At 40.8% G+C, this 144179-nt stretch overlaps 1 protein-coding gene and 1 non-coding gene across 10 annotated transcripts; both read left to right on the top strand.

The window, feature by feature from the left end:
• The first annotated feature begins 29962 nt into the window (after nt 1-29962).
• On the top strand, nt 29963-102138 carry LOC131250847 (ABC transporter B family member 29, chloroplastic). Of its 9 annotated transcripts, none has more exons than XM_058251239.1 (10): nt 29964-30688; nt 37045-37131; nt 37239-37346; nt 37493-37546; nt 56247-56330; nt 56664-56880; nt 57042-57127; nt 58644-58831; nt 59272-59401; nt 101712-102138. In XM_058251239.1, exons 1-10 carry the CDS (start codon nt 30068-30070, stop codon nt 101862-101864), a joined length of 1728 nt encoding a protein of 575 aa, XP_058107222.1. In that variant the 5' UTR covers nt 29964-30067; the 3' UTR covers nt 101865-102138. The 9 variants fall into 9 exon arrangements, with proteins under 9 accessions (XP_058107245.1, XP_058107238.1, XP_058107222.1 ...); XM_058251212.1 differs by having other exon boundaries at nt 37493-37759; nt 56664-56877; XM_058251205.1 differs by having other exon boundaries at nt 37493-37759.
• Nucleotides 102139-108962: 6824 nt separating this feature from the next.
• LOC131223397 (small nucleolar RNA R71) lies at nt 108963-109069 on the top strand. Its single transcript, XR_009160432.1, has one exon. It is a non-coding gene; the product is annotated as a small nucleolar RNA R71 (small nucleolar RNA).
• Nucleotides 109070-144179: the final 35110 nt, after the last annotated feature.

Genomic DNA, 144179 nt, shown 5'->3' with positions numbered 1-144179 from the left:
TTATTATCTGATATGGCTGATAACATGCTAGTGTACTTAGCCTGATAGGACACACTAAGAACAACTTAGTATAATGACATCATGCCCAGACATATACCCATATGCATGCATCATTTGTATGCATGTTGTGGGTGGTGATTGATCATAACATATGTCATTGGGCTGAGATACTTAGAGGACCCCATATGAGATAGGGTTACCCCACATGATTGCACGGTACGCGCAGGTTTGATGCATGTCTTTGATGGTATGACTCATGCATTTCTCATCTTGTATGTCACGATCACTTTACGCCTTAGTGATATCAGGATTATGGTCTCCACTGGCATATCATGGATGGCCAGATTAGATACTGAAAATATCTGTCCTAGCATTAGGTTGCTATGGATGTCCTTGGTGAAAGTCCCTAAACCCTTGTGGTACTAATAGGATGCTTTAACGTCAAGATCGAGTGGATAATATGAGCGCCTGAATGCTGAATACCAATAGGCCACGTCTGTAAGCCCCGTATCCTAGATCGTACCATTTTGTAGACTTCCGCGGTCTTCCCGGTTGAATTCCAGCAACCTTCGACCCTTAACCGGTATTTACGCACGACCCTGAGTCACACGCCGCTAACCTGAGTCAACTTAAATCGAGACTTGTACCCTTGCGACCGCGCCATCACCATGGTTTCGATGCCGCGTCTCGCGCGTTGATCCGATACTCTAGCCAGGAGATGTGGGCCAACGTTCAATGCGAGGAAAATGTTACGCGTGCGAATTCCGAGAGAATCTCTTTGACTTGTCAGCTCAATCAATCAATCACTCAATCCCATCATGTCAAGTACATGTCAAGTACACATCAGCTCTCACCCTTCCCCAAGCAACCCCTAAAGTCAAAAGTTTCTTACACACCCCATACCCCTCTTACACAAAATACCTCAAAAGTCAATAAAGGCTCTTACACACCCATCCCTCTCTCTCCCATCCATCACTCTATCACATCTCTCTCTTTACAACTCTCTCTCTCTCTCTTTTCAAACTCACTCCCAAGCAACAATCCCAAGCAAAGAGAGGTGCTCACGTCCAAGCCCTTCCCAAGAGAGAAAGTGATTTTTGTGGCCCACTTCCCACCCTAAGAACCATCATCCTAGCCATTCAAACTTCATCACCCTCCATCAAAGTGAAGCACAAAGAGACCGGCTTTCCAATGGACCAAGAAGATCAAACGGTGGGTGCTTCTATAGGCTAGTTTTTTCATATTTTCATGATGGGCCAAGTGAGGCATACTGATCGATGGTATGGATCTCACTTTGGACCCTAAGATGTGGCCAATGGCCCACTTTGATTATCAATATCATTCCATGATAGGGCCATTCTCCATGGACCCCATCATGACGTTTACTTTCTAGTTTGAAAAGGGGGCCATCTAGACCTTCTATTTCGATGGAGAAAGGAATCCCCATCGTTGATCTTTGATTTGATGGGCCCACATGTATTATTGCAAGGGAGGGCCCATCGTTTAATGTATGATTGATTGCAAGGGAGGGCCCATAATGTCAGGGTCCCTCCATCACGCGTGTCCCCCTCTCTCTTTCCCTCTCTCTCTCTCCCTCTCTTTTCCATTTTTCTTTTCTTGTGTTAATATGGTCACGTGGCCCATCAGGATGGATCCCACCATGAGGCAGGTATTTTATCCAAGCCACTTATAAGTGGGGCCCACTTTAAATGTGTTGTACCCATACCATCCATCAATTGGTGGCCCACCTAAGCAGGGCTCACCTGTGCAATGCCCAACCGTCCAGCGTCCAGGGACGCTGGACAAAAGGGAAAACACAAATATTAGCTTGTTTCCAAGTTTATGGGGTGGCCCACTCATATAGGCCCCACCTTTATGTATGTATTCAATCCATGCCGTCCATTCCTTTCCCAAGCTCATTTTAGGCGTTGAGCTGAAAGATGGGACCAATTCAACTTTCGAGCAGGCCATAGCATAGCAAACAGCGGGTTTACCGTTGAAATATCCCCCTGTCGTTTCTATACCCCAAAATATATTGAATATTGGGCTTGTTTGGCTTATCTTGAGATATGGGAAGCAATGGCAGGGTTGGATTCTTCTAATGCGGGCCCCATGCGTGAAAAACCTCAGAAAAAAACAAATATGGACAGCAGCATTGTTGTTGCTGCTGTCAGAGGCGCAGGCAGTGCCTGCTGCTGGCAGGCGAACGAGCAGGGACCCACGTCCCAGCCGTGGCCCCAAAGTGGGCCCCCTCCAAAAATCAACCACATCCAATGCTCAGGTGGCCCACATCAGAGGAAATAGTGGGATTGAACGTCTACCCTTGAAACCCTTTTCTGGGTCACAGAAGTTTTGGATCCTATATGAAATTTGTTTTTCCTATTCATTTGGGTCCATGGGACCTTATCAATGGATTGGATGGTATATAAACGTTATGGTGGGCCCCACATGGGACCCACAAAGATGTATGTGTTTTATTCACACCGTCCAGGCGGACGGTGGAACCCACCACGCTGTATGTGTTTTATATACGCCGTCCACCCATTCTGTAGGGGCGGTGGGTCCTACTACTATTGACATCAGCAAGGTCTGTGGGACCCACGAATGATGTATGTATACCACACCGTCCATCCTTATGGGACCCACCATTGATGTATATGTTTTACTCACACCATCCACGGCTGTGGACAGTGGAAACCACCATGATGCATGGGTTGCACCCAATCCGTCCAACCATCTTAGAAGCTCATTTTTATGGCATGAGCTAAAGAATGAATCAGATCTATAGTTCAAGTGGACCCCACTTTGGTATATGTATGGGGCCCATCTTGAGTTATTTGTGGACGTCCATTGAGACCCCACCTTGATATATGTATGAGTCCCATCTTGGTTTATTTGTGGCCCATCCGTTGAGGCCCACCTGATATACATAAGGCCCATGTTATGCGGCCCATTTGTTGTATCTAAGGCCCATGGGTCGAGGCCCAATTGGATGTACGCAAGTCCATTACAATGTGTGACTCTACCATGGTTTGTGTAATGATGTTTTTGACGGCTGTGCCTTGGGAACAATGTTGGTTTGACGTCCACATTGTAAGAATAATGTTGGTTAAATGTCCGCATTATAATTCTCCCTAGGGCCTATTGTTAGGCCCACACTTGTAGGCCTTCTAGGCCCATCTTCGTTATGAATAGCATCTATCACCATATAACATGTTTAGTATAGTTCCATGATTCATGACCATATGCATCATATGTATGCTTGATATGAGAAGTGACTGATCATAGCATATGCCTTTGGGCAAATTGTTTAGGGGCTCCTGGTTAGGCGGTATTACCCTACATGAGCGCACGATACGCGCAGGATTGCTGCATAACTGATAGTGTGATTCATGTATTTCGAATTGTGTGACATGGTTACTGTACGCCCTAGCAACATCAGGGTCGTAGCCTCCACAGGCATACCGTGGTTGGCAAGATTGGATACTGGAAATTTTGTTCTACATGAGATGTTATAGATATCCCTGGGTGAAAGTTCCTAAACCCTTATGGTACTAGGAGGTTGCTCCAACGTCTAGACCAAGTGGGTGCAGGAGCGCCGAGTGTCGATTACTAAAAGGTTGTCCTTTCCACTATGTCGTGGTCGGTTGGAAGGGGGTGCGGCCTTACCCACCCAAGAGGAGGGGGCAAAGCTAGGCTGAGTTACACCAGCTCGAGGATTGGGTCCGCTATCGATGAGTCAAGTCTGATGTTGGCAGGCAGATAGTGAGGTCTTTTCCACTCACCTTATTACGCACAATGGGGCGGCAATCTGGCTTGCAGTGTACTAGACCCCGGTGATATTCCAGAGTTGAGCTGTATTGATATGTGGACTTAGATGAGAATTCGTATGCTTGAGCTTGCATCTCGCATCGCATAGCCTTGGTATGGCCGACATCATTCATACCTTGCATCGCATAGCCTTGGTACGGCTAACGGTATTCATGGATTTACCAGCATGTTCCGCATTACTCTGATACTGCATAACTATATTACTACCTTGTGCACACACTTTCACCGCACTCTAAGCTTTCTATAAGCTTATGCACGACCGTTGTGTGTAGGTGACGTTGGACCGCAGCAGCACTGAGGCAGGAACGCATAGCAGATCATCTTGGAGCTTTTTATCCATTATCATTGTATTTCCCTTTATGCTTATTATACTTGTGAAGTTTTGATCATAGTGAAAATGTGATGGAGTTTTTGGTTGTTGTTTGTGGGTTATGCCTTTAGTTATGCTTATTACGAATTAAACTGATGTTGAAAATCCTTCTCGTAGCATCCCAGGATCGGAACCTGGTGAATGGGTGCTGGGAGCCGAGAATGGGGTTCTACGAAGGCTGTCGGCGTCAGATTCGGCGATCGGGAATTTTGTGAGCCCAGTTTTCGAGTTTGGGGCGTGACAACCTCTCTCATTGTGTTATGGTCGATTAAAAAGGGGTGTGACCTTATCCGCCCAATGCTAGGGAATTTTAAGCTAGGTTGAGTTTGACCAGCTCGAAAATTGGTCCACTATTGAATAGCTGAGTGGGCATTGGCATACCATTGGCAAGAAAAATAGTGAGGTCTCTTTCACTTACTTGGTCATGCGTGTGATGGGGCGGCAGCAAGTGTTGGAGTGTACAAGACCCCGGGGATATTTTCAGTAATGAACCATACTGATATGTGGACTAGTTGAGGATTGGCATGCTTGTGTTGCATCTCTAGCATATGACATTCGGCTATGTAGGCCTCGCATTGCATAGCCTTGGTATGGCTAACATCATTTATAGACTTGTTAGTTTAGCATTCCATCATTTTCGCTTGCTCTAACATCTATATAATTGGCGTATGCATTACGCACACACGCACGCACTCTCTCTAAGCTTCGTAGTAAGCTTATGCACATTTATTACGTGTAAGTTATGCTAAACTACAGCAGCATTAAGGTAGGAGCATGTGCCCGATCTTTTGGAGTTTTGTTATATTATGCATTTTTCTTTCAGCGTTGTTGTAACACCCCGAATTTTCGCTACTTTGAATTACCAAAAAAAATCATTAAAATTTTCTTTTTTTATAACTAGCCGTGTCATCACTTACTGACCCTTGACACTCGAGATGGGCTTATACATGGCTAGTACCGATAAGAACTGTACAAATAGGATTGATCGACCGTAGAAGACCAATGAATCCAACCGATCACTTAAACATCGAGTTCAGCCCCATGATCTGTTCACATAGGGCCCAAATCTAACCGACCTGTCACCGACTAATCAAACTACCGTAACTTAATTAGAGACCTACCCAAGCCCGAGCCAGCTATGGGTCGAACCTTAATTAATAAACTAAATCAACTCAGTTACTCTTTTAGCCTAAAACCGACGGTTTAGAGTGATCATGACCAAATCACCATTTTCACTAATTTTGAATGGGTCATACTGTGAACTTAGTTAATCCATAAATCAACCACTGCACCCAAGAAATCTCTCTACCCAACTTATTCCAGAAGTGCCCTAATTATCCAAACAAGCTCTAGATCGCTCGTTAGTGGGCCGCTAGTTCCGAAATTATAGAGTAATGTCCATCTCACTGGGCTTGTGGTTCATTGTAGGAAATGGACTCAAATGACACCTGGAAATAGACAATCTGCACCATCCAGTCGACACTTGTAAAATGTAACTCTCCCAAGTATTGGCCAAAAATCTTAATTTTAAAATAAATAACCCCACCACTTAGGATAATAAATTAGGATATCTCAATTGTCGGATTCCACCCAAATTTGCACTATGGGTTGAAAATATTTCCCTACACTCATCCGTCAAATCTAACCCCTGATCGAGAAACGGTGAGCGTTGATCACAAATTGTACCATTGCGACAAAATCCTACATCCGTTTACTGTCTAACTTTGCATATCCCTTCATCAAACCATGGGGCACTTATCCCATGAATTAGATGGGCCAGGGGGGCATTAGGGCAGCCCCAACAGCCAGATATGGGGCCCACAAGGCTGTTTGAAGCACTTAACAAAACCTCAGGGCCATCTAATTTAATTTCAGGGTATATAACCCATTTCATCCCTCTCTCCCTCATTTCTACAACCATTTCCAGCAGCTAAGAGAGGAGAGAAAGAGAGAAAGGAGAGAGAGAGAGGAGAGAGAGAGGGAGAGAGAGAGTGGTGTGTGGGTGCGTGTTGTGCTTGGGGACTGGAATTCCCCACACAATCATCTCCACATTGTCGGGAGTTTCTACTTGATCGTCGTAGGAACAAGCCACGTTCAGTCCAAGGTAAAAATGTGAACTCCCATCCATCTCTCCCTAGCTATAAATTACATGCATGCACCTTATAGCGGAATTCGTATGACGCAGGGTTCCGGCACGTCGAGTTTGCGGACCCATCGACGCTAGAGCAACTCCGAGGACCCCCAAATGATAATAGGTGCGGACCATTACCTTTAAGCGGCCGAGTATCGTGCCTAGTGTAGAATTTAGTGAATGTGTGTGGTGTTTTGCTCCTGCATGTTGCTGAATTTTTGAATTTTATGTTTGGGACCATAGATTTAGTATTTCCCAAAAATGTGGGAAGGGATTTAAGCCCTAACACCCCCAATTATGTGGATTGTTGATTGCATGTTCATTTAGGGTGTAGACATTCAATTTCCCTCAAATATTGCTGATTGTTCTGTAGTCAATGTTGCATATCAAATATGCTAGGAGTTAAAGGCTTGAAATGTTGTAAATTTACTGATTTGCTGACTAAATTGCATTTAATTCTCATTATGTGACTTATTTATATGATTCATGCTGGCCCATGTAAGACTGAAGGGTGTGAATGGGTGCATGGCAATCCATATGGTTAAATAAGTTGGAACACGTTGAACATGATAGCTGAATTTGGTATATTATTGTCCATGTATTTAAATTATTGAATTGTGCTTGCCATGTGTGACTTATTCCTAAATTTGATGATGCATGTTGTTTACTAGTGCATAGGCCCCTTATGGATTGGCCAATTAACTGAAATCACTTGGGCAACCTTCCGTTGGACCTGCCCACGAGTAAATCTAGCCTGATTGGTTAAACTATAAGTTGCCGGCCGTAGTTGGACAACACGAGACACCGTTCTCAGGCTAGTCAGTTTACAGTTCAGTCTGTCAGGGTATATTAGCTCACAAGTCAGTCATCCTTGTATGTTAACCCTGTTTGAACATGCCTGTATGAACCCGAAGTACCCTAAGACCTTTGCACCCACTGTCAACCGTGGTTCACGGCCCACAAGACTCATGAGCCAGGGATGGTGGTATGGGACATTATGCCCGTGCTGTCAGCCTGCGCTAGGATGATGAGCCTCCCCGTAGTGACCGGTGAGCACCTAGACTCGTGAGCCAGGGACGATGGTATGAGACACTGTGCTCATGCTGTCAACCTATGCTGGGGTGACAACCTCCCCATGTGACCGTGAGTAGGACATTAAAGTCCCAACTATTTTTCATTTGAGCTTAAGAATCATAGGATTGACAAACCCATGAGGGCTAAGGATCACGAGAGTCACATGACCACGACCTTTGTGTCACGCGATCGGGTTATGGCAATGTTTCCGCTAAGAGTATTCTGATTTTCCCAATCTATTGAGTGAATGAATCTAATTAAATCAACTGGGCTAACATGTTACATGACATTACATTATCTATTATGGCAATTCAACAGTCGAGGTCACTACTGAGGGAGTGTTAGTCATTATGATCGTTAGATGTCGTCGCTTGAGGGAGTGTTGGTGGTGAGGGGCATGCATCATATCATTAAATCATGCATTACATTAATCAACATTACTTAGGATTCTATGATGTATCCTGTTCATTAACTTTATTCTATGTATAATAATTTGTGTGGCCTATTGCTAATGGTACCACTGAGTTAGCTGCTCACTCCCACTCTGGGATGGTGTTTTAAAACACCAACCAGAACCTGTCATAGATGCAGGGTTGATATAGCTGGATGTACTAGAGGATGCGGGCATGGACGACGAGGAGGAGCGAGCGTACTATCAAACTTTTGGTGGTTTCTTTTAGTTTATGTTTGGATGGTCGCGGGACATGGACTAAGGCCCTGGTTATTTTGGGATATTTATCTGGGTAGGACTAATTCCCAGTTTGGATTTTCTTGGCACTGTATTTTGGATACCTTACATGTTTAGCGGCTCGTATTTACATTTTATGATATTCTCATGCTTATGGTTTGCTTAACTCCTCATTGCTTATAAATAAACCCAAATGTATTGGAATCTAGAGCCCATTGGGGCACACGTGGCACCCCCCTGAAATTCGAGGCGTTACAATTATAGTCAAAGATTATACTAGTGGATATGTGGTAATGATGCTTTGTGACTTGGGTGACTTGGGTACACTTGTGGTTATGCTCCTTTACAAAAAAAAAATCACTCTGAAAATCCTCCTTGTAGGATCCCAGGATGGGAACCTAGCACATGGGAGCTGAGAGCCGAGAATGGGATACTACGGAGGCAGTCAACACTAGATTCGGCGACCGAGAATTTTGTGAGCCCGGTTCCCGAGTTTGGGGCATGACAGAATACCATAAGCCTAAGTTCGCAGAACATACGACATATCTGATTATCCGTTTGACAGCAGATAAGTGAGATTCTTTAGGATCCGATTGATATCCGGCACAATGCCAACACTAAATGCAATATCAGGTCTACTAGCAGTTAAATAAAGAAGAGTACCAATTATATTGTGATATAGTTGAGAATTTATACTTTTACTTATTCATCTTTTAAGAGTTTAAGAATTGTACTTATCGGAGTATTGAAATTTTTACCATTTTCAAAACTAAACCTTTTTACAATGTTCAAAACATATTTGGTCTGTGAGATGAAATATTAACTTCAAGTTGTTTGACTTGTAATTTAAGAAAATAGTTTAGTTTGCCGACCATACTCATTTTAAACTTGGATTTATAAGTCTGCAAACTCAATAGATAGATTAGCACATGTAGATCCATATATAATATTGTTAAAATAGATTTAAACAATCAGGATATCATCATTATATTTCTTGACAAATAAGGTTTTGTAACACAACCCATAGAAGAATTATGACTAAGTAAGAATTTAGTTAATTTTTCATACCAGGCTCTGGGAGCTTTTTTTAAACCATAAAGAGCCTTTTTAAGATGGAAAACATGATCGGGAAGTTTGGGATCTTCAAAAACTTTTGGTTGTTCAACGCAAACTTCCTCATTTAAATCACCGTTTAGAAAAGAACATTTTACATTCATTTGATATATTTTGAATTTTTTATAACATCCAATGAAAATAAATAATCTAACTGATTCAGGGTGCAAAACTAGTGCAAAGGTTTCATCATAATCAATACCATCAATTTGACTATAACCTTGTACAACCAGTCATGCCTTATTTCTGATAATATTCCCCATTTCATCAATTTTATTTTTAAAAATTTACTTGGTTCCAATCACAAGTTTGTCAATAAGTCTGGAAACCAAATATCATACATCATTTTTAATAAATTAATTTAATTCATCTTGCATGGCATTTATCCAACTTTCATCAACGAGCGCTTCATTTACATTACCCAGTTCAATTTAAGAAGTAAAGCATACATAATTACATATATTTTCAAGTTGTCTTCTTGTCTGAACGCTAGTGTGAAGTGAAAGTGCCCCGGTTTGTCAATTAGCGTGAATGTTGAGTCTGCAAGACAAGTGAGCCCTATAGAAAAATTGTTCAAGCGTCTGCCTCAACAGGATGTGTGCCCGAACCCGTCAAAGGTAAAACTTAGCCTCACATCCCATGTCCCAAAACACTAGGTATATAAAACCCTTTAAAAAATGCATAGAACATCTTAGGGTTTAAGGTGAGAAAACTACTTTACAAAATTAGGAAAAACTCTAAGTTTTCTACCTTTGTCAATTTATCGATAAGTTGTTCGATGAAATCGAACTCTTCCATCAATGTCCTCGAAACTCACTCAATATTATCGAATTGAGGACTTTAGATGTCCAACAACTTCAATGAATTCTTGACTAAATTATCGATGAATCGATGGCATGTTCAATATCATCGAATGTTGAATCTCGAGTTCATCAAGAAGGCTCGATAATATCGACATCTGGTCAGTTGTGTCCAAGAAGCTGTTAACACCAAAATCTGGTCAGTTGTGATCACTCGATAAAATCGATATTCAAATATCGATCATATCAAGACTAGGTCGATGTCATCGAAATAAGACACAAACTGTCCAGCAAGCTTATAGGAAAATTTCTTGAAAATATCGATGAATTGACACTATTATCGATATCATTGATATTCAAATTCCGATGATATCGAGGGATGCTCGGTCATATCAAATACCTGTTATGCTTCAAAGGCAAGTTTGCTCTCGAATTTTCAAATGTCAAGGAATCGAACCTTACATCGATGAAATCAGAGTTCAAAATTCGATGACATCGAAGAGTGTTCGATTTCCTCGACCAGTTGGCAAAAAGGGTCAAAAGTGTTTAACAACTTGAGTTCGTGTCATCAAGCGCTCATTCGATGGTATCGAGAGTATACACTCGATGATATCGAACTCTGTAAAAAATATGACTATTTTATTTCCGTTTGAACTTTTTACCTATTTAATGAGAGCTTACCCATGGTTATTGGTAGAGAAAAAAGATAGAGCATTTGAGTGTTTAATCCAGATCACATACCCTAAGCCTTTTTCTCTCATGGGAATTCATCCTCCAATCCACCCTCACCATTGATATTTAATAGAGTGGATTGGGGAATGAACTTCTGCATTCAAGGATCCATCAGCTACCACTTTAATGGCAAATTATTGTGCTGGGATACCTTGAATGCATAAATGATTGGAATCACTCTGTTTCTCAAATAGGAAAACATTTAATAGAGTTAGATTCCAACATAACCTTGATTTAACCTGTCGCCTTACATTGCAGCATCATCTGTGTTGCGGTTCAAGGGAGCTGAAGATTCTTCATCATCAAAGGAGGAGATCTTCATCAACGTTCTAAATGGGACTTATCTACTTATCTGTAAGTCATTAGAGTTCAAAGATCCTTTTGATCATTCATGTTGTAGGATTGGGTCAAAGGTGCTTCTCACCCCTTTCAAGTCCTCTTAGGAGGCCTCCAACGGGAGAGTACGTAGGGGTACTGTGTGTTGACCCTTGCTCTATCGAGAGCATAAACTTAGGTCCTTGTGTAGGTCCTTGACCTGTGTGGTCTAAAACCTAAGTGTTGTATGTTGACCTTTGCTCTTGTGTAGGACATAAACTGTTAGGTTCCTTGTGTGGATCATTGACATGTGTGGTCTAAAATCTGAGTGTTGTGTGTTGACCCTTACTCTTGTGTGGGGTATAAACTTGTGTCTCGTGGAGACACGTTAGAGTTAGCCTGGTGTAGGTTATATTGGTTTGAGGTGAACCTGATTTAAAACCTCCGTTAGTGAGATCCGATACACTCAAGGGTTGAGTGCGTCCGCCAAAAGTGGAGTAGACACATAGTCGAACCACTATAAAAATGACTATGTTTGAGATTGCTCTTTACTTTTACTTCTTATATGATTTCCTGGAATATTCTCATAATGCATGTTTACATGATTACCTAGAACAAATTAGAATCACATCTCACACACAGTCACATCCATCATAAACTATGTTATACATTTTGCCTATGTTTTGCATGGCCTTATGATTGGATCCTCTAACTGGCTTGGAAGCCATTAGAGTTACATTGAAGAAATCCTGTTATTTGCATATTAGTTCAGGATTGGGTTGATAGGTTTTAAATCATCATAAAATTTTAAAAAGTCTTATTCACCCCCCTCTAGGACATCTTGGCATATTCCCACTTCGACTAAAGCAGTCATTACCGTAATTTCATGAGGCGTACCAAGTATTTGATTAGTCAGATGGTCTTTGACTAACCTTAACTCAATATAGTCAGATTTAGATGAAGATTCAAGTAGATTAACCAAATTGATATTATCATCATCTTGATCAAGACTGGGTGTGATCTGTTGATCAACTATCACAATATTTATCGATTCTTGTATAACCACGATTCTTTTGTTAAGTACTCGGTATGCTCGACTATTTAGAGCATAACCAAGAAATATTCCTTCATCGCATTTGGCTTCAATTTTTTTCAAATTTTCACGGTCACGTAAAATAAAGCATTTGCTTCCAAAAGTTCGAAAAAAATTTGACAGTGGGCTTTTTGTTAAACCATAAATCATAAGTTGTTTGTTTTTAGCTTTTCTAATATAAACACGATTAATTATATAACATGAGGAACTAACAGCTTCAGCCCATAAATATTTAGGTAAGTTTAAGCTATTTAGCATTATACTAGCCATTTCTTGCAAAATCATGCTTTTTCTTTTAGCAGCCTCATTTGGTTGAGGTGTTTTTAGAGCATAAAATTCATGTGGTATTGCATGATCATTGCAGTATTTCTCAAAATTACTATTTTCAAATTTAGTTCCGTGATCACTTCTAATTCGGACAATAGATAACACATCTTCACTCAGGATGTGTCACGCCCCAAACTTGGAAACCGGGCTCACAAAATTCCCGATCACCGAATCCGGTGCCGACAGTCTCCTTAGTACCCCATTCTCGGCTCCCAACGCCTATACGCCATATTACGATCCTGGGATCCTACAATGAGGATTTTCCAACGTACATTTATCTCATGAGAAGCATAACTACAATTTTACCCAAATCACAAAGGCAACATCATCATCATCACATATCCACTAATATAAACAATTGAATACAGTGCTGAAAGGGAAATACATATATCAAAAATCAAAGCTCTAGAAGACAACTGCACGCTCCAAGCTCAATGCTGCTTCAACCCAACACCACCTGCACGCATCTACAATGTATAAGCTTATAGAAAGCTTAGAGTGTGGTGAAAATGTGTGCATAAGGTAAGTGCCAAGTATGCAATATCAGAAGAATGAGGAAACATGCCGGTAAGTCCATAAATACCATCAACCTGATCCAGGCTATGCGATACAAAAACATAATAAGCCAATATCATATACTGAGGAAGCAATGTAAATCAGCTATACAGTGCGGAGACATAGTGAGTCAAATATCATATACTGAGAATACAATGTAATATGCAAATCCTGACGAGTCCACTAATACCGTTAGTCATGTTTAGGTCATGCATCAAACCTGTGCGTATCGCGCGATCATGTGGGGGCAACTCTATCTCACAAGGAGTCCCATAAACATCTCAACCTAATAGCATATGCTTTAATCAATCATCCCTCACAACATGCATACGAATGGTGGGGTCCACAGAAGGACGACGGATCTAGTCCAAATATCAAAATAAGCTCTAAACAGTGGATACACCAAACCTGATACTGCATATCCTTCCATATACGACAAGGGGTGATATAGATTGCTTAACCGAAGCTCACTGATTTAAAACGCGTCATGACAATTAAGGAAGGAATCCAACTTATAGCCACCACAACATCGGACGATGCTTCCAATGTGGGACAAAGTTCTGCCTTCACTGTGTGGACAGTACCCTACCAACATAGTAGCCTGCCAATCACCGGTAGCTCGCCCAGGCCCTTAGGCCCTACTCACATCAGTGTCCACCCATGTGTGCCCGCCCACGTGCGTAACAGTGATGGAGCATCACAATATCTCCCACCGAGGGCAGAGCCGAGTCTAAGTACAATAAATGGGCTTCCTTACCCTCTCTATCACGCAATAAACTGGACTTTCCTGTGGGGCCCAATATATACACAAGGTAGGCTCCAAGGTGTGGGTAATTATACAAGGCATGGTATAAGGCACCATCAACAATGGGGGCCCAACGTTTTGGGTAGCCCAATCGCTATCACTAACATTAAGGTGGGCCCAACGGTTTGGGATAGCTCAATAAGAGAAGATGGAAATGGGCTTGATAATGGGCTCTAGGGAGGTTTATAACGTGGACATTTAACCACCATTGCACATAGAGTACGGCCCACCATAGAATTTAACTTACAATGGGGAAAGGGCCTCATATAATCACGATGGGCCTCATACCATCACGATGAGCCTTACACAAGGGTCTCATACATCACAATGGGCCTCATCACATGGGCCTCATAGACATCACAATGGGCCTCACCATATAGGCCTCATATACATCAAGTGGGCCGCATCCCGTGGGCCTCATATACATCAAGTGGGCCGCATCACATGGGCCTCATATACATCAAGTGGGCCGCATCACATGGGCCTCATATAGATCACAATGGACCACATTACATGGGCCTAATATACATCACAATGGACCGCTTACACGAGCCTAATATACATCACAATGGGCTTCTCACATGGGCCTAATATACATCTCAATGGGCTGCTTATATGGGCCTAATATACATCACAATGGGCCGCTCACACGGGCCTAATATACATCACAATGGACCGCTCACACGGGCCTAATATACATCACAATGGGCCGCTCACATGGGCCTAATATACATCTCAATGGGCTGCTCACATGGGCATAATATACATCACAATGGGCCTCATACAATCATAATGGGCCTCATACAACCACAATGGGCTAGATACAATCTCATCTGGGCCTTAAACATGGGCCTCAAATACATCACATTTGGGCCTCAAACATGGGCCTCAGATACATCACAATGGGCCACAACCCATAGGCGTCAAATAGCTGATGGACGGCAAGGATAAAACATATATATCATGGTGGGTCTCGGCCCAGCTGCTGCTGGACGTTGGTCCAGCAGTAGGTGAACCTGCTGACCGCCAGCTGGGCCTGGCCGTTGAGGCCCTAGCCTAAAATGATTTGGAAATAGGTGGATGGTGCGGATCCAATACAGCAAGGTGGGTCTACGCATGGGTGGCCCACCTGCTTGAATAAGCTAATATTTGTGTTGATCCTGCGTCCAGACAGCTGGTGGTCTGGATGCTGCTGATCGACACCATAACAGCATATGAATGGCTGGATGAAACAGATGGATGGTGTGAATAAAACACATACGTCGCAGGTGGGATTCCCACCGTCCCAAACAGTAGACGGTGTGGATAATTACATGCACCATGGTGGGTCACACTGTCAGATGGACGGTGTAAATAAAACACATAAATCATCGAGGGCCCACGTGGATGGCCACACATGGATGGACGGTTTGGATTATAACAATACCTCATGATGGAGGCCCACAGACCTTGCTGACATCATACGACAGCTACATAGCTAGTGTGAGGTACTCCAACCAATCATCTTCCCACCGTCCAGGGATTGGACAGTGTGGATGCAACACATCCCTCATGTTAGGGTCCCACTGTCTAAGGTCTGGACGGTGGATAAAACATGTAATTCATGGTGTGGTCCACACGTCCAGAGATTGGACGGTGTGGATCTCTCACATGCATCAAGGTAAGCCCCCACCACCTACACGTGTGGACGGTGTGGATAATCACACTCATTAAGGCAAGCCCCACCATCCAGCTGCTGGACAGTGAAGGATATATGTGTGTGTGTGTGTACACACATAAATACATCAAGGTGGGTCCACATGGGGCCCACCAGCTTGGCATTCAAGCTAATATTTGCTTTTCCTCCATTCAGGCCCATGCTAGCAGGTGGGCCTGCCCACTGGACGAGCAGTCCAGCAACAAGGCGGGTCTTGCCCGCTGGATAGACGGTGTGGATTAAATACATCACAGTGGGGTCCACATGGTGGACGACATGAATAAAAAATACATCATGGTGGGTCACAAGATGGGAAAGAGAGATATAGAGAGAGAGACGTAAGGTGGGGGAGCTCGTCACTATGAGCTCCCCTAGATGGGCCATATACAACACATACAACAAGATAAGTCCCAAATCATATGGGCTTTAAATCAAAAATTGAGATCTAATGCTATGAACACCCACCGATTGCAAATCTTCTAGGCTCCTTGATCTTCCGAGCTCTTAAGCTTCCTATTTGATGGAGGATGATGAGATTTGAAGGGTAAAGATGAGAGATCTTGGGGTAGGGAGTGGGTCACACTTGGCTCTTCTCATGGAAAGCTTGGACATTTCTTCTCCTTGAGAATTGCTTGGAATGGAGTGAGAAAATGAGAGAGAGAGGAGTGGTGTGTATGATATGGAAAGCATGGCTCTCATTAACTTTTGGGATGAGATGAATGGGCTAAGCATGGGTTGCTTTGACTAGTTAGTGGGAGAGGTAAGGGTGAGTGATGGGTTGTACTTTGATTGATTAACGTGATGTTTGGTAGAGATTCTCTTAGGTTTTGCGAATGCGTTGCATTTTTTTGAAATATGCGCGGGCCCACAACTCCTGGCATAGGTATCGCATTGGCGCGCGAGATGCGGGGTTGGAACCGCGGCTATGGTGTGGTCGCTAGGGTACAAGTCTCTGGTCCAGTCGATTCAGATCTGTAGGATGCGACTTAGGGTCACGCGCAAATGTCGATTATAGGTCACGGGTCACCGGAATTCGATAGGGAGGACTGTGTGAGTCTTAGGAATGGTACGGTCTATGATACGGACCTTGCAGCTCTCCCCTCCTAATAAAAATTTAGTCCTCGAAATTTAAACCACAACACAACCAATATAGAGCTCACCAAGAGAGGAAAATCCTATCACTATAGATATAATTAGAACACAACATACCAACATAATCAAACACCTAAGAGATGGGGATAACACCCACGAATCTTAGCCTCTTGCTCCTAAGATGCCTCATCTACACTATGATGACCTCACTGATCCTCGGATCACAGTCAGGAACGATCGAGACTAGAATACTATACAACCTCACAATCTCAATGGTAGGAAGCGATATCAGAAAATCTCGAAGTTATACGAACTCGGGGATCTAATCATTCTAAGTTCTCAACAATCATACAATGTAGGGTAGTTATCAATAGATATGTAATGTTATCCTTAGGTATGTGATGTTATCCTCAGGTATTACCAGCTGTCTGAACGCATAATCAACATAAATATTAGCTTATTTAAGCAAGTGGGCCACCCATACGTAGACCCACCTTGTTGTATTGGATCCGCACGGTCCACCCTATTTCCAAATCATTTTAGGCCAGGGGCTTAACGGCCAGGCCCAGCTGGCGGTCACCAGGTTCACCTGCTGCTGGACCAACGTCCAGCAGCAGCTAGGTCGTCCATTAGCTATTTGAGGCCCATTGGTTGTGGCCCATTGTAATGCATCTGAGGCCCATGTTTGAGGCCCAAATGAGATTATATGTGGCTCATTGTGGTTGTATGAGGCCCATTATGATTGTATAAGGCCCATTGTGATGTATATTAGGCCCATGTGAGCGACCCATTGAGACGTATATTAGGCCCATGTGAGCGGCCCATTGTGATGTATATTAGGCCCGTGTGAGCAGTCCATTGTGATGTATATTAGGCCCATGTGAGTGGCCCATTGTGATGTATATTAGGCCCATGTGAGCGGCCCATTGTGATGTATATTAGGCCCGTGTGAGCGGTCCATTAAGATGTATATTAAGCTCATGTGAGCAGCCCATTGCGATGTATATTAGGCCCGTGTGAGCGGTCCATTGTGATATATATTAGGCCTATGTAATGTGGCCCATTGTGATGTATATGAGGCCCATGCGATGCGGCCCACTTGATGTATGTGAAGCCTATGTGATGCGGCCCACTTGATGTATATGAGGCGTATATGGTGAGGCCCATTGTGATGTATATAAGGCCCATTATGATGTATGAGACCCTTATGTAAGGCCCATTGTGATTGTATAAGGCCCATCGTGATTGTATGAGGCCCTTTCCCCATTGTAAGTTAGATTCTATGGTGGGCCGTACTCTAAGTGCAATGGTGGTTAAATGTCCACGTTGCAAACCTCCCTAGAGCCCATTATCAAGCCCATTTCCATCTTCTCTTATTGGGCTATCCCAAACTGTTGGGCCCACCTTGATGTTATTGATACCCATTAGGCTACCTAAACTGTTGGCCCCCCATTGATGATGCTACCTTACACCATGCCTTGTATAATTACCTATACCTTAGAACCCCCCTTGTATATATATTGGGCCCCATAGGGAAGTCCAGTTTATTACGTGATAGAGAGGGTAAGGAAGCCCACTTATTGTACTTAGTCTCAGCTCTGCTCTTGGTGGGAGATATTGTGATGCTCCGTCACTATTACACACGTGGGCGGGCACACGTGGGCGGGCACTGATGTGGGTGGAGCCTAAGGGCCTGGGCGAGCTACCAGTGATTGGCAGGTTACTATGCACACAGTGAAGGCAGAACTTTGTCCCATATCGGAAGCATCGTCCGATGTTGTGGTGGCTATAAGTTAGATTCCTTCCTTAATTATCATGACGTATTTTAAATTAGTGAGCTTCGGCAAAGCAGTGTATATCACCCCTTGCCGTAGATAGAAGGATATGTAGTATCAGGTTTGGTATATCCACTATTTAGAGCCTATCTTGATATTTGAACTAGATCTGTCGTCCTTCTGTAGACCTCATCATTCATATACATGTTGTGAGGGATGATTGATTAAAGCATATGCCATTGGGCTGAGATGTTTATGGGACTTCTTGTGAGATGGAGTTGGAGTTGCCCCCACATGATCGCGCGATACACGCATGTTTGATGCATGGCTTAGATACGGCTAACGGTATTCATGGACTCGTCAGGATTTGCATATTGTATTGTATCCTCAGTATATGATATTTGGCTCACTATGTCTCTGCATTGTATAGCTGATCTACATTGCTTTCACAGTATATGATATTGGCTTATTATATTTTTGCATCGCATAGCCTAGATAAGGCGGATGGTATTTATGGACTTACCAGCATGTTTTCGCACTGTTCTGATACTGCATACTTGGCACTTACCTTGCACACACACTTTCACCACCCTCTAAGCTTTCTATAAGCTTATACATGATAGATGCGTACAGGTGACGTTAGGTTGCAATAGGGTTGAGCTTGGAGCATACAGCTATCTTCTGGAGCTTTGATTTTCGATATTTGTATTTTCCTTTTAGCACTGTATTCAACTGTTTATATTAGTGGATATGTGATGATGATGATGTTGCCTTTGTGATTTGGGTAAACTTGTGGTTATGCTTCTCACAAGATAAATGTATGTTGAAAAATCCTCCTTATAGGATCTCAGGATCAAAATTTGGCATATGGGTACTGGGAGTCGAGAATGGAGTATTACGGAGGCTGTCGGTACCAGATTCGGTGATCGGGAATTCTGTGAGCCTAGTCTCCGAGTTTAGGGCATGACAGGATGCGTTTTATAAGTTTTCTAACTTCGTCAACAGCATCCGACTTTTCTCATAGAAAGGCTACCTAAGAATATCTAGTGTAGTCATCAAATACAACCAGAAAATACTTCTTTCCGCCTCTACTCTCCATTCTACTTGGTCCGACTAAATCCATATGGAGAAGTTTAAGAGGTCTTGTCGTGGCTAAGGAGTTCACTTTCTTCTGACTACTCTTAATTTGTTTGCCTATTTGACAGTCGCTACATACTTTTTTATCTTTTTTTAGTTTGGGTAGGCCACGTAAGTGATCTCTTTTGCTCAATTTATATAGATCTCTATAATTTACATGTTCAAGATGTTGATGACATAGTTCAGTCTCGTCTATTTGGACCATGTAACACAAATGGTTTGTTGAGCAAGAGTCATCAATTATATAGTAATTTTTAGAAGTTCTGCGACCATTTAATATTATATTTCCTTTCTCATTAATTTCTCACATCCATGATCTGAAAATTTTACACTATGTTTATTATCACAAATCTAACATATGCTTAGAAGATTTTAGACTTTCAACATACAAAATATTTTCAAAGAGAAGTTGGGAAGTTGTATATTACCTTGGCCAATAATTTTGCAGTTGCTTCCATCTTCGAATGTAACTGAGCCATCATTTATTTAGTTGATCTTTGAGAGTATAGCCTTATCACCTGTCATTTGTCTCAAACATCCACTATCCAAGTACCATCTCGATTGACTACTTGCTTTGAAAGTTATGTGGATTACAAGACACTTAACCTTTAGAACCCATTTCATTACGATTCTAGGTTTTAGGAGGATCTCTTGCTTTTTGCTAAGTTTGGGAGTTAGGATTTCTCTTTTTTCTATATACTCCAGTCTTACCATAGTTGGATTTCAATAGCTCTTTAAGCAAGTCCACAATTTTATCAACTAAATGAGGATTTCTGTTATTATTCCTTTGATGTTTATAGTAGTTGGCACTATTTTTTGTTTTATATTAGAGGCTTGAAAATATTTTGAATTTTTGAAGTCATTCATTGTATAGTTTAATTTTGTTAAAGTCTCTACTTTAGAGTTCAAGGATTCTCCTTTTACAAAAGTAGGAGCAGAATCCTTAAATGTCAAAAAGCTATTTTTAATATAACCCAGTCCGGACTTGTCACCACATCGCCTAGATGAAGTCAATAGTTTTTCAAGTTTTAGGTTACCAAGGATATATTTCCAAGTGTCCATTGAACTTTGAAAGGAGGAAACTTAAAGTTTTAATTTCTTATTTTCAAATTTAAGTTTTTGCAACTTATAAATCTTTAAACTCAAATCTAACTTAGTCTTTTCAAAACAATAAAAAAAATGAGATTTTTCTAAAACAATTTTTTCAAGTTCTAATTATAGTTTAGCATAGTTTTCTTTTTGAATTTTCAATTTACCCGTAATTTTAAATTTTACAACTTTCTCTGTATAGGGCATCATATGCATCTTGAAGATTATTTTTATTTTCAGAGTCACTTCTTCAAGGTTCATAATTAGACATCACAATTATCTAAAGAAGTGATTCTAGCTATAGTCATAAAGGCTTTCAAATCATTTGTATTTTCTTAGTCTAATTCATCAGTTTCAGAATTAGTTTCAGACTCTGATGATTCATCCCAAGTAGTTACCATGCCTTTTCTTCTAGATTTATCCTTTTTAGGACATTTAGAAGTTAAATGCTCATATTCAGAATAGTTAAAACATTGGGTATCTTTTGTTTTAGATTTTCAAAATTTTAAATTTTCTTTTATTTTATTAAATGGTTTTTAAAAATATGTTCTTTTCTTATTTTTGAAAATTCTATAAAATTTCTTTGCCAACATAGCCATATCATATTTGTTTTCTTCAAAATCAGAATTTATATTAGATTCTTTTAAATTAGATTTAGAAAATTTAAGAGCAATGGACTTGATTTTAGGAGCTTTGAAATTCAGCTCTTAAGTTTAAAAAGAACCAACTAACTTCTTGATTTTCATAGTATTCGTATCCCTCAATTCCTATGTAGCAATAACTTTTGAATTAAACCTATCAAGAAGTGATCACTGTATTTTTACGCAAACCTTGCTTTCAAGGATTTTATCTCCAAGACCTCACATAGAATTTATTATGTCATTTAGTTTCGTATAAAAATCCATAAAAGACTCATTTTCTTCCATGCGAATTTCCTCAAATTTGGCAATGACGATTTATATCTTAAATTTTTTTTACAATGGTAGTTCATTCATGTGTTATTTCAAGAATATCCCATGCTTGTTTAGTTGTATCACATAAAATGATTCTTTTGAATTCATCTGGCGATAGAGCACAAGTTATTGCATTTAAGGATTTTGCATTTGCACTACTTTCACTTTGCTAAGCAGTAGTCCAAAAAGTATATTTGGTTTCTTTCATTGATATGTTTCCATCATCGGCTACTACTTCCATCATAGGAGGGATCCATTGAGTTACAGTAGCTTGTCACACGCTTTCGTCAGTGGATTTGAGGAAAATCCTCATCCTGACTTTTCAATATGAATAATTAGAGCCATTAAAAGGAGGAGGCCTAGTAATGGATAAGCTTTCGAAATTTGATATCTTATAGCTATGGATCTAGCTTAAGGAGGTAAATCAAAAATTAAAAAGAGCAACCTGCTCTGATACCAGTTGAAAAAGAGAGCTAGCGATGTCTTAGAGGGGTGGTGAATAAGACATCACTCGGAAGTTGTTAGAGTTATATTACCTTACTTGCTTTAAATTGAATGATTATTTAAGTTAGGCAATCAGGACTTGAAATATGCAAAAAAAATTGTAAAATCCTATTCACACCCCTCTAGGACCTTAACTCAAATTCTTTCTTCAGTATCAGTAGTATAAACCGTAATTTCAAATTGAATAAGGTATAAATTAAAATTATAAATAAAACACAGATAGCTTGTCGAGGACTTGAGCTTCTCTCTCTTGTAGAAGGATTATAGTAAATTTTTGTTGTACTTTAAAATGAGAGAAAGCCTCAATTTATAGGTAAAGAGGTTGGAAATTCGGCTAGCTTAAGATTGGCTTCGACTGACTGAATTCCATCGAATTCATTCCAGCAACTATCGGATCATGCGGGATAAGATCTATCCAAAATTCGGCTGGCCCGAGGTCAAATTCGGTTGTTCGAATTTTCCAAAAATTCGAAAGATTGCATTTCTAGAATTTGACCTGAACTTTCTCGGGCTAGCCGAATGTCAAGCTTAGGCTAGCCGAACCGAAACTTAGGGTGACCGAATTTTTAACAAAATTTGTTATTTTGCTCGGGCTTGAAGTTAGGTTGGCTGAGCCAGAAGTTAGACTGGCCGAATTCCAAAGAACAAAAATGTTTATTAAAACTCAAGTTAATGATTTTTTTAAAGTACTTAAACCTAAGGTCTTTTTAGAGTTATATCACCTATGCTTTAGCAAATATATGAGACACCTTATCTTGAACATCGACTTGATCTTATCTTGAATTCGGGCATCAATTTCTTGAGAAGATGTGTCGATCTTAAGTTGATCATAAGTCGATCTTGAGCTAATCTTCAGGCATGTAGAGTAGTTGTGATTTCATACTTATGATCTGACCTCGAAGCACTTTTGTCTTACGAAATTTAATAATTTATATGCACTAAACATAACAGCACTTAAAAATATATCTCAACTTGACCTAAGTAAGCATATTTAAAATTAGCCAGTAATGGTTTTAGGTAAAGTTTCGGTGCCTTGATGCTTGCCGGCAGAGACTTTGTTTCATTAAGGGGCAACTGTTCAAATTGTGGCCTCCACCAATCAATTTCAAGTACCTGCATTACATCAAGCAAGGCATCCATCTCCCTAATCATCTCATCATCCAAATCAGGGGAGTGGGCCAAGTACGTCTCTAGTGCATCAAAGCAAAGAGTTTAGAGGGCTCTTTCTTCCACAAATGAATCGATCAACTTAATTCCGTGGGTGTTGTCAACTTCCTCGGGTTGTTTGCACATGTTAAAGATGTTCAACTTTAATATCATGTTCCTAAAAGTCAATTTCAAAATTACATTCCTACAATTGATGATGGTGTTTAACGTGGCTAGGAATGAACAACCTAAGATGACTGGAATCTGAATGCTCATGTTCATGATGGGTTGTGTATCCAAGACGATAAAATCTACTGGATAGTAGAATTTTTGAACTTGGACAAGCACGTCCTCGATCATTCCTCTCGGTATACAAACCGAACGATCAGCAAGTTGAAGTGTGGATCTGGTGGGTTTTCATTCACCTAGACCAAGCTACTTGTAAACCGAATAAGGAATCGAATTTACGCTCACTCCTAAGTCAAGAAGTACGTGCTCAATCCAGTAGTCCCCAATTACACAAGTAATAGTGGGGCTACCTGGATCTTTATATTTTTATGGCATATCTTGCTTTAGGATGTCACTCACTTTTTCGATTAGAAATGTTTTCTTTTGGATATTTTGCCGTCTTTTAGCCGTACATAAGTCTTTCAAGAACTTGAGATATGAGGGTATTTGTTTAATGGCATCCAAAAGAGGAATGTTGACTTTCACTTCTTTTGGAACCTCCAATATATCCTCAATGTTAAACAGAGGTTTTTGTGCAATCAACCATTGGGGAAATAGTGCAACTGGCTTGTATGCTTTTCCGGTTCTTTCTCTTGTGGAGCAATGCTAGGCCAATCATCTCTCTCAATTTCCTTTGAGTCCTTAGGCTATTCAACCCTCGTCAGCATAATCTTCTCAATAGTCTTTCCACTTCTAAGAGTGGTGATAAACTTGGCTTGCTCCATGTGATTCAAATGTTAGTGCAATTATTTTTGCACCTGGTTTATCAATCACATGAGTCGTTATGTCATGTAGTCAGCTAAGCCTTTAGAAAGTGAATATCGAAGACATAAGTGAAGCTAAAGCATCAAGGGAGCAAAAACATGTAAACGAGATGCCTTGGTGACCCCAACGCTTGACCTAAAACAACTCATACGCCTCTAGATAATTGATAATCCATTAACCTTAGACTAAGAAAAATATGATAAGCAAGGCTAGAAGAGGTGTAAATTTGCTATGTAAAAGTTAGGCCAAAACAATAGATTTCGGGTGATGTTCGATGGCATTGATTTACCATCGAACAATTTTCGATGACATCGAAGACCTGTCTGATGATATCGATCGAGAGTCAGGGATGTCTAGCAACCAAACTGGATTTTTGTCTGGAATTCTCGATGGCATCGAGGTCCCTTTGATGACATCGATTGAGAGCCAAAATTATCCAGCAAGGTTTTAGATTTTTCCTCTAATTTTTTCGATGGCATCAAAGTCTTTTCGATGACATCGATGACATTGAAGGTAGTCAATGAAATCAAAACTGGTTCAGAACTTTCTAGTAAGAAAACATCATATTTAGTCTGGATTGTTCAATGACATCGAGGAGTCTTTCGATGACATCAAAGGACCTTCGATGACATCAATAGAGCCATTTTCTGCCCTTTTTTTTTATTGTTGGAGCTCAAACTTTTTATAAAGGGCATTCGATTCTTGGGCTTTTTTATTAGTTTTTTGAGCAACAGAAGGTAGGGTGATTCCATATCCATATCCCTCATCCCTAGCCCCCATTCCATGGTGTTCTAAGCAATCTCCCTTAAGATTTCAACTCTAAAGAGGATTCTAACCTCAACATTGGAGATGTGCTTGAAATCTTCCATTTTCTAAAGATTAGACTTAAGCAATCTTGACAAACCGTTGTTTAAATCATATAGGAGACCCATATAGGTGAATCCCTTCGGAAAACAATGTTCATTAGTTATAGGAGATTCAATCACCTCCCATTATCTTAGTCACGTCGAAGGAGCATCAAATGCAAGGTAATTGATCATGGAACTGAAGCCTTCGCGAAGCAGTGACATCATAATCGAGGGAGCATCGAGGAGCTGATTGAAGTATGTGAGAGCAAAGATCAAGTAACCTAAGAAGATGCAACAAAAGTTGCTCAATCTGACAAGTAAGTGTCAATTGTAGGAGTCCATGTTTTAGTCTCTTTCTTTATGTATGATTGAGGCTGAGAGTTTGTATACCAAAACTCGAGTAGGTTCTTGTGTAGGACCCTGACCTTTACGTAGGGCCTAAATCCGTGGTTCTTGTATAGGACGAAGGTTATTGGTTAGCCTAAACTAATTAAAGTCTCTTGTGGGAGTCTCCAACTGGAGAATGCATATCGAGTTTAAGAGTGGGACTTTGGCTCTTATGTAGGGCTCAAAACCTTGGGTTCTTGAGTAGAACCTTGGCTCGGGAGTATAGCCTAAATCATCGGGTTTGGGAATAAGACCCTTGCTCTTGTATAGGGCATAAATAGTGTCCTTGTGTAGGGCTGTAAAGGTTAGAAGTGCGTCAGCTTAGAGTAGAGTAGGTAAGGAGCCGAACCACTATACATGCTTGTGTTTGGGAATGTTATTTCTGCGCTTGGTTAATTATGCTAATGTGTTTGAATGCTCAATTATGTTTACATGATTAGATGAATGCTTAAGTTGATACATAGCATATCTCATACACACATGTTCACTATCATGTTATCGACTAGTTGCCTTAATTGCAAATCAGTTATAGTCTATGTGAGTGGACCCTCTATTGGCTTGGAAGCCTTAGAGTTATATTGTCTTACTTGTTTTAATTGTTAATTAGTTTAAGTTAGGCACTTGTTGTTTTTAATAAGCATATTTTTTAAATAGTTCATAATCACCCCCTCTAGGACATAGCCTTCATTCTTTAGCTCCGCCAAGCATAGCGGTCAAAAACCGTCATTTCAATTGGTATTAAAGCGGGTTACTCTTAAATGGCGTAACCACCTTGAGTTGATCCAAGGAGCTTTAGAATGATGTCTAACCAAGAGGGTGGTGTCGTCACACAACCTCCATTCTTTGATGGGTCTAACTATGCAAATTGGAAGGCTAGGATGAGAGTCTTTCTTATGTACCTTGACCATTTAGTTTAGGATATTGTCAAACAAGGATGTACGATACCCATAGAACAAGTCATGGTTAATGGTTCAACAATCAGCGCTCCTAATGAAAAATCCAAATGGAGTGCCAATAAGAGAGTGCAGTATACTTATAATGCCAAAGCTCTCAATGCTATTTACTGTGCAGTTTGCCTCAACGAATTTAGACGTATATGCATGTGTATAATTGGGAAGGAAGCATGAGACATTTTGAAAATCACCCACAAAGGAACTAGCATAGTAAAAAGATCGAAGCTTTAACTCTTAATAACTAAATTTGAAAATATTAAGGTGAAAGAGACTGAAACTTTCATTGAATTTTACTCTAATTTAAATTATATTTGCAATTCCCTGTGGGGTTTAGGAGAGATAATTCCGAAAGAACATATATGTAGAAAAATACTTAGATCCCTACCAGATAGGTTCACTCCCAAGATAACCTCTATAAAAGAGTATATGAATATATATGAGATGAAAGTAGAATTTATAGGTTCCCTATAAACATTTGAACTACACTTTAAGGCCCTCTTTAAAGGAAAGAAATTAGCCGTCCTCAAATCATCATATATGCATTCATATAAATATAAAGAAATTAAATATGAAAGTTGTAATGGTGAGGAGGATGGAGAGGAATTGGCTAAATCATTTAAGAAATTCCTCAAATTTACTAGAGGGAAGAGTTGTGACAAGATGGACAAGAAGGTAGTCAAGTATAAAAGAAAATCCACCAAACCCTCCAAACAAGTTCAATGTTACAACTGTGGAAATTATGGACATTTTGTCCCTGATCACCCTAACAAAATAAAATCTAAAGGCAAGATAATAGCGGCAACATGGGATGATATGGAGGAGTCTAAATCCACTCTATATGACTCCTCTAGTGTGGAAGACTTGAACCACATGTGCATATTATCAACTCATATCACACCATCTCTCCCTAAAATTTTCAGAGACTATAATTCCACAAGGAGGTAACCTAGAAAGTCCCTTTGGGCTGAAATGATGAATCTGAGGATTAAGTATCTAGTATGAGCTCTTTCATTAAATTTGAGGATTTTAGCCTCTTATATGATTAAATAGTTAAATCAGAGGATTTTAGCCTCATATTGTGCTTAATTGTAATATTTGAGGATTTAACCTCATTTAAATTGATAATTTAAGCTTTAAAGTTGTTGAACTATATATCACATGTTTATAGTTTGGATTGTCTATGGTCATTCCTGTTTTTCATTGGTATATTGATTGAATGACCTTAATTGGTATGCTCTATGATTTTAACGATTATGTGCATCCCTAGCCCTTGTTAGTATAAGCATTATAATGGTAAATCTTTGACTACAGAGTTGTTTCATATGTAATTTTTATTCGTACATTTTTTTGGAACTAATTCTTTGTCAAATACTAACAAAAATGAGGAGAAAGATCATATCCCACCAAATCAATGCATTCTCTTGTATAAGGTTTGATTCTTGTTGTTGTAGGTATGATCCGGAAAACAATTTAGGGGAAGCAATGCAAATGTTATATGTCCTAGTGTTTCGAGTAGTAAATTTTTATATTGACATATAATTTGTTTGGTTGTTTTGGTATGTCATTGGTATATATGGACTGTGACTGGTCTTTGGTTAGGTTTTTGTCATGTAATTGACAAATGAGGAGATTGTTAATGCACTTATTTTTGCACCCAGTTTGTCAATCACGTGAGTCGTTGTATCATGTAGTTGGTTGAGCCTTTCGAAAGTGAAGACCGAAGTGTTACTGTACCATAGCTCAAGTCTACAAAGATGAAAAGTTTAAAGCTCAGTGCAATGATGCACACGGAAAGTGAGCTAGAGGCACCCAAGCAACATTTGAGCGCATTAAGCACTAAGCTATGCACATTTAATGTTAAAAACTCTGTTATGCCCATAGGAGCCATAAAAAAATTGCAGCTCCCAACACGCAGAGTCATCTACGATTGCGACTACAAGGTTTATAAATAGACCCCTTTACCACTTGTAAGAGAGAGACAGATACAGAAAGATAGAGAGGAACGAGGGAAGTGAGCCGGAGAGGGAGAAAACTAAAGAGAAAGAAATAGAGAAAATACAGAGGTTTGATGGTTGGAGTTCACTTGTAGGTGCTGCTCGAGGTGTCTTAAAGATTTCCAACATGCCGACATGTTGCCCGACATAGGAGACCAAAATGATCATTAAAGAAGTCATTGAAGGTAAGAATTTTTCTATCTCTATTTCATTTGCATTTCACTCCACACATTCCAAGTGCATCGAATATATCCATATTTCCTTATATCTCATTTTACATTATTTTCTCTATTCATTTTCTCTTACTTTATTTGCTTGCCCAATATCTTAAATCCTGCGAAGTAAGGCTAGTTGATATTTTATTTTATTAACTGCATTTTTACTTTATTTGTCTATCCGGGGTCACTTGCCTCTTTGATGTAAGGCTGTATAGTTTTATTTTATTTTCACCTGTTTGGCCCTTACGAATAATGCAAAACAAAACCAAATATAAAATACCGAAACTCCATTAAATCTCCAAAAATTACAAAATCTTGTGAGAGAGAGACCGCATATCGCACGGGCCAAAAAGTGTACTTAATCTCTTCCTTTTTTGTCACCGAGGCCTTTAATAAGAATCTATGGTTATAAACCAACCGTGAGAGTCATTTGAGTTAGGAAATTGAAAAATTTCCCAACCCTTAAGTGATTTTATAGTTTTTAGCCGGCCGTAAAGTTGAAGTTTCATCTAGCTAGTGATAATTTCAAATCGAATTTATTTTGATATCCGTGTCAATAATATACTTTGATAATACTAAAAAATCAATACCAAAGACAAAAAGTGAAGGTATCTTGGCAACGCTAGTGTGTGGGAGGAGGCGTTCACCGGCTAAAGCATTAACGATCTCACCAATGGAAGGTGGCTTGGATATAACACATACCTCATGATCGGACCCACAAAACTTGGTGATTTCGACACACCAGTAATGTCAGTGGTGTGTGGTACACCAGCTATATAACTGCTGTAGCCACGTGTCATGCGAAGATGAGCACTGGCGCTACTCGAGCTTTGAGTTGTACCAACGGTTCAAAGGAGATCAAAGTTACATGGGCCCCACAGTGATGCATTTGTTTTTTCTACACCATCTATCTATTTTTAGATATCATTTTAGAGCATTATCCGAAAAATGGATCATATCCAAAGATCATAAGGACCACACCACAAATAGTAGTGGAGATAATGATTTTCACCATTGAACAATTCATTGGCCCACCATAATGTTATTTTCCATCCAATCTGTTCATAAGGTCACAAAGACCTGAACGAAGAAGAAAAACAAATTTCATATTGATCCAAAACTTCTGTGACCCGAAAAAGGGTTTCAATGGTAGACGTTCAATCTCCCTCTGCTTTTTGCAGTGTGGTCCACTTGATAGTTAGATCTGTCTTATTTTTCGTCTCAAGCCTGAACATGAGCTCGCCAAATGGATGGACGGTTTTGATATAACACATACCTCATAATCAGACCCACCGAACTTGCTGACGTCAATACAGCAGCTATATAGCTGTTGTGAGGTACACCAGCCAATCCGCTTCCAAAATCTATGGCAGCAGCGGTCCAATTTCCAGCTTCCCCTTCCAACGTTGCCTGGCGCCTGCACTTCCTCTCCTCTCTGACGAAAACCTATGGCAGCAGCAGTCCAATTTCCAGCTACAGCTACCATTTCTTCTCTTGTTTTCCAGAAAACCCCTAACAAACCCAGAAATACCCATTTTCCCCTTGTATGTTCTCCCAAAACCCCCATTAAACTCTCCAACTCCATCAAAACATTCTCTTCATCTCCTTCCAACTCCATCCGTCGTGACGATAACGATCACCCACCCGACGCCCTCTCCATCTCTCTTCCTTCTTTCCATCCTCTAAAACCCTACCTCATATCCGAATGGCAGCCGATTCTCAAAGGCTGGATCTTCAGTGCCCTCTCCGTTTACTGCCTTTCAAAACTCGTTCCCACGGTTGGGAAATTTTCGGCGATTTTCTATACCTTCGATTCGAACCGTTGGATTGTGGAGGGTCTGAAGCTGTCGGCGTTGGTTTTGGTCCGTTCTGCTGCTAACTATTGGCAGCAGGCGTTTTTGTGGGAAGCAGCATTGAACTCGGCATGTCGGATTCGGGTTTATGTGTTCGAGAGGGTTTTGAAGAGGGATTTATGGTTCTTCGAGGGTGAGGTTTCAACAGGTGATGTTGCATACCGGATCACAGCGGAAGCAGCTGATGTTGCAGATACGGTGTATGCTCTTTTGACCGTGAGTTCCTACCTTTTGATCAACGGTTCTGTGTGTCAGCTTGCTGCGCATAAGATTGTGGGCAGGAATTGTATACAAATTTAAATTTGTGATCCTGCCCGCTTTTCATAAAGTTGGGGGAGATGAGCCTAGGGATTCCTTACCTACCTGCAAGCAGTATATGTGGGAGATGTTTGGTAGGTACACAATCTTGTGTTAAAAAACAGTGCATGACTGTGATGAGCAAGCACATTACATGCCAAGAATTCCATGCAAACATATCTACCACAATTTAATGATGTTTTGCAGGAATCTAGCAAACATTTCAGATGCAAATCTTCAAAAACCAATTTTGAAGCACGACTTAAGATTTCCGGCCAGAATTGTTGGATGGTCGAAGATGTGTATACAGTCTCTGTGTGTGCGTTTTGATTTTTGTCAATCGAGAAAATGACGACCAGTGGGGGAAAACAAGCTAAACAGCTAAAACACAAGATACAACAGGTCAGCTAAGAGGGAAAGCCTGTCAACCGACGCAAAAACAAACTAAATCCCATAGCCTGGTCTAAGTAAAGACAAAAAGAAACCTAACAAAATAACCAGTGCCCACAGCTGAGAATAAAAGCCCAAATAGGAGCAACCTCTCTGTCTCCTACAAAATGAAAACAGGCAATTGGCAATCCTGAAGTCTAAGAGGAGTAATTATCTTATGAATTTGGCCCTTGGATCTCTTAAGCCAACCAGGAGAAGCAGCATCATTCGCCACCAGGCATCTAAGCCTAGCAACCATAACAGCTGCATCCTACTTTGCCATTGACAATTTGAAGGGTTCTTGATGGCTCGAATGACATTATTGACATTTGTGATCTCAACAACAAACTGATTTCTACATGGAAGAATACTCTCAAATGCAGTTGCTCCCTAAAATTTGACTATCCAACTCCCATTGTCCAACCACATGTAGGACCTTATCATATATTGTATTGCCAGCATCGTCCCTAGCCAAGATGGAGGCCATGTGATAGTTACTCTGCTGAAGGATGGGAATACCTGCAGTTGTAGAGGGTCCTGGACTAAGTTCCTGGAGTTTCCAATCAGCGCGGAAAGCTGGACTTGCTTAGGAGTAACCTAAAGGTATCTAACAAAGAGTAACTTGTATCAAACATTAACAAAAATAACAGAAAGCATAGATGTTTTGGAGGAAGCTGGCTCTTGAAAGATGCGCTTATTACGCTCCCTCAAAACATGAAAGATTGATGTAATAAAACAGTGTAGCCTATTCAATGTCCATATAACTGGATGGCAACAGTGAAGTAATATCGTTCAAATACTTCTCATGGGAGTTAAGCATCTAAATGGCGACCCCATTGAAAGAGATTGGTTTAGAGAGTTTAACAATGCCCTAGTTTTAGGGTTTCTCATTGTATTAAATATCTAAGAAAAAGTACACAATTTTCCTTGTGATTATTACATGATTTTACGCATACTCACACTAGTTCAATTATCATTTTTATTTTTAATAAACAACAGGAGACAGTGTGAGACACCCAAATACTCCCCCTCAAAGCGATGGCAGATACAATGGCATTAGATTGTGCTTCATGAAAGAAAATTGAGAACTGGTGAGACCTTTGGTAAATGCATCAACAATAGCACAAGTTGTTAGAACAAAGAAATTATGCAGTTCACCACACACAACTTGTTACCAACAAAATTATAATCTATCTCAATGTGCTTGGTTTTAGTGTGAAACACAAGATTATCAACCAAATATGTAGCACTAAGTTAATCACAAGATACTTGTAGAGGTTGACAATACGGGTCATGAAGAATAAACTGAAGCTAAAGAACATTGCATTAGTGGAGGCCAGAGCAAACTATTCAGCCTATGCACTTGAATGAGAGACAGTGGGCTGTTTCTTTGAACCCCAAGAAACCAGGTTGGAGCCACAAATGGATTCAATAACCTGTGAAGGATCGACTATTATCTAGACAAACAACCCAATCTACATTGGAGAAGGCAACAAGATGGGTAGAATGGTGAGACAATTACCCAAGACCCTTTGATGTACCATAGGATACGTTTCATGGTGGCATGGTGAGAAGTGGTTGGCACATGCATGAATTGACACACTGATTGACAACATGGCCAATATCAGGATGAGTCATTGCAAGATGCTGGAGAGTGTCTGTTGTGGATCACGGTCTGCAGTAGTGGCAAGCACAAATGCCTTTTCAAGGAGTTTAGCCGTGAATTAGGTTTGTTGTGAAAAGAAAGGATGTGAGAGTCATCTTTTACTTCCATTCCGAGGAAGTAGTAAATAGGGTTCAAATCTTTTAGATCAAACTAAGAATCAAGATTGTGTATGAACGAGGACAAAATGGAGGAGTTATCACAATAAGTAATATCATCCACCTATAGAAGTGATAATGATCTCATGAGAAGAGAGACAAATAAACATAGAAGAGTTGGTTCGGTTGCAAAAGAAACTGAAATCGAGTAGAAAGATGATGAACCATCGGAACCGCGTGGGGTGGTTGCTTTAGTCCATGTAAAGTGGATAAAGTTTACAAACATGATCAAGATAGGATTTGTCAACAAAGCCAAGATGCCATTGTCTGTACACCTCCTTAGCTGTCTTGCAAGGATTTTAACGTCAAGCTAGTGAATTGGCCACCTGCATGAAACAACAATAGAGAGAACATAGCGCATGGTAGTAGGCTTGACAATGGTACTAAATGTTTCACCATAATTGAGGCCGGGCCATTGATTTATACCCCTTGGAAATGAGTTGTGCCTTTTATTGTTCTAGTAAGCCATCAACATGTTATTTCACCTTGAACACCTATCGACAACCAACTCAATTCACATGCTTGGAGCAAGAAACTAAGGACCACGTTTGATTCTTTAAGAGGGCATTGAACTCTTAAAGCAGGCATAGTATGTCGCCAATTCAGATAACGAGCTGCTTGAGTATAATAGGTTGGTTTAGAAAGTAGAGAAGCAATTGTGCTGAGCAATGCAGAGAGAGGACATTGGTTTAATAGTGCCATCATGGTTGCGGGTGACCATTGGTTGATGATATCTGAGTTAAACGCATACTTTCTAGGGGAATAAGAAGGTGGGATATGCTTGGGGAGCTTACTAGGGAGACCATTGTATATATGGTTGGATGAACCCTCTTGGTGAGCAGTATTAACTAGCTCTTCAAGAACCAGTGGTCGGTCTTAGGTGCATAACCTTATAGTCAGTGGATGGGAGGTCTTCCATTTCATAAGAGATTGTAATTTCATTCTTTCCCCCACTTCTCATCTCTCTATGGTTGTTAAGGGATGAGGATCCCACGAAAGATTGTCCTAGTGCCAAGTAAACCCCCCTCCCAAAAAAAAAATAAAAAATAAAAAATAAAAAATGTAGGGGCATTTTCACACCGGGCTCGAGTGGGGTGGCCCATGGGATGAGGGGGCACACTTGGGGTGGGCGGCTTGTGGGAGGCGAGACTCATGTGATGTGGGGCCTACGAGGGGGTTTCGGCCAAGGGCCTCTGTGAAGTGGGGCCTAGGCTATGAGATAAAGGGATTGATTTGCCATGCTCTATAAGTTTGAGTTTTCAGAGCAAGTGGTTAGTTGTCCTGCATCAAAGTGGTATCAGAGGGGGAGGTCTCATGTTCGAGACTTCTCATCGGAGGCGATTGATACGGGGCATTTTCACACTGGGTTTGAGTGGGTGGCTTGTGGGATGTGGGGGCACACTTGGGGCGGACGGCCCGTGTGTGTCAGGTAGCTCGTGGGAGGTGAGACCCATGTGATGTGGGGCCCACGAGGGGGGTTCGGGCAGAGGCCTGACACATGTGAAGTGGGGCTTGGGCTATGAGATAAAGGGATTGATGCATCACTCTCTATCCCTTTGAGATAAAGGTAGGAAGAACAATTGAGGCAGGGGGATTGAAAAGGGATAAATGCCTTTGACCTGCACATATCATGAAAAGGAAAGAAACTTCAAAAAAAAGTGACACTTCTAGAGATATAAACGCATCCCGAAAGGGGTTTAAGGTGGCAGCAGCCTTTATGGGAACCACTATGTCCAAGAAGAACACATTTGGCAGATGTGGGGCCTAGCTTGTCTTTCCTATAGGTACCCGGATAAGGATAGCACACACAGCAAAAAACTTGTAAAGCACTATAGTTGGGCTTCTCTCCAAACAAGATCTTTAATGGGGGCTGATTATGTAGAATTGGATTCGGCATTCGGTTGATCAAGAAAACAATGGTATAGAAAGCTTCTCGCCAAAGAGATTGTGGAATTCCACTTTGAAACATGAGAGCTCTACTGGCCTCAACAATATGACAATGCTTTTGCTCAGCAATGACCTTCTATTTCGATGTATATGGGCAAGACTGTAAATTGTCTTTCTTACCCTTTTAATTTAAGTTTGATAGACAATTTGATTCACAAGCAAAGCCATTCCCCAATAGAGATCTCTATGCTATGGGCTGCAATACATTGGCCAACGGATTCTGAATAAGGTCAGCTGCCCCACTTGAAGCCAGAGGATGCCTTATCGAGCGATTAAAATTTAGGGGGCTTACTATGGTAGAGTGTGATGGTTTATACGCAAGCACTTGGAAATTCTACACATAGTATAGATTTTTCTCGAATTGAACCGTCCAAATTATGGGGCCTTTTGTGGAGTCTTCGCCTCAAAATCAAATTAAAAAAGATCCTAAGCACTGGTTAATGGAGATTGGATTGTTAAGCTTGGACCTTTGACTATATTTTACATTATAAGTTTATTACTTCCATTAAATGCCACCATTCCTCTCCTTTGCTTGGCTGTTCTTGTAATGGCTTTACATATCCCGAGGTTGAGGACTGAAGGAGTTGGTGCTAGACATCTATTAATTGTCCGCCAATTATCTATTCAGAAAGCCTTGTAACTTTAGGTTTATGATCCATCTAGTTAGGGCCCATGATTTGGATGGATTGTTTTAGTAAATTGCATGCCACAATTAAAACTTGTTAGTGTCAGTGTATTAGCCATCAGACACTGCCAGAGTATCAAAGTTTCTTCTCTTAAGTTTACCGAAGGCTGGATTTGCGAGGACCATTTCACCTAGAGAAATTGAGGATGAAGACAAATATGATCGTTTTGAGTTCAATCATTAAGGTATTCTCTTTGTCTATATTTTTTGGGAGAGTGTATCGGAAAATTCAATGGTTTTTCTTTAGATTCTTTCAATTATTTTAAGGGTTGTTCTCCTCTAAATATCCGATTCTTTCTCTGACCATAAAAATGAAATAGTAATATTGCTTTTCAGATAATTTAGAGTTTCCTTCAACAATGCCTAAAGATCCATCTGAGGAAGGCCTTGGAGGGCTTTTGAGGATTATCAAAAGATTGTCCCTAAAATCCACCAATAAAAGAGTAGTCATGGATAACAAAACAGTCCTCTATTGGGCTCTCTGATGTAGGGTCAAGCAAAGAAATAGATGAATCTTTTGGCCACACAATTTTTACAACCATCGGGAATGGTTATCGGCTGGCATTAAGAATTTTTAACCTGATTTGATTTTGAAATGACCAGTTTCAGATGGGGATCGGGTCCTTCGGTCTTGCAGTTTTTGATCTGTATAGGTGTTTGAAGTATGGTGGATGTGTAGTAGTTTAGCCAAAGAGATTGAAAGATATGATGTTTCCCAGTTATGATGTTCCTCATTAATGAGTTGCAGGACTTCGATGTGAATGTGAAAAGAGTTTAGAGCTTGGTGACGTAGCGTGGAAGGATTTTGTACAACAGAAGAATAAGAAGAAGAAGAAGAAGGTATAGATCACCTTTATTTTTTGGATGATGGGATAGATCACCTTTGCTCACATTCATTTGGAGCTTGGAGTACACCCTCTGTAAGAGAAGAAATTATCTAGAAGAAATATTATAATTGTTTTGTTCTGATCTATCATGGCCACAAGGCATCTACAAAGACCTGGTATTGAAATTCGGCAAAACTGAAACTCCTCTGAAGTACATCATTGTGCAAAACACAATATTTGCCGTATTTCAAGTCTCCTTGTTGCAAGAGGAACTTCTATTATGAAAGCCTGTTGAGTGGTAAATATGGTTACTCCTGTTAATATATATTTCATTTGTGCATTATATTGTTAATTGAAGGGACATTATCAAAAGGTTTTGTAGTTCTTACATTTTTGGTCCTACAAGCAAATGATGTAATGCTTAGCAATAGTTGTTGAAAAGGCTTATAGAATGGAATTGCTCATTTACCTTACAATCTGCATGATATGCCCAAGTAAGATAAATAGATATCGAATGTGGTTTTTTATTAGTCCTGTTTGCTAATTTCAGTTTTCTTCGAATGTAGACTATTGTACCAAATTTTCTGCAGTTATTTGCTGTGGCAACTCAGATGTTGGTGACTAGTCCTGTTCTTTCGATGATTTCAGCCTTGGTGAGATGTAAAAGTATCTCCCTTCCTGTTTTTAATAACTATTTCTGTAATTCTACTTTCTACATGCAGTTGATCTGAGCAATTAAATCCATACTGTGGATTGGTAGGTCATTCCATGCATATCTCTTGTCATTGCCTTACTTGGGGAAAGGCTTCGTACAATATCTAGGAAGGCGCATCTTAGTGTTGCTAGGCTCTCAGCCTACCTGAACGAGGTATGTTTTACTTTACAGGTTTAAGGGAATACCCTGACCTATTTCTTTATGAGTTTATACCTAGCCTACCCACAATAAGTATGATATGTGTTCACTAAACTACCTTAGGACTGTTTATGAGCTAATATAAGGTCTCAGTGTTTCAGGTCCTTCCGTCAATGCTTGTCATAAAGGCTAACAATGCAACGCTTTGTGAAAGTGTACGGTTTCAAAGGCTTGCCCAAGATGACCTGACCGAACTTTTGAAAAAGAAAAAAATGAAGGCACTTATTCCTCAGATCACACAAGCTATATGCATAGGGTCATTGTTGATGTTTTCCACTGGTTCACTGGTGATTTCAGGAGGTTCTTTTGATGGTTCTAGCATGGTTTCTTTTATAACATCATTGGTTCTCTTGATCGAGCCTATACAGGTGATACAATATTCACTACTAATTAACAATAATTTCTAATTTGTTCTCTAATTAAAGTTATTAGAAATCACTAAAAGCTTTTACATCATGGTAAGTCACACTTCAATAAGAATATGCCTTTTTGACTTGTTTGACGTAAAAATAAGAACACTAGGAGGAGCCCAGACCCTGTGGTGGTTGGGGAGCACGTGTATTACAGGAGGATAGGGTAGTGGAAGTATCTATAGCCTTAACAAGGATGAGGAAAGGAAAGGCTGTGGGGATAGCTATATTTGTAGAAGTGGAAGATACTGGGTAAAATGAGATCAGTGCAAAGGCTCTGATTTTGAAGGCAAAGCTAAAGGAGTGGAGAAAGTATGTGTTTGGTGTCCTGACATAGAGATTAGGCTCAATTTATTTGATAGGGAAGATATATTGGGTGATTAGGGGCCTTTCATGCAATTGGGATGTTGGTTCTAGGATGGTTCCTCACCATCCCTTTGTATTGGTTCTCTTGATCTGTTTCCTCTTTGTTTGGTTTCAATTAAAATTTTGATTAAATAGTTGGATTCTCGTATTGTAGGTTGATAAGTTCTTGGTATGCCTTGGCTTCATGATCTAGCATTTAGAATTTCCATTTCATTTTGGTCCTATCTCATCCCAAATCATGATGGGAGGAAGGCCATAGCACCACATCTCTCTCACTACAGTATGCCACCGTTTTTTTGCTGACCTCTCAAGTTTTAAAGCTTGAAACTTGATCTTTGGATATTTGGTACCGCTTAAAATAATTCTCCAACGACCTTAACTAGTCATGGAAAGAGTTGGGTCCAAACTACTAGAGTAATCATTAATCTCTATGTTTAGTCCTTCACGCAGCGTCGGCTCTTCCACACAATAAGTTGTGTCATTTCACCATAGTTAGGGTACTGATTACAAGGGTCTACTGGTGTGCTAGGGATATTGGTGTTGTTGATACCTTGTATACGTCTCATGCTCATATCCCTAATTTCCTCCCCCTTTAACTGGTGTGTGGAGATCAGGTTACTACGTAGGAGAGGCACTACCTGATTCCATGTAACCATCTGGTCCTTGATAGGCCTGGGGTATGAAAATGCTTTTCTTTTTGTTCTCTCCTAAAGCAGCCGATTTACACTCCATCTTACCGAACTACTTCCGTTGGTCCTTGCTAAGGATATTGGTGTTGTTGATACCTTGTATACGTCTCATGCTCGTATCCCTAATTTCCTCCCCTTTTAACTGGTGTGTGGAGATCAGGTTACCACGTAGGAGAGGCACTACCTGATTCCATGTAACCATCTGGTCCTTGATAGGCCTGGGGTTTGAAAATGCTTTTCTTTTTGTTCTCTCCTGAAGCAGCCGATTTACACTCCATCTTACCGAACTACTTCCCTTGGTCCTTGCTAAGGATATTGGTGTTGTTGATACCTTGTATACGTCTCATGCTCGTATCCCTAATTTCCTCCCCCTTTAACTGGTGTGTGGAGATCAGGTTACTGCGTAGGAGAGGCACTACCTGATTCCATGTAACCATATGGTCCTTGATAGGCCTGGGGTTTGAAAATGCTTTTCTTTTTGTTCTCTCCTGAAGCACCCGATTTACACTCCGTCTTACTGAACTACTTGTCGAAATATTCAGTTTACTATATGGATCATCACCAGCCATGTTAGTGTTATATGAAGCTCCAATTCGAGTGGGCATCAACGATAAAAGACTGGGCAAGTTCTGGCTCAAGATGGCTATTTAGATTCACAAGAGATGGAGAACCAAGGGACCGGTTATAGCCTGGGTTGGAAGTGGCCTGCCAGCATTGTTGTTGATACCTTGTATACGTCTCATGCTCGTATCCCTAATTTCCTCCCCCTTTAACTGGTGTGTGGAGATCAGGTTACTGCGTAGGAGAGGCACTACCTGATTCCATGTAACCATATGGTCCTTGATAGGCCTGGGGTTTGAAAATGCTTTTCTTTTTGTTCTCTCCTGAAGCACCCGATTTACACTCCGTCTTACTGAACTACTTGTCGAAATATTCAGTTTACTATATGGATCATCACCAGCCATGTTAGTGTTATATGAAGCTCCAATTCGAGTGGGCATCAACGATAAAAGACTGGGCAAGTTCTGGCTCAAGATGGCTATTTAGATTCACAAGAGATGGAGAACCAAGGGACCGGTTATAGCCTGGGTTGGAAGTGGCCTGCCAGCATTGTTCGGAGTATCCTTGATATTATCCTCATCTCCAGCTCGGTGATACTGGTAACACTAGTAGCAATACTGATAACACCGGTAGTCTCAGAAATTCCAGGTATTGGTGATTTATCCCTAAATATCACCAATGTATCACCAATATTTTCGACTGTGTAAATTCCAGGTGTTGCTTGTATCGCCAATGTATCGATATCGCCAATATTTTCAACCTCGTAAATTCCAGGTGTCACTTGCATTACCGGTGTATTGGCGATATTTCAATAATATTGTCAATGTATCGAATTGCCAAAATTGTGTTTATTAAAAAAAACTTTCCATTTCAAATTTTTTGATGGGCGCATGGTTATATGTAGTGTTCAAATTGTCGACGATAATATCAATCAAATCGCAATATTATCGTTATCTCAACATGAGCGATATTGTGACCACAGTTTTTCATTTCCTTTCCAGTTATTGACGATTTCTTGACAAACTAGCGTGTGTTGTCGATATTCTGAAATATCGATAGATATTTGAATGAAAGGTTGGATAGATAGATGAGATGGATGGGATGGTTGGACTAGTTTCTTTCGACATCACATTCTTTTAGGCCCCATTAAATGGAAACTTATTATGTATGCATTCTTTTTGAATTTTTAATTCCTAAATATGCAAATATGTATATTTTAGCATCTCTTGAAGTTTCACTGAAAAGATCCACCATTTCCCCCATGTTTCCCTGCATTTCCAGTTATCAACGATATTATTGGCAATATTGATATTGTTTCTATATCCCTGGCCAGCGAAACTTGTGGTGATACCGATATTTCAAACACTGCCTGCTAGAGGGATGGGCGTGAGCTGCGGAAGGCAATCTTTGATGGCTGAAACTTTTACAGGTTGTACTTAGAGCTGAGAAACATGGGTGTTTGAGGGTATAATTTAGGACAGATATAAGAATGTTTGGTGGACAATTTATGGGCCTGGTTGCTGGAATTTGATTTTTGGAAGTAGCGCTATGGCTGTTGTGCAACAAATAGGGGTGTACATCGAGTCGAACCGAGTCGAGCTGGCCTCGGCTTGACTCACCTTGGCCACTGGCTGACCTCAGCTCGAACTTGGCTCGGCTCGGTCCTCAAGCCTGACTGGTCAGCTTGGCTCGGTTTGGTCAGCAGCTCAGGCCAGCTCAGGACGAGTTCAAGCCAAGATCAAGCCGAATTCGCTATTGAGGCATTTCCACAAACACCTGGACTGCACCTTGAAAATCCCTCTGTATGTGAAACAGAAGCAATGGTTTTACAGGTATTTTATCAAACACCTTCTAAGCAGCATAGAAAGTAAAAACCAAGAAAAAAAGGGTATTTGTTTCATGTACATACCTTCCTTGCCACCAGCCACACTTCGTTGAGTCATTTTATCAAACGCTTGGTGAGCAACATCAATGGCAAAGTAACCGAGTTACCGAACTGGTTCGATCTGAGTTCGATTCGAGCTGGATTCGATCCGAGTCGAGTTGGATTTGATCGGAGTCGAGTCGAGCTGGGGCCTGCTCGAACTTGGCTCGAACTCATTTTCGAGCTCAAAAAATCAGCTCGACTCGGCTCGAACTCAGCTTCAACTGAGTCAAATCGAGCTTTTTCGAGTCGATCAAGCGAGCTAACCGAGCTAGCTCGGTTCGCGTACACCCCTAGCAACAATGAGTTGAGAGTGGAATCTAAAGGACCGGTTATGGGCTTAAGATAATCAGTTTGTACCCAGGTTTATTGAACAGATTCTCTGAACAATCCAGAAAAAGGTTTGAGGCCAGGAAGTGGGCAGGTGGGATGCTTTACTGGGCAATTAATTAAGGGATTATTTGATAGGTTATAAACTAATAATTGGTGGGCTGGACTTTTCAAGTGCCGTGTTAGTCTTAGGGCAGGGTGCAGATCTGCTTACAGATTTCTTTTTCCAGAGTGTTTACAGGCCTGCGGTAAGAAAGACTGAGGCTAGGAGGGAGATGCAGTCGGGGTTTGGTAGTTGTAGGTGTATATGCGTGTTGGCCTATGACTGGGCCCATAGGTATATACCTGGGCCTAATGTGTTATGGGTTATTCTTAGCCTTTTTTTTCCCATTTTCTCTTTGTTTTATGCTTTCTTTATTTGCCTTCTAGTATTTCTTTAATTTTTCCTTCATAATAAGGGCATATATTTAATTGTACCTTCCCTCCTACTATTTTAAATAAGATAGGGCTGGAAATCCCAGCCCTAGTGCTCTCTCTCTCTCTCTCTCTCTCTCTCTCTCTCTCACACACACACACACACACACACACACATTCTCTTTCTTAATTTTTTTCCTCCTCGACATGGTATTAGAGCCTTAGTGCTCCTTGGGCTCTCTCCTCTTCCTCCTTTCCTTCTTATTCTTCTTCATCTTAATCTTATGTTGTTTTATTCTTCTAATCTTTCTAAACAAGTGGTTTTTCCCTTCCTTACTTTCCCGATCTTCCTTTCTTTAATGTTTTCTCTTTTCTTCTTTTCCCTTCACCCTTTTTTCTTCTTCTTCATTCTTTTTGTTTTTTGGTTTTTGTTTTTGTTTTAGGAGTTGTGAGGCCTTTTTGTCATTGACTTGTTGTGATTTGTGAGGGGAGTGGCTTGTGGCTGAATTTTTTAAGGGTTTCGAATAATGTGTTGTGGATTTGAAGCCCCTCTGTTGATCGGCTGAAGTTTTTGGTGATTCAGTTGATGTGTTGGTGGATTTGAAGCTTCTGTTGTTGGGAATTCTTATTTAATTCATTTTTGAAGAATTTTTTCTTAAGGAGGTGTTTGATTTTTCAATTCCTTGGTAAATACCATTAAATAGCTCATTTTTGTTATTTATGTTTGTTTGATAGCAAAAGGGTATTTCCACCTTGAAACTCAGTCTATAAAAGGCTGATTTAGATATGTGGGGTCGACTGTGATGTATGTGACATATCCACGCTGTTCATCTTTTTTATCTGAACATTTTAGGGCATGAGCCCAAAAATGAAGCAAATCCAAACCTCAAGTGGCCCACACCATAGGAAATCGTGGTCGTAAAAGGTTTTTAACGGCAGGCGTTCAACCTACTGTTTTGTGTGGTGTGGTCCACTTGAGCTTTGGATCTACCTCAATTTTGGGATAGTGCCTTGAAATCAACCTGTGAAATGGATGGACAACGTGGATAAGCCACATATATCATAGTGGGGCCCACATGAAATTCGTACCCTTCTTGATTTTAGTGTCCAAAAAGCAAGCCGTCATTGTCAACATAGAATCGAGTGCAGGAATTACATGGGTAATTAATCATTACCCATTTACATACATTTACATGCATTTAAATGGGTGAATTGAACAACAAACACCCCCTAAGGATTTGATGTTTTTGCTTAATGGTTGGAGGCAGTGTTGGAAATATCGGTATCACGCATGATATCGCACCCTTGGGATACAGATACGTATCGGTTATTGCACGGGATATATCGTTTGTATCGCGTAATTTATTGCACTTTTTGGGAAACATAGGGAAAATGTTTGAATTTTTCAATGAAACTCCAGGTATTATTAAAAATGGCCTTCATACACACTTTTAAATTATAAAATCTCCAAAAAAAAGTGCATATAATATGTTTCCTTTGTATGGGGTCCTAAGTCATGCGCTGTCCGATTGAACTGAACTATATTCAAGTATGTTGCATAACATTTATAAATGCATCAAGACATGTATATTCACACCGTCCATCTGTTTTGCCACCTTAATTCACAACACCATACCAAAAATGAAGCATATCATTAAAACCATGCCATATGAAACAATATTGATTGAAGGCCCTACCATTAAAGCCTTCTTAGGGCTCACCTTAATGTTTTCGTAGTGTTTATTTACCATCCAATTAGTTGATAAGTTCACATAAGCTTGAATGAAAGGAAAACAACAAATATTAGATTGATCCAGAACTTTTGTGGCCCATTAATAGTCAATCACAACTTTTTCCTTTGGTATGGTCCACCTGATAATTGGATGTGCTTCGTTTTTTGGATAATACACTAAAATGATTTGGAAAAACGGATGAATGACATGGATACAAAATACATACATTAAGGTGGACCCCGCATTAAGGGCCGCATCGTCTTGGGCGGGTATTGGGTCTCACCTAATCCGTTCTCTAATTCATGACGTTGATATATTTACTTTTTGATAGGTCTTGGCTAAAAAAAATGAGGTAGATTGTGTGGGCCCCATGCATTCTATCCATGCCATCCATTCAATTTTTTTTTGGATAAATTTAAAGCCTGAGAAAAAAATGGGGTAGATCTAGATATCAAGTGGACCACATAAGATGACGTACGTAATATGGTGGGACCCTGGTTGTGGGGCCACCTCGATGTAATATGATGTATATACACCATCAATTCATTTTGGCATATTATTTTAGGGAATGGGCCAAAAAATGAGGCAAATCCAAATATGAGGTGGACCGCACCACATGAAAAAGTGGTCATTGAATGACCACCATTAAAAAAATTTTAGGGGCTACAAAAGTTTTGGATCAAGCTAATATTTATATTTTCCCTTCATCTAGGTCTGTCAGACCTTATGAACAGATTGGATGGCAAATAAACTCACGACGGGCCCTAGGAAAGCTTCAACGGTGCATATCATTTCCACGACTTCCTATCATGTGGTCCACTTGATCCTTATATTTATCTATTTTTTAGGCTTATACCCTAAAATGACCTATCAAAATGGATGGACGGTGTGGATAAAACACATATCATGGTGGGCCCTATAGAGCCTTTGTTAGGACCATCCGTCTCCAAGGATTTCAATCCGCGCCGGACGCGGATTTCCTGTAAAAGGCTTTCGCATGATGTTCCTGCCTCAGATGCTAGGTGGGGCCCACTGTAATGTTCATGAGAAATCCACCCCATCCATCCATTTGGCGAGATCATTTTAGGAGATGCAACTGAAAATGAGGTGGATCCAAAACTCAAGTGGGCCATATGAGAGGGAAAACTGGGCAAAGAGTTTTCTACTGTTGAAACTTTCTTGGGATCCACCTTGATGTTTATATGCCATCCAAACCATTTATGAGGTCATTCCCACTGGGATGAAGTGAAAATGTAAAAAACTTATCCTGATATGAAACTTCCGTGGCCATAAAAATGTTTCAACGATGGTCACTGCCTCCTTATTGTTTCCTCTCGTGCGGCCCACCTGAGTTTTGAATCCACCACATTTTTGGTCGTATGTCCTAAAATGAGCTTGCAAAAAAGATGGACGTGACGGATTTCTCACAAACATCACAGTGGGCCCCACCTAGCATCCCAACGCAAGAACGAAAGTCTTTCGCATGAAATCCGCGTATGACCGCATGATAAAAAAGGCTCGGAAGCCCTATTTGTAAGCAGAGAGGGTTTTGGCCCATAAACCCTAATCTCTCTCCCAAATCTCCGGATTTCTCCGGATTTTTTTCACATTATCTTCCGAAATCAATTCCCTACAAACTTCTGAAATCAATTCCCTACGAACAATGCACTTCGATTCAAATGGCCCACTAAATGTAGCTTCCGATCAACGCAAACTCTTCTACAGGTACGGAAATCCACATTGTTGAAGGTTTCTCTCTTCTTCTTCTTCTTCTTCTTCCTTTTTTTTTTTTTCCCGATTTTTTCGGATATTTACATACAATAAATTTTTTTTCTTGGTATCTTTTGACGGGTTTCGTATCGCTGGGTTGCGATATCGATAATATCGGCCGATAGTATTGATATTGTGAACACTGGTTGGAGGTATTGTTGGACATTCAGGTTTGAAAAATTGTTTAAGTTGTTTTTTCCCTAGATTTTCAACAATTATTTTGTAGCAATAAGAGTTTGTTGGCTATTGTCATTTGGGCAAATTTTTGGGCGTCTATTCTAATCTATTTGTCTAACCTTAAGACTCTTTCTCTTTTACTTGGTTCTCTCACTATTTTCTGAGATTATATATGGCCTCTTCGTCAACTTCTGAGGCAATTGATCCTGTTAACTCTAAGATGGAACAGTTGATTGTTCACTTTGAAAATCCGGATTTCAGATTACCACTTATAAACTTTAGTCCATCAATTGCCTTCAATCATTGAAAGTCGTTGAGATGTTTATTAGGGGAAAATAAAAATTGGGGTATACAGATGGTAATATCACAAAACCTCAATTGTCTAGTCCATATATAGATTGTAAATCAAATAACTTGCTTGTCCTGTCCTAGAATTTGATGGAACCAGATGTTAGTGAAGGCCTTTTTTGTTATCCACTGCTCGTGAGATTTGACAGACTACCCATGAACTGTATGCAAATTATAATAATATGGTTTGGATTTATAATATCCATCAGGAGATTGGAAATCTGAGATAGGGGAGCAATGTCTGACTATTATGCCAAGAGGCGTGGTATGTAGAAGGAATTATCATTCTTAATGATCTTCATTTTGTATATTCCATAGATGCAGAGGCATATAAGAAGAGCATTGAGAATAAAATAAATTTTGAGTTATTGATAGGCCTTAGTACAAAGTTTGAACCAGTTCACGCCTACATTATTGGTTCACCCTCTTTACCATCGCTTAATAGCAGTTATGCACTTTTACCATCGCTTAATAGCGGTTATGCACTATTGTTGCGTGATGAGAAGCGTCGTATTGCTATGTGATCAAATGTGGTCGAAAAATTTGCTCTAGTGATAGGTTTTTGAAACTTTGATAATGCTAATGCTGGTCGTGGTAGAGGTGGGGAATAGGAGGACGTGATGGTGGTTGTGATATTGGCCGTGTTTGTGACATCGGATCGATTGTGTACTCAATTGTGATAGACATGGATATACCGTGGATTATTGTTGGTTTCTTCATGGTAATGTTTGCAATGTCGACATTATCATTTGATAATCTCGATACCGCACCTAGCCGATATGATATGCACGTTTATTATCTTTTATTCCATGTATTGTCGGAAATATTGCAATGTATTGCGAGATATTGACAATTTCACAATATCGTGCAAAATATCGCACCCCCCTTTATATATATTTATCGACAAGATCGATCGATACTGTGGGAAAAAAACCAAAACAATCTATTTTTGAGAGAAAAGAATGAAAAAAAAGAGGGAGAGAAGGGAATGAAAAAAAAAACACACTTGTGTGTCACGATTCTCTCTCCTTCTTCTCTTTCCTCTATTGCGTCTCTCTCTCTCTCTCTCTCTCTCTTAGACTTCAAGAGTCTTTTTGGAATTGGAAATGAAGTAAATGGTCACGTTACATGAGGTCAGCGACTTAGGTGGGCCTCATTGTGATGTTTATGTGAAATCCAACCCATTCACAAAGTTTGTCACCCCATGTTAGGTCTAGGGCCCAAAAATCAGGCCTATCTGTGATTTAGGTGGACCATATGATTGGAAACAGTGTACATGCAATGCTCGCTCTTCAAACTATTTTCCTTGGTGTGGCCCATGTGAATCAGGATGTGCTTGATTTTTGGGCCCCATTGCTAAATTTTATTGTGGCATCTTATGGTTGGAGTGGATTTTATATAATCATCATGTTGGGCCCTGCAAAAATCAAGGGTGAACATCTCTTTACCAATTGTTTCCGTTGGTGTGGCCCACCTGTATCGTGAGTCAAGCATATTTTTTTCGCCTTCGGTCAAAAGTGAGTTATACATCTAATGGTTGGAGTGGATTTCACATACCGCATCATGGTGGCCCTAAAAAAAAGAAGGGTGGGCATCCTTGATTTGATCTAATGTATTTTAGAAAAAAATCTTATCGAGCCGTTGATTTTTTATGGGGCCCACCTTGATATGTATGTGAGATCGACTTTGACCTTTGTATCCATAAACCCATGTTAGGTCCAGGGATAAAAAATCAAGCCGACTCGTGATTTAGGTGGGCCACACCCAAAGAAATAGTTGGTAAAGAGACGTCCACCCTTAATTTTTATAGGGTCCACCGTGATGAGTATATAAAATCCACCCCAACCATTAGATGCCACAATAAAATTTGGAAATGGGCCCTAAAAATTAAGCCCATCTGTGATTCACATGGTCTACACTAAGGAAAAGAGTTTGAAGGGTGAGTATTGCCTGTACAATATTTCCAATCGTGTGGTCCACCTGAACCATGAATGGGGTTGATTTTTTAGCCTTGGGCCTAACATGGGGTGACACACCTAGTGGTCGGGGTTGATTTCACATAAACATCATGGCGGGGCCCACTTAAGTCGTTGGGATCCCTATTCTCTATTTGAAGCAGTGTTTTAAATCTCGACGATATCGGCCGATATATCCCACGATATATCTTGTATCCCACCTGTGCGATACGAAACTCACAAGTAATGCGATATATCTCACATGTTCGATCTGGTGAGCATTATTGATTTTTGATCCTTTTTTTTTTCTATAAATCATGTTAAATTCTTAAAAATTCATGGTTTTTCATGTTTTGCATGAAAAATCATGGATTGGGAGCTTCAATTTCGAGATTTGGATGAGATGGGCCGAGTTGCGGAAATTTTTTTAAAAATTCAAAATTTCCCACTTTCTTTGCAATACTTTGTGTCCAAACATAAAATCAAACATGTATATAACCCGATTTAGTGATTCTTCTTTTGCTTTTGAATGTATTGTTTGTGTTTCCACACGTCTTCTTACATTTATAAATTATATGAATAGACTTTGAATATACTTGCATCAATTCAGTTAGACAATGCATAGATTAGGACCCCGTGCAAAGAAAACCTATTATGTGCATTTATTTTTTGTAATGTTTTGATTTATAAATGTGTTTTGATGTCTTTTTTAACAATCATTGAAGTTTCATTGAAAAATTTGACCAAATTCCCCATGTTTCCAACAACAACGATACATTACGCGATACAACCAATATATCCCAGGCGATAACCGATATGTATCCGTATCCCAAGGGTACGATACGTAACGCGATACCGATATTTGGAACACTGATTTAAAGGCGTTCATAAATTGTACATGTGTATGATGCACATATAACACATACGCATGCACTAAAAAATTATATACATGTCATATATTAACTCAAACCAAACCAATTAAATTGTGGAGCCACTATTGCTAAGTCACAATCCAAAATCAGATTGTTTGATCGATCCTAACCTTTGATTTGTGGACACTTTGTTTATTGAAACAGGATCATTTGATATTTTTTCATTCTTAACTTTTCAAGAAATGTCCACCAATCTCATCATCAAATGAGGAAATAAACCTGGATTTTGGGTTATTAGACATAAATGGACAATTTAATTTCAATTGCTTATATGCCATGTGTGCATTTTTAAAAATAATTAATTGATATTGTTTTCATTCGTCTTCTATGATTTATAAATTATATTACTTGATTTTGAATATTGTTGTATCACTTTGTTATAAATTATATTAGTTTATGACCCTATAAAAAGGAAACTTATTATGAGCACTTTTTTTTGTTTTTGCAACCTTTTGATTTTAAGTGTGTAATTAATGTAGGGGCATTTTCACACTGGGCTCAAGTGGGGTGGCTTGTGGGATGCGGGGGCACACTCTGAGTGGACGGCTCGAGTAAGGTGGTCCCTACTTGTGTGAGGCAGGTGGCTCGTGTGATGCGGAACCCATGTGATGTGGGGCCCACGAGGGGGGTTCGGCTGAAGACCTAACCCATTGGATGTGGGGCCTGGGCTATGAATAAAGGGATTAATTGACCACGCTCTATCAGTTCGAGCTTTTAGAGTGCGTGGTTAGTTGTTCGGCGTTAAAGTGGTATCAGAGTAGGAGGTCTCGTGTTGGATACAACTCACTGGGGGTGATTAATGTAGGGGCATTTTCACACCAAGCTCGAGTGGGGTAACCTTTGAGATGCGGGGGCACACTCGAGGTGGGTGGCTCGTGTGATGCGGAACCTATGTGATGTTGGCCCACGAGGATGGTTCGGCCGAGGACCTAATCTATGAGGTGCGGGGCCTAGGCTATGAGATAAAGGGATTGATTCACCACACTTTATCAATTTAAGCTTTTAGAGCAAGTGGTTAGTTGTCTTGCGTTAGTAATGATGCCTTTTTTAACACCTCCTGATGTTACATTGAAAAATTTGACTAATTTTCCAATGCTTCCCAATGTTAAACAAAAACAACGAAACATTATGTGATGCATTTGATAGTTTCCGTGCGATAATCAATATGTTTCTATATCCCAAGGGTGTGATATGTCATTCGGTATCGATACCGAAAACATTGCTTCATGTTAGACCATTGGGCTGAGCTACTAACTTTGCAACTTTAGATGATAGAGATTCTCAAACTACTGCTAGGGAATGTTCCTTACCCAACTTCACCTACAGTTCCATTGGAGGGTGATGTTGTTCATATCTCAAAATCTGAGTATGGTGCTTTCTTAAGAGATGCCACCTAGAATAAGGCCTCCTCATCGACTTACTTAGCTCAGATATGTAATACATCCACTACTCTTCAAACTACCTCTGGATTAAGCCCTTGGGTCATTGATTAAGGAGCTACCAATTATATAACAGGTACATATGATTCTTTTTCTTCATTTACTCCCAAATCAAGTTTAAGATGTGTAAAATTGACAGATGGTACTCTAACTCCTATTGGGGGTAAAGGTACTATGTCTATTTCCCTATCTTTTTCCTTGTCATCTGTCTTGTTGGTGCCTAACATTATGTCTAATTTGTTATTAGTTAGTAAGGCAACCAAGGACTAGAATTGTAGTTTAACTTTTTATCCTGATGATCATGTTTTCCAGGATCTTAAGATGAAGAAGCTGCTTGGTGATGGACATGAGGAGGATGGTTTAGACCTTTTTCATTTGAATACTTCAAGTGAGTTTCTTAGTGTCCGGAAGGAAGACCTTTGTCTTTGGTATTGTAGGTTAGGTCATTCTTCGAGTTTAGTATAGTCTTTATTACCAGTGTCAGTTGAGTGTAGTGATGCTAAAATTTAAAGGGTGAGGCTTGTGCTTTAGCCAAACACCATAAGTCCAGCTATTCGTCTGTGGAGAAACATTCAAGTAGAATTTTTTCTTTGGTTCATTTGAATGTTTATGGTCCAATTCCTTCGTTTATAATGGATTTAAATAATTTATCTCATTTATTGATGATGCATCTCATATGACGTAGATTTATTTGATAAAATCTAGAGATGAGGTTTGATCTATTTTTGAAGTGTTTAATAGTTAGGTTATAAATTAATTTAATGTGAGTATTGGTACTTTTCAATAGATAATGCAAAAGAATACCTTTCCCATACTATGATTTCTTATCTTCAGGAGCATGGTATTGAACCTCAGACCATATGTGCATATACCCCACAACAAAATGTCACGGCTAAAAGGAATAATATACACCTTTTAGAAGTCACTTAGGCTCTTCTAGTTTGAATGCCCATTCTTAAATTTTTTTTTTTTTGTCAAATATTGTTCTTACAACTTGCTATTCGATCAATCGTCTTCCCATCGAAGTTCTTTCTAGAAAGTCTCTCATTCAGCATTTTGGACTTTGTCAAATATTTGACATTCCCCTACACAATGTTTTCTGTATCGTTATTGCCCAATGTATCACACCCTTGGGATATGGATACAAATCGGTTATCACATGGGATATATTAATTGTATTGCGTAATGTATCGCAGTTGTTGGGAAACATGGGGAAACATTGGGTAGTTGGTTGAAATTTTTTAATAAAACTTCAAGAATTGTTAAAAAAAGTCATCGATACACACTTAGAAATCAAAACATCACAAAAAAATAATTGCACATGATAGGTTTCCTTTGTATAGGGTCCTAATTTATGCATTGTCTGATTGAACTGATGCGAGCATTTCATATAATGTACAAATGTTAGAAGACATGTTTGGAAACATAAGCAATATATTCAAAAGAAAAAGAATGATGTGTCGCTATGCCTTAGACCCATATAGAGTTGTGCATACATTAGGAGTGGAATTTTTAAAAAAAAAAAAAAAAAAACCTCTGAAATGGGGGCCAATTGACTGCAATCGATTTAGGAAAAATTGGAGAAATTTCAAATTTCTCCAATTTTCACCGGATCGAAAACGACCCCAAATCATCTTAGATCTTGATTATGACTTGAAATTTTATATCTTTCATAGAAGGGATTCAAGAGGAAGGGTCTAAATCCACAATAGATATATTTAGAAGTATAAAGGCATAGAGAATGATTTTTTTTTTTTTTTTGAAGAAAGCGCTGGACTTCCCACGTTTTTGTGCGATATCAGCCAATATCGAGAATTTTATAAAAGGGACTAGTGGCGATATCTCGCGATATTTTGTGATATCTGCGATATTATGCGATTTCTTCTACGATACGAAAAAATTCAAATATTACCTTGGGGTTTCGTATTGTGCCGATGGGATACATGATATGTCATGAGATATATCGGCTGATATTGTCGATATTGAAAGCATTGCCCTTGTGTCTTTGGGTGTGTATGTTATGTCTATAACATTGATTCTTTTAGAAACAAATTGTCAAATAGAGCTGTTAAATGCATTTTTTTAGTATATTCGTCTTCACAAAAGGGGTATGAATGTCTTGATCATCTTACTAAAAGGCGGTCTATATGATATTAAATCTGTGGAAGATACTCCATACTTTTCTGATAGAAAGGAGGAAACACATTCTATGGTTCTTCTTGTTCTTATTCTTGAGTTTGATTGGATAGTGTCTGTCTTTCGAACCCGAAAGTTCCAAAAGTAAGGTTGCTACTGATTCCACCAAGTTAAATTGAAACTACGTGAATGAAGGAATGTTCATAAACCCTTCATTTCCCATTACACCATGGAGCATACTACTTCAGCTACAATTACTGATAGTGTTCATACTCGATTGACTTAAGATGATCCTTATTTAGAACCTGCCTTAGATTTACTTCTTGTTATCAGAAAACAAAAAAGATTGTACTTTTCATCCTATTCAGAGGTTTGTTTCCTATCAAACCTTGTCCACTCAACATTAGTTCTTTGTTTTAGCTATTGAGTTTTCCTCATCCACCATTCCTAAAAATCTCAAGGATTCTGTCTCCTCTCTAGTGTCGAGCTATGGAGGAGATGATAGCTCTTACAAAGAATCACACATGGGAGATCACTGAGTTACATATTGGAAATAATCCTGTAGGTTGTCGTTGGGTATATATTCTCAAGTACAATCCCGATGGAAGTATAACTTGCTGTAAACCCCGCCTTGTAGCTAAAGGTTTTGCACAAAGCTTTGGTGAGTATTTTTCTAAGACCTTTGCTTCTTTTGCTAAGATGAACTTTGTACGGGTTATTATTTCTCTTGCTTCCAATTTGAATTGGCCCTTGAATCAATTGGATTTTAAGAATGATTTTTTGAATGGTGACTTGACTGAAGAGATCTATATGCTTCCTCTTTGGATTTGCTCGAAATGAGGCAGAGAGGAAGGCATGTCATCTGAAGAAAGCAATATATGGATTGAAGCAAGCTTCTCACTCTTGGTTTGAAAAGTTTAGTGGGGCCTTGATTATTATTGGTTTCACTTATATCCATCTAATTATTATGTGTTTGTCAAGTGGCATGCAAATGAGACTATTATTGTGAGCCCGTATGTGGATGATATTATTCTTACAAGAGATGATGTCAATGGCATATTATAGCTAAAATTATATCTAAACAAGGTATTTAATATTAAAGATTTGGGACTGTTAAAATACTTAAATGGAATTGAAGTCTCTCAATTCAAGAAGGGCATCAAACCTATTGATTCTCCATTGGAAGTTAATAGGAAGTTTAGGATAAATGATGAAGAACTTCTTAATAATCCTTGCATATGTTAGTGTTTTGTCGGTAAATTGATGTATTTAGCGATTACTCGATGAAATTTGTCTCATGCAGTGAATTTGGTTAGTTCATGCATGCTCCCCGTTCTTGTCATCTTGAAGCCATTCTTCACATCTTGCATTATTTCAAGTTGTCATCGGGGCATGGTATCCTCTTTGATCGTCATTATAATCTTAAAATCGAGGGGTATTCTGATACAGATTGGGTAGGTTCCCCAGATGTTGTTGCTCTACGTGAGGCTACTGTACCTTTTTAGGCGGCAATTTAGTTACTTGGAAGACTAAGAAGTAGACAGTTGTAGCATAATCTAGTATTGAGGCAGAGTACCATGTTATGGCAAATACGATACATGAACTTGCATGGTTAAAAGGCTTTATTTTTGAATTGAGATTTCCTATGAAGACTCCTATGTTGATTTATTGTGACAATAAGTCACTATTCACATTGCCTTTGATCTTGTTTTCCATGAGACACAAAACATGATAAGTTGATTGCCACTTTACTAGTGAGAAGGTTGCTGGAGGTGTTGTTTCCACTCTATTTGGTCCATCTTCTGAGCAATTGCAGATATCTTCACAAAGGCCCTCACAATGGAAGCTGGATGATGTATTCTTGGCAAGTTAAGCATAATTGATATCTATATCTCAGCTTGAGAGGGGGGGGGGGGGGGTTTTCCTTATTTGTCCCTATTCTTCTTTAGTTTTTCCTTTATAATAAAGGCATATATGTAATTTTACCTTCTCTCTTATTATAATAAATAAGATAGGGCTGGATAACCCAGCCCATTGTGCTCCCTTTTTCTCATATTCTCTCTTCCTTTCTTTCTCAATTTCTTTCCTCCTTTAAGAATAGTAAAGGGGTTTCATTTCAGACTGACAAATTGTTTTTAAGTATTGAATGTTTAATACAGGGGCATTTTCCCACCGGGCTTGAGTGGGGTGGCCTGTGGGATGCAGGGGCACACTCGGGGTGGGCAGCCCGTGCGAGGCGGGTGGTTTGTGTGAGGCGGGTGGCTCATGTGAAGCGAAACCCATGTGAAGTAGGGCCCACGAGGGAGGTTCGACTGAGGTCCTAACCCATGGGATGTGGGGCCTGGGCTATGAGATAAATGGATTAATTCGCCATGCTCTATCAGTTTGAGATTTTAAAGCAAGTGGTTAGTTGTACTACATCAAATTGGTATTAGAGCGAGAGGTCTTGTGTTCGAGACTCCTCACCGGTAGTGATTAATGCATGATCATTTTCACACCGGGCTCGAGTGGGGAGGCCTGTGGGATGCGGGGGCACATTTGGGGTGGGCAGCTTGTGTGAGGCGGGTGACTCGTGTGATGCGGGCCCCACCTGTGTAAGGCAGGTGGCTCGTGTGAAGTGGAACTCATGTGAAGTGGGGCCCGTGACGGGAGTTCAACCAAGGTCCTAACCCTTGGGATGTGGGGCCTGGGCTATGAGATGAAGGGATTAATTTACCATGCTTTATTAGTTCGAACTTTTATAGCAAGTGGTTAATTGTCCTACATCAAACTAATGTAGGAGCATTTTCACACCGGACTCGAGTGGGGTGACTTGTGGGATGCAGAGGCACACTAGGGGTGGATGACCCATGTGAGAAGGAACCCATGTGATTTGGGGCCCACGAGGGGGCAGAACCCATGGATTTGAGGCCCACGAGGAGGGTTCGGCCGATGACCTAACCCATGGATGAGGGGCCTGGGCTATGAGATAAAGGGATTAATTCGCCATGTTCTATCAATTCGAGCTTTTAGAGCAAGTAGTTAATTGTCCTGCATCAATGTTGTTGTTGGGTTGTTGTCCAGGCATTTGTAGAAAACAGTAGAAAATCTGCCGAAATAGAAGGAACCACATTGATGAGTAGTATATATCAAGGCTAGAGATCGAGGAGAGGTTTGTTAAGGTTTCTATAAAGATTGTATAGATGATTTTTTTAGGGAATGATGCCAGTATTATTAATGTAGTTCTATTGAATTTGAGTCATCTCTTCTTTGCTTGTGGGTTCAATTTGATTTATTGCTCTCAAAGCTTTAGTCAAAGATCTATTCATTGTGTTTTTCTGATGCCTTGACTATGGACAAATTCTTGGATTCGAATCTGCATCAGTGGTGGTGATGCACTCTGCACAAATTTATGGATTCAAGTTTGCATCAGTGATGATGATGCAAGTGATACAGTTTTCTTCTTAACTAAGAAAATAAAATTATCTGCATAGTAATTGCTCTTAACAAAAATTAAAATAAAAAGATCTTTCTTAACCGAGGATGGCATCTTAACTTTAATTGATAAACCAATTGATAAAAATGATTTCAACAATTGGTTAAACCCCTAGTAATTATTTGTCGTTCTTCAAACTTATCTTATAGTTAAAGAGATCTTTAAATCTTAATTAAAGAAAAAAATAATCCTACAGGGTATTGGGAAAGCATACAACGAGTTGAAGCAAGGAGAACCAGCCCTAGAGCGATTGTTTGATTTGACCAGGTTCAACTCTAAGGTATTCATTTACATTTTTGATGATGTTGTCAGTTTATTATGTGGCTATTTAGAATCTGTTTCTGTGCAATACAGTAGTATTCTTCCTTCGGTGAGCCCAAATGTCTCCTTCAACTTTACAATCATATGCATGATGTGTTCCCAGTTTTTTATGTTTTAATGGAGTGGAGGATTTCAGTTCTAGAAAAACTTCAAGGCCTTTTCTTTTTGCTGCACAGTAATTCTCATGGTCTTCCTTCGACGGTTCTAGAGACACTCAGTTTAATCACTAATGTTTGTTCCTTGAAGTGTATATTTTCCAATTTTCGCTGCTGATCATGTTTCCTGAATATAGGTTATTGATAAACCAGACGCAGTTGATTTAGACTCTATTACAGGGGATGTAAAATTTTGTGACATTACATTCAGATATGGAGACGATATGCCCCTTGTTCTAAATGGCTTGAATCTCCATGTCAAAGCAGGAGAGGTAATTGCTATTGTTGGTCCTTCTGGGGGAGGGAAGTCAACCCTCACAAAACTACTCCTTCGGCTTTATGATCCTCAAGGTGGTAAATAATCTGCACCATTCTAACTCCACTGGCATTTTGTTTCTGCTTGGAATTGAGAACAAAAAGGCCCTTGTTAGTGTTGATTTGATGTATGCCATGACCTACTGACATTTCTTCCATATTAATGTATGTTTACATTTTTCCCTTTTCAAATTTGACAGGGTGTATACTTTTGGATAATCATGATATTCAAGATATAAGATTGGAAAGTCTAAGGCGACACATTGCTCTAGTTTCACAAGATATAGTGAGTGTCTAAAGTTTCCCATATTTCTGTTATTTTTTTAAGCATGTATCAGTGCATTTTGCTTGGATAAGAACTCCAATATGAATAATTAAAATAGATGGCAAATTAGTAAATGACCATCTTTCAGGCTTTGCACAAAACATAAACTTTCCAGCATGAAAGAAATGCCAGTTTGATAATTCAACTTTACAAGCATTATCCTGTTACTTTGAAATTTATCTACATCTCATACTATGTTAGACATGTACATTGTGACATCCCACCATTACACTTGGATTTTGTACTGTTTCGCCAAGAAATAAGTCTTTTGTCAGGTCTAATGTAAGCAGTGTTCGAAATATCGGTATCGCGTTACATATCGCATCCTTGGGACATGGATACGTATCGGTTATCGCATGGGATATATCGGTTGTATTGTGTAATGTATCACTGTTGTAGGAAACATGGAGAAATATTGGGAAATTGGTTGAATTTTTCAATGAAACTTCAATGATTGTTAAAAAAGGCATCAATACATACTTACAAATCAAAACATTACAAAAAAAAAGTGCACATAATAGGTTTTCTTTCTATGGAGTCCTAATTTATGTGCTGTCTAACTGAATTGATGCAAGTATATTCAAAGTCTATTCATATAATTTATAAATGTAAGAAGATGTATGGAAACACAAACAATACATTCAAAAACAAAAGAAGAATCACTAGATCAGGTTACATACATGTTTGATTTTATGTTTGAACACAAAGATTGCAACTGATTTGCGAGAAATTGGGAAATTTTGATTTTATTTTTTCAATTTTCTGCAACTAGTCGGCCCATCTCCTCCAAATCTCGAAATCGAAGCTCCCAATCCATGATTTTTCATGCAAAACATGAAAAATCATAGATTTGTAACAATTTGACACTGATTTAACATGATTTACAGAAAAAAGGATCGGAAATTGAAAATGCTCACCGGATCGAACATGTGGGATATATCCCAATACTTGTGGGTTTCATATCGCACAGGTGGGATACAAGATATATCGTAGGATGTATTGGCCAATATCATTGATACTTAAAACACTGAATGTAAGAGCCATCGGTGTCCCTCAGAAAATGTACTGTTTGTTGAGGCTCCAGTTGTGGGTATGTCGATGAACCAGGCTGTTCAGGATGGGTCTTCGACTGGGGATGATCCAAAAATCTCCTAGATGGAAGATCTTAACTTCAACCTTTAGCCCTTTTGTTCAGTTGAGTGTGGATCATTGCTATGTTTTCTCTTAATTGTCTATTTGTAGGTCATCAGTTGAAGGTTGGTCCCCCCTACCTTGGAGATTTTTGGGTCATGTCCCATCTATGATGGGCCCCATCAGATTAGCAGGCAGGGCCACAGAAAAATGGGCCCATATGTGAAATTGAGAACCTTGTAAAATTGCACATTTGCTTAGGAAAATTTGGAAGCTCTTTATTTCAAAGGGTTTTATCCAGTTAAAAGTAACCCTTTCCTGTGTCTGACCCTTTCCTGTGGCTCAGACACTTTTTTCAGGAACAGTTGCCGAAAACATTGGTTATAGAGATTTGATGAGCAAAATTGACATGGCTCAAGTTGAGCATGCTGCAAAGATTGCAAATGCAGATGAGTTTATTCGGACACTTTCAGAAGGGTATGAAACCAACATTGGACAGAGGGGCTCACTTCTAAGTGGAGGCCAAAAGCAGAGGTGAGAAAAAAAATTCAAATCCTGGTCCTGATAGTGTGCTTGATGCAATTACTGAACCTAACCGCATGCCTGAACTACTCTAATCTCTTTAACAGCAAGATATACAACTTCAACCCAGTAAACTATACGTGTGGGACGTACCTTTTGGCGATCTATTCATTCATACGGTGGATCCTATGGTGGATGGAGAGATACACCATCTCCTATTTATTGATATCAATCATCCGAACAGGCCCCTGTACAATGCAAAGCAATTGGTGTAGTTCTCTGTTGATGGCTAGATATTAGTGCATGATCCATCCATGATGTGCCCATCATATTAATGGCTTAGGTTATTGAAAGAGGCCCCTTGTGTACATTGCTGCTTCCTACAGTTTCTTTTGAATACTTAGGCATCACAGAATACTTCTTTATGATATCCCTCTCTTTTCCAAACACAGATTAGCTATTGCAAGGGCACTGTACCAAAATTCTTCAATACTGATATTAGATGAAGCAACTTCCGCTTTGGATAGCAGGTCTGAACTGTTGGTGAGACAAGCAGTGGAGCGATTAATGGATAACCATACGGTGAGGCAAAAACATAATATTTATTTCCTTTTTATGTGATTGCATATTTTTTGAGAAAGATAACTGAAAATGCATTAAGCTGGATGAGGAATATAATGTCCTGAGCTAAGAAAGTGACAAAGTGCTCCTTTAGCAAAGTCGTACGAAACCAAATGATTGACTGTGCAAGCAAAATATTTAGCCCAGCAGCCAAAGTCCTGATTTCCTGCAAGTAAAGGAAAAAGTGACACGGAAACTGGTCTCATCCGAGACCCAACACAAAAAGTTGAAGCCTAGGCTTTCTATCCTGATAATTCTAGCAGCTTCCTTTATTGCCAGCTTCTGTTCCACACTGGTCAGGATACCCCCTGTACGAGCCATGTCATTATGGCTGCTAAAAAGACCATAGAAGTGGAAGCACCAAGGAACTGAGGCTGAAAAACCACTAATATCCACATCCCTGTACTGCATATGTTGTGCCAATTTCTGAGAACTGCCATGGTTGAGTGCCTATACACACAGAATCCAGAACTATCAGCCACCTTTGAAGCTGATAGCTCCTATTGTGCCCAAGCCAAAGCTCCCAACAAAGCGCAAAAGGCAGAATCTTCCACATAACCTTTCCTCTAGAGTTCGTGGGGAAACTTTCTCAGCTTTGTATAATTTTCATCACCATCCCTCTAATATGCCAAACAATAGTAAAATCTCTAAGAACCTGTGCCACAACATGAGCAAATGAACGATGAACAAGCAGCTGATCCTCCGTTTCCTCTTTTTACACATGACAAACAGGGCCACCACACAATTTTTGGAAATCAGGCTTCACAGTGAACCTATTGGTTTTGGTCCATCTCCACACTTTAACATTGGGCATTCATTCAAAGGCTTAACTGGATCCAGGAGCTGCAACAGTTTGGCAAGGCTGGCAATCTCCTTGTGAGATGTTTCAAACCAATTTTCAGCTGATTATCATTATGCAGCTCTTCAGCAGAGCCTTCCCACGAATCGTCACAGCAAAGAGAATTGGAAACCTGTCTGCTTATCTGCTGTTGTCAACTCACTCATTGAGCCAGAAACAAACTTTCCCCCTCCATTCACCTTGTAAACTGGTCACCTTCTTAGGGGTAGCACCCCATATCTGATAGACGTACCCCTTTTTACATATATGATGCAGGGACATATGATGACCTAATCCTAGATGCATGTATAATCAAGTTAAAGAATGTTCAAATAAATACACGAATCAACTAACCTTTTCCAATCAAAGGGATTAGGTAAATTTCAACATAAAGAAGAGGTCATTTCGTCAGGATCATGCCCTTTAGCATAAAATTGCATAAACAGTAAAAATGGAGGACCTAGGGATATGAAGATAATCTAGATCTAGCATAAGTTAGTGCACGGTCAAGTTTGGATCTGATTCTATTGACTAACCATCCATCTTTTCCGTTCAAACTAGAAAGGGGATATCCATTGAGGAACAAAAGTGGTGAAGAATGAAGGGTTTGAGATGAAGAAAGTGCAGGTCCTTTTGTCGTCAAAAGAAAAGGAGGATGATTCTTACCTTTTCCTGCATCTTGAGGATCTAGAAAGAAGAAAACCTAAAATCGAGTTGAAATCCTCAACACCCAAGGGATCCTGAAGCCCTAATCTCTTGAATAAAGAGGAAGAAAAAAATACGAATTTCTATTCATTCAATTATAATCAAAATAGGGTTTCTCACAACGTATATGTAAGCTATGGAAAAAATAAAAGTGCACTAAAGCCCCTAAAAACAAGAAAAATAACAAAAAGACGAAAAAAATAAAGAAAGTGCAATAAAGCCTCTTAAACAAGAAAAAAAGAACAAAAATGCCTAAAACTAAAACACTTGTGTGGTAGGGTGTGAAATCCGACTCATGGATCTATGGTCAGGGTGCGGTCATGTCGCTGCTGCACTCGTAGCATGTCAGAAAATGGGTCTGATGAACCCAATGTCCATCCACATCAACTCCTTAGGTCCGGTACTCTGTCGGCAACGCCTCCTCCTCTAGTACACTCTAAAGGGTGCACCACTGATGTCCGCATCAATATAGCTAACCAAACTTTTGACTTCTTGCTTCTCCTGCTACAGCTTGGGTCCCATCTTTTGTTATCTAGGTTGTATTTTCAGCCAGTAGTCTAAGCCAAAGAGTGTCTCGTTCGGAATCAAACGCTACCACCATTTGCAAAGGCTCCAATTCTTCTCATTAATTAAACCCAGCCCCAAACTACCTTCACATACAGGTAACTGTATGTCCTATCTTAGCAGACGGAATTTCTACTCACTACAACCTTGGCAGAGAAAATCCCTCGAGAGCCTCTTGAGCCTATTCACTGGTGCCAGTGGGATCTTGAAAAGAGAGAATATATTGGAAAAATTAGCTATAGCAGTTAATCAGTGCAATGAGGCATCCCATGGACAAATAGTTTCTTTTTTCTTTTTCCTTGTAAGTTACAAGTCTTTTCTTGAACTTCTTGACAATAGGATCCCAAGTGGATGAGGCTGACACCATAGCTCGCAACATGAGACCAAGAGAATAGAGAGCTTTTTCTTTTTTGCTTGCAACCTGCAAGTCTCTTCTTGAACTTCTTGACAATAGGATCCCAAGTGGGCAAGGTTGACATCGTAGCTCGCAACAAGAGACCAAGATAAGAGATAGGGAAAGTATCTTTTTTGCAACCTAGGACTGAGGACAATAAAAGATCCACCTGGTCACCTTCAAACTTGACCACGATGATCATGCTCTTCTGCATATTCACCTTTAGCACTGAAAGAACTAAATAACTTTCGAAAATGCCTTTCAAATTCCCAATTTGCTCCACCTTAGCATTGCATGGAATAAGAGTATCATCGACAAACTGTAAGTGCAAAATGAAAGCGCCTGCTAGGAACCCCACTGATCATCCTAGTCTCTTCTGCTCTGCATATCATTTTTCTTAGATCCTCGGTGACAATTGAAAATAAAAAGGGGAAAGTGGGACCCCCTGTTGTAGACCCCTATAGCTACCAAAATATAGTATGAAAGAGGTTTGATCCTTTTTTTTTTAATTTTTTATTTTGAAGCAAATTCAGAGGAGGATCGAGGGGGGCATCTTTTGGACCACAAAAAATTAAAGACTTGTGCAAGATGGCTATGTTGCGTGGCCACGGAACAGGGATGGGTTGCGCAACTGCACAATTGAAGACAGACAACTGGGAAGATTGGTGGAGAGTAAACGTGACCAAGTCACGTAAAAAGCTGATTACGCGATCGCACAACAGGGATACGTTGAGCGACCGTGCAACAACATCTTGTTGCGCGAATTTGATAACTCACACGTGTGAAGGCCTATAAATACCCGATCTCCCTCTCATTTAGAGATCAGAGAGAGGAGTAGCAGAGAGATCACAGAGAGATATTCGAAAGCTTTCAAGATTAAGAGGTTTAGAGCTCAGGTATCCTGTGGATCGAAGAATGGGAGAAGGGGAGAAAGAAGATGCTAGGAGTAGGGAGCCAACCTGTTGTGTGACCACGCAACAGAGGTCCTTAACGACCTATATGCTATGCAACTTTTCACAGATTCGTCATGAATTATAACTTCTATATGCGTCTTGTGCGTGCCAACGTGAAGTGAGGTTTCCGAACTTGCACGACTATTTTGTCATTATGATGTATTCTCTACAGGCTGAGATGCTGCTGAAATCTTCTGATAAATTACTTTCAATTACATTAATCAAATGTATTTTGTTTTGGAATCAAAGGCAATGTGAGGGATGTAATAAGAATTTAGATTAATAAAATAAAGTGATGATGATTATTCTTTGATTGAATTTCTTTCGCTATTATTGTTATTGAATATAGATATTCCAATTTCCGATACATGTTTCATCCTGAAACATGTAGGCTAACCAATAGCCTCGGTTCTAATCCAATGACCCATGTTTACTCTTGTCAAAGGCTCCCACGAAGAGTAACATGTACGCACCCGTGTTTGGTGAATTCGGCCCTACACAAGAGTCTAGGTGCTACACAAGAACTTATTCGAGTTTGGGTCAAACTCTGACATTCAATCCAACATAAGGAAGGATTGTATATAGACTCTTACAATTGACAACTTGTCGGATTGAGTTCCTTTTGTAGTGCTTTCTTGGGTTACTTGGTCGATGCTCTCCTGTGCTTCAATGAGCTCTCCTTTTGCTCCCCTGATCATGATGTTGATGCTTTGCCAAGTCGTCAGCTCCAAGATCAAACACTTTGCATGCGGTGCTCCTTTGAGGTGACCAAGGTGATGGGAGTTGGGTGAATCTCCTACAACCAATGATAGGATTGAATTTCTTGTAGGGATTCACATAGATGGCCATTTTAGAGGTTGTTTAGACAAATGATATATCTATTGGGTTTAGTCTAACCTCTAGAAAATGTGAGATGTTAAGTCTTTCCACAAATGGAGCATTTGAATATTCATTGAGTGATGAACCACTTGGAAGAGGGCATGGATCTCAATGGGTGAGAGCCTAGAAGGATTTGAAAGTATTACGACACGTCAGGGTCTTTTTCTCACTCAAAATCATCATCTCCACAAAGATTCAGTTGCTAGATTTATAGGAAAAAGGCTCTAACGGATCTACAACAGCTAGTCTTCGGTCGAACCGAAAATAGGATCGGTTCGACCAAAACTGGCAGGACATGGTCAATTCGACTGAAACTGTCATAATGGTCATTTCTCAAAACTGTGGGTTCGAGCTTAGGTCAGATCGAAGTTGGCTTTGGTCACACCAAAGGACTCTCTGGCTGGAGCCAAATTACATGAATTTTAAGGCTTTTCTTGTTGTCCTATTTTGAGCACCTTTAGTGGAATCGAAAGGGGGCTTCGGTGGGACCGAAAGTTGCCTGAAGTTGCTCTAAAGCCTAACGGAATATGTTCAAATGAATTTCCAAGGCTTTGGATGATCAAACAAGGTTTTCCTATTAGGAATGGATCATCTAGAGGAATGTTGTTTTGGACCTGAAGGGGTATAAGGTTAGGATACACCAAGGCACCTCATGTTTACATGTTTCTTCACTCTTTGATGCTTCATCTCTTCGTGCCTTTGGTCTTCCTTGTCTTCTAATGGAGGCTCAACCGACTCATTGACACATAGACCCACGCGATTGACAAACAAGGTGCACAAATAAGTGCACTAACATTTTAATGACAACTCGGCGTCCCTAGAGCATGTTTTCCAAAACAGATGGGTGGATGGTAGTGGAATGAGCAAGAGCCACCGAAGTGTTAGCGGGAAAGAACGAAGTTCTAACCACCGACAATTTGAGGAAGAAGGGCATTCTTGCAAGTGGGTGTATTGTGAGTGACGAGGAAATGGTGGATGATTTGTTCATCCATGGCAATTTTGCCTAGTGGATTTGGGTGAAGTTCTTTGCCATGTTGGGTACCAACTGGATGATGCCTCATTGCATGGACCTATTCTCCATGTGGCATTTTGCTGCAATAGGAAGGAAGAAAAGAATGTTTTGGCACCTTTGTCATCACTGCACTTTGGGAAATCTACAAATCTTTTAATAACAAGTCGTTCATGAAGTTTTCCAAAACATAGAGGTGGACGGTGGTGGAATGAGCAAAAGCTACCAAAGTGTTAAAGGGTATTTCCATGAAGTTGTTACAAGGAAGTTGGAAGGTTTTCTACTTTGAACTAGTTGGAAGATTTCTCATCATCCTTTTTGTATCCTTGTTCCCCCCTCGTTTTCAATACAAGTTCTAATTTAATATTCAATTTATTTATTTATTTTATTTTATTTATTATTATTATTATAAATTTATAAATATATCCCATCCATTCATGGCGTGTCCCATAATACAAATGATTTTAATCACAGAGGCACGACCCCATATCTAAAAGTGCTTTTAAATTACATATTTATGTTAACTGGGACTCAAAGGTATCTTCAAGTCGTCCATTCATTTCTACGATATTGATCCACTTGATGATTGGATTGGGCCAATGGGGCAGATAGAGTTGGGCCATTCATCAATAGCCCTAACCCAGTCCACCCTATCACTAGGCCTAGATTACAAGCCCAAACTTGGCCCTCAGGCCAGTTTAAAGGCCCAAGCCCTGGCCCTACAAGGCTAGGCTGCCCAGCCCATTGTTTCTTCCAGTGGTAGGCCGCAATTGGGTGAGCTACTTCAAGGTAGCTAGAAGGATGTTGTGCTTTGCAACATTGTTGACAAGTTTAGAGGCAAAGCTTGGAGAAATGTAGTAGAGGACATGGTCCATGTTACTGCAAAATAGTGTGCCAACAAAAAGCAATTCTCAACAAGGCATTGGTAGAGGGACCAGTAAAGAAATGGATGAAGAAATGATCGCAAACATTTCAAAATGGATATGTTCCCCTAATGATGAGACAGAAGATATGCGTACGTGTGGTCAAGCTCTTCTCCAATCAAGCACTTATCTGGGTTCAATTGGAAGCAACAAGGAAGATGATATGCTCATATTAAAGGAAATCAACTGGGTGACCACAATCATTCCCTGGTTTGAGGATCTATTACCTGGGGCGATGGCAGTTTGGATCAAGATCATGGCATTCCTCTCCATGCATGGTTCTTGGAAACCTTCATGGAGCATGGAAGTTGCACTTGCAACGGTAAGGTTTTGGTAGTGGACCCAAAACTGGTAAAGGCGGACAAGATGGCTTAGGCAAGAGTCACAGTGTATTGTAGCAAGAAGACAAGTCTTGACTCTATAGAGTTGAAGATTGGGGAGAAAGTGTTCCCTATGTCGATGGTTACTGAGGAAGGATGCCCACTTGACAATAATACATAGAAGCTTTAGCACTGCTCTTGCTTGCAGAGATGAGAGGAAGATGCTTACATGAAAGGGGGCTCTCCATAATAGGTGAGGGGAGACCAGAAGTCCAGTTAGCAGCAAAGAACAACGGTACGCCACAAATCCATGTCAATGCATGAGAATCATGCATAGACATGATTTCCATTGCGATCCACGATAACATTTGGACAAAAGGAGTTTCTATGGATTTTTAATCACCTTTGAGTTTGAAAACAAGTGGCTTCTCTACCCCAATATCAAGTAGATGATCCATAACTGGTGGTGAAGCGTTAGTTTCCGAAGACGGGAATGGTAAAGAAGTTGTAGGTTTTAAAGGTCAAGCTAAGAGAGTGGACCAAGACAGTCGAGGCCAATGTGGGGACTGAGGACGTAACGACCTCTTGAAGAACCCCTTGATCTTTTGGGCACTAGAAGAGGGAATCTAGCCTTAATATGGAAGAGCTCTGGAAGAGAGTCTTCAAAGCGAGGAGCTTAATGATATGATGTTGAGGGAAGAAGTTGCATGGAGGCAAAGATCAACAACTCTTTAGCTGAAGCACTGTGTGCAAGCTCAAGGTTGGCAGCACATCGTAGATGATAGATATACAATAAAGTAGGAAGCAACGAGATTTTATGAAAAGCTTTACACTTCTGATCAAAGTTTCTAGTCCATTTCGAATTAGGAAGCAATGTCTCTAGAATTCATGTTCTCAGAAGCAGAGGTGTTAAAGGCCATTTTAGAATGGAGGCTAATAAATATCTTGGCCCAAATGGATTCTCCTTGGGCTTTTCAACTATGTTGGAATCAATTATTTAAATATTGACGATATTGGACACAAGGTATTCTGTATCGGTAATGGTGGCTGTAACGGTCACCACCATTACTGATACGGGTATCGGCCATAATGGCCGATACGGGGGCGTAATGACCGTTATGACCCCCATAACAGTTGAAAATTTTCTTTTGCTCGAAAAATTCTGAATATATATATATATAATCAAGAATAATGTAAATATTTCAAATATTTATTCATTTTTTGTTTTGAACATGTTCATGGTAGTGTTACGGTCCACTCTTTGGTGGGCATGTTGTATCAGGCTGTCTAGTGAATTGTTTAATATGATTATGTCTCTAATGTTTACACATCACAATCAAGCATTAGAACTATAAATTAGAAAAAGGCATAAATACTACTTTTTCAATTTTTTGGAAAAAAAGGCCCTCGGAGATTCTATTTGCTCAAATCACTTCAATCCACAATTTTAATCTTAAAAGCTATAGTAAGAGTGGTCGAAATCGGTCGTAAAATGAAATAAGAGAGTTTTTGGAATGAGAAAAGTGAAAAAGAGGAGAATGAATTTAAACAGAAAAAAAGTGATCATTTTTCGACCGTTACGGGAATAATGGTTGTTATGCCCTGTAATGGCCTTTACAGCCATCGTAACGGTTAATACGGTCTCAAAAAACTAACTGCCCCTTTTCACCCCCATGTCACGTAACGGTCATGGCCGTTACCTATACGTATCGGCCTTTACGGGCATATCGTAACAGATATGGAACACCTTGATTGGACAATAGTACCAGTGTTCTAGGTCGTTAATATAAAACAACCTGGAAGTTATAAAATTCCATGGCATCAATGATAACATTGCACTTTATCGATGATATCGCACGGTATTTTGAAATGTCATGAGATTTCATCAGGATTCCTTTATAAATTTGGTTATATATATATATATATATATATATATATATATATATATATATATATATATATATATATATATATATATATATATATCGAACGTCTAGCTCTGAAAAAAAAACTCATGTTTCCATGGATCTCTTTTGGGAGATCTCTTGGTGGAATGTGGTAGGCAAAGATGTATGTTTGTTGCTTTTGGTTTTTGATCAATTATTTGTGTTTTGAACTTGTACGATTTAAGCACCACCACGTGTTTTCACTTCGACTGATCGAGCGGCCACTCCTATGGAAGAAGAGACCCTTGATTACGGAGAGTTTAGCTACTCGCCGGTGGCTAATATATTTATTTCCTTCAGCGTTAACTACTCCCCTCTTCCATGGATCACCGAGGTCTCATCATTGAGGGAAGCAGAACTTTTTGCACTGGTGGCACAGGCAGCAACAAAGGTGTTAATCTCCCTACAGTGTGGAGGTGGATCAAAACATGACAGTCCTACCACCAACTATTGGTGAGGGGACCATGGGTGCGGAGCATATACAGACAGATGAAGCCACGATCGTATCTTCCACTGCCCCAATCACAGTTGCTCGTGAAATCCATTTCCTGTCAGAGCTTGCCGCCTTGGCGACTCCGACGACACTTGATTCGAGTATTGCCGTGAGGGAGCCATCTTTTAATGTTGCACTTGCTGCCGTAGAGGTGCTTGGTCCTTCATCTATCCTTGTTGATATACGGGCCTTTACTTCATTGACTCCTTCATTCTTAGTCCCAACAATAGGGGCCTTGACTTCATTGACTCCTTCATTCTTAGTCCCAGCAATAGGTATAACTTTTTAAGTTTTCGTAATTTGCGAGCCACCCTTCTAAATAGAACTTTTTCATTTCATTCTTTTGATGCTATTATTCTTCTCATTTTCCTATAGCCGTTCCGTCTTCTAGTTATTTTGCGAGCTCCAATTCATTGGCAACAGTGTCAGATCTTCTTTTCTTGGAGAAGATTCCTCTGTATAAGCTCATCCTAGTCAAGAATGCCCTCTCTGCCGTGGCATATATGTTCCGAGACCTTGAGTAATGACCCTTCATTGGCTATGCTTTGGCAATTCTTGCTAATTTCTCGAAGGTGGGCAAGATTAATGTCTCAGCACTCCACGATTCTTTAATCCAATTTTATGCTTCACTGTGGCAATTGGAGTCAGCTCGCGACGTAGTCATTGTCGTAGAGATACTTCATCGTCAGAGAGAGTTACTGATCGTCAAAGACAAGATGTCTAGGAATTTCGCCATCATTTCCGGATACAGAAGAGTGTGATTCACTCCAAGACTAGGTGAAGATCTCCGAGCAAACCTTGACGGCCATTAACGAACAAATTGCTAGTCTCGAAGCCCAAAAGCAAACTGAAGAATTGAGGTTGAGCAAAGCCAAGGACGATATTGCTAATAATACTAGCATAGCCGAGCTTGAAGAGTCAGGGCTAGTGAAGGATTGGGCGGCCGTTGCTTCTTTGGAACAGGAGCTTGCTAGTGCCCCTTATCAGGCCAAGCTTATCATTGAGGCCAAGCTCAACACGGCAGCAGCTCAAGTTTAGTTCAAGCAAGATTTGCAAAATTTCATGTTTGCTTTGGGCATTTTAGAACAATGGTAATATTTTGGCGATTGCTATGTATCGACATTTTCATATATATACAAGAAATTTGACAATATCTTAAAGCAGTTTTTTGAATATGGATGGCATGAGTGATCTATACTTTTCAGCACAGTCGTAAATGATTGTTTTTATCAACTCATGCTTCAATTATATATTTTTTAGAACTTGAGACATAACATGACGATCTTATAATCATTAATGACTTAAAAAATAAATAAATCAATTTAGCAATCCTTGCTTCAAATGCATACATTCATAAATGGAGACATGGCATGGCAATGACTTAATTCTTGCTTGTTACCATGCTTTGCGTAGTATTCTCCTTAGTGGGTGAAACTACCTAAGAGTTCAATTAGTAGTCCTAAGGCGCCATACACAGTTTACCCTCTTTAGTATTTGGAACAACCACAATTTAGGCTCGTAAGTAGTTGGAGCAACCACATTTTAGGCTCGTTAGTAGTTGGAACAAGTAGGGCTTATGCAAGCTAGTCTCTGTAAATCTCATGAGTTCACTAAACCACCACTGCTTGGGGAGTGCATGCACTGCCGTCCATTAGAGGGGCCCATTGAAGCTACTGGGGCAGTGAACTCCGTAGGATTGACACGTTGGCTTGGCCTCAGTAACTCTCTAGAGTTCGCGGGGCTTATAAGGCGACCTGTAAGGGTACCAAGTCCAAGGCTGCCAATCCATCAATGAGGGGGGAGATCATATAGAGGTCGACCCTTCCCCATGATTTACTATTGAAATCAAGCTAGGAACTTAGCAGGTCTTACACACGGTTGGCGTAAGTATGGATGAAACACAACTCACATTGCGGCCTGCTTTTTCTTCGCCGGTATGACCCGGGTTCATTCATAGGGGGGCATTTTCTTTCACCCATCTCCATGGTGATACCAAAGAGCAATACAAGCGGCATAGGTCTCACGTGTGGTTGGCCTTCATGGGTTTTGAAGCCGCTGGCGCTTTCCACTGTCCACATAGGTCTTATGCATGTGGTTGGCCTTCGTGGGCTTTGAGTCCCCGACGCTCACCGCTGCCTGCATAATATTTGGTGAATCGACATACAACATAGGTCTTGGCCTTCATGGGCTTTGAAGCCATTGTCGCACATTGCTGCCCTGCATGATATTTGACGAATTGGTGATACAACATAGGTCTTATGCGTGGTTGGCCTTCATGGGCTTTGAGCCACTAACGCACACTGTTGCCCTACATCATATATGGTGAATCAACGATACAACATAGGTCTTATGTGTGGTTGGTATTCATGGGCTTTGAGCCACTGGCGCACACCGTTGCCTTGCATAACATTTGGCGAATCGACGATATAACATATTCGTAATTGGAGATAATCGGCGTAAGCGGCGATACTTTCTGATAATAGGAAATAATCAACAATATTCCCTAATAATTGGAGATATTTTCTAATAATAGGAGATAATCGGCAATATTTTATGAAAATACGAGATAATCGGCAATATTTTTTGATAATCGGAAATAATTAATCGACGATAATCAGAGATAATCGGCGATATTCATTGATAATAAAAAATAATCAATCAATGATATTCCCTGATAATTGGAAATAATCAATCGGCGATAATCGGAGATAATCAACGATATTCCCTAATTATCAGAAATAGTCAATTGGCGATAATCAGAGATAATCGGCAATATTCCTTGATAATCGAAAATGGCGAAGCCTTTCAAGGCATGTATACAATTTTATTTGAAGACCGCAATAATAATTTTATTTTGAAGGTTGCAATAATAATTCGGCTGTAATTGTTGTTCCGCAGCATTACTATTGTCAATTATCGTCCCAGAATATCGGCGATCATCTCTTTTTAGAGTCACGCGATTGGTGATCATATCATTCTAATAATAGGAGACTTTAAAGGTCATATCTTTCTGATAATAGGAGACTTTAAAGGTCAGATCCTTCTGATAATAGGAGACCTTAAAGGGATACTTGGAGGCCATCATATTTTTCTATATGGAAGACTTTAAAGGAATGTTTGTATGCTTGTCTCTCTGACTTTTCTTTTTCTTTTATTAATCATTCCTCATCATTGCTTCGTTAGAGGATGGAGGTTGATGAAGATACATGACCGCCCATCGCGTGTTGTTATATTACAGGACTGTTCGTCTTATTGTGCTTATTGTGGTTGTTACATGGCCGTACCCGTTCTACCCCCTTTTGATTTAGCGGGATTTTCTTGATTAATCTTCACAGTCAAAATTTTGCTCAATTCAAGGATAATACCTTTTGATAAAACGGACATTGACAGGTATTCCTATGCCCATTCTAATTTACTACTTGATAAACCCCATTGGAATAAACTTTCGTTATGATATATGGGCCTGTGAGTAGCCGCGATGGGCCTTTTCAAGGATAGTACCTTTAGGATCAAACTTGCCCCCAGTCCTGTGAATAACCACGATGGGCCTTTTCGACATTAGTACCGCATCCCCTTTCTTGAAGGAGCGATGTTTAACTTTCTTATCGAAAGCAGTGGCTATTTGCGCTGGATACAACTATAGACGTTGCTGTGCTAGTTTCTGTTTTTCATTCAGAGTATCTAGCTCCATTAGCCTTATCTTGGTGTTTTCAACTTCTATTATCGACTCATGTATTGCCATTCTGAGTGACGCAACTTGTGTTTCAATTGGCACATCGGTTTCGACCCCATAGACTAATGAGTAAGGGGTGGCTTTTGTTGCTATTCGGTGAGTTGTTCGATAGACCTATAAAAGCCTGTTGCAGTTTCTCATTCGAATCGCGCTTATTTCCCGTGCTAATTTTCTTTAGAATTCTGACTATCATCTTATTAAAAGCTTCCGCCAATCCATCTACCGGTGGGTAATAAGGCGTCTAAAAGGAATACTGAATATTAAATTTTCGGCACAACTTTTCCATATTTTTGTTTTTGAAATGGGTGCCATTTTCGGTAATAATCCTTTTTGGAATCCCGTGCTGGTATATGATCGCGTGGCGGATAAAGTCGGCGACATCCTTTTCCTTGACATTGCGTAAGGCACTGCCTCTGTCCATTTAGAGAAATAATATGTTGCTGCCATAATATATTGGTGTCCTCGTAAGGATGGTGGGTTAATGGGGCCGATAACATCCAATCCCCAAGACGCGAAAGGCCACGAAGTCACTGACTGGTGTAAGGTGGCACATGTATAATGTTACCGAGTATTTGGCATTCATGACATCGCTTAGCGAAAGCTATTATATCTTTAAACGTATAGGGCTAGTAATACTCCATGCGATGTATACGGTGAAATAAATTTCGATCGGCTTAATGGGCTCTTCATTCTCCTGAATGGGTTTCTCGTAGCACATAGTCGGCCTCTTCCATGTCTAAACACCACAACAACATTTCATTATTAGATTTTCTGTATAACACTTCATCATGCATGATAAATCTTTTTGATCTCTGTTTAACTTGCAACTTTAGTGACTGCTCTTCCGGTAGAATCCCGTATTTAAGGTAATCAATAAATGGTTGTCATCAGTCATCAATTGCAACTTCTAGGCAAGATACTGGCTGTGCTTTGACGGCTTCACTTATGAGCTCAGGTGACGGCAGAAATCTTCGTTCTTCGATCGTTACCCGGAGAGGGCTCCTATCGGGACGAGAGCTGTGACCAAACTGGCCAATGCATCTGCTTTTGTATTTTCATGTTGGGGCACATGCTTAATTTCAATATCATGAAACCCTTTTAACAATTGTCGCGCCTGCCGGTAATAGGATAATAATTCTGGCTTTCTTATTTCAAACTCTGTTGTTAGCTGATTTGTCACTAACTTGGAGTTCCCAAAAATTTGTAGAGCTTGAATTTTCATTTTGTGTGCTATTTCCAGTCCTATGATGAGGGCATTATATTCGGCTTCGTTATTCGTACACGTCATACTTAACGTGAAGGAGTATGGCAACAGATCGCCATGGGAATTGATAAAGATCACCCCAACACCTGCTGCTGATGCTTGGAAAGCATCATTAAAATACATCTGCCACGAACTGGGCGACCCAACTAGCAGCACTTGCTCGTCAGGAAATTCATCGGAAATTTCTTCGCTGTCTAGAACTGGATGGGCTGCTAAAAGTCTGCGACTGCTTGCGCTTTTACCGCCTTGGATGGTTCATAAGCATCATAAATTCAGAAAGGTGCAAAATCCATTTGGCTAGCCTTCCAGATAACGCCGGTCGCGTCATTAAGTACTTCATCGGGTCTGCTCGCGAGATTAATGTTATCTTGTAGGACAAGCAATAATGTCGCAGTTTCTGCACCGCGAAAATGAGGGCTAGGCATATTTTTTCAATGGGAGAATAGTTGCGTTCCATCCCTATCAGAGTTCTACTCAGGCAGTAGAGGGCATTTTCTTTCCCTTGTTCATTGCATTGGGCTAGCAAAGCCTCTAAGGAACTTTCACATGCAGCGATGTATAAGATCAAAGGCTTTCCTTTAATAGGTGTCGTTAGCACTGGGGGTTGTTTCAGCAGGTCTTTAATGGAATTGAGCGCGTTTTGATATGCTTCGTCCCATACAAACCATTTTTCATGAGGTGAGCAAATGATTGGCATCTCCCTACTAAGTTTGATATGAAGCACCGAATATAGGCCATTTTTCCTTGCAAGCTTTTCAATTCTCTTAACGTTTTCGCCGGCGGTATTTCTTGGATTGGTCTGTTCTTCCCCTAGTCAATTTCAATTCCCCGATGCTTGATAATGAACCCAAGTAATTTACCGGATGATACCCCAAATGCGCACTTCGTTGGATTCATTTTTAATCGTTTCTTCCTGAGCCGGCAAAAGACTAACAATAAATGTTCCTGATGCTCTACATGGTTGCAGGACCGTACCACTAGATCATCGACGTAGCATTCAATGTGTTTGTGTATCATGTCCTAAAAATATTTTGCATTGCTCTCTGATATGTAGCCCCGACGTTTTTAAGTCCGGATGGCATGACCGTATAATAATATATTCCTAGGGATGTTCTGAATGTTGTAGCCTGTTCGTCTTCTGGTGCCATACGTATGTGATTGTACCCGGCATATCCGTCCATGAAGGACATAACTGCATACTTCGTTGTACGGTCAATCAACAATTATGTTATGGGCAGTGGGAAATCATCTTTCTAGCATGCCTTGTTTAAATATCTGAAGTCAACGCATACTCTAATCTGTCCGCTCTTTTTCTTTACGGATATTAGAGATCCACCTGGGATACTTCTCCTATGAAACCGACTTTAATCAACTTATTTACCTCTTTCTTTATCAAAGGTATTAAGTCGGGATGGAAGTGTGTTTGTACCTGTTTGACTAGATTCTTCTCTTTAGAAATGTTGAGTCGATGCATTGCTACCGATGGTTCCAGGTCGAGCATTTCCACATGTCCAGCGAACACGTCTTTATTTCTTTTTAACAGTTCAACATATTGGTCTGCCTCTTTTTCTGGCAAGCCAGTGCTTATGTATGTATTCCAGGCCGGGCATTTCCGCATGTCCTGGCGAACACATCTTTATTCCTTTCCAACAGTTCAACTTACTGGTCTGCCTCTTTTTCTGACAAGCCAACACTTATGTATGTATTCCGAGGTTCATTTTCTGTTCCCAGGTTTATTTCTTGTAATTCATCGATAGTCGGTTGTCCTTCGTCTCCTATTTGTACAGGCGCTATTTCGGGGTGTTTCACTTCTTTGTTACTTTCACCCATCTCTAGACTTGTTTACCCGCCGACTGCCTGGCATGCGTGAATCACATTCACTTGCACATATGTAGGGGATGCCCCCAGTCCGTGAAAATTTTCTCGTTTTCTTTCATGCACACGGATCGGGTTTTGGATACCTCTGTCGTTGTTCAATCTTGTTGGCTCATCACAGCTGAACCCCATGGCTTGCATTATCTTTTGGCTTCTCGGACCTACATCTTTTTAGATCTTTTGGCAGGAGCTTTTCACCGGTCGCTGATTTGCTTATTTCTCCTTTCGTTTCCTTTCTCGACGAGGCATAAAACATTATCAGCCCCAGATTAGTGGAATTGGGCTATACACAGAATTTGTTCAGCATATCGGGAAACCGTTTACTCCTTTGCAATCGTGGTGTAGGCACCGTGTAATTTGATTGCAAAATATTCATCTGTTCTGGTGACAATAGCACCAAAGGAGGCTGTCCCAATTGTCTCAAATGCTTTGGGATGAAGCAAAGTTTCTTTTTCTTGCCAACTATCATGCCTAATTCTTGAGCTTTTGGTTGCCCCTCGTCCTTTTCCTCAAACAGTTTAACTTGCGCCACTTTTCTTTCTAGATTTGGTCTCACCACCCTTTGACTGTGGATTTTCTTTATTGATTGTTTCATCTTCCTCTGTTGTGAACTCATGTAATAACTCGCATCCATAAAAAATGATTCTGCCACCATATATGGCTTTGTATCGGCCAGTACCTTATACTGAAGGCCATTTCTAAAGTACTTGAAGCACTAATGCAGCTTGGATGGCACGATGCCATATTGGTGCATCCAATGATTCTGCCACCTAATACGTCGTTATTGTGTCGATCACGTGGCACATGATGTTTTTGGCTAGGTCTCCAATCTCCAACACAAATGTGATTTTTCCTAGTGTTCTTTGGCTGTCTTGATTAAACCCCTGAATTATCATTCCGCTAGTGCGTAGATGTGAACAACAATGCCCTAGTTTACTGATCATGCTTAGCGGTAACAAGTTCACTACGGAGCCGTTATCCAGCATTATACGCTTGACCTGTTTGTCGCAGATGTAGCTGACAATCATGAATGGCCTGTTATGTTCCTTTTCTCTTAACATTAAATCATCGTCCAAGAATGTAATGATGGACATACAGTCAGTTGCTTTCATTTCTTCGGACGTAACATTCTGTGCCATACAATTGTCTTCTTTTATTTATGCATTTTCCATTTTGGTGAGTAATGCCTGCCTCACCTTGTCGTCCGACAACGCCTGAATCAGCGTTTGACAGAAGTTTCTGGATAGATGCAATGTGTCATATATGCTTAGCCGAGTGGAGATCCTTTTCAAGTGGCTCACGACGTCATAAGTCACTTAGCTAGCTAGTGGGGCTTTGCTTCTTGGCATTTCGTTCCCTTGATTTTTTTCATCACAAGAGGATTCCTTGTCGCATGAACTTGTCGATGCCTTCTCTTATGCTATTGCGAAACCCTACTTTTGTGTAGGTTTGGCTATCTTCTTTCCTGAGCGTAGCGTAACTACCACTGCTTTACGGGTGCTTTCCGACGAGGAACCGATCGGCTCTGTCATTGACCTAATAGTGATTACGTTGCAACTTCCATAGCCTAGACTGACACGCACGTGCGACATGCATTCCTCTTGTTCGATCCTTTAACACTCGGCCCTTTTATTATGTTCGCCTGGAATGTGTGCGAGCAAAATATGTTCCACATAGACATTATGTTTGTTGTCGCTTTCCTGCTTTGCTCTTTATCTTTCTCTATTACAATCTTGCCCCGATTCATAATTTTCTGAAGTATATTCTTAATGGTGTTGCAATTTTCAGTCGGATGGCCGAGCATGCGATGATAATGACAGTAGTTCTTTTCTTTTTCTTTTCCTTACATCTTCCAGGCGTTTTGATTGGGGCAATTTGATTGTCCTTGCGGCCAACAATTGATTCATCATGGGGGGTACATCTTTCTCGAACATATACCTCTTGTGATTGTCATACTGTCTGGGTCGCTCATCGGTTATCTTGCCCGTATAACGGCTCTTACTCTCTCTTATGTTGTCTCTTTGCTTGACACGGGGGTCTTCCCCTTTCCTTTCTCTATCAGCGACATTTGCTGATACCCTATTTGGACCTCGCCGCGTCGTGTCTGTCTGGAAGGCGAGCATTTTCCCGGTCATGCTTCGAGAGCATAGGCTTTAGTGGCGAGATCACGAAAAGTCCGTATATCGGCACTCGTCATGCCGAATGCGACTCCTGTTTCCATGGAATTCAGACACATTTTTACTTGCTCTGTTTCCCCTAGGAGTTGCTGGCATGACGCACCTAAGGTCTTGCACCGGTCGATGAACTTCTCCACTGGTTCACCTTCTCGTTGCCGAACGGAAGCCAATTTAGTCAGGCTGAGATATCTGTTGGATGAAAAGAAGTTTGCTATAAAGGCATCTTGCATTTGGTCCTACGTACGTATAGATTCTGGTGCTAGGACCAAATACCACCTGAAGGCTTTTCCTATCAGGGATGATCCAAAAGTTGCAAACAGTATTGCTGGACCGTAGAGAAGTTTCCCATGGCCGTGATGAAATGCATTAGGTGTTCCTTTGACGATCCATCCCCATTAAACTTCTTAAAGTCCGGGTTCTTGAAATTCACTGGAAATGGCACATCTTCTACTTCGCTGCGGTAGGGCGTTCGAAAATGGAATCTCCTCGTATGGTCTCTGTCTCTTTCCATCCAGACAGCTTCGGCCATTACCTGCCAGATTTCATCTTGAGTTACTGTGCGGACGGCAGGTGCCGATCCATGCGATTCTGCCCTCGGTGGCTATGACCATGGTGTGCCGTAAAGGCTGTTACGTGAAGGTAACGCTGGCAACCGTTACACGTTACGAGGTCATAACAGCCGTAACAACCGTTATTGAAAAAAATGACTTGTAATTGCCGTTAACCGCACGTTACATTTCCTATAAAGGCCATAATAGCTCCGTAATGGTCTATTACGGGACATATATAGGTTATTCATACTTTTTAATCAACATTACGGGGCAAATACATGTTTTTCAGGGGTTTTTTCAATAAATAAACAAATAAAAAAGAGTGACCGTAACGGCTGTTACGGGGACATAACAACCGTTATGCCCCGTATTGTAAAGGTAATGGTGGTGGCCGTTACGGCCACTGTTACCGTTATAGAACACCTTGGCTGTGACCCTTCTGCTTGCTGCTCATTTCCATTCATTGCAACCATCATGGGAGGAGCAGTAACTTGCGCTACATTGCGAGCCAGTGTCGCCAACGCCTCTCTGAGATTTCAACATTCTTCCATCAAGACGGTCTGTGCGTGAGCCATCTCAGCTAGGCATTCGTCCGTAGATAGTAGTTGGGTTTGGTAGTTCCTGCCATGAAAACTGTTGCCTCTTCACTTCTTGATCGTCTGGACATCGAAGGAGAGAGCAGATAAGTTGCCGCGGGGGAGTTCAAAGAGAAAGAGCTGTCACTAGATTTGTTAATGCTTTCGTACAGTCCCAGTGATTCTAGCGATTCTGACCGGGGCATACCTGGCGTTGATACTTGCAGCGGAGCCATCGCAACAAATTTCGAAGATGATGACCCCCTTGCTAAGGGGTCTTTCCCTTTTCTTTCTGTGTAGGTTGCGAAGCTGTGACCAGTAGGGCAGGAAAGTCCTGTGGAGCGAAGACAGCGGTTTCAACCTGTTCGGGGTAAAGTAGGGGCGGAGCTAATGTGGGGTTGCATCTTGCAGCATTGCGCATAATTGGCCCTGCCTGCGGTGGGATTGGACTCCTCGTTGGAGAAGACCAAGTCTTCGCACTCCTGGATGTTACTACTGTCCACTCTTCATCATTCTCTTGTCCGGCCAGCAAAGCGGAAATCACCCCTGACATTGCCTGCTGCTTTCTGTTTCCGGTCCTGAGTGATCGAACTTTCCCCGTAGCCCTTTTGGGCGGTGATTGAAAATTGCTGGTGTAATGGACAACGAATCTGTTGGGTGTGAAATAGAAAACCACGTTGATTGGAAGAGAAGTCATTGTGACTGTGAAGAAGTACCTGGATAATGAAATAGTCGGTTGATCAATTGGTTTACATCGAAGTGTACTTTGTTTTAAAGATGAAGGGGAGGAGGATGTTCCCTTTGAGAGTCGCTATTTTGGTGCCACTACGGCCCCAGTTGATGACAAATGTCCTTTAGTTATCCTGTTGTTAATATTAAACATAGATATTCCGACCAAAGATTCTGGGTTCAATCCCCAGTAAAGTCGCCATTTTCTTTCGACCAAAAACAAGTATCGAAGGTTGGAATGTCCACATTCAATAATAACAAAGGAAAAATCAAAGAACAAACATCATCACTTTATTTTATTAATCTGAATTCTTATTAGATCCATCGCATTGCCCTTTATTCTAAAACAGAATACACTCAATCGATATAACCTAAAATAGTTCAATAATGATAATTTCGGCAACATATCGGCTTGTATGGCGTCCGTCGCAATGACAGAGGATTCGCGTGGGCTCAAAACCCTTGCTTTACACCAATATGTATAAAACATGCGTAGGAGATCCAATCCTGGATGAATCTGCAAGACTGCATGATCATAGGACATATCGGGACTTCTGTTGCATGGCCGCGCAAATAGTCCCTTGTTGCGCTATTGCGCAAGGTGGCCTTTTTCTCTACTCCCTGCTACTTCTCTTCTCCTCCCATGCCGCGCCATGGGATACCCGAATGCCACAACTCTTGACTCTTGAAAACTCTCTAAGCTTCATCCGATCTCTCTGGAGCTCCTCACTTGTTAATGTCTTAAATGAGAGGGGTGAGGTATTTATAGGCCTCCACACGTGAGAACTATAAAATCTGCACAATGGAGTGCTGTTGTGTGGTTGCCCAGTAGATCTTCTGTCTAGTCTGGTTCAATTTGCCCCCAAGTCAGTAATCTAACAACTTTTGATTCATTGTGCGGCCGCGCAACTCATCTCTGTTGCGTGTATCCTTACAATTGATACACTATCATATTTATGTACTAGTTGCTTAATTGCTACATCCCTTGTAGTCTATGTGATTGGACCCACTAATGGCTTGGAAGCCTTAGTGTTAAATTGCTTTACTTAGTTTAATTTGCACTTTAGCTTAAATTAAGCCATTGTGTTTTAAAAGGCATATTTTTATTTTGTCCTTATCACTCTCCCCCTCCCCCCAAAGGACATAGCCATCATTTCTTAGCTCCACTAAGCTTCCGCACGTAGTTGTGGGATCCTATTCTACGCAATTCCATAAAAGGCTTGTTGTCGTAGATCTCCCAAAACTCAGTGATGAGAGAGGTGCCAAATCATCATTTTCTTCCTTCCTAATCTAGCAAAATGTCACATGGAGAATAGGTCCATGCAGTGAGGCATCATTCAATTGGTACCTAACAAGGCAAAGAACTTCACCCAAATCCTCTAGGTGAAATTGCCATGGATGAACAAATCATCCACCATTTCCTCGTCACCCATAATACCCCTGTTTGTAAGAATGCCCTTCTTCCTCAAATTGCCAATGGTTAGTACTTTATTCTTTCCCGTCAACTGAGTGAAGGCCACTACTTGACAACAACCTAACAAATTCAATGATCTCCTCATCTAGGAGATTTCTTCTCAATGGAACATTCTCCTTTCCTCCAGTCCCCTCCAGAGGAAGTCTCTTAGGAATTTATCGATCTTCTCTATAATGTTGGATGACAATGGAAAGGGGTCATGGTAAAGAGGCTTATTGGATAGCATTACCTTAATCAACATAATATGATCTCCCAAAGAAAAAGTTTTGCTCTTCCACCTCGAGAGTATTACATTGAATTCTTCTGATAACTCCATCCCATAAGTGCTTTACTAATTACTCATGGTGTGCCGTAAAGGCTGTTACGTAAAGGTAATGGTGGCAACCGTTACACGTTACGGGGTCGTAACGGCCGTTATGGATAAAAATGACCCATAATTGCCGTTAATGGCACGTTACATCCCCTATAAAGGCCATAATAGCCCCAGAATAGTCTATTACGGGACATGTATAGGTTTTTCATACTTTTTAATGAACATTACGAGGCAAATACATGTTTTTTGGGGGGTTTTTTCAATAAAAAAAAAGAGAGAGAGAGACCGTAACGGCCGTTATAGGGCCCCATATCGTAAAGGTAACGGTGGTGGCCGTTATAGCCACCGTTATTGTTATGAAACACCTTGGCTTTACTGGTTTCCCAATATAGAGTAAAAGGCCAAGGTACGTAGTTGGAAAGTATCCATTTTTGCAACCAAAAGAACTAGCATGCCCCTCCACTTTGCTAAGATTAACACCCAAAATTTTGCTCTTACTAGAGCTGGGCATAATGGACCTGATCCGGTGGATCCGACCCGGTCCTACCCGATTCGACCCGATTCGAACAGACCCGACGGCTTGGATAGGGTAGGTTCGAGTAGGATCAAGCAGATCCGACCGTTAATCGGATCGGGTTCGGGCCAATAGCAAATCTGACCGGACTGATCCGAAGTCCGATCCGTTTGGAACCGATCCGATCAGATTCGAATAGAACCGGATGTATTTTTGCTGAAATTGAATGTTTTGAAAAATCCCAGCTTCTCTTGGTGAGTTATCTGTTCTAACATACATCGATCTCTCTGATAAAAATCTCACTGGCGAAATCCCGCCTGGGCTTCAGAACTTCAAGCTTGCCCTGTTCAATGTTTACTTCAACTAGCTCTCCAGTAGAGTTTCGTCTTCTTTAATCTCTGGTCTTCCATCTTCGTTTCTCCAAGGAAATCCTGATCTCTGTGGACCTGGATTACTCAATTCGTGCGCAGATGATAAGCCAAAAAGACGGTCGGCGCGGCCCACTGCACTCATATGTTTGCTGATTTCGATTCCTTTTGCGGCTGGGATCATGGTTGTTGGTGCCTGATTCTTTGTGATGTATCAGTCTTCCCGGTAGAAGTTTCATTTGAGCCATTGGAAGTCAGTAGTCTTTTATCCTCTTAGAGTTACAGAACAGGAAAACAATATCGATTGGATATCCACCATTAAAATCCTCCTAAGGCCCACTGTACTGTTTATTTGACATCCGATATGTTGATTAGGTCATACAGACCCAGATGAAGGGAAAAAACAAAGATTGGTGGTGTGTGGTAAACCAGCCCATCCACTTCTGACAAAACCAGCATCTTTACTTACAGCACTAGAAACAAGACAAAATAAGCAGTGACGTGTCTCATCACTCATACGTCAACCAAGGTAGTTGAAGTTGCCAGCTCACTTCTAGATATTTTCTTACGACATTATGAAAAGCAGAAACCCCACTCCTCTCTTTAATTCTCAAAAAGGTTACAAAAGAAGCTACTAATCACTGATTTATGCCTTCATTCATCTCTTTGTACACCTATTTCTACCACACACGTGGCAAGGCAAGAAAAAAAGAAGCTAAGTAATAATCATAGAGTAAACATATATGATAGTTCACCACCATTTTCAAAACTTAAATCCCTCGTCCACCGTTCACATGCAATACATGTGTAGGAAATCCAACAATCCAAATCACATGGCCTGCTAACATTACGGCTGGTATCACAAACACAACCTGCCAAATCCTAATCATAGCTGTAATACAAGCATGATAGGACCCACGATATGAATGGTCCTGGCCACATAAGCGTCACATGATTGGTGGATACAAACTCTTAAAAGTGGTGGTGAACCTTCACCGTTTCCAAACAAGATAAGAAAACCTTTTTTTCTGGTTAATGGTTGAGAGGACCCATGCAATAGTTACACACCGGGTGCCAAATCCATTGGACCAAGAAGCTGCGTCCGATTCCGTTCAGATTATACGTGGCACCATCCTTGTCGTTCAGCATCTGTCCCGTATAGGACCCACCTCCGACGGTGCCGTATATACCCTTGCACAGATCGACAATCTCTGTGGGAAAGCTGGGGTCCTGGCCGAGTGGACGAGAAAAATACTGTTGGCAGTGGAGCATTCGGCAAAGTTCATGTAATCCGTCTACTGAGTGGCGAATTTGTCGCAGTTAAGAAGCTAATGAATGTAGGGATCACAACCGATCCGGACCTGGCTAAATCCGATCTGACTCGGTTTTCCTGACCGAATCGGGCTTGGATCGGTTCAATCCAGCATGGGTTAGGATCGGGTCGAGTCAGATGACCCAGACTCGGTCCCAGATCGAATTGAGTTTGGTCCAGGCCATTCAAAACTCGGACCGAGTCGAGTTGGACCCAATCCGATTTGATTCGATCAGATGCCTAGCTCTAGCTCTTACGAATATTGCTTTTTTGCCCATATATCACCTCGAAGCAACAAATGGTCTTTCGTAAATTGTCTACTCGAGCTGTATCCGCCTTGCCGAAGAGGAGAGTGTCATTGGTAAATTGAAGATGAGATATCTTAAAATTTGCATTTTCCACTGAAAAATTTTCAATGACACTCATCACTTTAGCCCTTTCTAGCATCTAGTTGAGAGCCTTTGCCACCATAATGAATTGGAACGGGAATAGGGAGTCGCCTTAACTTAGGCCCCACGAACTTTTGAAGAATCCTTTCAAAAACCGTTTACGTGCACTGAGAAGTGGGCTGATCCCATGCACCGTGACATCCAAGTCAGCAATCTAGCACCGAACCCAATATATCCGACATGTAGCATAGAAATTTCCAATCCACAACCGTATTCCTTTTCCTTGTCCAACTTACAAATGATACCTAGAATTCCCGCCCTTCGTCTGGAGTGGATTCATTCATGGGCAACCAATGCCCCATTGAGGATTTGCCCCCCATACTAGAATGCACCTAGAGACATCTATATGATGGATCCTAAAACTTTGCCTAATCTGGATGCCAAAATCTTCACCAACACTCTGTAAGGGTTACTGGTCAAACTAATGGGCTGGAAGTCAACCAGACTTTCAACTCTGTTTTTTGGAACAAGGGTGATGAAAGAGGCATCTAATTTGTTTGAAATCTAACCCCGATTGAAGAAATCAAATATAGAAGTAGATAGGTCAGGCTTCAGCACATCGCAGAAACCTAGAACAACTCTAGGGGGAACCATCCGGATTTGAGGCTTTATCCCTCCCCAAGGCTTTAATTGCTACACATATCTCCTCTTCACCTACCTGTCTTTCAACCCAAGCTTCTTCATCTTGCCCTATCCTGTAAGCTAGGTTAGCAAGAAGAGGCCGATTCCAATCTTCCCCTTTAGGAAGATTTTTATGAAAGTTTACAATGCCTTTGCATATCTCACTTTTCCTTTCAGTCCTTGCCCTGTCAATGATCAAACACTGGATGTGGTTTCTTTGCCATGCACTAGCAATGCCGTGGAAGAATCTACTGTTTTTATCCCCCTCTTTGAGCCATATTGCATGCAACTTCTGCCTTAATTTTGTATTTTCTTTTTCACTCTCCTCTCCAAATCTTATTTCATGAGTTGCCTCTGTAGCTAGTCCTCATCAGATAAAGGACCAGACTCTTGTCTTTGTCTTGGATGGTGGAGAGGCATCTCGATTTTTCCTCCTATATGAGGTGAACTTCTTGTTCTGCCACTCCTTTATGTTGCCTTTAAGGGTCTTGAGCTCCAACATGAGCCTGTGGCCAGCCCAACCAATTGCATGTTGAGATGCCCACCAGTTTTTTTCACCTATCTTATGAAATCTTCATCCTCAAGCCAATAGACCTCGAATTTGAATGGTTTGCCCCGACTCTTAAAGAGTCTAAAGACTATAGAAGCATGATTTAATGCAGCTTTGGAAGATCCAGCTGCACCACATTTGGAAACATCTCTTCCCAATCCCCATAGATGAAGAATCTTCCAATTTTAGACAAAACAAGATTGTCCTGAATCCCAATTATTGGACCAGGTTTATTTTGCTCCAGAGAGAGGAAGATCTATCATCTGGTTGCTTTCCACCCATTCTGAGAATGAACCTTGCTATTATCAATTGCTGTCGCACTTGATCTCTCAAAAGGCAATCAAATTACATTAAACTCTCCCCCAGTGCATCACTGCCTATCCCATCCAGTGTTTCAAGTATCGGTTATATTGGTCGATATATCCCATGATATATCTTGTATCCCACTTGTGCGATACGAAATGCACAAGTAGTGGGATATATCCCACATGTTCGTTTCAGTGAGCATTTTTGATTTTCGATCCTTTTTTTTTTCTTCTTCTGTAAATCATGTTAAATCAGTGTCAAATTGTTACAAATCCATGATTTTTCATGTTTTGAATTCATGGATTGGGAGCTTCGATTTCGAGATTTGGTGGAGATGGGCCGAGTTGTGGAAAATTGAAAAAAATAAAAAATTTCCAATTTCTCACAAATTGTTTGCAATCTGTGTCCAAACATAAAATCAAACATGTAACCTCATCCAATGATTCTTCTTTTGATTTTGAATGTATTGCTTGTGTTTCCACATGTCTTCTTACATTTATAAATTATATGAAGAGACTTTGAATATACTTGCATCAATTTAGTTGGACAATGCATAGATTAGGACCCCATACAAAGAAAACCTACCATGTGCACTTGTGTTTTGTAATGTTTTGATTTATAAGCATGTATTGATATGTCCTTTTTTTTTATCAATCACTGAAGTTTCATTGAAAAATTTGACCAATTACCCAATGTTTCCCCATGTTTCCAACTATGGCGATACATTTTGCGATACAACCTTATGTCCCATGCGATAATCGATACATATCCGTATCCCAATGGTGCGATACATAACCCGATACTGATATTTCAAATACGGATCCCATCTACTTTTGGTGCTATTCAACTCATCCCAAAACGTATGCCTAGCACTGGCTTCATTAGGATCATAGACTGCTTTGAACAACCATGGCTTCCCCGCATTTAAGTTCTTAGAAGGACAGAAATGGTAGACTGACGTGATCACCAATCTTCCTTGAGTACCAGTTTGTCATCCTGTATACTTACTATCCCACTTGCTACCCCATTTCAATTCAAAGCAACCGAATCGAAAGTAGCTATCTAGATTGACACTACCAGTCTTTTGTCCTAGACTTGCAGTTTGGACTCCTGGAAAGCAGCCAACTAGATTTTCTGGTACTTGTAACAGTTGTTTCATTTGGCCTCTCTTGGAAGGAAGGCCCAACCCACGGACATTCCATGCTAGCACTTACCCTTTCCTCTCCGATTACACTTGGAGAAACCAAAACCAGTTGCTTACTGATGCAGGACACATGATTTAATGCTAGCATGCAACATGGAGATTATGAAAGAGAGTCCATAAAGTAATTCAATTAACAAAATATGCTAATCCACCAAGTAATTAAGAGTAAACAATAGGAAATAAAATTTGATTTAACCTAAATCACATGCTTGCATGCCAAGAAATCACATAAATCAATTAAAACTAGGATCGATGGAAGGATAGAACTTCCAATTTAGTATAGGCACGTTCCACACTAAAGGGAATGACTAGTAGGTTTTATGATTAGGGTTAAGAAGGGGAAAATTTGAAATTTGAAAATTAGGGTTCATGGGAATTGGGGATTTTAGAATTAGGGTTTTTAGAAATTGGGAAAAATAGGAAATTAAAGATCTAGGGTTTAGAAGGTTGTAATGGAAGGGAAAAGAGGAAGATAAGAGAAGAAGAGAATACCTTTCGAAGAGGAGAGAGGAAGGATGTAAGATGAAGAATACCTTTTGAAGAAGAGGAAGAGAAATGATGTACTTTGGAATCCACCACCAAACAAGCTTCTACCATTCCACAAATTAATTGGAAGGGAGGTTTATTTATTTATTCATTTTTAAATAAATTTTTTAATAAAAAACCCTAGAAAATGAGGAAAATTCCTTCGCACAAGAGAGCTCCACTTTTTTTTTTTCTCAATAACACGACTAGGGTTGGAACTCCACCCTCCATGTGCTTTTATAATTAAAAATTCGGAATTAAAATCCAGCATAATTACAACTATGCCACTCAAGTAAAGCTGCCCATCATCCAAAATAAGAAAACTAAAACATATATTATCAAGTTCAACCATCAAATAACTCATAAAAATAACAAAAAACATAAAGAAAGCAAGATCAGAGTCCAAGAGACCTAGATCTAAAAGATCTGGTGGTCCGATCGACAAGATCCAACGGTCGAATTGACACAAAATAGAAATCCTATGACTAAAATCATCTCATAAGCAGCCCACATGCATCATCCCAAGGTGGGGTCTTCCTGATGCACGTCCAATGCATGTAGGGTCTTCAAAATGGCTCGGCGGGTGCTATCTGGAACTCGTCACCCATCCACAAAGAAAGCGGCACTGATGTGGGTGGTCTTCTCCACCTCTAATAAACTCGAGTAGGTCCTCTAAAGTCCTCATTAATTCCCCTCGGTTGAGGAGATTTTGCCTCTGGCGAAATAAAGCTGCAGTGATGTGCAAGGAGATCCGGGTCTCGTCGCTGAAGCTCTACCTCCGTGATCCACGCACTGTCTGATTTTAGTATGCCCTTCCATTTGACAAGGTACTATTGGTAATCGCTATGTCATGTGGAAACCGCTTCATCTAAGATATTCTCTATCTTCTCTCTTCTTATAGTTATGGATGGTACGAATGGTAAAGGTTGAGAAGAGGGGTTAGGTAATGGCCATGGGCTTTGGGACAGGTCATGGGTATCATCATCAAAGTTCATGTGAGGGTTAGAGGAATGTTCATGAAACAGTACAATATCTTCCACATTTAATGTGGAACTAATACCCATGTTAGGTGGAAGATCTATCAAGTAAGCATTCGAACCTAGTCTTTTCAAGATTTTATATGATCCAGTGTTACGGGCTTGTAATTTTTTTATAGTTCTCTGTGGAAACCTTTTTCGACATATTTTAATCATGACTTCATCACCCATAACAAACTCTTTAAACATATGGTGTGAGTAAACAATCATTTTGTATGTTTCATTACTTATATTGATTCATTTTCTAATCTCCACATGCATGTCATGCATATGTTGTGTGGATGCATGTGCAGACTCTAAAGGCCTACGGAACACAGACATGGGTATGCAATCTATAAGGGTCCTAGGCTCATCTACTTGTCTTTCCAAATCCACTTCCTCTCCAGTACTCATTTGATCGTGATGAAGGTTTCGTAGAATCAAGGAGTGAATGTCGCGCACGGGTGTCAACTCATCTGGTATGCCAGCTGGAATAACAACACTGGACTCCTCTAGTACCGAACTCACCTCAGATGGTAACTCTACACTAACCTCGGGAGTAACCTCATGTGGCATCTCCATAATAATCTTAGGTGTGACCTCACTTGCCATGTGTGCATACAATGTCAAATCAGTTTGTCTCTCTTTCAGACTCTTTGGCATTAACTATAGGAAGAGACTCAAGCTGGAGTTTCGTTACATCTTTAGGGCCACATGTCTTGACATCCTCCTTTTTAGGGATGCTTTTGGGCGGGAGAGACTTTCAAGACAATCCTTTTGCCTTCATATAGAAACGAACACGTATTCGAGCGACTGAATAGTGTTGCATCCATGTCATATAACCAAGGCCTAACCAAAATGATGTGGCCTATATCCATAGGCAAAACATCACACCACACCGTGTCTGTATAGGAACAAAACTGGATGAGAATGAGACAACGCTAAGAAACTAGAATTGAAGATGCGTCAACCCATGAGACTCGATAGGGTTGAGGATAAGGAATGACTAACATACCTAAGCGGTCCACAGTGCGAGCAGATACTACATTGATGCAATTGCCACTATCAATGATCACCTTGCGGTTTTTGCCACCACACTTGGCATAAGTGTGGAAAATTGAATCCCTGCGCTAATCATCACTTTCTACAATTTGGCTTAAGGCGCGGCTAATAATTGTAAGTGACACAATCTCAACTTGATCCCCGACTTGTGATTGGACATCTTCCCGAGTGTCGGGGTTTGCCTGAAGGGAGGCTTCAAGCCGATTGACATGCGCATTGATCACGATCAGTTGAGTTGTGGTGATCCTATTGTGTGCTTCAATAGCCGTCAGACGGTTGTTGATAGCGCTAAGGGCCTCGTCAATCTGCTCTAGATTCATAGTGGGACACAAGGACACTCTAAAGGAGACCTTAAGTCCTAGGACAATGTGGTTACAATGAGAGTACCAACCTAGAGATCATGCTAGACACACTAATCAGAAAATTCAGCAAGTCGCTATCCTCAAATCGTATGTTGAAAAAATTCAGTAGGATAGTAATCCGACAGTGCCAAACTGAAAATTCAGTAAAAGTGTAATATGAAAATTACATACTGAAAATTCAGCAATGTGACAACTTGAGATTACTATGCTGAAAATTTAACAATAGTATAAGGGGAAACGCTAGCTGAAAATTCAGCAATAGGATACTCCAAAAATTTAGCAATATGATCGTATATGCAATGAATGCTTTACTAACCCTAGATGTGACTCTAACCTAGATGTAACACAAAAATCCTATGCTAAACCTATGGTCTCTGATACCAAATTTGATGCAAGACACATGATTTAATGCTAGCGTACAACTTGGAGATTATGATAGAGTCCATTAAGTAATTCAATTAACAAAATATGCGAACCTACTAATTAATTAAGAGTAAACAATGGGAAATAAAATTTGATTTAACCTAAATCACATGTTCGCATGCTAAGAAATCACATAAATCAATTAAAATTAGGGTTGATAGAAGGATAGAACTTCCAATTTAGCATAGGCACGTTCCACACTCAAGGAAATGACTAGTAGGTTTTATGATTAGGGTTAGGAAAGAGAAAATTTGAAATATGGAGAATTAGAGTTCGTTGGAATTGGAGATTTTGGAATTAGGGTTTTTAGAAATTAGGAAAAATAGGAAATTAAAGATCTAGGGTTTAGAAGATTGTAATGGAAGGTAAAAGAGGAAGACAAGAGAAGAAGAATACCTTTCGAAGAAGAGAGAGGAAGGATGTAAGACGAAGAATACCTTGGAATCTACCACCAAACAAGCTTCTACCTTTCCACATTTTAATTGGAAGGGAGGGGTTTTTCAAAAAAACCCTAGAAAATAAAGAAGAAAATACCTTCACACAAGAGAGCCTCTCTCTCTCTCTCTCTCTCTCTCTCTCTCTCTCTCTTTTCCTTCTCAAATATCCACTAGGGTTGGAACTCCACCCCCCCTTGTGCTTTTACAATTAAAAATTCGAAATTAAATCCAGCATAATTCCAACTATACTACTCACTTAAGTGGCCCATTATCCAAAATAAGAAAACTAAAACATATATTATCAATTTCAATCATCAAATAACTCTTAAAAATAACAAAAAAATATAAAGAAAGCAAGATCATAGTCCAAGGGGACCAGATATAAAAGATCTGGTAGCCCAATGGCCTGATCGACAGGATCCAACGGTTGGATCGACACGAAATATAAATCGTATGACTAAAATGATTTTCGAAGCAGGCCACATGCATCATCCCATGGTGGGGTTTTCCTGATGCACGTCCAATGCATGTGGGGTCTTCAAAATGGCCTGGCGGGCCTCATCTGGAACTCGTCTCCCATCCACAAAGAAAGCTGCACTAATGTAGGTGGTCGTCTCTATCTTAGGTACATCTGAGTACGTCCTCTGATGTCCCCATCAATTTAATACCAAATTTAATACCCTTGCATCATCTGATTTTGCTTTGATACCAAATTTGATGCAGGACACATGATTTAGTGCTAGCACGCAACATGAAGATTATGAAAGAGTCCATAAAGTAATTCAATTAACAAAAGATGCGAACCTACTAATTAATTAAGAGTAAACAATAGGAAATAAAATCTGATTTAACCTAAATCGCATGTCCGCATGCTAAGAAATCACATAAATCAATTAAAATTAGGGTCGATGGAAGGATAGAACTTCCAATTTAGCATGGCACGTTCCACACCCAATGGACAAATTTGTAGCTTTTATGATTAGAGTTAGGAAAGGGGAAATTTTGAAATTAGGAAAATTAGGGTTCATGGGAATTGGGGATTTTGAAATCAGGGATTTTAGAAATTGAAAAAAATAGGAAATTGAAGATCTAGGGTTTAGAAGGTTGTAATGGAAGGGAAAAGAAAAAGATATGAGAAGATGAAGAAGAAGAAGAATACCTTTTGAAGAAGAGAGGGGAAGGATGTAAGAAGACGACTACCTTTCGAAGAAGAGGAAGAGGAAGGATATACCTTGGGTAATCCACCATCAAACAAGTTTCTGCCCTCCCACAATTTAATTGGAAGGGAGGGTTTCTTTTTTTTTTAAAAAAAAAAAAAAAAAAAAACCCTAGAAAATAATGAGGAAAATTCCTTCACACGAGAGCTTCTCTCTTCTTTTTTTTTCTTCTCAAATCTCCACTAGGGTTGGAACTTCACCCACCCTGTGCTTTTATAATTAAAAATTCGAAATTAAAATCCAGCAAAATTACAATTATGCCACTCACTTAAGTAAAGTGGCCCATTATCTAAAATAAGAAAACCAAAACATTTATTATCAATCCCAACTATCAAATAAAACTTAAAAATAACAAAAAATAAAAAGAAAGCAAGATCAGAGTCCAAGGGGCCCAGATCTAAAACATTTGGTGGCCCGATGGCCTGATTGACAAGATCCAATGGTTGGATCAACTCGAAATAGAAATCCTATGACTAAAATAGTCTCTTATGCAGCCCACATGTATCATCCCAAAGTGGGGTCTTTTTGATGCACGTCCAATGCATGTGGGGTCTTCAAAATGGCTCGGCGGGCCCCATCTGGAACTCGTCTCCCATCCACAAAGAAAGCTGCACGGATGTGGGTGGTTGTCTCCATCTCTGGTACACCCGAGTAGGTCCTCTGATGTCCCCATCACTTACCTTTCCTAATTGCTGGCTAGCTTGTACCTCGGATTTGGTGATTCCCTCTTGACTTATCATAATTGAGTGATAATGCTAGTCTTAGGAGTTCTCCCTTATCAGTTTCCTTCTTGTTTCCTATGCTTCTCCCCAATTTTCTTTTCAACACTTTCTTCCGCTCTACGAGCAATTTGAAAATAGTAAAGATGTCTTTGTTGCTGTTGTCCATAGTTACTCCCACTGGCCTCCCTGCTCATTGAATACAGTATCTAGTCCATTCTTGATCCTTAATGCTTGCATCACCACCTCTGAAGTTTTGACCTTCTCTGCCCCTCTTCTAGTCATAACCAGTGTTCGAGTTGTCGGTATCGCTACAAGTTTCATTGACTGGTGATAAAGATATAATATCGTTATCGCCGATAATCGGAAATGCGAAAAAAAATGGCAAATAATGGGGAAAATGATGGAATTTTTCGGTAAAACTTCAGGGCATGCCTAAATACACATATTTGCATATTTAGGAATAAAAAAAAAATTACAAAAAAAATGCATTAAATAATAAGTTTTCATTTAATGGGACCCAAAAAGCATATGCTGCAATAAGAAATCGCTCCAATTGTAATCAAAATGAGTTCATATAATACAAATGCAGCTAACATATAATAATTAGGACATGTAAAAGTTAATGAACTAAAAAAGTACACCTTTCTTGGGACATGGAATCTATATATTGGTATACTTGGTGATTGATGGCTTGGATATGGCACTTGTTTGACATATTGACGCATCCATCCAATTTTCCAGATCATTTTATAGTATAAGCCCAAAAAATAGATAGATCCAAATCTCAACTGGACCACATCACAGGACAGTGTTGATTGAATGCACACCATTAAAAACTTCTCAAGGGCCACAAATTTTGTATCAAACTAGTTTGTATAACCTCATCAACAGGTTGGATGTCAAATAAACATTACATTGAACCCTGGGAGGTTTTTAATGGTGGACATTCAATTGCTCTTATTTCTTGTGGTGTGGTTCACCTGAGAGTTATATATGCCTAATGTTTTGGATCAAGATCTAAAATGATCTGAAAAAATAGATGGACAGCGTGGATCAAATAAATACATCATGATTAGGCCCACATAGCACCAACCACTAGCCATCTTGACAGTGGCAACGTCACTAGCCAAATCAAGCCCTTATGGTGGTGTAAGGACTTTGGGGTACCCACCGTATAGCATGTGTTTTATCATGCTGTGAATAACGAGGTGGCTATTGGAGTGTTCCGTGGGCCCACCATGATATATGCGAGAAATCAACCCCATTAATCCATTTCAACATATCATTTTAGTACATGGTCCAAAAAATGAGGTAGTTCCAAATCTCAAGTGGACCACATCAAAGGAAACAACAGCGATTAAATCCCACCATTAAATTGGAAGCGGAATGGCTGGTGTACCACACACCAGCTATATAGCTGCTGTAGGTACGTGTCGTGCGAAGACGAGCACTGACACTCCTCGAGCTCCTTGTTGTATGAACGGTTCAAAGGAGATGTTACATGGCCTCACAGTGATGTATTTATTATATCTACACCGTTCATCTATTTTTAGAGATCATTTTAGAGCATTATCCAAAAAATGAATCATGTCCAAAGATCATCTGGACCACACCACAAATAGCAGCGGAGATAATGATTTTCACCGTTAAAAAATTTGTAGGGCCCACCATAATGTTTATTTTCCATCCAATCTATTCATAAGGTCACAAAAACCTGAATGAAGAGGAAAAACAAATTTCATATTGATCCAAAACTTCTGTGACCCCAAAAAGGGTTTCAATGGTAGACGTTCAATCTCCCATTGCTTTTTGCAGTGTGGTCCACTTGATAGTTAGATTTGTCTTATTTTTTGTCTCATGCCTTAAGAGGAGCTCTCTAAATTGATGGACGGTTTTGATATAACAAATACCTCGTGATCAGACCCACAGAACTTGCTTACGTCAATACAGCTGCTATATAGCTAGTGTGAGAGGATGCTGATTGGATAGATACTGACAGGTTCGGCTACTGAAGTGATGTCACCAAGTTCTGTGGACCCACTATGATGTATGTGTTATATCCACACCATCCATCCATTTTTAGATATCATTTTAGGGTATGAACCGAAGAATGAAGCAAATAAAAATCTGTAGTGGACCCCACCAAAGAAAACAGTGGGGAGAGTGATTCCCACCGTTGAAACTATCCTAAGGCCCATCATAATGTTTACTTGAAACCCAACCTGTTCAAAAGTTAAAAAAGACATTAAATAAGGGAAAACACAAATATCAGCTTGATCTAAAACTTGTGGCCTTTAGAAGTTTTTAATGGTGGGCGTCACTGTCCCACGGTTTTCTGTGTTGGGGTCCACTGGAGCTTTGGATTTAACTCATTCTTTGGATATTGCCCTAAAATGATCTCTCCAAATGGATGAAAGGTGTGGATACAAAACATACATCATGGTGGGGCCCATGGAACTTGCCGACGTCACTTCAGTAGCTAGTCTCGCTACTCAACCTGTGAGTATACTCAACTGTCAGTAGCTAATCCCCTCCCGGACGTGGGAGAGATTTCATTTTTACGAAATTCTCTCTTCTCTGGAAAATCTGCAATCAATCTCATCTTCTGTAAAAAATCTTTCCAGAAATTTATCTTTTCTTTTTCAAATCCGAACCGAAATCTCTGTAAATCTTGGTGAAATCAAGTTTTCTTTCAAATCTCTTTCTTTGAAGAAAACAAAAGGGTTTTTTAAAAGGGTTTTCATATCTCTAAAAATTCAGAGCTATCAACAGCGATTGGCCCACTAAATCTAGCCGAAATCCACTTCCGCGGGTAGATCTGGAGAAAAAGAAGGTAAGAGAGCTTTTTTGTATATATTTTTTTATATTTATTTCAAAATTTTTCTTTTTCAATAATAAGGAAAATGATAGCTATTTTTTCGATAAAATCGAAAATATCGCCGATATTTCGTCGACATTTGGAAGAAAAACAAAAACTTGGGGTTTCGGTATCGCCGGTTTAGCGACATTGATAATATCGCCGACATTATCGATTTCTCGTCGACAATTCAAACACTGGTCATAACCAATGTTTTAAATATCGTAATCGCATAATGTATCGCACCCTTGGGATACAGATAAATATTGGTTATCGCATGGGATATATCGGTTGTATCCAAGGTATTCCATATCGGTAACGGTGGCAATAACAGTCACCACCATTACCGATACGGATATTGGCCGATACGGGGGCGTAACGACCGTTACGACCCCCGTAACGGTTGAAAATTTTCTTTTGCCCGAAAAATTCTGAAAAAACATCTAGAAAATCAAGAATAATGTAAATATTTCAAATATGTATTCATTTTTATTTTTTATTTTTATATTTTGAACATGTTTATGGTAGTGTAACGGACCACTCTTTGGTGAGAGTGTTGTATCAGGTTGTCTAGTGAATTGTTTAATATGATTATCTCTTTAATGTTTACACATCACAATCAAGCATTAGAACTAGAAATCGGAAAAAGGTATAAATGCTGCTTTTTCAATTTTTTGAAAAAAAGGCCTTCGGAGATTTTATTCGGTCAAATCACTTCAATCCACAATTTTAATCTTAAAAGCTATAGTAAGAGTGGTCGAAATCTGCTGTAAAATGATATAGGAGAGTTTTTGAAATGAGAAAAGTGAAAAAGAGGAGAAAATTGAATTTAAATAGAAAAAAAGGTGAACGTTTTTCGACCGTTACCCTTGTAACGGCCTTTACGGTCTCAAAAAACTAATTGCCCCCTTTTCACCCCCGTATCGTGTAACGGTCATGGCCGTTACCTATACGTATCGGCCTTTACGGGCGTATTGTAACGGATACGGAACACCTTGGTTGTATCGCGTAATGAATCGCTGTTGCTGGGAAAAATGGGAACATTGGGAAATTGGTCGAATTTTTCAATGAAACTTCAGGGATTGTTCAAAAAGACATCAATACACACTTGAAAATCAAAACATTACAAAAAAAGTGCACATGATAGGGGTTTCCTTTGTATGGGGTCCTAATATATGTGCTTTCTAACTGGACTGATGCAAGTATATTCAAAGTTTATTCAGTGTTCGAATTATCTCTGATATTATCAAAATATCTCTAATATTATCTTTATCTCCAACGCAGCGATACCGATAACACTGGTAGCAAAACCGATAACGCTGGTAGTATCATAAATTTCAAGTATTAGCAATGTATTGTTAAGTATCGCCAACGTATCAATATCGCTAATGTAATTGCCAATATTTTCAACTATGTAAGTTCTAGGTGTTGCTTGTATTGCCAATGCATCGATATTGCCAATTTATCACCAATATTTTCAACTATATAAATTCTAATTAATGCTTGTATCATAAGTGTATCAACGATATTTTAATAATATCGCTAACGTATTGATATCATCAAAATTTTGTTTATTAGAATTTTATTTCATGGGCACATGGTTATATGTAGTGTTCAATTTGTCATTGATAATATTAATAATATTTCGATACTATCGATATCGTAACATCCGCGATATTGAGACTACAATCTTTTGTTTACTTTCTAATTGTTGATGATTTCTTGGTGAAGTATCATGTGTTGTTGATATTTTGCAATATTGATGGATGTTTAGATGGTTAAATAGGGTGGATGGGATGGTTGGACTGATTTCTTATAAGAGTGCATGCTTTTAAGGCTCCATTAAATGGAAACTTGTTATATATGCTTTCTTTTTACAATTTTTTATTTCTAAATATGCAAATATGTACATTTTAACATGTCCTGAAGTCTCGCCGAAAATTCCACCATTTTTACCACGTTTCCTCGCATTTTCGGTTATCAGCGATATCGATATTTTTTCATTATCCTTGGCCAACGAAACTTGTAGTGATACCGATATTTCGAACACCGAGTCTATTCATATAATTTATAAACATAAGAAGACATGTATGGAAACACAAACAATACATTCAAAAGCCAACGAAGAATCACTAGATCAAGTTACATACATGTTTAATTTTGTGTTTGGATACAAAGATTGCAACTGATTTGTGAGAAAATGAGAAATTTTGATTTTTCTCAATTTCCACAACTTGACTTGTCTCTCCAAAATCTCGAAATCAAAGATCCAAATCCATAATATTTCATGGAAAACCTGAAGAATCATAGATTTGTAACTATTTGACTTTGGTTTAACGTAACTTGCAACAAAAACAATGATCGAAAATTGAAAATGCTCACTCGATCGAATAAGTGGGATATATGATATATCGGCACTACCTGTGTGTTTCGTATCCCACAGGTGGGAGACAAGATATATCATGGGATATATCGGCTGATATTGTCGATATTTAAAACACTGGTCATAACCCACCTCCGGTTTTGATCTCCCAGTCTCCAATTCTAATCCCATTGTTCAGCCTACTTTGACACCTGCCAGCTGTTGCAATAGGTCCACCATTAGAGCCCCACAAATTCACCTCCATAATGGATCACTGCTGAAGCGGATCCACTTCCCCTTGCAGTCCATCAATTTCTCCTGTTGACTTCTATGATGTTGAGTGCAGTAGAAAGGGGACCTTCGGCCTGCGAAAGATATGAGAGGGGGCGAGCTGTGAAAGGCATCAAGTGAGTAGAAAAAACTAACGACTCCCTCGCCTCTGGTAGCACATCCTGCCATGGGGCTGGTGGGGCTCCTAGGTCTGCAAACAAACTGCACTCTCCTTCGAACAATCACCTATTTCTGGCGGGATGGTCAGAGACTTTAGGCTTCTCTCAAGCTAACCAACCTTCTCATGCACCTGGCACGTGATACCACTTCCCACACTCGTGTCAACAAAACCAGCCTTACACTGATTGGAAGTTGGATCCAGTTGTCTACCGCTGTAACTAGACAGATGCTTTGAGCCCAGCAAAACAACTTGTCTCCCAACTGGATTCACTGATTCTGGCACTTATCCTAGCAAAGAATTGGTGGTCTGCAGGACACCAGGTAAGGAGCTCCTTCACCTGCCAGTGCTGGGCTTTGGATCATGAGACCCCACCATCACCATTGCCATTGTCTTCTCCAGTCCTAAGCAGCATGCTTTCCTGGGCGATGAGACCTCCACCAGAATCTGGAATGATACCAGACTCTCAGTAATCTGGATTTCAACCTTGTCTGGAATCATCATCCATCCTCTTCTTCGGATTTTCATTTGGGCCTGCAGGATGTCATCCTTCAACAAAGATTTTTCATCGATGGCAATCACTTACCACCACCTTGAGCACCTCCTTCTAGAGCTCAACCAGGATTCTATAGAAGCTAATCCAGTCTTCCTTGAACCCAGCGGAGACCAATCTCACCATTGATGTAGGCATTTGATCAGCCCATCAGCAAATGATTCTCTTGCTGCCATTATTTTATTCATGTTGATATGGCTAGCACTTTGGATCCAGATCTTCTGATTCTGAAGCTTGTGAAGCTTAAACTCTCCTTCCATCAGTCCCCGTTTTTCCTTGAGCCATACAGATGCCTCCAACAGGGATATTGAACAGCTCTGCATCTCACATCCTACAATTGGATACAGTCACCTGGATATCTTCTTCTTACATGCAACCTTTGCTCAGTTAAGATTGCTCCTGCGAGGCTAAGCATCCTTCCCAGAACCTTCCCCTGACTTGATCACTTCCTAATAGGGTTTTCCATAAACCATGGTTGCCTTCACTGTCTGCATTGTTATGGGCTCTGTCTCTGGGATCTTCCTCCTCACTTTGGATGTTCTTCTTCCATCTATTCTGGTCTGTATTTCACCAAATCAATGATCATTCTCTTCCCGGATACCCATCTGCATGTAAATCAGCAATCACTCTCTCTGCTTCTTCCCGACGAGGAATCACAATGTCAGCGACCTTCTACAACTTACCGAAGTGATAACGAATGTCCTTTGCAGACCATTCCTCTGGGAAATGGCTGGCGAACAAGGTAAAGCCCTATTCCGTTCATAGGACACGGAGTTCAGGGATGATCTACCTTTCCTAGGCACCTTGTTCCATCTTTGTTCCTTTTCTCCAATTGATGGAGTTTACCCTGATTTTCCTCTCTATGTTCTTCTCCATTTCTCCTTCTTCCACCACCTTTTTAGGGATATTGCAAGAAAAAAAAAAAATTCTTTAGATTTGGACAATCTTTGACCATCTTACTCTTTTCCTTACAGGGCCGGCCCTGTCTCGGCCCAGCTTTGTACGGCTAGGGCAGGACCTAGGATGTTTTAGCTCGATTAAGGACAGGGCTTTAGCCTGATTGGTGCCAGGCCAGGTCCAGGCTAGAGCTAGGGCTTATGGGGCGGCTGGGCCAACCTTGGCTCTAGCCTCGCCCCTTGCCACCCCTACGCACCACGATTTGGTTTGATGAAGATATGGCCTCGACCATTCCTGTCATAGGACCTCCTTTCAGGCCCTAATCTGTTCGATGGTGTCCACTGATTTTGGGTGTCATGGACCAAATGAAGCCCAATGTTTCTACCTCACATGTTTGCTTCACTGAGGGAATCAGAGGCCTTACAGAGCTTCCCCATTGTTTTTGAAATGAATGAAAGCAAAAACCCTTGATTTCTTCAAACCAGAAAGCTTTGGGATGAGGGCATCCAACACCTTGCTCTATTCCTGAAACGTCATGAATATTTCCTTTTCGTTCATGCTAAATGAGATATTCAGATAAACAACATTGTTACCCCCTCACTTGACAATCCTTTCTTCCAGCGAACTTCAGTCCATCTTCCTTCATTACCTCTTTGGCAAAAACCCAAATTCAGCATTCAAGTTGTATAGTGGTGAATAGAAGTAAAAGAAGCAAATGGAATAAGATGTCAGTAAAATTAAAAAAGAAAAAGAAATTTTCATTACTAGAAAGTGTTTCTATATATTGACTTGCAGTTCTTTGGAAGCAGTACACCATCTCATGGAAATATGTTAGCATGCATATAAGAGACTGAGGATTCCATCTGTTTGATTAATTTATCTTAGCCTTGCATCCAATATGATAAGAGACTGTAACGGCCACCACCATTACTGCTATGATATGGGCCGTTACGGCCCTTTTTTATTTTTTGAAAAAACTATTACAGGACCATTACGGCCTGTTTTTTCTGTAATGGCTGTTACGGCCGTCTCGACCCTGTAATGTGTAATGGTTATGACCGTTACTGTTATGTTGAATACCTTTCATCCTTTTCATTACAGTGCTTGGAATATAAATCTGTACTAACAAGCATGTTGATCATTTAGTAACCTTTAACAGTTGCCTGTACTTGTCCACCGTCAGAACATGTATATGTGTGTGCTTGCATGCATGAACGTGATGAATGCTCACGTCCAAACTGGCAGGCGATACATTGCCATCCACCCAGTGGATAACTTTCAGCCTATCATCTGCATGTGACATCCACCCTGTCCAATAGGTTGGCCCTTGACCCCACCATTGTGCAAAAATCAGCCCCATCAACTCATCAGGTGGGCCAAAGGATAAAATAGTATATAGCTGCTGATAAATAACAAAATACAAGTGTGGTCCGCCTGATGAGTGGATGGGCCTGATCTTTACACAAGCTGCTGATAAATAACGAAGTTTTTTTATTTTTTGAAAAAACTGTTACAGGACCGTTACGGCCTGTTTTTTCTGTAATGGCTGTTACGGCCGTTTCGACCCTGTAATGTGTAATGGTTATGACCGTTACTGTTATGTTGAATACCTTGCATCCTTTTCATTACAGTGCTTGGAATATAAATCTGTACTAACCAGCATGTTGATCATTTAGTAACCTTTAACAGTTGCCTGTACTTCTCCACCGTCAGAACATGTATATGTGTGTGCTTGCATGCATGAACGTGATGAATGCTCACGTTCCAAACTGGCAGGCGATACATTGCCATCCACCCAGTGGATAACTTTCAGCCTATCATCTGCATGTGACATCCACCCTGTCCAATAGGTTGGCCCTTGACCCCACCATTGTGCAAAAATCAGCCCCATCCACTCATCAGGTGGGCCACATGATAAATAGTGTATAGCTGCTGATAAATAACAAAATACAAGTGTGGTCCGCCTGATGAGTGGATGGGCCTGATCTTTACACAAGGTCATCCTCTTGGTGGGGCCAACCTATCGGATGAAATATTGAATTAATAAATTGCAATTATTGGTCTGATAAAGTACAAATAACAAATTATATTTTCCTTTTCTCATGTTCTGGTTAATGGTTTTGGCTTAAAAACTGAATGTTTTATTTTCAAGTTTGACTTGAAAGAGACAATACTACAATTTGTGGATTAATCGTTTTGGATATTGGGAAACAACATTCGATTTTGTACATTCATATTAAAAAAATAGATGTTGGCAATTCAATTCACTTGTTCATCCAGACACAGCCTAATTACATGGCCTTGAAAGATCTTATTGGAAGTATTCATGCTAAAAGAAAGAAAATGTGCAGGTACTCGTGATTGCCCACAGTTTGGAAACAGTTCGAATGGCAGACCGAGTCCTTCTCTTAGATGGAGGCAAGCTACAGGAGGTGACTCTCTCGTCTGTGCTCTCCAAAAGTGAAGAACATGGATCCCTTGTTTCAAGTGGGCACATCATATGATCAACGGAAAAGGCTGATAATGTAATCATGTAAATGGAGTGATGAAATTAAAGGGAATCAATTTTTATAATTTCTTCTACTTCGTAGAGATTCCAAATCTCCATTTTCTGTACACGTTACTCATGACCGTTGATCTGCGAGCATCATGTTTATGACCAGTACGAGCAAAAAGTCACCACAATTTTGGGTTGCAAGCATCGTGTTTATGACCAGTAAGAGCAAAAAGTCACCACAATTTTGGGATGCAGTTGTTCAATCACAAAGAATTTCAGTATGTTCTCATTACTGTACATGTTTGTAACTTGTAGAGTTTATATGATTCTCTCATCACGTAACATCTCCATTTGATGAGGCTGACCTTATCAAAATACAGAGGCCGACAGTGGCACATCAAATTTTTTTAAAATGCCCTGATATTAGCACAATAATATCCCAATGATTTTCAAAATCTGCCATTTTAAACCTTCCACGATTTTGACATGAAATTATCTCAATTTTAATGGAAAAGTATTTAGTGATTATAATAATTCAATTCTAATTCTTTTTTTTCTTTTTCTTTTTAAAATTTTTTTTTTTTTTTCTAGTAACTTAGAATAAATATTTTATTTTCAGTGAGATTTTTATTTTATGTTTTGAATAATGTCGTGAGAAGAGAAAAATGTCAACATCCGGAGATCTCTACCCAGGTATTCCCTGGCTGAGAAATTACCAACAACAAAAGTTTTGTCACTATGTTTCTGTTGGGATGGTTCTCCTTCCATAGCATTAAACAACACCATGGGCCAAAAGTAGAGACTGATATTGCACTGAAGTCTTTGGGAAACCTGACAACAATAAACCGACTCTGGTCAACCACATATAAAGAATACTTAAAAGTTGAAAACCTTGGAAAATACCATAGTTCTTCCTGTGACAACATATCATAAGAACTCTACAGTGAAGCATGCTAGGGTGAGAGTAGTAGTAGGATGGATGACCTCTGGGAATGTCATTGTATTTGCGCTAGGATGGGTGACCTCTTAGAAAGTCCTAGTTTTTTAGTTATCATCCTAGTGACCTCTTGGGAAGTCCTTGTTTTTGACCTCTTCAGTCATTATCAGCCATGCTAATGTTTTCATAGCTGATAAATCTACTCAAGAAAGAACATAAATGAAGCTTATATGTGAAATATATTTGATTTAACAAAAGTTTGTTAGTAAGTACCTCTGAAAAAAAAAATAATTTTCAACATGAAGGTTCAAGTCCATAAGATATCCTGATTTATGTATAAGGTTTATAGATTTTATTTAAAAATGTTTAATTGATCATTTTGAAAATGGTGTAGGGATTGTTGGGTGTTTTCTTGGAAAGTCCATCAGCTTGAAGTTCTAACCACTACTCTATATTCTCCGACTCAGGAAATAGGGGATCAAGTTACAGTTACAGTATCTCTTATATTAGAGCCAATTCGCTCTTCTTCGAGAACCCACTCTCAAACTGGATCTGTCTCTCCTCAAGTACTGGTCCAATAAGCTTCACCTTTCCTCAAAGACATTCATCCTTCTACTGTCAAGGCAAATCTTCCGTCCAAGGGAAAACAAATAGTTTCTGAAGATAGCTCGTGTAAGTGCTTATACTTGAGCACAATTTAGTTGTCAAATTTCGTAGTCCTGAAAAGATCACAAGCTCTCATGAAGATTCTCTTTGACAACTCATGAAAATATATTATTGACTCAATCAAGCGTCTCAGGGAAGACTTAATATCTCAAGTCATGAAAGTACATGGTTCAAAGATCGAAATATTCTGTGTGAGTCAACCATCAGGTGGTATAACCTTAGGTTAGGTGTATTTCACATAGTATTATAATGATAATCTTTTATGTAAAAATACACTTAAGTTAGGGCAGCCCGACATTTGGTTTAGCCAGCCTAACTGTCTTCGGCTAACCCTACATGATTCGGGCAAATTTACAAATTTCATAAGATTTTTCGTGGCATGTTCGGTTAGCTCGATCTTGGGTTCGGCCAGCTCGAACTTGTTCGGTCAAGTTTCCGACAATGACGGTTTTCGGATTTCAGGCAAATTGGACCAGCCGAACCCTTTAGTCAGCTAGCCAAACTGGGGTTTGGGCTAGCCAAATTTTTGAAAGATTTTATCCCGTGAAATTCAAGTGTCGTTAGAACGAAATCGTTGGAATCCGGTTAGCCGAACCAACACTCGGGCTAGCCGAATTTCCAAATCCTTTGGCTATAAATAGAGGGCTTCTCTTATTCATTTATACAACGAAAGTTAGTGAGAAAATTCATCTTTTCAAGTGAGAAAGCTAGTCTCCTCTTAAGCTTTTTTAGTGTAATTCTAATCCTCTATTTTAGCTTATTTTCATTCTCTTTCTTAAGACGCGTTAACTGTCTTTAATAGAGATCCACACTCTAACTTGAGATCTAGAGAATTGAATTTGCAGCACCTACGATTTTTGTTTTAAATTGAATACTTTATAGATCCCTATATTCTTTTGGGTTGAACTCATACATGATTTCATCTATATCCCAAGAAGAAGATCGTTGCATTCATGTTACAGCTACGACTTCGACTCGCCAATCGAAGATAAGTTCTGTTTTACTTTCATTTCAGTTAGGGTTTTTTCTGATATAGCTGTTCACAATCCCAAGTGTAGGGTCGTGATGTAGCAATAATCTTGATAAGACCGAGGTCGAATCCATAGGGACTGATCTTGTAAATTTCTTAAATTAACTAGAAGTAGAACTAGAAGAAGATGTAAACCTAATTTTGAATATTTTGAGAGAGTAATTAAAACTAATGAATTTAAAGGTGGGAACTAGGGTTTCCAAGGATCCACTTGTAGGTTCTTAGGATGCTACCTTACTTGATTTAAGGACACAACTGAAATTAGAGTCCTATTTTATCTAATTGGTAAGAAGAGATTTGTCACATCTTTGAACTTCTCATGGATCTAATTATCAATGGATGAGAGCTGTGAGCATTTAAAAGCGATTCCATTACCTAACCATGTCCATGAGACAAGGCAAACAATACGATTTACCTATCCCACAACCAATTATAAGAGAATTGTGTAGATTTGGAAGGATTCTATCATCCTACCATGCCCAAGGGACAATGGTGAACAATGGGACTAACTAATTTCACAATCTCAAATCAGAAAAAGAAGATATTCAAAGCTATCGCATATCTATTGTAATTTGTCACAACAAACCATTAAAAACTAAAAATATTCCTTATAATCAAACTAGAATCCAAGAGAGTTCAACAAAACATGAATCAAAATAAAACAAACATCCCAATCACGGCACAAGCTTTACATCTTAGCCCTAGCTAAGAGGTTTAGCCAACCATAGACATGATTGAACTAAAGACTCTTAAACAAAACAACAACTAAGGAAGAAGAAAAAAAACTCCCGGACGATGGCTCTACCCTTTTACTCTACTCCTTAAATCCTATATAATGCCTAAGAATATCCTAGGAACTCCTATTTATAGTTGTGTAACAGCCTCTTGAAAACCGACCTTAAATTTCCGCAAACCGACCTTGGAATTGCCTCAAATTTTCGCAATTTGTGTGTTGTCTAAATAACCTTAGACTGGTCGAGGACAACCTTCGACTGGTCGAGGATGACAAAAATTTAAAAGTTCATGTTGCTGGAGTTTGAGTCGAAGAATCTTCGACTAGTCGAGCAGAAGCCTTAGACTGGTTGAAGGAGGGCTTAGACTAGTCGAAGCAGGCAAATTTTTAGGGTTTCTTTTCTTCACTTCAAATCTTCAATTCTCTTCATTCCTCACTTGATTTTCTTAGATCTTTGACATGTAAATTCTTCATTCTTGATCTCATAAGATCCATGATTGACTTTGGTAATTCTTGAATGTTAAATCCATATTTTTAGCATCCTTTTCAATCTAAGCCCTTAAATTTACCTTGCAACACAAACATGATTAAAATAGAACATCAAACATTATAATGTTTATAAAACCAAGTAATAAATGGGGGATAATATGTAATATTTGACCCTCAACACAATCCCCAACCAACATTTTGTTAGTCTCGAGCAAAGTATGCGAAAAATATTTTGAAACCATCGTATAATTTCCATAAGCTCAAGAGGTTTAAAAAACAATCTATATAATAGAGTTTCAGAATATATCAATGTTGAGCATTATACTCTCTTAGGTACGCGGTAAGCTTCATAATCAAGTTCAAAGCATTAATCCACAAAATAGGACAATTCTAAACATTGAGTTTCATTATTCACTTTCATGATAACATTGATAATCGAGAGAGCATTCAGGACAACCAAAATCTAACTGAAACTTGCCTTACAGTTCATATTCCAATCCCCCCCCTTTTTAATTCCTCCAGCTTTTGATTTTTTTATTGATGGCTTTCATGTCATGTTCAATCTTTTTAAAGATCTTTAATATGTGGCCTTTTTTGATGACAACTGTTTTTTTTAGCTGGGTATTTTTTTTTCTTCTTCTTTTTCAATTCTTCTCATTGAACATGATGGACAAATTCCCCAAGTCGGTTCCTTCCATGCTTAATAATCATCAAATTATTAATTCAATATCAAATCAAAACCTTAATGTGTAAGCTAAATGTGATAAGTGAAATCATGACTCAATCAATGTTTAAAACTTCTATCATGGATTAATAATTCGAACTTAACTTTGAAATCTCCAAGTAACTGAATCCAAGAGACATAAATCATCAATATTAAACATCTTGTACTTCTAATTTTAAAATTTTTTCCAATTTTCTACAGTTTTTGCTCAAATACTAAGAAAACAACTGATTAGTTTACTTAATCTCTCATCCTCAACCTAAAATCTACATTGTCCTCAATGTAAAAGAAATAAGCATGTAATGCAAAAGAGGCAATGAAAAGAAAAAGAGAAGTGGTGGAAAGATAATACCTGAAGAAGAAATTTTTAGGCTTTTCCAATGATCTCAGTGTGAAGATGGGTTAACACAAAAGACTCAAACAGACGATAAGCAAACTATCCTAAAATAGCGGAAAACAAAGGAAAAGCTAGTCAGTCATGCCGCAAGATTCCTCCTCTGGCCAATATCTTGATAAATTTCTCAGTAGGTTTCTCAATAAGGTCATCTAAAAGCCCTTTTTGCAATAGGCTTGGATGCCTTAGAGCATGAATTTCTAGAGAAATTTATGGACCTCAGCATAACGTTCGCGATTGGAATTTGGAGGTTTCCAAAGAATATAAGATTCACCTGCAGAAGATAATTTCTCAATATTAGTAGGCTGAGGTGAAAGGGAGACCATAAACAATTGAAAAATAAAAGGATTGTTTGGTGGTCCCTTTAAAATCCAAAGTTGTTGGTTCCGGTTCAGGATCTATCTCCTCCACTTGTAATGGATTTTTGTACTAGTGGAATGAGTGACATCAACTTCCTAGCCAATATGATCGTTTGAATCTGCAAAGTGTGCCAGATAGACATCCAGAGATTCAGTAGTTTCCGTTAAAAGAGACTCATCATCTTCAAATGTATTTATCAAGTTCATCTCATGGGTCAGGTCCTCATCCTCTTATGGCTTGTGCAAATGAAACACATTGAATTCTACCGTCATATTCCCAAAAGATATTTTCATTACTCAATTCCTGCAATTTATGATGGCATTGGCAGTGGCCAGGAATGGCCAACCTAATATGATCAGAATTTGAGCGCCCATATTTAAAGCTGAGTATGTGTCCAAGACGATGAAATCTATTGGGTAGTGGAATCTATCGACCTAGAGCAACACATCTTCTTACCTCTCGGTATTCTGGTTGAGCGATCGGCTAGTTATAATGTTGTTTTGGTAGGTTTCAACACACCGAGGCCTAACAGTTCATATACCAAGTATAGTATCAGATTAACACTTGCCCCAAGGTCTAAAAGTACATTATCAACCTTGAAGTTTCCGATCACACATGAGATCGTAGGACTTCCAGGATCTTTATATTTTGGGAGAGTGTTTTGATTGATTATGGTGGTCACCTATTCAGTAAAAAATTCTTCTTTATGTACATTTAGCTTTTGCTTTACCGCGCACAAATCTTTTAGGAATTTGGTGTAAGATGGAAACTGTTTAATTTCATCCAACAAGGGGGTGTTGATCTTAACTTGTTGAAAAACTTCTAGAAAATTTTGATTCTCACTTAGCCTTTTTGATGTGATGAGACGTTAGGGAAATGGGACCACGAGTTTGTATCCCTGCATTGGTTCTTTGTCATATGGAGCATTGCTAGATTCACCACAATGCTTTGAATTTTTGGATTCCTTGGGTTTCTTAACCTTCATTGGAATCTCTTTGTCTATTTTGTTTCCATTTTACATGTTCTAGATGTTGAGCTGAAGAGTTGAGATCACATATTTCACATTGTCTTATTGGGTTAGGTTGCGGTTGAGCCAAAAAAATCCCAGTCTCCCTAACATTCAGTTGTGTCTCAAGTCTTGCAACCGAAGTTCTAAGCTCATTCATAGCCTGCAGTTGCTCTTGCCTAAATGCATTTAATGTATCTTTAAAGGTTCTCCTTGGTGGAAGTCCACTAAATGGCCTAAGTGGATAATTAGTTACATTTGTAGTTGGTTCATTTCCCCAATTAATGTTCCACTCATCGGGAGTGTGCGTGTTGGAATTTGGTGCTTTAAGTGTTCGTTGATACACGTTTGTAGTATCTGCTTGAACGTGAAACACCTCTTGAAAAGCTGGGATTGTAAGACAATCTTTGATTGGCTGTACATCGCTCTCACAAATTCCACATACAGTTTCGACGACTGCTTTGGGCTGAGTTGATTCCTTCATAGACTCCAAGTCCTCAATTTTTCTTGCAAGAATTGCCAACTGTACATTAATATCATCCTCCTTCTTAAGTACATGTATTCCTATCTCTCTTTGCATTTCCTTGGGAGTACTAGGTTGGTTTGATGTGTCCCATGATTGAGCATTTTCAGCTAGCGTGTCAAGTAATCTCATGCATCTTCTGGTTTCTTATCCATGAACTTGCCATTACACATCATCTGTATGAATTGGCACATGTTTGGACTGAGTCCGTCATAAAAAAGATCAATTGTCTGCCAAGTTTCATAACCATGGTGTGGGCAGGTGAGAAGTAAGTCCTTAAACCGGTCCCAACATTTAAAGAAGGTCTCATTATTTTTCTGGGAGACGTTCATTATTTCCCGTCTAAGAGCGTTGGTTTTAGGAGCCGAGCAGAACTTTTTAAGGAACTCCTGGCTCATCTTTGCCCATGTGCCAATGGATCTAGGCCTTAATGAATGAAACCATGATTTGGCCTTTTCTTTTAGAGAGAATGGAAATAATTTAAGGCTAATTGTATCAGGAGGAACATCATTTAATTGTATGGTTGTAATAATCTTTTCGAATTCTTTAATATGTATATATGGATTTTCTAAATTAAGTCCATGGAACTTAGGAAGCAATTGAATTATCTTAGGTTTGAGGTTCACGTTTCCTGCATTAATTGGGAGAATTATGCAGGAAGGTGAACTTGTTCGCACTGGTTGTAAATAATCTCGTAAAGTTCGAACCGGTGGATCTCGATGCACTTCATTCTCATCACGCACCATCCTAATAGGTGGTGTGTGCTGCACAGGATGATGCTCTTGAGCCATGCTCTCAGTTGATATTTCAAAAATATTTGAGGATTTCCTAACTTGTCAATCGATTTTTCAACCAAAAACTCATTTTCTCAAAGATCTCAGAGTATGGTTCCTTACCCGCGACGGCATGAACCACACCAAATTTTTAATTTTATTTTCTAATTTGTACATCAAGTATGGAAAGTAAGTAGAGGGAAGAAGTTAGAAAGAAGTCACCGAATTGGGGAGTTCTATGTTAGGATCCTACAAAACAGAAAACAAGGTTGTTCCCAAAAAAATCCAGAAAAATCCTAACCTAAAAACAAAATAAACAGTTAGTCCTAATCTTAACCTAATTCTAAAACTAATTAAATTCAGAGAAAACGCAACCGTTAGTCCCCGGCAATGGCGCCAAAAACTTGTTCACAACCCCAAGTGTAGGGTCGCGATGTAGTAATAATCTCGGTAAGATCGAGGTCAAATCCATAGGGACTGATCTTGTACATTTCTGAAATTAACTAGAAGTAGAACTAGAAGAAGATGTAAACCTAATTCTGAATATTTTGAGAGAGTAATTGTGAATATAGTAATTAAAACTAATGAATTTAAAGGTGGGAATTAGGATTTCCAAGGATCCACTTGTAGGTTCTCAGGATGCTACCTTGCTTGATTTAAGGACACAACTGGAATCAAAGTCCTATCTTATCCAATTGGTAAAAGAGATTTGTCATATCTCTAACTTCTCATGGATCTAATCATCAATGGATGAGAGTTGTGAGGATTTGGAAGTGATTCCATCACCTAACCATGCCCAGGAGATAAGGCAACCAATGTGATTTACTTATCCTACAACCAATTATAAGAGAATTGTGAAGATTAGGAAAGATTCCATCATCCTACCATGCCCAAGGGACGATGGTGAACAACAAGACTTACTGATTTCACAATCTCAAATCAGAAAAAGAAGATATTCAAAGCTATTGCAGATCTATTGTAATTTGTCACAACAAACCATTAAATACTAAAAATATTCCTTATAATCAAACTATAATCCACGAGAGTTCAACAAAACATGAATCAAAACAAAACAAACATCCCAATCACGTTACAAGCTTCACCTCTTAGCCCTAGCTAAGAGGTTTAGACAACCATAGACATGATTAAACTAAAGACTCTTAAACAAAACAACAACTAAGGAAGAAGAAGAAAAACTCCCGAAAGACAGTTCCATCCTTTTGCTCCACTCCTTAAACCCTAGAAGATGCCTAAAAACATCCTATGAACTCCTATTTATAGTTGTGTAACACCCTCTTGAAAACCGACCTTGAATTTCCACAAACCGACCTTGGAACCGCCTCAAATTTCTGCAATTTGTGTGCTGTCTGCGTAACCTTAGACTGGTCGAGGACAACCTTCGACTAGTCGAGGGTTACCTTCGACTGGTTGAGGATGATGGTAATTTAAAAGTTCTTGTTGCTGGAGTGCGAGTCGAGGAATCTTCAACTAGTCGAGCAGAAGCCTTAGACTAGTCGAAGGAGGGCTTAGACTAGTCGAAGTAGGCAGATTTTTAGGGTTCCTTTTCTTCACTTCAAATCTTCAATTCTCTTCATTCCTCACTTAGTTTTCTTGGATCTTTGGCATGTAAATTCTTTATTCTTGATCTCATAAGATCATCCTTGACTTTGGTGATTCTTGAGTGTGAAATCCATGCTTTTAGCATCCTTTTCAATCCAAGCTCTTAAATTCACATTGCAACACAAACGTGATTAAAATAGAACATTAAGCATTATCATGTTCATAAAACCAAGTAATAAATGGGGGATAGTATGTAATATTTGACCCTCAATAATAGCCTGGATGTGAGACCCGTATCCTATCCTGTACCGTTCCGTATGCTTCCGCGATCTATTATTAGTGTTTGTGCGCGATCCTGAGTCGTGTCCCATATATCAGAGTCGGCTCAACCCGAGACTTGTATCCTTGTGATCGCGCCATCACCACGGGTTCAATGTCGTGCGAGCTGAGGTGATACCTGGGCTAGGAGATGTAGGCTCTCGTTCAGTTTGAGGAAAACGCCGCCCGTTGCAAATCCTGAGAGAATCCATCACATCAATCTCATCAATCATTCAATAAAGTACACATCACTCCCAACACTCACACCCATCCCTAAGCATAACTACCCATCCCCAAAGTCAACTCTCTCTCTCTCTCTCTCCACCTATCACTCCCCATCACTCACCCATCACTCTCTCTTACAACCCTCTCTCTCTCTCATCTCTCTCCCTCATTCTCCAAGCAACCAACATCCAACATTTCCATGGGAGAGAGGATAAGCTAGTGTGACCCACCTTCCTACCACTCAATCTCACCATGCAAAAACTATCTTCACCGTTGAAATGCATCCCTTGGAGCTCTAGGATGCGTTGATGGAAGAAGAAGTTCATGATCAAAGGTGGGTGTTTCTATAGGCCTAGATTTCATGTTTTTGTGATAGGCCAAGTGAGGCCTACCGATTGATGGTGTGGATCTCACTTTGGACCGTAGATGTGGCTGATGGTCCACCTTGATTCTCATGATCATTCCATGATGGGGCCATTCTCCATGGACCCCATCATAATGTTTATTTTCCCTGCATGGATAGGGTCATCTAGACCTTGCATTTCGATGGAGAAAGGATCTCCACCGTTAATTTTGATCGGTGGGCCCATATGTAATTGGACCCACTTGATGTATGTTATAAATCATGGAAGGGAGGGCCCATAGTGCCGGGGTCCCTCCATCACTCGGTCTCTCTCTTTCTCTCTCCCTTTTCTCTTAATTTTGGCCCCTTGATGTATGCAATTCATCCTTGTCATCCACCTTCGCGGGACCCACTTGATAGACGTGTTGGATCTATATCTCCAAGTCATGTGGGCCCTACCTTAATGGAGATGGGAAAAACACAAATATCAGATTGATCAAGTGGGCCACGTCCGTGTGGGACCCACCTTGATGGACATTCACACGTCCAGCATCCATGGACGCTGGACGTGGTCCAGTGAAATGTGAACTGACAGTGAGGTGTACTATCAGTAACAAATATATATATATATATATATATATATATATATATATATATATATATATATATATATATTTATAAAGCTTTTGGGGTGGGCTGCTCATGCAGGACCCACCTTGATGTATAACTTTAATCCACGCCGTCCATTTCATTCCCCAACCCATTTTAGGCGTTGAACCAAAAAATGAAGCCAATCTGACTATCTGGCGGGCCATAACATAGAAAACACTGATTTTTACCGTTAAAATCCACTTTGATGTTTCTACCCGCCGAAACATATCGAATATTGGGCTTGATGGGCCTGTCTTGAGCCATAGAAGCCAATGGGTGGGGTGGATTCTACTGATGTGGGCCCCACTTAGGAAAATCTTCAAGAAAACAAAAAAAAATGTGTGCAGCAGGTGCTGCTGCTGTCCAGAGGACGCGCAGTGTCCTGCTGCACTGGGACGTAGAGGGAGGGGGCAGGGACCTTGGGTCCCAACCATGGGCCCCACTGTGATGTGTGAGAACATCAACATCGTGCATTTTGTGGGCCCCTTCTAGTAGTGGGCCCCTCAAAAATCCGCTGTATGTGGGACTAAGGTGGTCTACACTACAGGAAATAGTGATGATTGAACATCTGCCATTGAAATCCTTTTTTTGGATTTCACAGAAGTTTGGATCTTTATGAAATTTATTTTTCCTCTTCATCCAGGTCTGTGTGACCTTATCAACAGATTGGATGGAAAATAAACATTATGGTGGGCCCCACATGGGATCCTCTGATGTATGTATTGTATTCCACATGTGTGGACCCCACCATGAGGTATGTGATTTATCTATGCCGTCCATCCCTATGGGACCCACCATGATGCATGTGTTGCATCCAAACCATCCAACCGTTTTGAAAGACAATTTTAAGGCTTGTGATGGAATAAAAATGAGACAAATCTAGGACCAGGTGGACCACATTATAGAAAATAGTGGGATTGAATGTCCACCATTAAAACCCTTGGGCTACAGGGTTTGGACCAATAGGATATTTGTTTTTCCTCTAAATCCAGGTCTTTGTGACCTTATGAATAGGCTGGATGGGAGATAAACCCTATGGTGGGGCCCATTGGAATTTTAACCGTGGAAATCACTATCTCCACTATTAGATATGGTATGGTCCAGTTGATCTTTTGATATGATTCATTTTTTTTTTATAATACCCTATATTGATCTCTAAAAATAGTTGAATTGTGTTCTGCCCATTTGAATTGGCCCATTCAACTTGGCTCATTGATCCGGCCCATTTGGTAAGGCCCGATGTGATGTACTTGGGGCCCATTTGATAAGGCCCAATGGGATATATGAGGCCCATTGTTAAGGCCCACCTTAATGTGTACAAGGCCCGTTGTTAAAACCCACCTTGATTATGTTATGTATTCCACACTGTCCATCTGCCGTGGAGTACACCTTGAGGTTATGTATTTTCAACCACGCTGTCCATTCCGTTTTCTGGACAGGTGTGGCCCACCATGATGTATGCGTAATATTCTCACCGCCCATTTGACTGTGGGACCCACTTTGAGGTACTTCACAGCCACGCCATCCATCCGTTTTGGTTGCCATGTGAGGCCCAGATGATGTGTATGGTGCCCATTTAGAATGTGCAGGGCCCACCCCGATATGATAAGGCCCTTGTGTAAGGCCCATTGTGATGTATTTATGGCCTTTGAATCAGGCCCATGTGATGTATTTATGGCCCATTGATGTGGCCCACTTAATGTATATTTGAGGCCCATATGTGAGGCCCATATGTGGTGTATATCAGGCCCAAGTGGTAAGGCCCGATGTGATGTATGAGGCCCATTGGTGCAGCCCGTTGATGTGACCCACTTGGCATATATGAGGCTCATATGATGAGGCCTGACTTGAAGAACACGAGGCCCCTTATGATGTGTATGAGGCCCTTATCGTGCAACCATTGTGACGTGTATTAGGCTCATGACACGTGGCCCATTTGATGTATTCGAGACCTAGATACGTGGCCCATTTGATGTATACGAGACCCATGTGTAGGGCCCACCTATTGTATTTGAGGCCCATGAGCAGGGCCCACCTGTTGTGTATATGAGGTACATTGGTGCGGCCCATTGATGCGGCCCACTTGTTGTATTTGAGGCCTATGTGTTGTGGCCCGTGTAATGTATTTGAAGCCCATGTGTAGGGACCACTTGTTGTGTATGTAGCCCTTTTATGAGGCCCATTGCGATGTATATTAGGCCCTTGTATGAGGCCATAGGCCCACTTTATGTTTAGCTCGATGTGGGCCACTCTTTGGGAGTAATGTTGGTTAAATGTCCACATTGATGGGCAATGATAGTTGAACGTCCACATTGTGACCTTCCCTTAGGCCTTGTTATGCCCATTCTCATCAAAGCCGATTCCGATTGTCAATACCGATTATGAATATGTGACAACATAACATCTTATATAAGCCCATACGCATCATCTGCATGTTTATTATGAGATATGGTTGACCATTGCATATGTCCTTAGACAGGTTGTTATGAGACTCCCTGATAAGTAGAGATTGTCTCACATGAGTGCACGGTATGCACAGGATTGATGCATGATAGGATTGTATGACTCATGCATCTTGCATTCTATGTTGTGATTACTGTACGCCCTAGCAACATCAGGGCCGTAGCCTCCACAGGCATGTCGTGGATAGCTAGATGGGACACCAAAAATATTTGGTTCGAGCATCTGGGCACTTTGGATGTCCGTGGGTGAAAGTCCCTAAACCTCTGTGGCCAAGAGACGCCCCAACGTCGAGACTGAGTAGATCCATGAGTGCCCGAGTGCCGAATACAAGGAGACCACGTCTTCCACTGTGTCGTGGTCGGGTGGTAGGGGGTGTGACCTTACCCGCCCGAGAGTAGGGGGCATAGTTAGGCTGAGTTTGACCAGCTCATGAATGGGTCCGCTATCGACGTGCCGGGTAGATATTGGTTGACTACTGGTTAGGCGGATAGTGAGGTCTCTTCCACTTGCATGGTCTCGCGTCAGTGGGTGACGATTTGCATGTAGAGTGTACTAGACCCCGGTGATGATCCCAGAGATGTACAATATGGATTTGTGGAACAGACGTTGCATACTCATTCATTCATTCATTCACTATCCACTCGGGCTGGTGGTGCGCAACTATTTGTTACGTGTGCCTTTGCAATGACTAAGATTTCGGTTGGGGCGCACTACTAACTTGAGATCAGGAGTTTACCACATTGAGTCTGACTATCCAAATTAGGTATAAGACTGGTTTGGATAGAAGTCCCTTGTGGTGGACTCCGTAGCCCGCGATACTACATACTATCATCCGGACTTCACACTTCAGCATGGTCATCCCATTTGCACCGCATATTACATTACATCTGAGGCATATGGTATTTTGGGTTACTGTGTTTCTGCATTTATATGGTCTAGATACGGCTGACGGTATTCTTGAATTCATTAGGAATTGTATATTGCATTGCATCCTCGACATCTGATATTTGGCTCTTTATGGCTCCTCGTTTATATAGTTGATCTGTATTGCGTATTCTGAAATTGTATAACTTATGGATTTGTCATTATTTCCGATTACTCTGATATCGTATGATTTATGATCTTGCCAGTATTACTGATATTATATGATTATGGAACTATATTGAATACTTGGCACTTATGCACACATGTATATCACCTTCTAAGCTTTCTATAAGCTTATGCACGATAAATACGTGCAGGTGATGTTAGGTTGCAGCAGCATTGAGCTTGGAGCATGCAGCGAACTTTTGGAGCTTGGTTTTTGATATATGTATTTCCCTTTCGGCATTGTACTCAAATATTTATATTAGTGGATATGTGATGATGATGTTGCCTTTGTGATTTAGGTAAACTTGTGGTTATGCTTCTTACGAGATAAATGTACGTTGAAAAATCCTCCTTGTAGGATCCCAAGATCGGAATCTTGCATATATGCACTGGGAGCCGAGGATGGGGTTCTACAGAGGTTGTTGGCACTGGATTCAGTGATCGAGAATTTTGTGAGCCTAGTTTCTGGGTTTGGGGCGTGACACTAAAAATCTCAGCGGGTTTGTTTGTGGTGATCCCGTGAAAATCACAAATGGGTTTGTTGTGATAGCCCATGAAAATCGGAATAACTACATCAAGTTGTCCTACGAACTATTTGATATCGAGAATTCGATACTCTAAGCAATTTAGTTTAATTGCATTATTATTCTGCATTGTATCGAAATATTTGGCATAGTTCTATTCACCCCCCTCTAGGACATCTATAGCTCGTCCTTTCAAGTGGTATCCGAGAGAGGTTACTATTTTTGGGATTAACTTCCTAGAGCTAGATCCAGAGTTATTGGAGTATCAAATTTCGATACTCTATCCGTTTCCAGGCCACCTCCTTTTGATGGCTTACACTATTCTATTGGAAAGCAAGGATGAAGATTTTCCTCAAGTCCATTGATGAAAGTGTGTAACAAGCCACCATGACCCAATGGATCCCTCCAATGATGGAAGTAGTGGCTGAAAATGGAACCACGTCCATGAAAGAAATCGCTTATACTTTTTGGACGACAGTTTATAAAAGTGAAAGTAGTGCTAACGCAAAAGCCCTTAATGCTATTATTTGTGCTCTACACTAGATGAATTCAAAAGAATCATTTCTTGTGATACAACAAAACAAGCATGGGATATTCTCAAAATAACACATGAAGGGACTAACATTGTCAAAAAGTCTAAAATTCAAATCCTCACAACAAAGTTTGAGGAAATCCGTTTGGAAGAAAATGAATCATTCATGGACTCTACTTGGAGTATAATCATTGAGTGCACTGTGAACGTCAATCACATTGCTAGATTTGGTCTTTTTGAAATTCTCTCCAGGTTAGGATGGGAGAAATTTTTTATTGGGGTGGAGTGACTTATTGATCAATTGCTAAAGGGATGTATGCATCCATTCATAATGTTTCTTCTGAAGCATTAACATTTTCTATTTAATTTTTAGAAGATACCATCACCATTACACCATCCATCATATTGTCTGTTATATGCACTGATATGGAGGAAGATGGAATTCCTATCCTGACTCTTTTTGAAGACATGTATACTTCGGAAAGAAATTCCATCACCCGAGTGTTATGTGGTTTTAACGTAGAATGGTGTACCAGTAACTCTCTCCCCACTTATAATATTCTTCCAAAATACTGCGTTCTTCATCGCATCTTCACTTCTAACATCTATCCAAGGGCTAGGAATAAGACTGATCTTACTCCCTACATAGGCTTCACCTACTCTGTTATCCTATTCTATTTCTATATAGGCTTCTAGAAGCTATAGAAGATTCATTGATTCGTTCGCCAAATCTTGTTCAGTTCCATTTCCTCACTCTGCGATCTATCGGTGAAGCTTCGCTACTTCCTTGACTCGTGCATGAAAGAAATAAAACAAAGTTCACCTCATGAGACATGTTGTCATTCTTGTTAATTCTCCTCGCTTGAATAAAGTATGGCTGCATGTAGGATCACCATAGCTATGTATGCAACTTGACGCTCTATTGTTTCTAGTATTCGCATCTGTCTTCCATCGTTGATATCGTACTTGATTATTCAGTATCATCTCCATCCTCATCATAGGTCTATTCCATTTGCATTCCTTATGACTTCCATTGCTTTGCGATACATGTCCAAATTCCTGCAATTGAAGCATCGAAGTCCGAGCTTCCATTTGGAAATGTAAACTTAAACATGATGAAGTTTGAGTTGAGACCTGAGTAGCAAGGTGATCAGGAACCAGTTCCTGAAGAAGATGTCAACATGGATGACATCTTTGCTGATTTGGAAGAATTAGGAGATACAAATGATTCAGACTTCCAGCCTTCACAATTTTCTGAGAGGTTGAAAAGTTTAGAGAAGAAGGTGGACGATTTGGATGTTTCACAGGAAGCATTGCTTCAGAATCAGAAACATCAAATGAAGTATATGAAAAAGTATTTTCATCATTTTAATTGGAGTCTGAAGATCAATGATCCTGATATGCCTGCACCATCCTCTTTTAGCTCTTATTGATAAATTTTTATTATGATCTGTAATAACTTTAATTCTCTCTTATGGATTATTTGCACTAAGATGATAACTCTTTCCTTACATACATCTGTATGATATCTAATATGTTTTTTTTATATTTTTTATATTTTTATTTATTTTTGTTTTTATTTTTACTGTTGTATGTATTATCCTTGATTATCTACTTGAATGTTTCATTTATTTTGTTTCTTCCTTTGTCAACTTCTAACAAAAAGGGGGAGAAAAGCTATGGATAATATGTGGATATGATCATGAGCACATCTCTCTCATATTGAATAACATATGAGCACCTACACTTGCATGCATAAATTCTATGAAATTATATATATTTTTGTTGCATGTGATATATGTGACTAAATGCTCAGGGAGAGTTTCGTATCCATGATCTAAGGGGGAGTAACAAGATCCAAGATATCCCTAGTGGTGCATAAATGTTATGCATGATCTAAGGGGAGGTAACAACATCCAAAATATCTTTGGTGGTGCACAAATGTTCCTTTGAATCATAAATTGTATGTATATGATGTGTTTTGAGATGTTGTAATATGTTGTGTCGAGTTGTATGTTTGTATGAGTGAGTTTTGTCACAAAATTGACAAAGAGGGAGATTGTAAGTGCTTATACTCAAGCACAATTTAGTTGTCAAATTTCGTAGTCCTAAAAGGATCACAAGCTCTCGTGAAGATTCTCTTCCACAACTCATGAAGATATATTATCGACTTGATCAAGCATCTCAGGGAAGACTCAACATCTCAAGTCATGAAAGTACATGGTTCGAATATCGAAATACTCCATATGAGTCAACCATCAGGTGGTATAACCTTAGATTGACCTTAGATTAGGTGTATTTCACATAACATTATAATGATCATCTTTTATGTAAAAATACACTCAAGTTAGGCTAGCCTGACATTTGGTTCAGCTAGCCTAACTGTCTTAGGCTAACCCTACATGATTCAGGAAAATTTACAGATTTCATAAAATTTTCTGTGGCATGTTTTGCCAGCCCGATCTTGGGTTCGGCCAGCCGAAGATGACTGTTAGGCTAGCCTGAACTTGTTCGGTCATGTTTCTAACAATGATAAGTTTTCAGATTTCAGGCAAATTGGGCCAGCAGAACCATTTAGTTAGCCACCCGAACTGGAGGTTCGGCCAGCCGAACTTGGGTTTGGGCTAGCCAAATTTTTGAAAGATTCTATCTCGCGAAATCTGAGCGTCGTTGGAATGAAATTGTTGGAATCCGGTTAGCCGAACCAACACTCGGGCCAGCCAAATTTCCAAATCCTTTGGTTATAAATAAAGGGCTTCTCTTATTCATTTATACAATGAAATTTAGTGAGAAAATACACATTTTCAAGTGAGAAAGCCAGGCTCCTCTTAAGCGTTTTGAGCGTAATTCTAATCTTCTCTTTTAGCTTATTTTCATTCTCTTTCTCGAGACGCTTTAACTATATTTAATAGAGTAATCCATACTCTAACTTGAGATCTAGAGAATTGAATTTGCAGCACCTAGGTTTTTTGTTTTATATTGAATACTTTATAGATCCATATATTCTTTTGGGTTGAACTCGTACACGAGTTCATCTATACCCCATGAAGAAGATCGCTGCATTCAAGCTATAGCTACGACTTCGACTTGCCAATCGAAGACAAGTTCTGTTTTATCCTCCATTAAGGTCGAAGCTGAGGAGATAGGGATTTCATCGGACCAAGAAGAAATAAAAATGGTGGGTGATTTCATGACTTCCACCATTGTTATTATGATTTGAGGTCCCACATATGGTGGGACCCATCTTGATGTATGCATTATATCATGGAGGAGCTCATAGAGGCGGAGCTCCTCCCATCATCACTGTTCTATCTCTTTCCCTTTCTCTCTCTCTCTTGATGTGTGGCCCACCTGATGTACACGGCACATCCTGATCGTCCAGGGCCAACAGGCCCATCGTGATGTATTTTATCTATGCTGGCCACCCTGGGGCACACCCTGTTAAATGTCCAGCAGGTGGTTGGACGGTCTAGCACTGCTGGCACCGTCCAGTAACCTGGATGAATGGAAAATATAAATATAAGCTTTATTCAAAGATGTGGTGGCCCACACGTCTGGACCCACCTTGATGATGTGTTAGATCCACATTGTCCAAGCAAGGATGGTGGGTCCGAAGCAGCACGCAATTGTTGCTGCATTATCATCAGCAAGTTCTGTGACCCCCATCGTGAGGCATGTGATCTATCCATACCATCCGTCCACTTTCCTTGGACATGGGGCCCACCTCACACACGGGGCACGTGTGAGGGTGGGGCCACCTTATGCATGTATTCTGCATCCGCACCGTCTAGTACTCTGGACGGTGGGACCCTTCCAACCATGATGTATGTATTTTATAGATACCATCCATCCATTCTTCATATGGTGTGGGACCCCTTGATGTATGCTTTTAAATCCACACTGTCCATTTTGGATGGTCGGCCAGTGCCGTCAGCAAGTTATGTAAGTCTGACCATGGAGCTTGTATTGTACCGTCCACACCATAGGACAATGGGACCCACGCAACTGGTAGCTACTGCGATGTTAGCAAATTCTGTGGGTCCCATGAACGATGTATGTGTTGTTGATTTACACCATCCACATGCGTGGACCCCACCTTGATTTACATATATGATATATATTCATTGTTCACCCATTATAGACGTGGGACCCACCCACACATGTGGGGTGGTTCAAGCTTGATGTATGCTTTACATCCACACCATCCATCCATTGGACGATGTTGGCCCACTTGATGTAAGTGCTTTATCCACGCTGTCTTTTTGTGGGTGACACCATGATGTATGTGGTGTATGCACATCGTCCAATAGATCTAGATGGTGGACCACACGTTTATGTATTTATTATATACACATCGTCCAGGGGGTGGGGTTCACCCTGGTATATGTGTTTTACCCAAGTCGTCCACCCGTTTTGCCAGTATGGAACCACCATGATGTATTTATTTCATCTACACCATCTAATTGTGTTGGATGGTGCTGGACAATGTTTGGACAGTGCTAATTTACATGGACAATGTTTGGACAGTGCCGATTATCATTGTGAGCCATGTACCCCATAGAATGATAGTGTGTAGTGATACGCATGTTGCACTTGCAACTATTGAAATGATTTTTGGCGTAATCCAAACTCTCACATGAGGCCCATTAGTGTGGCCCACTTGATGTATATGGGGCCCATTGGTGCGGCCCATTGATGCGACCCACTTGATGTATATGGGGCTCAATGGAGCGGTCCATTAATGCAGCCCACTCGATGTATATGAGGCCCATTGGTACGGCCCATTGATGTGGCTCACTCGATGTATATGAGGCCCATTGGTGTGACCCATTAATCTGGCCCACTTGATGTTTATGAGGCCCATTGGTGCGGCCTATTGATGCAGCCCACTTGTTGTATTTGAGGCCCATGGGTTGCGGCCCATTATGATGTACTAAGGCTCATGGGTCGTGGCCCATTGAGATGTATTTTCGGCCCATATGTCATGCCCATTGTGATGTATTTCCAGCCCATTTGGTAAGGCCCAATGAGATATATTTTTGGCCCATATGGCGTGACCATTGTGTTGTTTTTGTAGCCCATTTAATGAGGCCCATTATGATGTGCATTAGGCCCATGGGTTGCGGCCCGTGTGATGTATCTGAGGTCCATGTGCAGGGCCCACCTGTTGCATATACGAGGCCCATGAGTGAGGCCCATGTGATGCGGCCCATCATGATGCTTATTGGGCCCATGTGATGCGGCCCACCTTGACGTGTATTAAGACCATGTGATGCGGCCCATACTAATGTGTATGTAGCCCTTGTACAAGGCCCATTGTGATGTATATTAGGCCCATGTCATGCGGTCCATTATGATGAGTTTTAGGCCCATTGTGATGTGTATTAGGCCCATGTCACGTGGCCCATTATGATGAATTTCTGGCCCTGCTGTGTGGCCCATTGTGACGTATAAAGGCCCTGAGATGTGGCCCATTGTGATGTATATGCGTCCCACGAGTGAGGCCCGATGTAATGTAATTATGGTCCATGTGCCAAGGCCCATTGTGATGTATATGCGGCCCATAAGTGAGGCCCATAGTGATGTGTATTAGGTCCTTGTGTGAGGCCATGGGCCCACGATACGTTTGGCTCTATGTGGGCCAGTCCTTGGGAGCAATGATAGTTAAATGTCCACATTGATGGGCGATGATGGTTAAATGTCCACATTGTGACCTTCCCTTAGGCCTTGTTAGGCCCATTCTCATCATTTTCTAAGTGGGTTAACCCTAATTATTGAGCTCCATAGGAAGTCTAGTTTATTACGTGATAGAGAGGGTAAGGAAGCCCACTTATTGCACTTAGACTCGGATCTGCCCTTGTTGCAGGATATTGTGACGCTCCATCACTGTGATCACATGTGGGCGAGCGCACATGGACGGACATTGAGTGGGCAGGGCATGAGAACCTGAGTGAGCTACCAGTGATTGGTAAGCTATTGTGCTGGTAGGGTACTATGCACATAGTGAAGGAAGAACCTTGTTCCACAAAGGGAGCATCGTCCGATGTTGTGGTGGCTATAAGTTAGATTCTTTCCTTAACTATTGTGACACGTTTTAAATCAGTGAGCCTATCTTGATATTTAGAATAGAGCCACCGTACTTATGTGGACCCTCATCATTCGTATGTATGTTGTGATGAATGATTGATTAAAGCAGATGCCATTAGGCTGAGATGTTTATGGGACTCCTTGTGAGATAGAGTTATCCCGATATGATCGCGCGATACGCGCAGGTTTGATGTATGGCCTAGATGAGGTTGCCGGTATTTATGGCTCTTCAGGATTTGCATATTGCATGGCATCATCAACATCTGATATTTAACTCTCTATGATTTTCGCATTTACATAGTCGATCTGCATTGCATATTTTGATATTGAATGATTTATAGACTTGCAGTATTTCCGCTTACTCTGATATCTATATGCTTGGCACGTACATCGCACACACTTACACCACCCTCTAAGCTTTCTATAAGCTTATGCATGATAGATGCGTGCAGGTGATATTAGGTTGCAGCAACATTAAACTATGAGCGTGCAGCGGTCTTCCGGAGCTTTGATTTTTGATATATGTATTTCCCTTTTAGCATTGTATTCAACTGTTTATATTAGTGGATATACGATGATGAAGCCGCCTTTGTGATTTGAGTAAACTTGTGGTTATGCTTATTACGAGATAAATGTATGCTAAAAAATCTTCCTTATAAGATCCCAAGATCGAAATCTGGCGTATACGCACTAGGAGCCGAGAATTGGGTACTACGGAGGCTGTCGGCACCGGATTGGCGATCGAGAATTTTGAAAGCCCGGTTTCTGAGTTTGGGGCATGACAAAAGATGGTATCAGAGCATAACTTGGGAATACCTTAGGATAATATCATATATCTGCTGATAGCTACCCGACACTCTATGATTGTTGAGAACTTAGAATGGTTAGATCCCTGAGTTCAGATAACTTAGAAATTTTCTGATATAGCTCCCTATCGTTGAGATTGTGAAGCTGCATAGTATTCCATTTTGATCATTTTTTATTCGGGATTCAAAGATTAGTGGGGTCATCATAATGCTAAGGAGGCATCTTAGGAGCAAGAGGCCGAGATTCGTTGGCGTTATCCCTATCTCACACCCATCCCCAAGTACAATACCTATCCCCAAATTCAACTATGTCAACTACATCCATCACTTTTCGCCCATCCCTCTCCCATTACTTCTCTCCCATCTCCTCTCTCTCTCTCATTCTCTCTCCATTTTCAAGTAACCCCAAGGAGAGGAGAAAACTCCAACGTCCAAAGAAGAGAAGCTAGGTGTGGCCCACTCCCTACCACCCTATCCAATCGTCCAATCTCCATCATCCTCCGTTAAGGTCGAAGCCGAGGAGCTAGGGATTTCATTGGACCAAGAAGAAACGAAAATGGTGGGTGATTTCATGACTTCCACCGTTGTTATTATGATTTGAGGGCCCACATATGGTGGGAGCCATCTTGATGTTTGCATTATATCATGGAGGAGCTCATAGTGGCGGAGCTCCTCCCATCATCACCATTCTATCTCTCTCCCTCTCTCTCTCCCTCTCTCTCTCTCTCTTGATGTGTGGCCCACCTGATGTACACAGCACATCTTGACTGTCCAGGTCCAACGGCCCACCATGATGTATTTTATACATGCTGGCCACCCCGTGGGGCCCACCCTGCTAAATGTCCAGCAAGTGGCTGGACGGTCCAGCGCTGTTGGCACTGTCCAGTAACTTGGATGAATGGAAAATATAAATATCAGCTTTATTCAAAGCTGTGGTGGGCACACGTGTGGACCCACCTTAATGATGTGTTAGACCCACACCGTCCAAGCAAGGACAGTGGGTCCCAAGCAGCACGCAGTTGTTACTGCATTATCATCAGTAAGTTCGGTGACCCTCATCGTGAGGTATGTGATATATCCATACTGTTCGTCCACTTTCCTTGGACGTGGGGCCCACCTCACACAGGTGGCACGTGTGAGGGTGGGGCCACCATATGCATGCATTCTGCATCCGACCGTCTAGTACGATGGACGGTGGGACCCTTCCAACCATGATGTATGTATTTTATATATTCCGTCCATCCATTCTCATATGGTGTGGGACCACCCACATGTGTGACACGTGTGGGGTGGGACCCCTTAATGTATGCGTTTAAATCCACACCGTCCGTTTTGGACGGTGGGCCAGTGCTGAAAGCGTTAGCAAGTTATGTGGGTCTGACCGTGGAGCTTGTATTATATCCACACCGCCATTCCATGTGGGACCCACACATGTTCTATGTGTCTTATATCTACACCGTCCAATGATCTAGACAGTAGGGACCACTTGGACATATGGATCCACATCGTCCACCTGTTCTGCACTCATGCTGTCCATTTATTTTACATCCAGCCGTCCAATCAGGTGGGACGCTGCTGGATGTGTTTCATCCTTACCGTCCACACCACAGGACAATGGGACCCACGAAGCTGGCAGCTGCTGCGATGTCAGCAAGTTTTGTGGGTCCCATGCATGATGTGTGTTGTTGATCTCACCGTCCACATGTGTGGACCCCACCTTGATTTATATATATGATATATATACACCGTTCACCCATTGTAGACGTGGGAACTACCCACACGTGTGGGGTGGGTCAACCTTGATGTATGCTTTACATCCACACCATCCATCCATGGGACAGTGCTGGCCCACTCGATGTAAGTGCTTTATCCACGCTGTCTTTCTGTGGGCCACACCTTGATGTATGTGGTGTATGCACACCGTCTAGCAGATCTACATGGTGGACCACACCTTGATGTATTTATTATATCCACATCGTCCAGGGGGTGGGGATCACCCTGGTATATGTGTTTTACCCAAGCCGTCCACCTGTTTTGCTAGCATGGGACCACCATGATGTATTTATTTCATCCACACTATCCAGATTGTGTTGGACGGTGCTGGACAATGTTTGGACAGTGCTAATTTACATGGACAATGTTTGGACAGTGTTGATCATCATTAGTGAGCCATGTACCCCATAGAATGATAGTGTGCAGTGATATGCATGTTGCACCTGCAACTATTGAAATGATTTTTGGTGCAATCCAAACTCTCACATGAGGCCCATTGGTGCGGCCCATTGATGCGGCCCATTTAACGTATGTTAGGCCCATTGGTGCGGCCCATTAATGTGGCCCACTCGATGTATATGAGGCCCATTGGTGCGGCCCATTGATGCGGCCCACTTGATGTTTATGAGGCCGATTGGTGTGGCCCATTGATGCAACCCACTTGTTGTATTTAAGCCCATGGGTTGTGGCCCATTATGATGTACTGAGGCCCATGGGTCGTGGCCCATTGAGATGTATTTTCGGCTCATTTGTCGTGGCCCATTGTGATGTATTTCCAGCCCATTTGGTAAGGCCCAATGAGATGTATTTTCAGCCCATAAGGCGTGACCATTGTGATGTTTTTATAGCCCATTTAATGAGGCCCATTATGATGTGCATTAGGCCCATGGGTTGTGGCCTGTGTGATGTATTTAAGGCTCATGTGCAGGGCCCACCTGTTGTATATATGAGGCCCATGAGTGAGGCCCATGAGTGAGGCCCATTGTGATGTATTCGAGGCTCATGTGATGCGTCCGATAGTGATGTGTATGTAGCCCTTGTACAAGGCCCGTTGCGATGTATATTAGGCCCTATCATGCGGCCCATTATGATGAGTATTAGGACCATGTCATGTGGCCCATTGTGATGTGTATTAGGCCCATGTCACGTGGCCCATTATGATTAATTTTTGGCCCTACCGTGTGGCCCATTGTGATGTATATGAGGCCCAGAGATGTCACTACGCCAAAATGGTGGATTTGTGACGCCCGTCGCAAAAATTACTTGGTTTAACGACGGATTTAATCCGTCGCTAATGGAAAAAGTCCATCGCCATTCCCATCTTTCTTGAAATCCGTAGTTCAAACGTCACGGAATTTCGTGACAGACCAAAATCCGTCGTTAAAATTTGGTTTATGACGGATTTTGGTCCGTCGTAAATTAGCGACGGATGAAATCCGTCGCAAATATTGATTTTACGACGGAATATGATCAGTTGCAAATTCCTGCCCAAAATACCAGTTGGCGACGGTTTTCAGTTGCTTTTGCGATGGATCATGGTCTGTCGTAAAAGGTCTTTCGCCCTAAACATTAATTTTTTTCATTTTTTTTTAGAATATGGTAGAAAAAATTATTTTTTTTTGTAGTATAATAATTGTTTTTAATAGAATTTCAGTGGTTGAATTGTACATAGTTGTATGTAAGATTATTTTTTAACAATTGATTGAATGCAAAAAAAAATTATTTGTTTTTATAACAAATGAGTGGAAATTATTATTATTTTTAAAATTTAAAAATAATATTTAAATGATTTGTAATATCACATGAAAAAGAGTTTTGAGAAGTTTAAAATTTTTAATAATTTTAGAGAAAAAAATGATATTTTGAAAAAGTAAAAATCATGATTTAATAAAAATCTATTTTGTGGGGAAAAAAAAAAGAATATTGAATAAAGTTGATAAATTTGAAAAAAAAAAATATTTGATTTTGAGAAAAAAAATAATATCCTAAAAAAGAAAATTAAAATATTTTTAAAAATGTGAAAATTTTCACAATGTTGAAAAATGAAAATATTTTTAAAAAGAAAATGGGAGTTTGTATTTTGAAAAATAAAATAAAATTGAGAAGTTTGATAAAAATTGACAAGTTCGATTAAAATGCTTAAAAAAAAATGGAGAAGTTAAAAAGAGTTGAAAATTTTAAAATAAAACGATATTAAAAAAATTGATACTTTATCAAAAAATAAACATTTTGAAACGAAAAATAAATAAGTTGAAAAATTTTGTGAATTTGAAAAATAATTGAAAATGTTCAAATTTTGAAATTAAAAGAAAAAGTTATTTATAAAAACACTAAGATCTTGAAAAAAATATATATAATTTTAAAAAAAATTTGAAAAGTTGAAAACAAAATGATGCTTTTGAAGAAAAAAAAAATTTGCATTTTGGAATTTTTGGGAAAAAAAATTTAAAATTTGTGAAAATTTTAGATATTATGAAAAAAAAATTTCAGAGTTTATATTTTAAATTTTTTTTGAAATATTTTATAATAAAAATGATATTTTGTTAAAAGTTTTCAAAGAAAAATTAAGAGCAAAAAATATACATTTTGAAAAAAAATGTTATTGTTAAATGGAAATTAAAATTTATCTATGAAAAAAATTATTTTTTAATAAATTATTAGGCGCATCCACTAATTGAACATTTAACTATTTTTGGACAATTGAATTAGTCTAGATTGAAGAGTAAATAACTTTAAATGTTTAAATCAAATTTCACTTAAATTTTTGATCAATCTTGTATGCCCAATATCTTTCTCATATGTAGCTAGCTTGATTGGGGCAAGTAAGTAGTGAAATTGAGGGTATTGATCAGTAAAATAGAGTGAATGGACTAGACATATAAAATGGGCTAAATATTATTGTCAAAATTGTGACCCAACTTATTGACCTCGCGAGAACCTAAGAATTGATGTTAGTAAGTTTTGTGGGCCCCATCATGATGTGTGTCGAACGTCAACACTGTGCATTTGATGTGTCCCCTTTAGGTTATGAGATATCTCAAAAATCATTTGTAAATGAAACTCAAGTGGGCCATACCATCTAAAACCATGTCAAGACATTTTAAAAAATATAAAAACACTTGGTGGGGCCCACATGAGTTTTGGATGCGGCTAAAACTTGGTCTGACCCCTCATCTAAGTGGGACACACATAATGAGTCGGTTGGATATGTGAATCACATTAAGGCAGGCCTAATATATGATTGTGAATATTTTAAGGAAACCCCTCTACATTTAGGTGAGTTCTCATTACCCTTACTAGAGTAAACTCTGTGGGATCCACCGTTATTTATTTATTTTATCCACTCCATTTATCCATGTTAACAGATAATTTGAGGTCTAAAGAACAAAAAAAGAAGCATAGTCCAAGCTCAAGTGGACCACACCACAGGAAATAGTGTGATTAAACCTCTACCATTGAAAAATTCTTGGAGGCCATAGAAGTTTTGGATCAAGCTGATGTTTGTGTTTTCTCTTCATTCATATCTATTTGATATTATGAATAGGTTGGATGGAAAATAAACATTACTGTGGGCCCAAGGAAGATATAAATGGTGGAAATCATTATTCCACATTATTTCGTGTGGCATGGTCCACTTGAGTTTTGGATTTACCAAAAATTTGGGATTAACCCACACCATTCATTCATTTTTCGAGATCATTTTAGAGAATTATTCAAAAAATGAATCATATCCAAAGATTAAATGGACCACACCACAAATACCAGTATGGATGGGAACGGATTGGCTACTCCCCTGCCACCCGCTCGTTGGCTAGTATTCGGTGCTATGTGGGCCCCCCCATGATGTATGTATTTCATCCATTATGTTCATCCATTTGTACCAATCATTTTAGGGCTTGATCAAAAAAATGATAGGCATATAAACCTAAGGTGGACCACATCGTAGGAAAACAATATTGATTGGATATCCACCATTAAAATCCTCTTAAGGCCCATTGTACTGTTTATTTGAAATCTAATCTGTTGATTAGATCATACAAGCCCTGATGAAGGGAAAAAAATAAAGATTAGCTTGATCCAAAACTTTTATGGCCCTCAAAAGGGTTTCAATGGTAGACGTTCAATCCCCCACTGCTTTTTTCAGTGTGGTCCACTTGATAGTTAAATCTGTCTTTTTTTTTTTTGTCTTAAACCTTACAACGAGCTCACCAATTGGATGGACGGTTTGGATATAACACATACCTCACGATGGGACCCACAAAACTTGCTGACGTCAGCCAACTATTCCTCTCACTTGATTGGTTACTCCCCCTACCACCAGCCCCATGGTTGGTGGTCGGTGCTCTATGGGCCCCACTATGATATCCGTATTTCATCTATTCTGTTCATCCATTTTTACAGATTATTTTATAGTCTTATACCAAAAATTAGCGGGATATAAATCTCAGGTGGACCACACCACAGGAAAACAATGGCGATTGGATATCCACCATTAAAATCCTCCTAAGGCCCACTGTACTGTTTATTTGACATCCAATCTGTTGATTAGGTCATACAGGACTAGATGAAGGGAAAAACCAAAGATTAGCTTGATCCAAAACTTTTATGGCCCCCAAAAGGTTTTTAATGGTCCACGCTCATTCAACACTATTTCCTGTAATGTGGTCCATTTGAGATTGGGATATACCTCATTTTTGGTCTTATGCCATAAAATTATCTAGAAAAATAGATGGATGACATGGATGAAACACGTACATCATGGCGGGGCCCACAGAGCACCGACCACCAGCCATTGGCTAGTCGCCTGCCCTAAAATGGGACGTGGATTTCCTGCCAAAGCCATTTGCATGAAGTTCCTGCGCAAGGATGCTGGGTGGGGCCCAACACCATGTTTTTGGGAAATCTAGTCCGTTAATCCATTTTTAGAGATCATTTTAGGACAAGAGACCAAAAATGAGTTTGATCCAAAAATCAAGTGGGTCACACGAGAGGAAAAAGTGGGGAAACAAATACCTACGATTGAAACCTTCCTGGGCTCCACCTTGATGTTTATATGGCATCTAAACAATTTATAAGGTCATTAACACTGGGATAAAGTGAAAATACAAAAGAAAAAAAAGACTGAAACAAAGCTTTTATGGCCGTAAGAATGTTTCAACGGTTCTCGCTGAATCCCCACTATTTCATCTCGTGTGGCCCACTTGAATTTTGGATCCACTTCATTTTTGGTATCTTTTCCTAAAATGAGCTCTATAAGTGGATTAACAAAGTAGATTTCCCCCAAACATGGTGGTAGGCCCCACCCAGCATTCTTGCACAGGAACTTCCTACGAAAGGCCTTAGTAGGAAATCCACATCCCCTAAAATGAGGAGACCTCTTTTCACTCCCTCTCATCCACTCTCCTCTCTGTCTGTCCCTCTCCCAATGCTGGCCCTAAAGATCTCTCCCACCTCTCTCTGTTCCTGTCGATCTCTTCACGAAGATCAGGTAATTCTCTCTTTCTCTCTCTCAATCGATTAATAGTGGCGGTTCTCTCAATCTCTCTCTCAATCGATTGATAGTGGTGGTTGTCTCTCAATCTCTCACTCCCAGTGCCATGATTGGAAACCCCCTGGATTTGGAACCCCCATGATTGGAAACCCCTTGGATGCTAGCAATGCTTCTTGACACAGATTTAGATTCATCCCAAAAGGATTATGCCTAAACTGCTCAAGCATGTGGGAAATAATGCCTTCATTTTATTACACTCAGTTCCCTTGGCGTTTTGGTATACTAGTTTTGCATTTTTTGTTGAAGGAAATGTGCAATGTTCAATGGAGCATTTTCTCGGTCTAGTAAACTTCGTATGTGGGGAGGACCTTTTATGGTGATGCAAATATACCCATAGTGGATCTTAGATACCCTAACAAGATCTCCCACCAGATGATCCTGACCTTCCGATTGTCTTTGTTGAACAGGCACCATGGTTGTAATTGTCCCTTTTCTTGGATGGAGAGGATTATCTGACAAGGAAGGTATCCATCCCACTGTGGGATCAGGAGATCAATGGATTTGGACTCTGAAAGGCAGGTCCCACTTACAACCATTGCAAATATTCCCTTGGTGGATCTTAGATACCACAAAAAGCTCTCCCATTGAATGACCCTGACCATCCGATTTGTCCTTCTTAAACAAGGACCATGGTTGCAATTGTCTGTATTTGTTGGATGGTGAGGATTATCTGATAAGGGAGATATCCATCCCATGGTGGGACTGGGACCCACTTTCTGGGTCCCACCAAGCAAAAATATGGCTATTTATTTAGGACACACATCATGTGGTCCTTGTTTACATTGCTTTCTTGTCGATGTACACATGTTTAGAACTGACTGGTGCTTCTTTTGTGACATCTGTGGCTCCTGGGATTAATAATGATGCACCTTGCACTCTCCATCATTCTCATTGTGATACTACATAAGCAATTGGCGAAGTGTAGCTAGCTGTATTTTTCTCTGATAAAGTTCCAGAAATTCTTGTGGGTGATCCGGGTAGATTCCGACAAATAATTACAAATCTTGTGGGAAATTTAGTTAAAGTAAGTAGTCCATACATGATTGGCCCCCATGATTGTTTCTATTGTCTTTCTTTTCTTTCTTTGTTTTTTCTCTTTTTGGTTTTTAGCCTTGAATAAAATTAGTATCTTTCAAAAACAAAGAAAAAAGTTAAAAGTCCCAGCATATCGTGTTGCAATGCATCTGGATGTATTCTAGCAGACATTCATCTTTGGATTTTCGAAATCCAATCTCTTGTATGATGAAATAAGGTTTGTTAGAGGTTTGTTAAGCCCATGTATAAGGCCTACCTACTAATGGCATCACATGTGCCACCATGGCAAACAATGCAATATCAAAGCCATCTATCAGGTTGGTCCAGCTATCAAGATGTTCTCTGTAAGGCCCATGTCCTAGTCTGTACCATTCCGTTGGCTTCCACGGTCCTTTCAGTCGAATTCCAGCAATCCTCAACCTGTATCCGACGTTTGCGCATGAACTTAAGCCGGGTCCCGCACATCGACGTCGGCTCGATCCGAAACTTGTATCATAGCGACCGTGCCGTCGCCGTGGTTCCAACGCCGTGACTTGCGCACCGAACCGATACCCAGGCCAGGAGATGTGGGCCTGCGTTCATTCTAAAGAAACGTCGTGCGTTGCGAATATCGAGAGAATCTCTACGATATGTTCCATCAATCAATCAATCAATCAATGTCAAGTACAACCATACCTCAAGTACAACACCCATCCCTCCCTTTCCATAAGTCAACTCTCTCTCTCCCCTCACCATTCCTCCTTTTTACAATTTTCAAACATAACCATACTCCTTTTACAAATTTTCAAAACTCACCCATACCCATCACACCTCACCCCATCCCTTTTCACCATCACATCTCTCCCTTCCTCATGTCTCAAAAATCTCTCCAAGCAACAAACTCTCACATGTCCAAGCTTCTCCCTCCCAAATGCCAAGTGTGGCCCACTTCCCTTACTCACTTATCTCCCATCTCAACCGTTGATCCATCATCTTCCACCATCAAAAGAGAAGGCAAGGAGCATAGAAGGCTAAGGGAGCAAGAAGAAGGCTTAGAGGTGGGTGATCCACCGTTATTTCTTATCTTAGGGCCCACTTGTTGGTGGGACCTATTTTGATGTATGTGATTTAATCAAGATGGGCCCATAGTGGCGGGGTCCCTCTATCTCATTGTGTGTGTGTCTCTCTCTCTCTCTCTCTCTATATCTCTCTCTCCCTCTCTCTCTCTTTTGTTATGGGTGTGGTCCACTAGATCCACACCGAACGTGGACCCACCATGATGGATGTATTCTATCGACGCCATCCATCTACTTTTTCCATGCCATCCAGTGGGCCTAACCTGGATGATGGAAAAACACAAATATTAGACTGATCTGGTGGGCCATGTGCATGTGGGACCCACCATGATGTCCATTTCGTCCAGCGTCTCTGGACGCACGCTGGATTGTTAGGGGCATAGCTAACGTGGAGTGCATGTGGGTGTGTACTAACAAAGCAAAAAGAAAAAAATTACTTTTAGGGTGGGCCGCTCATGTAGGCTCTACCTTGATGTATGTATACAATCTAAGCCGTCCATCCTTCTCCTTAGATCATTTTAAGCATTGAGCCAAATTTTAGGACCAATCCGATTCTCGGGTGGGCCATACCATAGGAAATAGTGATAATACCGTTAAAACCCACCTTGAATCTTCTATTCGCTGAGAATATATCGCATATTGGTCTCATTTAGACGATCATGGACCGTAGAACCCAGTGGTCGGGTTGGATTTTTCGTACGCGGGCCCCACCTAGGAAAATCTGTAGAAAAATAGATTTTTTTAAAAAAATATATATATAAGCAGCTGCTGTTGTTACTGCTGAGGACCCAGCAGCATCCTACGCTGGCGGGCGGCGGATGGACGGGCTGGGCCTCACTGACCCAGCTGTGGGCCCCATCGTGATGCGTTTCGAACATCAACACCATGCATTTGATGGGTCCCCTCGGGCGAGGAGGCCACCCCAAAAATCAGATGTATACGGAACTCAGGTGGGCCACACCATCTAAAATCATGTGAAGACATGCCTAAAACATATAAAATCACTTGGTGGGGCCTACCTGAAATTTGGATGTGGATGAAACTTGGTATGAACCCTCAGCCAAGTGGGATGCACATAATGAGTGGGCTGGATTTGTGAACCACATCACAGTGGGCTCCCTATCTATGTGAAAAAAATAATAATAAAATAAATATCACGGTGGGCTCCCTGACCGTGTGATCCATAAACAGGTTGTATGGCAAATAAACGTTACGGTGGGCCCCAGTTCCACCCAGGTCCACGTGACCATATGAACAGATTTGGATGCAAATAAACAGTACAGTGGGCCCCAGGTCCACGTGACCTTATAAACAGGTTAGGTGTAAATAAATATTATGGTGGGCCCCCAGGCCTGCATGACCCTATCAACAGATTGGGTGGAAAATAAACATTATGGTGGGCCCTACTTATGTATGTATTGTGTCCACAACTTTCATCAGTGTGGACCTCCACCATGAAGTATGTGATTTATCTATGCCTTCAATCCCCATGGGACCTACCATGATGCATGAGTTTCACCCAAACTGTCCAATTATTTGAAAATTATTTTAAGACCATGTGATGAGGCCCATCTTGGCATATTTGTGGGCCGTTCATTGAGGCCCACTTTGATTTGTATAAGGCCCATTGTGATGTGTGCAAGGCCCATGGGTTATGGCCCATTGCAATGTACATATGGCCCGTATGTGAGGCCCATATTATAAGGCCCATTGTGACGTATGCAAGGCTCATGTGATTAGGCTCAACTTGATGTATTTGTGGCCCGCCCACTAAGGCCCACTTGAGATATATGAGTCCATGGTTTGAGGCCCATTTGATGTATTTGGGCCCTTGGGTCGAGGCCCAACAAGATCTATATAAGGCCCATTGTAATATGTGATTCATGGCAGGCCGTGCATTGGGAGCAATGATGGTTTGATGTCCACATTGTAAGGATGATGTTGGTTAAATGTCCGCATTGTTACTCTCTCCCTAGGGCCCATTAATAGGCCCATACTTGTAGCATATAGGCCGTCTACGCCCATCTTCGTTTTGATCAGAGCCGATCACCACATAACATGTTTAGTATAGATCCATGATTCATGATCATACGCATCATATGTTTGCCTGATATGAGAAGTGACTGATCATAGCATATGCCTTTGGGCAGGTCATTTATGGGTTCCCTGACAAGTGGAGTTGCCCTACATGAGCGCTTGGTACGCGTAGGATTGTTATATGTCTGATAGTATGATTCATGTACTTGCATTAGTGTGATTGTGATTACTGTATGCCCTAGTGACATCATGGCCATAGCCTCCACAGACACATCGTGGGTGGCTGGATTGGATACCAAAAATATTATTACTAAGCATCGGGGCGCCATAGATGTCCCTGGGTGAAAATCCCTAAACCTGATAGTACCAGAGGATGACTCCAATGTCGAGACCGAGTGGATATATGAGTGCACGAGGGCCGAATACCAAGAGGCCGCGTTTCCCACTATGTCGTGGTTGGTTGGAAAGGGGTGTGGCCTTACTCGCCTGAGGGTAGGGGCCAATACTAGGCTGAGTTTGACTAACTCGTGAATGGGTCCGCTATCGACATGCTGGATAGGTATTGGCAGACTATTGGTCAGGCGGGTAGTGAGGTTTCTTACGCTCACTTGGACTGCGCGGCTAGGAGAGTGGCAGTGCCACTTGGAGTGTACTAAACCCCGGTGATTATCCAAAATGAGAACTGTACTGATATATGATGAGGATTGGCATGCTTGAGTTGCATCTGGCATCGCATGGCCATGTTATGGCTGATAGCATTCATATCATTGACCGCATAGCCTTGGTACGGTTGATTGCATTCATGTACTCATCACCATGATTCTGCATTACTCTGACCTTGCATTCTGAGGACGCTTATATTGTGCACACACTTGCACCACCCTCTAAGCTTTCTATAAGCTTATGCACGATTGATGCATGTAGGTGACACCAGGACGCGGTCACAGCCTTGTCGCAGTTGGAGTGTGCAGCCGAGCCTTTGAGTTTCTGTTATCATCATCACCTTGTATTTTCCTTTTACACGCATTGTACTCAAAAGTTTTTGATCATAGTGGATTTTGTGATGGTGTTCTTATGGTTATTGTTCATGGTTTATGCTTATGGTTATGCTCATTATAATTAAACTGATTATTTGAAATCCTCCTTATAACATCCCAGGATCAGAACCTGGTGTATGGGTGCCGGGAGCCAAGAATGGGGTACTACAGAGGTTGTCAACGCCAGATTCGGCGATCAGAAATTTTGTGAGCCCGATTTCTGAGTTTGGGGCGTGACAGAAGTTGGTATCAGAGCATAACTTGGAAATAACTGAGAACAACATCACATGTTTGCTATGAGTTAGGATGACTAGGTTCCGGGTGCGTAACCTTCCGTTTGAGTTCCCTAACGTGTGATTCTCAAAGTTGATTGACGTCATTGTTCTTTCCTATAGGACATGCCGCTTAGGAGAGTGACCCGAGCGCACCCCGCTCCACCACCTGAGGCTCCAGCTTTACCACCTGCGCCTCTTGTTCCACCGCCAGAGATCCCTGCTCCCCTGCCTGTGGATGACGTTCCTCCACCTGATGTCGGTGCGGATCCGACCGTGCCTGTGAGTGCCTCTCAGTTACAGCAGGTGTTGTAGGTTGTGACAGCCGCACTTCAGGGACAGGGTAGGTTGTGACAGCCGCACTTCAGGGACAGGGTAGGCGACCAGTTGTTTCGCCCGCTTAGGCCGAGCAAGAGCACGCGAGCGCCCTTCTTCGTGAGTTCCGACAGCTTGATCCCCCGTGTTTCCAGGGTGAGCCAGATCCGACTGTAGCCGAGAGATGGCGCTCCGATGTGGAGAAGATCTTCGATACCATGTCATGTACGACCGAGCAGCGAGTCCGGTTGGCAGTATTTCTTTTCCAAGGTGAGGCTGAGCACTGGTGTACCTCTGTTACCCGTGTTGTGGGACCTGATTATGTCTGGACATGGGAGGACTTTATCGACCGATTCGAGGAGCAGTACTTCCCTGACCACATTCGACGTCAAAGAGCACTGGAGTTTGAGACTCTGGTGCAGGGGGACATGGCCGTGACACAGTACGTGACCCATTTTATGGTGCTATCGAGGTTTACGCCATACATGGTTGATGATGAGGGGCGGAAGGCCCGCCGTTTTGAGAACGGCTTACGTTACGGTCTTCGAGGCCGTGTTATTAGGCATGAACTTTCGACCTTTCAAGCTGTAGTGCAGAGGGCTCAGATTTACGAGACTGAGTGGGTTGGTTCGCAGAGTGATCGAGATTAGAGGAAAGGAAAGAATCGGAAGAGGCAGGCCCCCTCCAGTGGCTCCCAACAACATTGATGACCACAGAGGTATAGGAGCCACCCACCTGCTAGAGTACCAGCAGCCCCAGTAGCACCTCCAGCGCCACCCCAACAGCTGTTTACAGGGGCTTATTTTAGATGTGGTGGGACAGGACACCGCATATCTGAGTGCCCTCGCCCTCATCTGTAGCAGCCGAGAGCACCACAGTAGCCTCCACAGCAGCAGCCTCCAGCACAACAGCGACCCCATCAGAAGCGTCCACAGCCACCTCAGCCACCGAGACCTAGCAACAGCAAAGATAATAGTACAGGCTGCCGTAGAGGCAGCAGCAGCACCAGGGACCTCAGAGGGGACAGGTACCTCCCCAGCCATCTCAGGCTAGGTTCTACGCGGCTCAGTAGGATCCACAGTCATCTGGAGGAGTCATTGAGGGTATTCTTTCCATCTCCGCATGTATCACACATGTACTGTTTGATTCCGGTGCATCACATTCATTCATGTCCGAGGATTTTTGTCATTCGGCTGGATTGCTAATAGAGTCTGCTCGCGAGGGGTTGACCATATCAACGCCTTTGGGGAAAACCACAGTATTGGGCCATTTTTGTTCATCTTGTCCGGTTCTGGTCGGTGATATCTTTTTGCTTGCTGATTTATTTGTGCTGCCGATGTCAGATTTCGACGTTATCTTGGGCATGGATTTGCTTGTCGAGTATCACGCCATGTTAGACTGTTTCACGAGGACCGTCACATTCTCTATACCCGGCCTGCCACAGTTTCAGCTCATTGCCGAGCCCAGAGGAGAGTCATTGTCATGTTTGATGACTTGCGCAGTTGAGGAGCCTATTGGCTTGTGTATTGATCAGTTGTCGGTAGTCTGTGACTTTCTCGATGTATTCTAGGAGATTTCGGGATTACTACCGCGTTGTCATATTGAGTTCCAGATTAATCTTATGCCTAGTACGGTGCCTGTCTCGAAGGCCCCGTATTATATGGCACCGATGGAGTTGCATGAGCTGCAGCGACAGTTGGACAAGTTACATGAGTTAGGATTCATTTGTCCGAGCAGTTCTCCATGGGGAGCGCCGGTACTCTTCGTAAGGAAGAAGGATGGCTCGTTGAGGCTCAGCGTAGATTATCGCGAGCTCAACCGGGTCACGATTAAGAACAAGTACCCGCTCCCAAAGGATAAATGATTTGTTTGATCAGCCGCAGGGTGCACAGTTCTTTTCGAAGTTTAACTTGCGTTCCAGTTATCATCAGATTCATGTCCGAGAGGAGGACATCCTGAAGACGGCTTTCAGGACGCATTACGGTCATTTTGAGTTTCAGGTCATGTCCTTTGGACTGACCATGCACCCGCAATCTTCATGCAGTTGATGAATGAGGTCTTCCGTCCATATCTTGATCAGTTTATTGTGGTCTTCATCGATAATATTCTGATATATTCAAGGACCCGTGAGGACCATATGCAGCATCTGGAAATTACTTTGCAGACCCTCCGCGCCCACCAACTATATGCGAAGATGGAGAAGTGCGAGTTCTGGCAGGAGGAGGTGGGATTCCTCGGTCATGTGGTGACGAGGGAGGGTGTCGCAGTAGACCCCTCGAAGGTTGAGGTAGTGCATCAATAGGGTCAACCCATGACTGCGTCTGAGATCCGTAGTTTTCTTGGTTTAGCGGGATACTATTGGCGTTTCATTGAGGGCTTCTCCCGTATTGTAGCCCCATTGACCAGGTTGACTCGGAAGAGCGCATAGTTTATTTGGAGTGACGCCTGTAAGCGAGAATTTATGGAGCTGAAGGACTGTCTGACGTCCGCTCCTGTCCTCACTCTTCCCTCTGGGAGTGATGAATTTGTTGTATTTACCGATGCCTCATGTATTGGTTTAGGTGTTGTGTTGATGCAGCACGGCAGACCTGTAGCCTTTTGCCTCTCATCAGCTCAAGGTCCATGAGCTGAACTACCCCACGTATGATTTGGAGCTGGCCACAATCATCTTCACATTGAAGGTGTGGAGACACTATCTCTATGGGGTTAGGTTTGAGCTCTTCTCCGACCACAAGAGCTTGAAGTATCTATTCTCTCAGTCTGAGCTGAACATGAGGCAGAGACACTGGATGGAGCTCCTGAAGGACTATGATTTTGACCTCTAGTACCACCCAGGTAAGGCGATGTGGTGGCGGATGCCCTCAGCCGTCAGTCACGTGGCCTGGTAGCACATATGATGATTCAGGAGTGGAGGATGCTCGAGGATATAACAAAGTACGACTTTGATTTTGGTCTACAGTCTTCTATCGTTCGGCTATCGAACCTGTTGATTCAACCCTCTCTTGTCACAAGGGTGATCAAGGCTCAGCAGATAGATGAGTTGTTACAGGATTACCAAGCAGAGGCAGCGTCTAAGAGTTAGACATATTGGCAGATTGGTTTTGATGGTGGACTTCACTTCAAAGGCCGATTGTGTATCCCGGATATTCTTGAGTTGCGCATAGATCTTATGACCGAGGCACATCGATCGCGATTTTCTATCCACCCTGGCTTAACGAAGATGTATCGTGACATGAGGAGACAGTATTTTTGGGCAGGGATGAAGCGCCAGATTGCCAGTTTCGTGGCCTAGTGTGACACATGCCAGCGTGTCAAGGCCGATCATTAGAGACCCCTTGGTCTATTGCAGCCGTTGAGTGTCCCGACGTGGAAGTGGGAGCACGTATTTATGGACTTTATTATGGGTTTGCCGAGGACTCAGCGCGGTCATGACGCCATCTGGGTTATCATGGATTGTCTGACGAAGTCGGCACATTTCCTTTCGATTCGTGCGACTTGGCCTTTGGACCAGCTTGCAAAGTTATTCATTGAGGAGATTGTGAGACTGCAAGATGTACCAGTCTCGATCGTTTCTGATCGAGACCCAAGGTTCACGTCTTAGTTCTGGAGGAGCTTTCAGAGAGCGATGACATTGATTTGCAGCTCAGTACCGCGTATCATTCGCAGACCGATGGCCAGACCGAGAGGGTCAACTAGATCCTTGAGGATATGCTTCGAGCCTGCGTGATTGACTTCGGGGGTAGCTGGGATGAACATCTGCGATTGGCTAAGTTCGCATACAACAATAGCTATCAGGTGACCATTGGCATGGCTCCTTTTGAGGCATTGTTGGTAGACAGTGCAGATCTCTGAGTTGTTGGACCGAGGTTGGAGAGCGGTGTCTCCTAGGTCCCGAGCTTGTGCAGGAGACATCAGAGGCTATTAATATCATCAGGCAGAGGATACGCACAGCTCAAAACCGTCAGAAGAGTTTTGCTGATCACCGGTGTTGTCCCCTGGAGTTTGATGTAGGGGACCACGTGTATCTCAAGGTCTCGCCTATGAAGGGTGTAGTTCAATTTGGAGCGAAGGGTAAGCTTGCTCCAAGATTCATTGGACTTTTCGAGATCACTGAGCGCATTGGCGCCGTGGCCTATTGGCTTGCCTTACCATCTCAGTTGTCTGGCGTCCACAATGTTTTCCACGCCTCTATGTTGAGGAAGTGTGGGTCAGACATAGTTCCTGTTATCGATTGGCAGCCATTGAAGGTTCGTGAGGACGCTTCTTACATTGAGCAGCCAGTTCGTATCCTTGATCGGAAGGAGCAGGTCTTCCGAACCAAGGTCATCCCCTTGTTGAAGGTTCAGTGGGGTCACCATTCTGTTGATGAGGCATCTTGGGAGCGCGAGGCTGAGATTCGAGAGCGCTATCCCTATCTCTTTGATGATTGATTACATGTTGTATCTTGTATGCTGTCTTCGATTTTATATGACGATGCCTTGTTTCCCCTTCTATTATGAGTTATGTCTAGTTGCGATGATTGTGCAAATTTCGAGGATGAAATTTTTATTTGGAGGGGAGAGTTGTAAGGCCCGTGTCCTAGTCCGTACTGTTCCGTTGGCTTCCACGGTCCTTTCGGTCGAACTCCGGCAATCCTCGACCCGTATCCGATGTTTGCGCGTGAACCTAAGCTGGGTCCCGCACACCGACGTTGGCTCGATCCGAAACTTGTATCATAGCGACCGTGCTGTCACCGCGGTTCCAACGTTGCGACTTGCGCACTGAACCGATACCCAGGCCAGGAGATGTGGGCCTGCGTTCATTCCACGCGTTGCAAATATCGAGAGAATCTCTACAATATTTCCCATCAATCAGTCAATCAATCAATCAATGTCAAGTACAACCATACCTCAAGTACAACACCCATCCCTCCTTTTTCATAAGTCAACTCTCTCTCTCCCCTCACCATTCCTCCTTTTTACAATTTTCAAACATAACCATACTCTTTTTATAAATTTTCAAAACTCACCCGTACCCATCACACCTCACCCCATCCCTTTTCACCATCACATCTCTCCCTTCCTCATTTCTCAAAAATCTCTCCAAGCAACAAAGTCTCACATGTCCAAGCTTCTCCCTCCCAAATGCCAAGTGTGGCCCACTTTCCCTACTCTCTCATCTCCCATCTCAACCGTTGATCCATCATTTACCACCATCAAAAGAGAAGGCAAGGAGCATAGAAGGTTAAGGGAGCAAGAAGAAGGCTTAGAGGTGGGTGATCCACCGTTATTTCTTATCTTAGGGTCCACTTGTTTGTGGGACCTATTTTGATGTATGTGATTTAATCAAGAGGGGCTCATAGTGGCGGGGTCCCTCTATCTCATCGTGTGTGTCTCTCTCTATCTCTCTCCCTCTCTCTCTCTCTCTCTTTTGTTATGGGTGTGGTCCACTAGATCCACACCGAACGTGGACCCACCATGATGGATGTATTCTATCGACGCCATCCATCTGCTTTTTCCATGCCATCCAGTGGGCCTGACCTGTATGATGGAAAAACACAAATATTAGACTGATCTGGTGGGCCACGTGCATGTGGGACCCACCGTGATGTCCATTCCGTCCAGCGTCTCTGGACGCACACTGGACATGCTAAGGGCGTAGCTAATATGGAGTGCATGTGGGTGTGTACTAACAAAGCAAAAAGGAAAAAAAATACTTTTAGGGTGGGCCGCTCATGTAGGCCCTACCTTGATGTACATATACAATCCAAGCCGTCCATCGTTCTCCTTAGATCATTTTAGGCATTGAGCTAAATTTTGGGACCAATCCGATTCTCGGGCAGGCCATACCATAGGAAATAGCGGTAATACCATTAAAACCCACCTTGAATCTTCTATTCGCTGAGAATATGTCACATATTGGTCTCATTTGGACGATCATGGACCGTAGAACCCAGTGGTCGGGTTGGATTTTTCGTACGCGGGCCCCACCTTTGAAAATCTGTAGAAAAACAGATATATATATATAAAAGCAGCAGGCGGCGGACGGACGGGCTGGGCCTTACGGCCCCAGACGTGGGCCCCACCGTGATGCGTTTCGAACATTAACACCATGCATTTGATGGGTCCCCTCGGGCGAGGAGGCCACCCCAAAAATCAGCTGTATACAGAACTCAGGTGGGCCACACCATCTAAAATCATGTGAAGACATGCCTAAAACATATAAAATCAGTTGGTGGGGCCTACCTGAAATTTGGATGCGGCTGAAACTTGGTCTGAACCCTCAGCCAAGTGGGACGCACATAATGAGTGGGCTGGATTTGTGAACCACATCATAGTGGGCTCCCTGTCCACGTGAAAAAAAATAAAATAAAATAATAAAATAAATATCACGGTGGGCTCCCTGACCGTGTGATCCTATCAACAGGTTATATGGCAAATAAACGTTACGGTGGGCCCCTGTCCCACCCAGGTCCATGTGACCATATGAACAGATTGGATACAAATAAACCGTATAGTGTGCCCCATATGAACAGATTGGATGCAAAGAAACAGTACAGTGGGCCCCAAGTCCATGTGACCTTATAAACAGGTTGGGTCCAAATAAATATTATGGTGGGCCCCCAGGCCTGCATGACCTTATCAATAGATTGGGTGGAAAATAAACATTATGGTGGGCCCCACTGATGTATGTATTGTGTCCACACCTTTCGTTGGTGTGGACCTCCACCATGAAGTATGTGATTTATCTATGCCTTCCATCCCTATGGGACCTACCATGATGCATGAGTTTCATCCAAACTATCCAATCATTTGGAAATTATTTTAAGACCATGTGATGAGGCCCATCTTGGCGTATTTGTGGGCCATTCATTGAGGCCCATTGTGATGTGTGCAAGGCCCATGGGTTATGGCCCATTACAATGTACATATGGCCCATATGTGAGGCCCATATTATAAGGCCCATTGTGACGTATGCAAGGCTCATGTGATTAGGCCCATCTTGATGTATTTGTGGCCCGCCCACTAAGGCCCA

The sequence above is a fragment of the Magnolia sinica genome, chromosome 1, assembly GCF_029962835.1.
Source record: "Magnolia sinica isolate HGM2019 chromosome 1, MsV1, whole genome shotgun sequence".
Classification (NCBI taxonomy): Eukaryota; Viridiplantae; Streptophyta; class Magnoliopsida; order Magnoliales; family Magnoliaceae; genus Magnolia; species Magnolia sinica.
Note: the sequence above shows the minus strand (reverse complement) of the source record. Positions and strands in the feature narration are given on the sequence as shown.

Excerpts from the sequence above, each read along its gene's own strand:
- LOC131250847 (XM_058251205.1), top strand. The coding sequence starts at position 30,068 with ATGGCAGCAGCAGTCCAATTTCCAGCTACAGCTACCATTTCTTCTCTT. Across the intron at positions 37,132-37,238 it reads TTTCGATGATTTCAGCCTTG|GTCATTCCATGCATATCTCT; the intron begins GTGAGATGTAAA and ends GTGGATTGGTAG. Across the intron at positions 56,331-56,663 it reads TGACCAGGTTCAACTCTAAG|GTTATTGATAAACCAGACGC; the intron begins GTATTCATTTAC and ends TCCTGAATATAG.